This window comes from Schistocerca piceifrons, chromosome X (genome assembly GCF_021461385.2).
Source record: "Schistocerca piceifrons isolate TAMUIC-IGC-003096 chromosome X, iqSchPice1.1, whole genome shotgun sequence".
Taxonomy (NCBI): Eukaryota; Metazoa; Arthropoda; class Insecta; order Orthoptera; family Acrididae; genus Schistocerca; species Schistocerca piceifrons.
In genome coordinates, this window is record NC_060149.1 from 846,189,513 (window position 1) to 846,333,691 (window position 144,179).

Genomic DNA, 144,179 nt, shown 5'->3' on the forward strand with positions numbered 1-144,179 from the left:
CTGTGGGCGTGACTGCGGCCCGTAAAGAACGCAGCTGCTGCCAGGCAGACCCTGATGCAGCACCAGGTCCCAGCTACTGCTGCTGCTGCTGCTGCAGCTACTGTTGCTGACAGCTGGAGCGGCTGACGCGGCAGCAGACGTGCCGAAACCAACACCCGCTTGACCGTCGGTCGCTTATCCACGTATGGGGCGAGCAAACGCACTTCAAAACTCTAATGACTTTCTTTCTGTAGTTTACGAAGTCTAGGAATCTAATCAATAACGCACCTGCTTAGATGCCGAGACGGTACTGTCGTGCCGCCTTTCGCCAAGATAACTCACCACATAAGGACTGCAGTGGCCAGGCGCATCATGAGCCGAGCCAGCTTGGCGCTGGTAAGAGAGAGAATTCATTATACTCGCCGCTGCCTGGATGACACTTCGAAGTAACTGCATGATGTCCATCTCAAGATATCTTCAGTTCTATCTCCCATATCATGGGAATGAGATGACGGTGCCACCTGGACACAAGCAAACGGCGTAAGAAGAAAAGCTACGAGTAAGCAGACATCGAAGTTTGAACGCCTTGTAGCACGACAAAAGACTACGCAAGAACCTCCTAAGCGCACTGTCGTCAACCTTACAGGAAGAACGATCAATGACTCAGATATGTCGGTGCTCTAGAAAGGACTCAACTTCGCCCCGACCCCGAAATCTCTACCGATTGTGGATATTATAAGCAGTGTGGACCTACACTCTGCCAGCCAATGAAGCAGAAGAAATACGTCGTGAAACGTGCCGTGCGCTCACCAGGGCCGCACCACTGAAACAGAACATCTCGAAGGAGGAGAGAGCGGCCATCCGCGAGTTACGCAGCGATCCTGAGTTGGTGGCCTTGCCTGCTGACAAAGGCAGTGCTACATTACTGCTCCTGCGCACTCAGAATATAAGAGAAAAATGTACGAACTTCTCGATGATGCAGCATACAGAAGAATAGAAGGAGACCCGACAAGTCGCCTTCAAAGAAGAACCGTTGAACTTCTTTGCGGTGTCTTTCATGAAAAAACTGTCAAGATACTTCGACCACGAGCGGCTGCAGCGCAACGACTGTATGGGCTACCAAAGGTCCACAAGGATGGGACACCTATGCTTCCAATAGTCACCAACATACGAGCAGCAACCTATGAACTGACCCAACACCTGACGGGTCTCCTTAGTCCATTTGTGGGAAAATGCGAACACCACATCCGCAATTCCATCCACTTTGTGCAACGGATACAAGAACTTCGGCTCCAGGATAGCGACTTGTTAGTGAGCTTCGACGTAGTGTCCCTCTTCACCAGGGTACCACTGAAAGACTCCATCGATCTGATAAGCAAGAAATTCAACAACCTAACAAGGCTCTTCGGGATCGTGCTCACCTCAACATACTTCCTGTTCGACGGAAATTACTATGAACAGACAGATGGCGTCGCTATGGGATGCCCACTTTCACCGGTTGTAGCCAACTTTTTTATGAAGAATTTCGAGGAGAATGCACTAGAACAAGCCAAACAAAAACGAACTTGTTTCTTCCGCTAGGTGGATGACACGTTCGTTGTTTGGCCAAATCGACGGGACAGCTTAAATGAATTTCTCGAACACCTCAACTCGCTGCACCCCAACATACAGTTCACTATAGAAGTGGAACAGGATGGTGCCCTACCGTTTCTTGACGTCCTGGTGCAACGGAAACCTGACGGCAAGCTGGGACAAAAAATGGCTCTGAGCACTATGGGACTTAACTTCTCAGATCATCAGTTCCCTAGAACTTAGAACTACTTAAACCTAACTAACCTAAGGACATCACACACATCCATGCCCGAAGCAGGATTCGAACCTGCGACCGTAGCGGTCGCGCGGTTCCAGACTGTAGCGCCTAGAACCGCTCGGCCACTCCGGCCGGCCGAGCTGGAGAACATTGTATACAGAAAACCTACACACACCGATTTGTACCTAAATGCCTTCAGTTGCCACCACAACTACCAGCGTGAAGGCGTTTAGCGCACACTTGTTCACTGGGCACGATCGATCTGCGATCAGGAGAGCCTTCCAGCAGAACTGCAGCACCTCGAGACATTTCGGAAAAATGGGTACAACAGAAGCAAATAAGACACGCACTCGACAGACTGCGCCAAGAGAACAAGAAGGATAAACAGAAGAACACAAGTCATAGGAATGCATTCTGTTTGTCGGAAACACCTTAAGAAAAATCGGTAGAATCCTGGGGAAACACATTGGGAAATGTGTATTCCGACCCCACGAAGAAACCTTGACTCTACTGGGTTCAGTGAAAGATGACCTAGGCCTTCGAAAACCAAGCGTTTATCAAATTCCCTGTCAGTGCGGAAAATCATACATTGGGGAGCCTCTCCGAACCGTAGAAGAGAGGTGCCGCGAACACAAGCGCCATACCGAATTACTCCAGGCCACTAAATCAGCCGTGGCTGACCATTGTATAAAGACTGGCCATACTATAGACTATGAAAAAACAAAAGTACTCCGTCAATCCTCTTACTTCTGGGACTGCGTTACTAAAGAGGCCATCGAAATCCGACTACAGGACGATCTAATTAATAAAGACAGTGGCCTTCAACATAGTCAGGCTTGGAACCCTGCACTCAGCCTGGAGAGAAAGATGCGGTCCCAGAGATCGAGGACCGCCCCCGACGGCGGCAGCAGGGAGACTGCAGACCCCAGTTCAGACCCAGGCGCCGCTTCCCCCATCACCTGCAGTAGCCTCCGCGCCGCCCGCACCAGAGACACCAGGAGAGGAACGGTGGAGGAGTAATGGCTAGTATATATAGGGGGCTGAGAGGAACAGCACAGCATTCGTCAGGAACCACCTGAAGATGGCACTGTGTGCGTCTGCCGAAATATTGTGGAGAAATTACGACGCTACCCGATTGGATACCCGAGAACTGTTCGAACTGGAAATACGCCGGGAAAACTTCAGATCGAAACGCACTGCACTACTAAACACTTTAAGCTTACGCAACTTCAAATGCTGGCAGTAACAACAACGTATTCCCGAAGAAACTGCGACTGTTGCGGCAGCTATCTTGACTCGGATTAATTACACCTAAGCTTGTTTTGTGTTTCGTGTATGCTGAATCTGTCCTTCCAATGACCATTTCTTTTTCTATTTCTCCGGATTTTTCCGGCAGCCACTTCGTTATAACCCGACTGTACTTGTTCTTCTTTTATTGCGCATTTGTCCCACTTCTGCGAAGGGTCAGCGTGGTTATTAATGCATTTGGCATGATGAATATAATGGGTGGTTGAATGCCCTTCCTGTCACCACCCCGTTACTCTCTGGGCCAGAATGTGTGTAGCCCAACCCTCTGGGTTTATTGTTATTCATGTGAAAGAGTGCGAAAGTTTTCTAAATGTTCACGAATCGTGTAGTTCGGACTTAGGCACCAGCTCAGTATTCTCCTTGTGGGATGCGGGAAACCACCTAAAACCCACATCCAAACTGGCTGGCACACAGATAGACGTCGTTAATCCGCCAGGGATGGGGCACATTCCCATTCTGGAAGCAGCGCGCATTGATAGCTAACTAGGTGGGTAGCTTACCTGTTCTTCCAATTTTTATACAGGGCGTAAAAAGAATGTGGGATATTATAGAGGACAACATTTTGAGTGTTTTGATATCAAGAACCCATTGGTGGAAACGTGCAAGAAAGTTCCAATTGTGCTGTTGAGAATGCACACACTACATACCACCTGTATGAGAAGTTACCAGTTGACATTTTCAGTCAATATTGGACCTGGAGATCTTGAAGATCACCATACTGACCACACATCTTATCACATCGTTTGAATGGCTTGTGTGAACTAGCCTATGTACTCCTGGAGTAGTGTGACAATGTTTGTTCTTAGACACCTTTGATATCAAATTGAAATGGTAATTAGTAAATTGATGACAATCCTTTAAGCTCTTGTTATGCAAAATTGATTTATGACCCCTGGGAGTAATCCAACCTTCTGAAGAACCTCCACCCCTTCCCCTTCTCCTCCTCCTCCCCCACCACTCTGGGAAAAGCGATACCGATCCAGGACCACGTTTTTGTCACACTTTGTGTTGCACCTCCCCAGTTCAGTTATGAGCCACATTTTCCCCTCTGGGAAATCCCCCAACCTTCATTCCCCAGCCCTCCTCCCTCTACTCACCCCTTCCCTCCCCTCCCCTCCTATCCCCTCCCCCTCTCCTATCTGGAAAGTGATGGGAAATGCTCAATCCATGCTGAGCTGTTGGTGAAGAAGGATCTCATGACATGAAATCCCAATCAGTACCAATTAAATTGCAGGGGATATATGGTTTATTTACAAAATACAATTTGCATATTTTTATTCAGTTAGTTAGTGGAATACGAGGCTTCTCCCCCCTCCCCTGATCTACAAGTGTATAGCTGGTGAAGAACTTGTACACAAACAGACACACACTCGCAGACACACGCACGCACGCACACACACACACACACACACACACACACACACACACACACACACACATATGCTAAGAAGGGATAGGATAGCAAAGTATCACTGAAGTCTAAACAGAGTAGCCTCCTCCAGATTTACAAGTGAAATAGCTGCTAAAGAAGCTGTACACATACAGAGACACATGCACAGATACATGGTAAGAAGAGATAGTACAGCAGACTATCACTGAAGTGTAGGAAGAGTTGCCTACTGCCGATCTACAGCTATATAGTTGTTGCAGAATTTGTACACACACTTACATACATGGTACGAAGGGATAGGGTGGAAAACTATCACTGAAGTGTTGCAAGGCCAATGCATGCTACCGCAACTAATGGAGAGTGCTTAACTGCTCTAATTACACATCGAAACTGTCATGAAAAAAAACCACTCGTAAACAACAGATCATAATGCAACACATTCACTGGGAATTTAAAAAAATCATTGTAATAACACAACAACCACAAAACTGACGCCAAAACACCTCGCCAGGAGAGAGTGGAGATAGCTGCATCTGTGTTGACCTTGATGTGTGGTTACAGACGAAGCAGCTTATAACCAGCCTTACCTCGACTCATAGTTCCCCAGAATGACTGGTCCCCTGGAACGATATGGAAATACCAGATTTTGGTCATGGATGTAGGAATGAATGGTCAACTGCTGTGTGCTTTCAAACGTTCTGGATGTGCCGAATCTGTTTAAAAGTGGTTCTCAGATATGTAAAATCAATCTCATGTAGGAAAAACATTGAAAAAATACGTTCTGTGTAAATGAGATCACACGGATTTTTATATGTACTACTTGTATCACTGTCTGCCGACCTGCCCACTTTGGTCCCCCGGCAGGGGGACAGCAGTGCCCACACGCGCTAGGTGTCGTGCTGCATGCACTTATAACCTCTCACCGCTGGCGTTTACTCTACTTCTTCAGGGAAACTGTTCGAAGCCTGTCTGATAGAGGTTTCAGATGCTCCGCTGCACTGAATAACAGCTTTGTGTGTGTGTGTGTGTGTGTGAGAGAGAGAGAGAGAGAGAGAGAGAGAGAGAGAGAGAGAGAGAGAATGTGTGTATACTCGTATACTGTAGAATGATGAGATTCTTGCTGTGTGACGGATTAATAGACGGTGGAGGAATTATGCTCAGCTTACTTGTCCCTTGAGGAGTAACACACTGCGTGTCTGCCTAAAGTGTTGCTGTTATTAGCAGCTCAGCTGCTGTAAAGTCAGCTCATTAATTAAAAAAAAAAGTGGCTGAATGAACACAAACACTCCTTTGCTGCATGAAGTATTACCATCATGTATTCTCTACGTGTGATTCTTATGGATGCTATAACGAATATTGTACTGACAGACCTCACCCCACATTGTGTTTCTAAAAACGAATACCAAGACAGTGCAAATAGTGGATGTACTGCTAAAGATTAATGAAATCTCCAGCTAAATAAGTGAAAACTCACTCTCCAGGTGTGATTCTCATGATTTCTACAATGAATGTCGTACCGACAGACCTCACCTAACGTCGTGTAAAGGGTGTATTCCCACGCTTTTAAAACGAGTACTGTGACGGCAACAGTGCAAATAGCGGCTATAGTTTTAAAAGCAGTGAAATCTCCAGCTACGTAAGTGTAAACTCACTCTTGTGGCATGAACTCATGCTTGTTGTAATGGATATTGAACTGAGAACCTTGAATTTGCATTGAACATACTACAAAATAAGCATTTAACACCATCCACCTGTCCTTAAACATACATTGACCTAGCAAGTTCCACACGCTGTTATGAGTAGGAGACTTTGGAAGTAACGTAATGCTGGTAATACCAAACAACAAGACGATAACCAATACTGAGCAAACATTTCGGGATGGATAGATGCGTTCTTCTTTTGAGGTGTACCAATGTGCATCAGGAGGAGAGAGACGTAATCCTCTTAGAAGCAAGTAACTATCAAAAAAGGAAACGCTATAGCAAGGATTATGTTACCCTACAAGTGCGTCTTGGCCTTTGTTCCACAGGAAGAAAAAACACTATAACAACATCACACAACTCTCTAAAACAAACCTTCCACCTGAACAGTGTCCGACTTCCTGGACACTGAGGTGGTTAATAATAATACACTTAATGAGAACAGTTCGAATAAGTTATGATTATTGAATGTTGAATTAATATAAGTTCAGAATGGTCATACTATGGCTTCACTACAGTCACTAGAAAACACAAGTTCATAGTCACCTACTGACACAGTTCTTATAACGTTGGAGAGATGGAACTCTCTTCACTCCCTGAAGATTTACAAGGTTTGTGTCACAGCGATTATGCAGCACATTGACATTACTCCAACAGGAACTTCCTGGAAGTGGAGAGGAACCGACCTCGAACAGAACTGCCCTCCTGGTTTCTAGCGACCCTATTTCAGATCACCGAGCGAGGTGGCGCAGTGGTTAGACACTGGACTCGCATTCGGGAGGACGACGGTTCAATCGCGCGTCAGGCCATCCTGATTTAGGTTTTCCGTGATTTCCCTAAATCACTCCAGGCAAATGCCGGGATGGTTCCTCTGAAAGGGCACGGCCGACTTCCTTCCCCAACCTTCGCTAATCCGATGAGACCGATAACCACGCTGTCTGGTCTCCTTCCCCAACCAACCAACCAACCTATTCCAGATCAGAGGCGCGGCTGTGACCCCTCAGAAATTTGGCGAGGGGGGTGGTGGGGGGGGGGGGGTTAGCTTCTACCCAGCATCTCGTTGGCGCCTCCTGATACCGCTTTGCTGTGCCGTATCTCTGCGCTGGTCGATACTTCTTGTGCCACCTTCGATACTCAACGACACTGCATGTCCTCCTCCCCCCCCCCCCCCTCCAACCATCCACTCCGGCGCCGGGTATGGAGATGAGACACGACGGTGTGACGGTGTTTGGTAAGATGGAGCACTGACGCACTTGCGGAGGTAGGTGCCGAAACTTCAGTTGCCGTCAAGCACTCCCCCCCCCCCCCCCCCCTCCAGTATCCACTCTGTGCATGGCTGGAAACATCGACCAGGAAACCAACCACATGGTGCTCATTGGCAGCCGTAGGCACAGGGGCAGACAATGCAATATGTGTGCCACTGAAGATGGTGGCTGGGCCCTCCGGGGTTTCCATCTGGACGACCAGGTGCGATCCTGTTGATGGCAGTGTCACAGGCTGTCATCATGACTGCAAGAATGATGGCGACGCTAGCGTGACATCCATGGGTGCCTCCTGCTAGGGAGATATGTGAACAAAGAGGGTGCTGCAGAATCTCCTGTGTGGATTGGCTGAAGCTGATTCCGATGCCGCCTGTGCTATCCTGTCAGACGATGGATGATATGGGTGGAACAGGAAAACACTTCAGACACAACACACAGTTCCCACCAGTGACTCTGGCCAAACACAAGAAAGAACACTGATTGTTGAGGCTGAAACGGTGACCGGAAGGGAGACATAATGTCTCTGCAGCAGATGTAGCAAGTGGAGGAGAGTCCTATGGCGTCGAACATGGAGGAACTCTGCTGGTGACTTTCCATCTTTGGGCATTGAGTGATTCAACGACAGGAAAACTTTCAAAGTCTGGTCCTATGTGTGTGAGGCTTGCAACTTGTCCATTTGTTATTTCAAGGTCGTTATGAACCTTTCAGTTCCACCATTCGGCGGTGGATGAAAGGGTGCTGTAAGGACATGCTGCATACCATTGTCTGCACAAAATCGTTCAAACTTTCGAGACGTGACCTGTGACCCGTTATCCTACACTATCACCTCACTATGCCTTCGGTGCAGAAGATCGACATAAGAGCTGACTGAAATGCTAGACTTCATTGGAACAACGAAGGGAAACTTGCTGTATGCACAGACAGCCTTAGCCAGCATAAGTTACAGTATGGTCCAGCCAAAACTATGTGCAGAAGCTGCCAAGGTCCCTCAGGACGTGGCCACTCAAAGTACTGCTGTGGGGAAGTGGACTGATACTCTACATACGTTGCGCACTGTGAAGCCATGGCCTTTAAACTCTGTGCGTCCATTCTCGGTCATGTACAATGGCCTATTGCCAACTGCTTGGTGCGGAAATACCGCAGTGTCCTTGGTAAAACAACAGAAGAACTTCCAGCTGGAGCTACTGAGGGCCCATGACTCTTGCATCACCACTTCTGGTGGGAATCAGGAGGATGCTTATCTGTATACAGATGGTATGCCAACGAGCAGAGCAGTGACGAACCATCCGGTGGCGGATCTCCTTCAGGCTACGTGGCCACCCATGATGAACAAACTCGAGCACCATCTGCTGTGCCAAGTCCGATGCCATCTCCTGCGCCATACAGCAGAAGGTGACCGGAAAATCTTCAAAAACAGATTTCTTCCGAATCAGTGTGATGACAGGAGTCATCAGAGGAAACAAATACAGCATCAGAGATAATAAAGAGCCTCGACAGGAGGTCGGAACTGGAGTGTTTGGTAGTGGGCCGATATGACAATTCGTACTGTTAATTGGGCAAGAGAAACATTGTACACGCTGGGATAGGCTTGGAGGACCCAAACAGAGTCGTCAATATTCTCTGGTCCTTAGATAGAGAAAAGCAGTGTCCGTACACATACTGATGCAAGTGCATGATCCCATAAACTATAGCCAACGCCGCGTTTTCGAACTTGCTGTAGTTGTGTTGGGCCTTGGTCAATGTTTTTGAAGCAGACGCAGTTGGCCTGTCACTACAGCCCACTTGGTGTGACAACAACGCCCCAGTGCCATAAGCTGAGGCATCTGCAAGAACGACAGGTTTGCTGAGGTCAAAGTGGACCGAACTCTGATCTTTTAGTAGTGCGTCTTTCAGCCGCTGGAAAGCGGCTTGACATTATGTTGACAATATGAACGGAACGCCCTTGCAGTGCAACCGATTTAGAGGCGCTGCGATCTGAGCAGCATCGGGACAAAACGTATGTGATAGGTTAGATTCCTCATTACGCTTGCACTCCTGATACACTGGGTTGGTACAGGCAAGTAGCAAATAGCCACCAAGTGTTATTGTTATGGACGGATGCCGTGTGCATTAATAATGTTGCCAAGATACTCAGTTTCAGTTAGTAAGAAGAAACACTCACAGTGGTTGCACGTCAGTCCTGCTTTGGACAATACGTGAAATAATCCTTCTAAATTTTGTAAGTGATCTACTGGCGTAAGACCAGAGACAACTGTATCATCTAAATATTTAGATCAACAAGGCACCTGCGACATCATTTGCTCAAGGTGCCTTTGGAAAACAGCTGGGGTGGAAACGCTACTGAATGCTAACAGCTGAAACGCGAATAATCCCTCGTGTGTGTTGATCTCAAAGATCTTCGTTGACTCTACATCTAAAGCCAGTTGAAGGTAGACCTTCTCGGGATCAATATTTGAAAGTAAATGACTTTGAACTAATTTGTCCATCAAATCCCCAGGGTGGGGAACGGAAAAGAATCAATAACATTCTGTGGGTTGACGGTTAATTGACAGTCTGCACAGAGTCTCTATCTGCTTGGCGGTTTAGTAAGGACTACCAGGTGTGACACCGTATTTCGTGTTCCAACCAGTCAGGCCCGCTCCATGTAGACACAGGTAAGTTCCATTCTCCCACTCCAAAATTTTATTAATATTAGCCACTTTATTGCCCTTACTGTTTCTTAGTAAGAGTCAAATATCTCAGTTAGATTGGCACCAGGCTTGGGGCTATTGGTGTCACGCTCCTGAGCACAAAGTTGCAGAATGCCCTCCCGTCATTCCATGTCATGGATCCCATTTCCGAGCTGCCCTTTTCCCAACGTTTCACAGAATACAAGACTCCTGTGAGGCTCAGTTTCTTAAGATTCAACGTGTCCCGTCGCTGTTAGCTTGTCAGAAAAAGTCTCGATGCACCCTTGACGTCGGTAGACTTCCTACAATGAAAACTTTATTAAAATTTGCTGGTCAGTTCCGGTAAGAAAAATATAACACACTAAATTTATCGTTGGTTTGAGGTTTTTCGATGATTTCGTCCATTAGAACTGCACAAAGAAAGCGAAGGAAAGTAGCAAAGCTAAGGTTCATCGGTATGATGCTATGTTCACTGAGAATTTAGAACTGATTTTGCGTAATTATCATATTAACTTGAGAGATTCTTTTCAGCACTAATGTTCTCTGCGCAAATGATCTTCCGTATTATATCTGTGTACAAGTTTATGCTATCTAATGAATGTTCAGTCTTTCAGTTAAACCAAAAAGGTCAAGAAAACTTAAGCAGGCTATAGTGTCCTTCTACTTGCCACAGATTTCAAATATTGTTTATTGCATGATCATGAGATGTATGACATTGCCCCTTCTCATTTAGCAAACAACATCATTTCAAGGTAATATATTGTTCATCAATGTCTACAATTTTCCTGTGTCTTGTGTAAATTGTCTGTCATGCACAGTGCTTTGAGTTCATTGATCACAGTCGTCACGATTCAGTGAGTGATACAGGTGAAGATGAGTTCTATGGGTTTCATGCACAATGCACAACAGATGTCTCTATAATGTCCGTGTGCAGATCCCACATAAACATTGGTATTCCGTACACTAGATCTGCAAAAACATGTCTGGCTCGTTTCTTGTCAGTGTCGGGCTGCCAGCTAGATGAGTACTCACGGCGTAGCGGTGGCAGAGTCGGCTTGTGGCAGGCAGCAAGTGGTCGGGTGCCACGTAGGCCAGGCAGACAGCAGCCCCACTGTGTTGCTCCCCGGTGTGTCGGGTTTGGTCAGCTGAGTATGGTATGTCGTCACCTGCCAGGCGCCGGCCGCAGTGGCCGAGCGGTTAAAGGCGCTACAGTCTGGAACCGCACGACCGCTACGGTCGCAGGTTAGAATCCTGCCTAGGGGCATGGATGTGTGTGATGTCCTTAGGTTAGTTAGGTTTAAGTAGTTCTAAGTTCTAGGGGACTTACAACCACAGCAGTTGAGTCCCATAGTGTTCAGAGCCATTTGAATCATTTTTGAACCTGCCAGGACGTTTTGGCAGGTAGGCAGAGCCGGGTGTCCTCCGCAGCCGAGTGCAGTTGGGAAGTTGATGGTCTGGGCCGACATCTGTTTAATGCCTAGGATGTGTATTATTAGTGGTCACTGCCGAGAAAGTGATCGCGGTCCGACAGTCGATGCTCAGAACAAATGTAATGTATTGCGAATACATAGAAAGAAGGATCCTTTATTGTATGATTATATGATAGCGGAACAAACACTGGTAGCAGTTACTTCTGTAAAATATGCGTACGGAACGATTTGATGTGGAATGATCATACAAAATTAATTGTTGGTAAGGCGGGTGCCAGGTTGAGATTCATTGGGAGAGTCCTTAGACAATGCAGTCCACCAACAAAGGAGGTGGCTTACAAAACACTCGTTCGACCTATACCTGAGTATTGCTCATCAGTGTGGGATCCGTACCAGGTCGGGTTGACAGAGGGGATAGAGAAGATCCAAAGAAGAGCGGCGCGTTTCGTCACAGGGTTATTTGGTAAGCGTGATAGCGTTACGGAGATGTTTAGCAAACTCAAGTGGCCGACTCTGCGAGAGAGGCGCTCTGCATCGCTGTGTAGCTTGAGGTCCAGGATTCGAGAGGGTGCGTTTCTGAATGAGGTATCGAATATATTGCTTCCCCCTACTTATACCTCCCGAGGAGATCACGAATGTAAAATTAGAGAGATTAGAGCGCGGACGGAGGCTTTCAGACAGTCGTTCTTCCCGCGAACCATACGCGACTGGAACAGGAAAGGGAGGTAATGACAGTGGCACGTAAAGTGCCCTCCGCCACACACCGTTGGGTGGCTTGTGAAGTATAAATGTAGATGTAGATGTAGAACGTGTGTTATCAGTAGTCGTAGTTGTGAAAATGATTCACTGAATTAAAAAGAATCGTGCGGCTTCCATAGCCAAGTGCGATCATAAATGTTTGTTCAAATGTGTGTGAAATCTTATAGGAATTAACTGCTAAGGTCATCAGGCCCTAAGCTTACACACTACTTAACATAAATTATCCTAAGGACAAACACACACACACCCATGCCCGAGGGAGGACTCGAGCCTCCGCCTGGACCAGCCGTCATAAATGTTAAGTCACCGTATAATTATGTTGTGAATTTGTTATATTCCTTATGAATTTTTACGTTGAAAGTTATCTTACACGTTGGTATTAGTGTAAACTGCGCCTGACATCACTGTTATTCACAAATTTCTGGTACGGATATATGAGAGTGACATGTTGTGTAGTATCTTGTGTGTAATGTGAACAGTGTTGTGTCAAGAAGTCCAGCAGTTAATAAAATGACCTACCTTGGAACTAAATATTTGTGTTTTTTACTGAAAGGTAGTTCCGTATTTTCCTATGATCATCACAGTTGCAGTGCCACTACATAAGCGAAGCTACTACCGACCCTCATCTTCTGCAGCAAAAGCGACTGTTCAAAAGATGTGAGGTGAGCTCTACGGAGAGACTGCAAAATGTACCGGGTGAATTATATCTCGGAGTACAGTCCTCACGTGTACGATTAGTCTGATGCAACCAGCCACTGACGCACGGATCTTACATAGCGAAGGTGTTGTAGTGCACACATCGCAGTTATGTGTTACCAGGATATTTCTGCCTTGCGATTATAATTTTATCACCAAATTAAAAATTTCCTGAAGTGATTGCAGAATGTTTCAACATTGTTGCAGGATCAAAGAGAAGTGAAGACTGCATTATTATTTACTCGCTGGTACTATTCGCGCCTGTATAGAAATACACGTAGCTTCGGTCAAACAGTAGAAATACACATAGCTAGGGTCAAACAGTATTTATGAATCGTCATTCTTTTGAAACATTTATGAATTGTGTTTCCCTTCACGCTATAAATGTCATATGTGCCCGTCACGAAGTGCCATTCATGAAACGAGTTTGGTACAAGAACGTGCCGTGTTTCTCTTGCTTTCGTGATAGATACCAACCCTATCTCTACCACTCCACGAAAGGCAACAAAAAATTGTAAATATCATATTTCGATATTTCTTCGTCATAACTTTACCCATATGATTATCGCTCTTATTATTATTACTTTTATGTTTCAGTCAGAAAAAAATTCGTTGTAGCATTATTATCGTTCCTTTTCGAAGAAACATAATCATCTGTAGCGGTAATAACATTTGGTAGAAGATTAGAAAAAAGAAAAAATCCCGAATCTCTAATTCGGTACGGACAGACATATTGTCTTCTTTCTCAATTGGTTGCGCTGACGCTGGTACTCTCGTGCGGCACCCAAAAGGTGCGTAAATCGTGGAAGCTGGATATCTCGAAGACGCACGAGAGGGCCACAGTATTATAGCAGCGTAATGTACTTCTAAGTATGTACTGCTGAAAATCCAAGGAAATTCTGGTCTTACGTATAATCGGTAAGCGGGTCGAAGGCTTCCATCCAGCCACTCACTGATCGGTCTGGCCTGGCAACGTATGGCAGCAAAACAAAAGCTGAAATTTTAAATTTAGCATTTGAGAAATCTTTCACGAAGTAGGGTCGTACAAGCATACCGCCGTTTGAGTCTCGTACAGATTCCCGTATGGAGGACATAGTGATAGACATCCCTGGGGTTGTGAAGCAGCTGAATGGGTTGAAAATAAGTAAATCGCCAGGTCCTGATGGGATTCCAATTCGGTTTTACAGAGAGTACTCTACTGCATTGGCTCCTTACTTAGCTTGCATTTATCGCGAATCACTTGCCCAACGTAAAGTCCCGAGCGACTGGAGAAAAGCGCAGGTGACGCCTGTATATAAGAAGGGCAGAAGGACGGATCCTCAAAATTACAGACCAATATCCTTAACATCGGTTTGTTACAGGATTATCGAACATATTCTCATTTCGAATATAATGAATTTCCTTGAGACAGAGAAGTTGCTGTTCATGCATCAGCACGGCTTTAGAAAGCATCGCTCCTGCGAAACGCAACTCTCCCTTTTTTCACATGATATCTTGCGAACCATAGATGAAGGGTATCAGACAGATGCCATATTCCTTGTCTTCCGGAAAGCGTTTGACTCGGTGCCCCACTGCAGACTCCTAACTAAGGTTCCCAAATACGTGAGTGGCTCGAAGACTTCTTAAGTAATAGAACGCAGTACGTTGTCCTCGATGGTGAGTGTTCATCGGAGGTGAGGGTATCATCTGGAGCGCCCCAGGTAAGTGTGGTAGGTCCGCTGTTGTTTCCTATCTACATAAATGATCTTTTGGATAGGGTGGATAGCAATGTGCGGCTGTTTGCTGATGATGCTGTGGTGTACGGGAAGGTGTCGTCGTTGAGTGACTGTAGGAGGATACAAGGTGACTTGGACACGATTTGTGATTGGTGTAAAGAATGACAGCTAACTCTAAATATAGATAAATGTAAATTAATGCAGATGAATAGGGAAAAGAATCCCGTAATATTTGAATACTCCGTTAGTAGTGTAGCGCTTGACACAGTCACGTCGATTAAATATTTGGGCGTAACATTGCAGAGCGATATGAAGTGGGACAAGCATGTAATGGCAGTTCAAAAAGTGGCTCTGAGCACTATGGGACTTAACATCTATGGTCATCAGTCCCCTAGAACTTAGAACTACTTAAACCTAACTAACCTAAGGACATCACACAACACCCAGTCATCACGAGGCAGAGAAAATCCCTAACCCCGCCGGGAATCGAACCCGGAAACCCGGGCGCGGGAAGCGAGAACGCTACCGCACGACCACGAGCTGCGGACTAGTGGCAGTTGTGGGGAAGGCGAATAGTCGTCTTCGGTTCATTGGTAGAATTTTGGGAAGATGTGGCTCATCTGTAAAGGAGACCGCTTATAAAACACTAATACGACCTATTCTTGAGTACTGCTCGAGGGTTTTGGATCCCTATCAGGTCGGATTGAGGGAGGACATAGAAGCAATTCAGAGGCGGGCTGCTAGATTTGTTACTGGTAGGTTTGATCATCACGCGAGTGTTACGGAAATGCTTCGGGAACTCGGGTGGGAGTCTCTGGAGGAAAGGCGGCGTTCTTTTCGTGAATCGCTACTGAGTAAATTTAGAGAACCAGCATTTGAGGCTGATTGCAGTACAATTTTACTGCCGCCTACTTATATTTCGCGGAAAGACCACAAAGATAAGATAAGAGAGATTAGGGATCGTACAGAGGCATATAGGCAGTCATTTTTCCCTCGTTCTGTTTGGGAGTGGAACAGGGAGAGCCAGAGATAAATTCTGCCGAAATTTTTACAAAGGTACAGACGGTGTTTAGAAAGGATAGAGTGCATGCAACCGGTGGTGGAGTGTTCGTCGCTGTTAGTAGTAGTTTATCCTGTAGTGAAGTAGAAGTGGACAGTTCCTGTGAATTATTATGGGTGGAGGTTATACTAAACAACCGAACTAGGTTAATAATTGGCTCCTTTTACCGACCTCCCGACTCAGCAGCATTATTGGCAGGACAACTGAGAGAAAATTTGGAATACATTTCACATAAATTTTCTCAGCATGTTATAGTCTTAGGTGGAGATTTCAATTTACCAGATATAGACTGGGACACTCAGATGTTTAGGACGGGTGGTAGGGACAGAGCATCGAGTGACATTATACTGAGTGCACTGTCCGAAAATTACCTCGAGCAATTAAACAGAGAACCGACTCGTGGAGATAACATCTTGGACCTACTGATAACAAACAGACCCGAACTTTTCGACTCTGTATGTACAGAACAGGGAATCAGTGATCATAAGGCCGTTTCAGCATCACTGAATATGGAAGTTAATAGGAATATAAAAAAAGGGAGGAAAGTTTATCTGTTTAGCAAGAGTAATAGAAGGCAGATTTCAGACTACCTAACAGATCAAAACGAAAATTTCTGTTCCGACACTGACAATGTTGAGTGTTTATGGAAAAAGTTCAAGGCAATCGTAAAATGCGTTTTAGACAGGTACGTGCCGAGTAAAACTGTGAGGGACGGGAAAAACCCACCGTGGTACAACAACAAAGTTAGGAAACTACTGCAAAAGCAAAGAGAGCTCCACTCCAAGTTTAAACGCAGCCAAAACCTCTCAGACAAACAGAAGCTAAACGATGTCAAAGTTAGCGTAAGGAGGGCTATGCGTGAAGCGTTCATTGAATTCGAAAGTAAAATTCTATGTACCGACTTGACAGAAAATCCTAGAAAGTTCTGGTCTTACGTTAAATCAGTAAGTGGCTCGAAACAGCATATCCAGACACTACGGGATGATGATGGCATTGAAACAGAGGATGACACGTGTAAAGCTGAAATACTAAACACCTTTTTCCAAAGCTGTTTCACAGAGGAAGACCGCACTGCAGTTCCTTCTCTAAATCCTCGCACAAACGAAAAAATGGCTGACATCGAAATAAGTGTCCAAGGAATAGAAAAGCAACTGGAATCACTCAATAGAGGAACGTCCACTGGACCTGATGGGATACCAATTCGATTCTACACAGAGTACGCGAAAGAACTTGCCCCCCTTCTAACAGCCGTGTACCGCAAGTCTCTAGAGGAACGGAGGGTTCCAAATGATTGGAAAAGAGCACAGGTAGTCCCAGTCTTCAAGAAGGGTCGTCGAGCAGATGCGCAAAACTATAGACCTATATCTCTGACGTCGATCTCTTGTAGAATTTTAGAACATGTTTTTTGCTCGCGTATCACGTCATTTCTGGAAACCCAGAATCTACTATGTAGGAATCAACATGGATTCCGGAAACAGCGATCGTGTGAGACCCAACTCGCTTTATTTGTTCATGAGACCCAGAAAATATTAGATACAGGCTCCCAGGTAGATGCTATTTTTCTTGACTTCCGGAAGGCGTTCGATACAGTTCCGCACTGTCGCCTGATAAACAAAGTAAGAGCCTACGGAATATCAGACCAGCTGTGTGGCTGGATTGAAGAGTTTTTAGCAAACAGAACACAGCATGTTGTTATCAATGGAGAGACGTCTACAGACGTTAAAGTAACCTCTGGCGTGCCACAGGGGAGTGTTATGGGACCATTGCTTTTCACAATATATATAAATGACCTAGTAGATAGTGTCGGAAGTTCCATGCGGCTTTTCGCGGATGATGCTCTAGTATACAGAGAAGTTGCAGCATTAGAAAATTGTAGCGAAATGCAGGAAGATCTGCAGCGGATAGGCACTTGGTGCAGGGAGTGGCAACTGACCCTTAACATAGACAAATGTAATGTATTGCGAATACATAGAAAGAAGGATCCTTTATTGTATGATTATATGATAGCGGAACAAACACTGGTAGCAGTTATTTCTGTAAAATATCTGGGAGTATGCGTGCGGAACGATTTGAAGTGGAATGATCATATAAAATTAATTGTTGGTAAGGCGGGTACCAGGTCGAGATTCATTGGGAGAGTGCTTAGAAAATGTAGTCCATCAACAAAGGAGGTGGCTTACAAAACACTCGTTCGACCTATACTTGAGTATTGCTCATCAGTGTGGGATCCGAACCAGATCGGTCTGACGGAGGAGATAGAGAAGATCCAAAGAAGAGCGGCGCGTTTCGTCACAGGGTTATTTGGTAATCGTGATAGCGTTACGGAGATGTTTAATAAACTCAAGTGGCAGACTCTGCAAGAGAGGCGCTCTGCATCGCGGTGTAGCTTGCTCGCCAGGTTTCAAGAGGGTGCGTTTCTGGATGAGGTATCGAATATATCGCTTCCCCCTACTTATACCTCCCGAGGAGATCACGAATGTAAAATTAGAGAGATTAGAGCGCGCACGGAGGCTTTCAGACAGTCGTTCTTCCCGCGAACCATACGCAACTGGAACAGGAAAGGGAGGTCATGACAGTGGCACGTAAAGTGCCCTCCGCCACACACCGTTGGGTGGCTTGCGGAGTATCAATGTAGATGTAGATGTAGATGCTAGTTGTGGTACGAGGTACCCTCCGCCACACACCGTATGGTGGATTGCGGAGTATGTATGCAGATGTAGATGTAGATTGTGATCGTGCGAAATATGAGCAAAATCGGTAGCCAGTAGGGTGTGAGCTTCCTTTGTGACTCGAACGAGAGAGTAAAAGGTTCTTGAAGTGCTCTTCACGGAAATGACGTGACAGGCGCAATCCGCTGCGAGTTCAAGTGGGAAACGGCAGCAGCTGAGTCAGGCCGGAGAGGATTAGACGGCCGCGGCCGAGCGGCAAACGGGGAAACAATGCGCCGTGGGAGGGCGACCATTGATCACCGGCGCCGTGCCACACCTCTGCTCTGCCCCTAGCTGGCGCTCGATTTCGTGAAAACGCTGGCGACTCTCATTAAAATCGATTTCGTTACGTTGCGGCTGCGCTGTACCATTTACTCCAGCTTACCTATAATTGGTGTATATGGCTATAATGAATGTTTCAAAACTGGTCGAGCTACCATTGAAATTCAACTTGTCCTTTTATCGTACGATTTCCTGCGAATCGTGGATGAATGGAAATAGGCAGATTACATAATACCAGATTTACTGAAAGTTTCTGACCCACTGCCACACTGCAGGCTATGAAAGTCTTCTCACTACTTTATACTTCAACCTGAGAGTTCATAAGGGAATATGACACCAGATTTTAATGTCCTGAAACAATACTTCTTTATGCAGGGTGTTCGGAAATTACCGTTACAAACTTCGAGGACTTGTCGAGGGGAGTAATATCCTGAATAGGAACCCAACGTCATCCAACGACTCTACACAGCCTCAAAGTTATAGGCATCGGCGACTGTAAATGTATGGATATAGAGGAGGGTTCCGTGATGATGTTAAAAAATTTCTAGGATGATGGATTGCGTCAATTTGAGATAAGGGTTGCTGTATCACAAACGAACGAGTCGAAAGTTATAAGTGAAAACCGTTCTGATGCATCTGACAGTTGAATATATTTACTGGTAATGTTGTTGCTAAGATTTTAGGGTAGCAAAGTTTCAGAGGTGGTCGTATGGACAAAAAAAGTCTAGTAAACATGGAAATTGAAATGCAAAGCTACTAGCACTTGTTCAATACAGGAGATGTGTTTCACAGTAGCGACGATGAGCAAGTACTCATAGCTCCTTAGGTATTCGTTTTAGAGCCCATGTTTACTGGACATATTATTTTTTGCTTTGGTCCATACTACGACCCCTGAAAGTTGTCTACCCTACAATCATAGCAACAATAGTACCAGTACATGTATTCCACAGTTAGAAATACCAGAACAGTTTTCGCTTATAACTTTCGACTTGTTCGTTTCCGGGAAAAGGACCCTTACTTCAGACTGATAGATTTATCCTTCTCCATCACCCTAGGAAGTTTGCGACAACATCACAGAATGATCCTGTATATACGTATACCTACAGGCACCGACGCATATTACTTTGACGCTCTGTACCATCGTTGGGTGACGGTTCTGGACATCTGTTCCTGTTCAAAATAGTATGTACTTACTCCCCTCTACAAGTTCTAGAAGTTCTTAAGGAGAATTTCCAACACTCTTTGTAAAATCTGACCCGTGTATTAAAAGTGCTACGTTTAAGTTGGGTAGACGATTCGTTTTACCAGTGCAATGGAGGATAGCATATAGCCTACTTATTCCAATTCCCGTTGCTTTAGGAATTAACTTTCTCCATTTAACAGTCCTTTAATCATAAGTTTTCTTTAGGCCCTAATCACTACTTGCATCTGATACTCATTTAAGGAAACTATCTTTCATATTTAGCATATTAATTAAAGGAATAGAACAGGGCGTCTAATTTCATCAGTGAATCCTTCAACTTAATCTTCCACAAATACATAAAGAATGGGGAATGGGATTGCACTCTTGAGACCATGAAATATATTAAAAATGATGCACGAAATTTATTCAACAATTACGTTATTTGTGGACCAAGTTCAGACAAGAGAGTGATATTCAAATACTAATAAACTGATGCGATCCTCTATATTACACGAACGTTTAATGAATTATCTTAATGTTTCAAATCTCAACATTATTGTGGGGTGAATACAATGGTCAAAGGAAACAGGAATTCGGAAAGCGAACCCAACATTCTTATACTCGCTCATTCCGCATCAACCCGAATAAACGTCCTACAACCACTACTAGAACTACCACAAAATCCAGGGACTATTCGGCAGTGAATATCTGAACTAAGTCTCAGAGAGAGAACATGAACTGATGAACACGTGGACGCATAAGGTACAAGGCATACGAGGAAAACCCTTGTTGTAGCTTCGTCAAAATTTGCAGAAATATGTCAAGCACGCAAATCATCCACGAGTGGTGAAGGTATGCACGCCTATTGAAAATTTCATGAGCGGATGATTTAAACGGCATCTAGTGTCACAAATCGTCAAAATACTTTAAACTAGTTAGTTGTTGAAACACAAAATAATTTAACTAATCAAATATATTGAAAATTACGTAGTAACTGAATAATGTAGTAAATTTTGATTCTTTTCACACATGAATGAAACCATGAATACGCATTGATTTACAACAGAAAATTGGATAAGATTTAAAAATACGTTTCAAACAATACTCAAGGACTGAGGGTGCACACATTTACTATGAGTTACCAAAGAGAGGGCTTAGCGACTGTACAAAGTCACCGACTTTCAAATTCCACACTCACGAACTAACTGAAATCCAAAATCGTGGCTCTCGTAATTCTATTTAATAAATTTACTATATATATTTAGAATGAATCCAGTACCATACCGGCCTGGGAAACCAAGCCTCTTCTGTTCTACCACACACGTGGAGCCCAGCTCATTCATACACAAACCATTTTACCAAAACTCATTGAAAACTCGTGAACGAAACAAAATTTCACACTGATTTCTTCACAGATTAACTAACATGAGTACCCCTGATTACCAAAAGAAATTGCAGTAAAGTGAATGAAATTCGTACCTTAAATATTTCAGACACTTCACACATGGAGTCCAAGTCATTCATAAACAAAGTATTCTTACCAAAACTAAGAAAATGAAATTAATACTACACACGAAACTTTTTACCATGCTAACTGTTATGATTAGTCCAGATTCCAAAAGAAACTGCAACGAAATGAATGAAAATATTTCAGATTATACCATCCATGAGCTACACACAGATCGATCCATACTTACAAAGCCCCAGCATAACACTAACCCTTTCAGAACACAGCCCAACCGCTTCTGCAACAAATGGGGTGATGCGTATGTCGTTACCCGCCAACCTAGCTCTTTTGTGTACTATTGTATCAGTTCTGATGACCAAGCTAGACCTCTCCTATGATGACCAAGCTAGATCTCCAGACTACAGGCGAAAAAATCTCTCTCTCTCTCTGCCTCTGTCTCTTTCTCTCTCTCTCTCTGTCTCTCTCTCTCTCGGTCTCTGTCTCTGTCTCTCTCTGTCTGTCTCTCTCTCTCTCTCTCTCTCTCTCTCTCTCTCTCTCTCTCTTTCTCTCTCTCTCTGTGTGTGTGTGTGTGTGTGTGTGTGTGCGTGTGTGTGTGTGGATCTGATGGAGTTGCCTCAGTGTGAACAAACGTAATCTGACTAACTTTATTTTTAAATTTCGTAGTGACAAGAACGTATCCTGTACGACGTAACAGGGGCATTTGTTTCCTATACACACAAACGATCTGACAGGTAGGATGATCAGCCGTCTGTGACTCTATGGCAATCACTCTGAAGAGTATAAAAAAGTGTTGTCTTCGAGTGTCTGTAGAAGTATACAGCTTGACTTGGATATAGTTTACGTTTGGTGTGATGAATGACAGTTTGCTGTAAATATGGAAAAACGTAACTCACAGTAGATGATTAGGGAAAACAACCTTGTAATATTTGAATACAAAATTGGCAGCGTTCTGCTAGATACAGTCATTTCTATTAATTATCTAAGTGAAACGTTGTAAAGCCATATGAAATGCACAGAACGCGTAAGGTCGATTGTAGGGAATGCGAATTGTCACTGTGGTTGATCAGGAGAATTCTGAGAAACTGTAGCTCATCTACAAAGGAGACAGCACAACAACAGCCGCGCGGTTTACGGCACCGTGTCACGAATTGCGCGGCCCCTCCCGCCGGAGGTTCGAGTCCTCCCTCGGGCATGGGTGTGTGTGTTCTTCTCTGCATAAGTTAGTTTAAGTAGTGTGTGAGTGTAAGGACCGACGACCTCAGCAGTTTGTTCCCTAAGGAATTCACACACTTTTGAACATTTGAACGTTCGCATAACAAAACTTACATTGATCGGCCACAACAAATGACCACCGACCTATTACCGATAAAAGCCCGGGCAGGCGATAGCAGCGTCACCTTGCGAGGAATGACTGCTAGTCAAACTCAAGCACGGTGTATGTTGTACCAGTGAGCGTGCTGTCTACGTGTAGAACGGGGAAGGCGCACAATGCAGCTGAGTGTGACCGAGGGTACGCTGTGGTGGCCCGGAGACTGCACGAACATTTCGAAAACTGCACGACGTGTGGAGTGTTCGAGGAGTGCTGTGATGAGTGTCTTCAGCACGTGGCGAAACAAAAATGAAACCATGTCCAGACGTCGTGGGCTTGGACGGCCACCCCTCACTACAGATGCCGAACGTCGTAGGTTTGGCAGACTAGTAAAACAGGACAGGCGATGAGCTATGGAGAAACTTACATGGAAATTTAATGCTGGGCAGAGTACAAGTATCTGTGAACACAAAGTGCACCGAACACTCCTAACGTTTGGCCGACGACCACGCATGAGCCGATGTTAACACAACGACATCGGCAGCTACGACTCAATGGCATGTGACCATTGGGACTAGAAGTTGGCGCAGTGGCAGAGCATTTCAGGGTCTCATGAACCCGATGCTTTCTTGATTATGGTGATGGCAGGGCGCTAACCCGTCGTTTTCCAGGGAACAACTCCTTGACATCTGTAGTGTGGGACCGAGACAAGCCGGCGGCAGTTCCGTTATGTTCTGGGGAACATTCATCAGGACATCGACTCGTCCAGTGGAGCTCGTGCAAGGCACCATGACCCCTTCATACCGATCATGTTTCCAGACGGCAGTGGCGTTTTTCAACAAGAAAATGCACCATGTCACAAGGTCACGAATGTGATGGAGTAGTTCGAGGAACACAGTGGCGAGTTACAATCGATGTGCTGGCTCCCCAACTCGCCACATCAGAACCCGATCGAACACACCTGGGATGTTATTGAACGAAGCATCAGAACTCATCCCACCCCCTCACCCCCCCCACCCCACCTTCCCCCTCCGAGAATTTACGGGAATTTAGGTGCCTTGTGTGTGTATATGTGATGCCACCTCCATCCAGCTACCCACCAAACCCTCACTGCTTGCATTGGGCATAATGTTACGGTTGATCAGTGCGTCCTTGATTATTACTTGAGCGTTTGGGATCCCTGCAAGGTCAGATTAAAGGAAGCCATCGAAGCAATTCAGAGGCGTGCATCTAGTTGTGTTACCGGTAGATCCGATCAGCACACTAGTATTGCGTAAATGCCCCAAATAAGAGAAATCATGGCAGGAATGGGAGCATATAGACAGTTGTTTGTCTCTCGTTCCATTTACGAATGGGACAAAAATGGAATGACTAGCAGCACTACAAGATACCCTCCGCCATGCAACGTATGGTGTCTTGCAGTATGTGTGTGTGTGTGGGAGGGGGGGGGGAGGTCTAGGTGTAGATGTAGATGCAAATGTAAAAATGTCGGTACGATTGTCAAGAGATTTGTATCCAGTGCAGAATTCTTGAGCTATAATCAACTATAGGTTGAAACATCCTGGAAGATTTAAAATTTGTGCTACACTGAAAGTCGAACCCGAAACCGCGCAGATAGTTTGTAGTGCTTGTATGGACAGAGCTATCTTCGAGCGACTCGTGCCACATCCACACTGCATCAATTCTGTCAGTGGTTATGTACTATTTTCCTGTCTACACAGAAGCTCTCTTGTACATGCATAGAAGCCTTTGTGAAGTTCGGAAACTATTTCTGTTTTCTTTGCAACCATTTATATTTGACCTGCCAAATGGTGACTAATACATGTCGTGTTTCATAATATTAAATTGTTCATGTTCGTAAAATGAAGCTTATTTGGTTTGGTAGTGTGTCAACAATGCCTTAACAATGTCATTGCCGCCTATGCCTTCGTCACAAAAAGTACTCCTTAGGTACGTTCTATATTTCTAACTGCTTAGTCATTGACATCAGTCCACAAGGTCTGATCTCTAAGCGATTGTGTTGTGTCAGAATGTGAGTGTACTCGTCATGTTTCCTACGACCAACGGTTGCAGAGCGGAACTATGTACTCTGCAGTCCCTCCCTATCCGGAAAAGAGACAGTGCTTGCAGAATCGAAGTTGCGTACCAAAGGAGACGTGCAGTGGTTCAGAAACTTAACTCGTCATCGAGAGGACCGAGATCCAGTTTCTCGTCTGGTCATCGAAATTTAGGTTTTTCGTCATTCCCTGAATATATTAAGGCGAATGCCGGGAAGATTGCTTTGAAAATACCAATTTCATTTCGAATCCTTTTACAATCCGGGTTTGTGCTCAATCACTTATGATCTTGTCGTCGACGAGATATTTACCTTTCCGTCTGCTCAGCTGTCGGATGTCCGTAAGTAGTTATCGCATAGATCAGTCAGTAACTGAATTGTTCGCGAAAGGCGAATGTATCTTCCAACCTTTAAGTATGGAGCGATCTGCATAGAAACTAGTGCTCTTAATCTAGTGTACAAGCAGTCCTACCGTGAGTATAATGTGGTAGAGTTGGACTATTTTGGATATCTAGATGCATTTTTATAGAGACACATTCATAATCTGGAATTCTGACAAAATGACACTAACCCGCAGTAGAAACCGTTTACGTTCCGAAATAAAAACATACGAGCACTACACACTCAACACCACAATAAACGGCTTTGCACATTATGCAACATCCTATTAATAATTTGGCCACTGCACTCAGCGGTAGCATCATCACACTGAAACAACTCCTAAGTGTATTTGTAATTATAATCGTAAAACAAGGGTCGCCTAATCATGGGAGAAGTTGAAGGAAGTAGGGTTCATAAGTGGAAGTCGATATCTTAATATCAAATATTTATTCTAATTCAAAGCCAAAATTAAACGGTACTCCAGTGTGGCTCTTGAAAATCAAAAACACAGAACACTAACATGTAATATTTAATGTAATTATGTAAGATTTTGACTGGAATCGCTAGGAAGACTGAAAGACGAACAAAATCAGAGTTTCTCAACCGCACAGCTCGCAGTTTCAAATCAAGACGAGAAGTAACCCAATGAAATCCTTATCAAAGATCCACAAATAACCAGATAAGTGTGAGGTGCTAAGATCACGGACTCCGGAATATGAAACTAACAAGTCATATTATAGCACAAAGCAGCACTTACATCATGAAACTGCACCGTTGACACGGCATGACAGCCAAGAAGTGAATGCTAATCGGCGTGGGATACTTGTAACAAATGTGCCTCAAAGCATGAAAATATATGGAAATACTGCAATTGTTTGCCTGACATTGCGTACAAATATGCATCCATTATGTCTATGGATGGGACCGAGTTTCAACGGTATTTTACTTTTGGATAACGAAGTATACAGTGTCTACAAGAAAAGGCAATACACACGATTGGCTGAACGGAATATGTGCTGAATTTCTTACGTTTCATGTGAACAGAAAGGCAGAATTCTTGTTGACATCTATGCTAAATATTAGATATTTGCTCAAAAGTATCCGAACGACCTGAATTTCGTTCAGCCTGCTTGGTGTACAACCCACATAACGTACCTGCCATGCGTATCCTTTGCTCTCTTTTCGGTACAGCCGTCGCACTATACAAAATGGTTACTACAAGAGAGCACTAAAGAAAACTGCTCAGTTTCGCTATCAGTCCAAATGCAAATTAATATCACGATAATTCAAGTATGATAAAACACGTTATTAGACTTAACACAGCCTTTCACGCTTGTAAACTCAAGTTTATGGCAATAATGAAATTTCAAAACGCGTTTCAACTTGAAATCAGAGGGCGAAAATTTTCACACTGACGCAGACCTGGGAATTCAGTCCAGCAACCATTGCCCCTGTTAATTAACAACTAAAGATTGCAAACGTGTTTTCAGTCAGAAGTAAGAAAGTGTGCCGATGTGTCAGCCTGGAAAGACGTGACGTAAGTTTCTGTGCTGGACGGTGTTTCGAAACCAGCACCTAATCGTGTTATTATTTAAGCGCAATCAGATGTTAAATATCGAAGTTTTTCACCAGTAGCGGGATGGTTGAAACTGAAATGACGAGACGAAAAGGTTTTGCCTTACAAAATTTTGAAACCAACACCTAACGCGGATGTTTTCTAGCCATGAATAGATGTTAAAATTCAGTTTATTTCGGCAGTAGCGAGGTGTACACGTGTCTGAACTGTAAAGAACGTGACGAAACGTACTGTGCTAACTAGGAGTTGACTCTGTTTATATAATCGTTGTTGATTACACACAAGTAGACGTTGACTATCGAATTATTTTGCATAAGTAACTAGGTGTGGCATGTTCGACCTGACAATTCAGTGTCTGACTGAGAGTCGCAACAGGCATCAGTTGACAACGCACGAAGGACATTAAAAATCGTAATTAGTTTTGATCTGCAGTTTCGTGTGTGCATGCTACAATTTGAAATGACATGATGAAAACTTTTGTTCCCGACTAGGATTCGAAACCTGGCACGCGGCTTTAGTGGAGACCTTGAAGAGTCTGGACTCTTGGTGAAACAACGTAGCGATGGAATCGCCTTGTCCAAAGGGATTAAATACCGCGAAAAGGGAGATCTGAGTTCCAATTCCAATCCTGCATGAATATTTTCAACATCTCAAGTTCAGATACACTACTGGCCATTAAAATTGCTAAACCAAGAAGAAAGGCTGATGATAAACGGGAATTCATTGGACAAATATATTATACTAGAACTGACGTGTGATTACATATTCACGCAATTTGGATGCATAGATACTGAGAAATCAGTACCCAGAACAACCACCTCTGGCCGTAATAACGGCGTTGATACACCTGGGTATTGAGTCAAACAGAGCTTGCATGGCGTGTACAGGTACAGCTGCCCACGCAGCTTCAACACGATACCACAGTTCATCATGAGTAGTGACTGGCGTATTATGATGAGCCAGTTGCTTGCCCACCATTGACCAGACGTTTTCAGTTGGTGAGAGATCTGGAGAATGTGCTGGCCAGGGCAGCAGTCGAACATTTTCTGTATCCAGAAAGGCCCCTACGGGACCTGCAACATGCGGTCGTGCATTATCCTGCTGAAATGTAGGGTTTCGCAGGGATCGAATGAAGGATAGAGCCACGGGTCATAATACATCTGAAATGTAACGTCCACTGTTCAAAGTGCCGTCAGTGCGAACAAGAGGTGACCGAGACGTGTAACTAATGGCACCCCATACCATCACTCCGGGTGATACGCCAGTATGGCGATAACGAATACACGCTTCCAATGTGCATTCACCGCGATGTCGCCAAACACGGATGTGACCATCATGATGCTGTAAACAGAACCTGGACTTACCCGAAAAAAATTACGTTTTGCCATTCGTGCACACAGGTTCGTCGTTGACAACACCATCGCAGGCGCTCCTGTCTGTGATGCAGCGTCAAGGGTAACCGCAGCCATGGTCTCCGAGCTGATAGCCGTTGCTGCTGCAAACGCCGTCGAACTGCTCGTGCAGATGGTTGTTGTTTTGCAAACGTCCCCATCTGTTGACTCAGGGATCGAGACGTGGCTGCACGATCCGTTAGAGCCATGCAGATAAGATGACTGTCATCTCGACTGCTGGTGATACGAGGCCATTGGGATCCAGCACGGCGTTCCGTGTTACCCTCCTGAACCTACCGATTCCATATTCTGCTAACAGTCATTGGATCTCGACCAACGCGAGCAGTAATGTCGTGAGACGATAAACCGTAATCGCGATAGGCTACAATCAGACCTTTATCAAAGTCGGAAACGTGATGGTACGTATTTCCTCTCCTTACACGAGGCATCACAACAACGTTTCACCAGGCAACGCTGGTCAACTGCTGTTTGTGTATGAGAAATCGGTTGGAAACTTTCCTCATGTCAGCACGTTGTAGGTGTCGCCACTGGCGCCGACCTTGTGTGAATGCTCTGAAAAGCTAATCATTTGCATATCACAGCATCATCTTTCTGTCGGTTAAATTTCGCGTCTGTAGCACGTCATTTCCGTGGTGTAGCAATTTTAATGGCCAGTAGTGTGCAATAAGAAATAGCTGCTGATTACCTTACATGATGACTGGCTCTTTAATGAAATAAAATTTCTGGTGTAAGAAAGCTTGCTGGTGACAGAGATCCAACTTGCTGCGAGTTCTGCCTCGGTCATGGTCCAACCTACACCGACTGTTCTACAGTAGGAAGCGAAGAGTCATACGTTTAATGTGTATTTGTAACCACGGTGTCACCCTATGATGTTCATCTCGCGTTACCGAAGATGAAAAGGCTCTCTTTGTGCTTATTAAAAATGGTGAGCCGGCTGTTGTGGCCGAGGCGCTTCAGTCCGGAACCGCGCTGCTGCTACGGCCGTAGGTTCGAATCCTGCATCGGGCATGGATGTGTGTGATGTCCTTAGGTTAGTTAGGTTTAAGTAGTTCTAAGTCTACGGGATTGATGACCTCAGATGTTAAGTCACATAGTGCTTAGAGCCATTTGAACCATTTTGAAAAACGGTATATCCATCACAGACATTAAACACACGAAGCTACATCCATTCCAACAGACCATCGAACAACAGTTAGGGCTGGTTCATTACTTTTTCGCAACTAAGGCTGCTCCACACTGGATGAGATCTCTGATTTACTGGGGGTTGATTACTCCTGTCAAAAATATTCATTTCCTTGCTTATCCGCCTTGACATTCACGAGCTGCATTAGCTGCCCAATGCATAAGTTCGGCTCGTATGTATATATGTATTAAACCAGGGACCTAGAAACGACGGAGAGGCTTCGTCACGCATTTCACAACCCCACAACAGGCCACAGCAGTCCACCCACCCCACCGTCGCCCCACACCGTACCCAGGGTTACTGTGCGGTTCGGGCCTCCGGTGCCACCCGCTCGTCTCTTCCCCCCCCCCCCCCCCCCCCTCCACCGGCAATGCCTCATACCAGAAACGTTCGTCTTGATTTTGTAGTCGATTGAAACCTCACTTCGGTCAGCTGAACGAAGTGCCAACACATTCAAATGCTGAAATTTCTACAGGAAGTGTTGCTTTCCATTGGAGCTGTAATGGTCTAGCAAAATCAGGAGAAGATATTCTTGGTCTCAGACGAGATCAGAACCTGGAGCTTATATATTTTACCTTCACAAAGTAGCAATGTTCCTAATTAGTTAACAAGTCGGTACTGCCTGCTGACGTGCAGTACTGTCACATTGCCATAACCGCAATGTTAAATCTGAGATTACTTATATGTTGTGTGTGGAGCGATCTTCCTGGAATCAAATAATAATAAATTTTTACAATGCAGTGTTACGCTTTAATTGAGAATCATTCAGATTATGTGATGAAATTGACCTGGAAATATCAACTGAATTTAACTGGCAAGCCTGGACCAATCTAGAAAGTAAATAGATGGTTATATTGTTGGCAAACGTCTTCTAAAATCTTATCAATTCTCCATTAGACTATTGATAGGAAGAACATGTTTCCTCAGCCAAGGTGTTGAGCTGGCTAGCACTTGGGAAGCTGAAGCTTCGAAGATGTGATGGTGCTAGCTGCTACCACATTTCCTAGTAGCCAAATAAACGAAGGCACAGCCCAATGAGTTTTATTGGCATCTCTGTTACTATTATTTGCCTAAAGCGTAGTTACGAATAATATACAGAGGCAGTGACTGCATCTGGAACATCATAAACAAAGAGCAGAGGGAATTATTTGGGTGGCCCTACTATTCAATAGCCCTCATACTTGTTATTATTCTTCGTTAAACTGAGAAATTCATTCAGTAGAGAAATTTTATTTTCCAGCGCCGCCAGTGATCATATGGTAAACATTAAGACGCGGTAACACTTCTTATTCTTTTCATCATTATGAAGTTAAACTCAATTTTTCTTAAGAATGTTTCCACTGTGCATCTCGAAAGTCTCAACTATCCATAAAGTATCAAATCAAGAATGATCTGAAAGTAATTTGAGTGCCTTGTGAAAGTCACCAAGACATTGTTGTATTGGCGGACAATCAGAACTGGTTACAGGCACGTGCGGTGTTCTTCGTTGTTGTGTGGGATTATCCCTTCTTACCAACATGTAGCTCACTGCTCTGATCCGGTGCTTACAATAGTTACTATGTTATCTCAGTGGTTAATTTGCATAAAAAACCTTATCGCCTGATAAACGAGTAAAATGGTGGTCTCTGCACATCTTCTGTATCTTACAATTTGATAAATAATCAGTTGACTGCCACCTATCTTTCACTGATCAGAATTTTACTGAAAGATAGTACGCCCTGCATGAAAGTTCCCAGGAGTATAATACATTTTTGTCCAGTCTAAACTTCAGATACACTAACCGACTGCATAAGTAGAATCCTTTTCAGAAAATCTCAAAACAACTGCAGAAAGTCGAGATGCTAACTGTTTCTCAGTGTTCTATCATTCTAGACAAATGCCTAAAGTATTCCAACTACCGAAATGGCTCATTCTAAAACTTTTACATAGGCATATTCGTTTTGTAAATAAAAATCGCTTTTCCTTTCTGCAATGTATTTTGTTTTCTCCAGACGTGTTTAACCTTTCACTTTAAGGCATCTTCAAATGGTTCCAATGAATCTAAGCAGTATGGAGCTTAACATCTGAGGTCATCAATCCACTAGACCTAGAATTACTTAAACCTAACTAACCTAAGGACATCACACACATCCATGCCCGAGGCAGGATTCGAACCTGCGACCGTAGCAGTAGCGCGGTTCCGGACTGAAGCGCCTAGAACTGGCTTAAGGCATCTTCAGTGGAATCTAGAATGACATTTTTCTTTTGATATGCGATATTTGTACATTATAAAACAGTTAACGTCTTATTTTTTACGTAAATAAGGGATCACTTAAAGTTCTTCGCGTTTTTGGTTGGCGTCTGCAGGAGGTAAGTCCAGCCGAAATTTTTGCGAAAAACCTAACGGTGTTCAGAAAGTACAGGCTAAACAAAGTTGGCGGTGGCGTGTTTGTTGCTGTTAGAAGTAGTTTGTCTTGTAGCAAAACTGAAGTAGATAGTTTCTGTGAGTTAGTATGGGTAGAGATTTTTCTTGGCAACCGGAATAAAATAATAACTGGATAATTTTACCGACCTCCCGACTCAGATGATACAGTTGCTGAAAGCTTCAAAGAAAACTAGAGTCTAATTTCAAACATGTACCCGCCTGTTACAATTATAGTTGGTAGTGACTTCAACTTGCCCTCACTATATTGGGGAAAATAAATGTTTAAATCCAGAGGTATGCACTAAATATCAACCGGAATTGTGGTAAACGCATTCTCTGAAAACTATTTCGAGCACTTAGTTCATGAGTCCACTCAAATAGTAAACGGTTGCGAAAACAAACTTGACCTCTTAACAACAGATAATCCTCAGGTAATAACGAGCATCAAAACTGTTACAGGGATTAGTGAACACAGGGTTGTCGTAGCAACACTGAATATTTGAGCTCCAAAATCTTCCAAAATTAACCGAAAAATATATCTATTCAAAAAAGAAGATAAAACGTCACTTGACGCCATCCTGAGAGAACAATCTCCGATCTTTCCAGATTAAAAATGTAAGTGTAGAGCAGATGTGGCTTAAATTCAAATAAATAGTATAGACAGCTATTGAGACATTTATACCAAATAAATCAACAAACGACAGAGATGCCCTTGGTACACAAAATCAGCCAGAACACTGTTGCAGCAACAACGAAGAAAGCGTGCCAAATTCAAACGAATGTAATATCTCAAAGACTGGCGATCTATTACAGACGCTCCTAATTTAGCCCGGATATCAATGCGAGATGCTTATACTTGTTTCCACGACGAAACGTTGTTTCTATACCTGGCAGAAAATCTAAAGAGATTCTCGTCGTATGTAAAATATGCTAGCGGCAAGACACAGTCAATGCCTTCTCTGCGCGACTGCAATGGAAATCTGTCAATGAGAGTGCTGCTAAAGCAAAGTTACTAAACATGGCTTTTCGTAATTCCTTCCCCAAAGAAGGTAAAGTAAATATTCCAGACTTCGAATCAAGAACAGCTGCCAATATGAGTAACTGAGAAGTAGATATCCTCGGAGTCGTGAAGTGACTTAAATCACTTAATAAAATCAAGTCTTCCGGTCCAGACTGTATACGAATTAGGTTACTTTCGGAGCATACTGATACAATAGCTCCACACTTAGCAATCATATACAACCGTTTGCTCGACGAAAGATCCGTTCCCAAAGACTGGAAAGTTGCACAGGTCACACCAATATTCAAGAAAGGCAGTAGGAGTGATCCACTAAATTACACCCCCGTATCGTTAACGTCGATATGCAGCAGGATTTTTGAATATATGCTGTGTTCGAACATTATGAATTACCTCGAAGATAACTGTCTATTGACACACAGTCAACATGCATTTAGAAAACATCGTTCATGTGAAACACACGAAGTGTTTACTCACACGAAGTGTTGACTGCTATTGACAAGAGATTTCAAACTAATTTCTTATTTCAAGATTCCCAAAAGGCTTTTGACGCTGGACCTCACTAGCGGCATGTACTCAATTTGCGTGCTTGTGGAACATCATCCCATTTAAGTGTCTGGATTCGTGATTTCCTGTGAGAGAGGTCACAGTTCGTAGTAATTGACCGAACGTATTTGAGTAAAACAGAAGTTATTTCTGACGTTCCCCAAGGTAATGTTAGAAGCCCTTTGCTGTTTCTTATCTATATAAGCGATTTAGGAGAAAATCTGAGCAGCTGCGTTAGGATGTTTGCAGATGATGCTGTCGTTTCTCGTCTAGAAAAGTCATCAGAAGATCAAAACCATTTGCAAAACGATTTAGAAAGGATATCTGCATGGTGCTGAAATTGGCAATTGACCCATCATAATGAAAAGTGTGAGGTCATCCACATGAGTGCTAAAAGGAGTCCGCCAAACTTCGGTTACGCGATAAATAGTGAAATGTGAAGGCCGTAAAAAAGGAAAATACCTAGGAATTACAATTACGAACAAATTAAACTAGAAAGAACACATAGATAATGTTGTAGAGAAGGCGAACCAAAGACTGCGTTTCATTGGCAGAACACTTAGAAGATGCAACAGATCTACTAAAGAGACTGCCTACACTACGCTTGTCCGTCCTCTTTTGGAGTACTACTGCGTAGTGTGAGATCCTTACCAGACAGAATTAACGGATTATATCGAGAAAGTACAAATAACAGCAACACATTTTGTTTCATCGGGAGATAGGGGAGAGAGTGTCACTGACATGATACCGGATGTGGATTGGACGTTGTTAAAACAAAGACTTTTTCGTTACGACGGATTCTTTTGACGAAATTTCAATCACCAGCTTTCTCCCCCGAATGCGAAAATATTTTGCTGACGCCAGCCTACATAGGGAGAAACGATCGTCACAATAAAAGGAGGGACATCCTGCCACGGAAAGCTATAGTACATCAACTGTATTGGCAACTGCGAATAATGACAACCATCAGCTGTAGAATGGAATGACGACAATGAAAATTTGTGCAGGACCGTGACTCGAACCCGGATTTCCCGCTTATCGGGAGTGGCCGCCTTACCATTTTTTTCCTTTACTGATCTCGTAACGTTCGCTTTCGTTCGTTCTATTTGTTCGGGGCGGACATACCATGACTCTTGTTCCAGTTCATCGTTGAGCGATTAACTCAGTTTCTTTTGTTACAGAGGGCATGGTTCAAATGGCTCTGAGCACTATGGGACTTAACTTCTGAGGTCATTAGTCCCTTAGAACTTAGAACTACTTAAACCTAACTAACCTGAGGGCATCACACACATCCGTGCCTGAGGCAGGATTCGAACCTGCGACCGTAGCGGTCGCGCGGTTCCAGACTGTAGCATCTAGAACCGCTCGGCCATTCAGGCCGGCACAGGGGGCATCTAACCCTCTGACCGAACACGCTGAGCTATCGTGCCGGGGTACCATTGGGCTCTCTGTGTACGACTCACGGTCAGACCCAAACATCCATATGACCAAATGTGTGTGAAATCTTATGGGACTTTACTGCCAAGGTCATCAGTCCCTAAGCTTACACACTGCTTAACCTGAATTATCCTAAGGACAGACACACACACCCATGCCCAAGGGAGGACTCGAACCTCCGCCGGGACCAGCCTCACAGTTCATGGCTGCAACGCCGTAGACCGCTCGGCTAGTCCCGTGCGGCTTATCCATATGTCTTCAACCACGCGTCTACGACATGGATTCGAATGGGTCTGCCCGTGAATCGGGCACGGATAGCCCAATGGTATGCCGTCACGGTAGCTCAGCGTGTTCGGTGTGTGGGTTAGATGCCTGCTGTAACAAAAAACCTGAATTAATGAATCAACGAATAAATACTACGATCCGCAACAAACATAATGATATAAAAAAAGATAACGAAATGGTAATGCGACTGCTGGCAATATGCGGGAAAGCCCTGTTCGAGGCCCGGTCAGGCACAAATTTTTACTGTCGTCATTCCATTCTAGAAGTGACGGTTGTCATTATTCACAATTGCGAATACAGCTAATGTGTTTCATAACGGCAGTAGTCACCGCAGTGCCTGCTCCTTTGGGCATGCATGTATGTCCAGTAGTTCTTTGCATCGTAACCAGAAGAATACAGGCACCGTAGTATTACCGGAAAGCTATAGTTGTTCGTTCCTTCCCCGCGCTGTTCGAGATTAGAATAATGGAGAACTGTTGTAAAGGTGGTTCGATGAATCCTCTGGTAGGCATTTAAGGGTGAATTGCAGAGTATCCCTGTAGATGTAGATGTAGGAAGCTGAATACGAATGTAATAGCTTTCAGCAGCTGCTTCCAAACTTAACAGAAGCTCTTCTGCGAAGGTTCGCAGAAGAGGTTCTGTGAAGTTTGGAAGGTAGGAGACGAGACGACGTCCTGGTAGAATTGAAGCTGTAAAGACGGGTCGTGAGTCGTGCTTGGGTAGCTCAGATGGTCAGTCCGGCTCTCGCATCCGATTCAAGCAGACGTGCAGTGCGTGCTTTCCGCCAGCAGTGCGGGCCCGCGCGCCTTGTTTGCTTCCTTCGGCCGACACTACGTGACGCTGTAGCGCTGCAAGACCATGGCAAACCAATACAGAAGTTCAACCTTGGAATTATCCTTTCGGAGCTACTTTACCAGACTAAAGGCGTTCGACGTCGAACGCTTTTAACAGAGGAAGCCGGCTGCCGACACTGTCGGCATCCATTTTTTTTTTCGTAAGTAGGATGGTTTATGTAAAGCTCATAAGCGAAGCTACATGCGCCAAGGTACAACGTGAGATGAAACAAGAACTCCGTTTCTGCCACGCAGACGACGAGGTAGGCCGTGTCGCACTGGGACTACGGATTATCCGCATATCCGAACTACCACTTGAACTCCTTGAGGCAGACGTTGTGGCGACGGTCCGCCCCTACGGCACGCTACACGAACACGTGGCTGAAAATTGGACCCAGTTTAAAATGTATCCAGTGCTCAATGGAGTACGCCAAGTCCGCGTTGACCTCCACATACCGTCCTACCTACAGATAGGAGGGTGCCGGGCCACAGTTAGCTATGACGGCCAGCGGAAAACTTGTTCCGGATGCGGCAAGGAAGATCACCTTCATGCCGAGTGCCTCCAGCGTCGGATCACACAACTCCCACCGACGGACGTTGCACCTCCACCGACGAAGACTATTCTCCCCGTGACTTACGCGGCGGCGCTAACGACGTTCTCAACAAAACAGATACAGCCGACCGATTTCGCGATACAGGATTCACCTTCCACGGACAGAAACTTGGATGATCAACCGGCCTGGCCAATGGTGTAAAATAGTACGATGACGCTGGAGCTACCGAACAGGACAGACATTGACGACAGCAAGATGGCAGTTGGTTCACTTATCGTACCGACCGAAGCATTTGTCCCGGAAGTGAGTCAGTGCCGTCTTCTGACAACGAAGGCCACGCACGGAAACAGCGATCACCGAAACGCCGAAAGCACCGTCGTAGGACCGTGTCGGGACACGTGACGGAACACGGCGGTTCCCATCCGGCCGGGAAGGAGCAACTGACCACTCAAGAAACCAACCGCGAGGCTGAGGCCGTTTCCACTGACTCCAATCCTGCAGACCAGACGGAGAAACATGCAGCGTTCGACCACCAGCCCCTTGAAATAATCAGTGAGCAGCAGGAAGGTACCAGTGCAGGCAGCGAAGTCGCTCGGTTCCTTCCTATCAAATATTCAGAGCCTATGGAACATGAACAGACATCCGCGCCCGCTTCGTTGGCCGAGGACGTCGAGACACAATATCCCAATCGGGGGCCAGCTGAGGCGCCGCTGGATCGTGCAGCATAAGAAGCACGGGGAGGACCGCGTTCGGCGGGGGGTGACATCACTTCCGATGTTCGCTTCTCTCCAACTTTGACATGGATAACCTCGCCCAACCAACGCGTCAGCAGGCTTACCGCCTGGCGACAATGAATATCAGTATGATAGATTCTCCTGTCAAGATCCAACTTTTGAAAGAAAAATGCGAGCCACTGGAGTTGATTTTGCTTTCCTGCAAGAAATGAAAAAGACCGCACTCCCGAACTTTTATGATTACGCAACATATGTGACGCCCGGTGGCCCTGCAGACACCGTAGTGGGAAATTAGTGCGTGATGGTATTGAAGTTACTGACGTCACGTATCTTCCCTCTGCAGGAGGAATAGCACTTACGGCGCTCAACACCCGATTCAGTAATGTTTACGCGCCGTCGAGTACCACCAGACGTCACGACCGCGCCAGATTCTACTCCATGGATGTCGCCCTACTTTTCCTCGAAGCCGGCCCGACTGGCCGAACGGTTCTAGTCTGGAACCGCGAGACAGCTACGGTCGCAGGTTCGAATCCTGCCTCGGGCATGGATGTGTGTGGTGTCCTTAGGTTAGTCAGACTTAAGTAGTTCTAAGCTCTAGGGGCTGATGGCCTCAGGAGTTAAGTCCCATAGTGCTCAGAGCCATTTGAACAATTTTTCCTCGGACGGTACAAAAACAGCGTCTTCGACGGCGATTTTAACTGCATACTTTACCCCACGGACCAAATCCCACACTACATGCCCTTCCCGGAACTGGGTGCGATGATACAAGAACTTCACTTGTAGGAGACTTGGGAAAAAGACCACGTTAACCACTCTGGCCACACTTATCTTACCAGTCATTCGGCCAGCCGACTAGATGGCATATATGTGTCGCAAGGCCTCACACAAGGAGTGGTGGCAGCCGAAATATGTCCTCAGGCATTTTCCGATCTAGTGCCTATACCTGCACTATACATCCGCTTCCCCAACAAGTCTGGTGCAGCAATGGATTTTTGAAGCTTAATATAACTCACCTCCAAGCCCTGGATTGCCGTCGGAAAGTTGAAGCAACGTGCACTGACTGTGAACGCTGTCACCCCCGATACATGTCGACTCTGGAGTGGTGGCTCCTCTGTGCCAAACCGGCGACCCGTAGGACACTTATGCAGTTTGGCAAAGATGTGGCTGCGTGGCATCGGCAGACCCTAGATTTTTATTACGCGGCAATCAGGGACCTTGATACCTTACCCCCTTCACCAGAGAGGCAACATGACCACTGCAGAATCAATGCTCACGTTCTATCATTAACGAAGCGCCGACTAGAAGGTGCCATCGTCCGCTCGCGACGACACGACGGAATAGCCGCAGAGGAACCCACTACGCACCACGCTGTGGCGATATGCGCCGACATCGCCAACACTTAATCCCACAGCTCAGGACACAAGACAGTGGCTCCTGTACGACCCAAGCAACCATAGTAAAGGCGGTCGAGCATCATTTTCGTCATCTTTACCATCAGAGAACCGTAGATGACGAGGCCACTACAGAAGTGTTACAGCAGGTAACACGTCCTATCGATGAGTGAATGCACTAACGGAGAAAGTCTCACTCGAAGAAGTCGAAGACGCCCTGGACAAAGGTGCGGCCAATAAGTCTCCTGGGCCTGATGGATTGCCCATCGAATTCTACCGGACCTGCCGTACCATCACGATGCCTCGCTGGGTTATAATGTTCGGCGAACTTATGTTCCCAGTGTTGTACCGCCAACGTATGTAGAAAGACTTCTCATACCGGTACACAAGCCAGGTGGAGGGCGGTCAATTAACGACTATCGGCCACTCACAATGCTGAATGCCGATTACAAGATTTTCGCCAGGTTTATGGCGGGCAGTATTAAGACGAGTTTTAGGATGATTCTCGCCTCAGAACAGATGTCGCAGGAGGGAGAAGGCAACATAGACATGGCCACCGGTAACCGCAGGGACTTAATAGCGATCGCCTCTGCGTACCGTCTGAGAGCGGCGATCGTCTCCATCGATTTCAATCGCGCCTTTGATAGAGTGCACCATAACTACCTCCTACGAGTGATGAGATGGACCGTGTGGGATTTCCCCCGGCCGTTACTGACACCCTACGGCTTCTTTCGACCGCAGTCAACTCACACGTCCAGGTCAATGGAAGGACGGTACCCATTAAGAGGTCTCTACGACAAGGTTGCGCACTTTCTACCTACCTTTATGCAATCGAATTCGAGCCACTCGTCGGGGGCCTTAACCACTGGCTATCAGGGATCACGCTGCGGGACGTCACCTTTCGCTATAGGACATACGCTGACGACCTGCTACTGATGGTTCGTTCCAATGATGAAGTTCAAAGCGTACTAACCTGGATCGAGTGATACGGACAGGCCGCAGGCAGTCTTCTGAACATCAACAAGTCAGCAGCGTTGGATATTGGACGTGGTCTCGGACTGGAGGTCCTCGCTCCCCTCCCACCAATTTCTAATCTGCTATATTTGGGAATGTTCACGAAGGATGTACGCAAAAGAGCTGCAGCAAACTATCGATGGTTACTATAGATCATACGCGCGATGGTGGGCCAGAACCTGCTCCGGGACTTGAATCAACTACAACGTGTTGAATACTTGAACGTCTACGTGGCATCAAAATTTAACCATGTGGCACAAGTACGATAACGACATTCTTACCCTCCCAGTGCACAAGTGGCGGTGGGAGGGGGGGGGGGGGCTGGGGGGCTGAGCTGCAAGAGCAGCGGCCCTTACATGAGCATAATGTGGAAACGATGGAAAAGTCAACATACTTCTCTCACGGGTCGTTTACTACTACAGGTTCTGATGCCAGTCTCTCCCGTCCCGCCGGTGTTGGTTGCGCACGTCGCCCCACAGCTCTCCCATGTGTCGACCTTCGTTCTTGAATACAGCTATGTAACCTCGAACCTCCCCGCCACATGTCCACCAAAGGCGAAAGATTTTTATACCAACCTTCTGTGGACTGTTCCACATAACGTAGTGGAAACTAAGTACCCTCCTGTCCACTGTTCAAGAGTGTGGAAAACGATAAACCACAACATTCTGTCCACCACGGTGTGTTCGAAGTGGAATCAGATCGCCAACAAAAAATATGCGACATAACAGCGGCTCCATGCTATTGGACTAACAGACTCCCCTTATTGTCGAGATTGTCACCTCATGGCCACCGATCAACATCGTTTTACATGCGTGTCGTCGTCCGGTATTTGGCGACTAACACAGAAGATATTAGCTTGTTACCTCCGGGTCACGCCTGATATGATTGGCCCTCAGACCCTCCTCTGTCCAGATTAATCTTACTTTCCCGCCGCAAAATATCATGCGCTTACATGGTTCAAAGGACTTACCGTGGCCTATATCTTTAGCGGCGCGGAGAAAGAGCAGCTTGATTATTAGTGGTGCCTACAAAATGCTCACAATGTACTTGAACATACACCGAGATACCTTACGCTCTTCGCAAATTATTTACACAGTGTTTTCGTTAACCCCTCCTTTCAGTTGGGGAGTGCCAAGCTGCGGTTAATGTTCTGTGCCGCATCACACTTACGGCTGAAAGTCGTGCCTTGTCAGCAATGCGAGAAGAACGAGACAGGCTAATTCATGGATTCCTGTTTTCCTAGAGGCACTAGCGAAGGAGAATGCCTCCTTTGCAGATACCCTTCAAAGGGGCTGTTAAAGATATCATATACCAATGGCGATGTACCAAATGGAACCGTTTACGTTTACTGAAGAACTTTTTTCCACTGGAACTGCGTTAGTGATATATTTCGTTTATTCTTTGAATGAGACCTTTGTTGTTGTAGCACTCGGTATCTAGAATTATCATTTGTACCCATTTCCTAAAAAAAAGAAAAGAAAAGAAAAAAAAGATGGTAGAGCACTTGCCTGTGAAAGGCAAAGCTCCCGAGTTCGAGTCCCGGTGGGGCACACAGTTTTAATCTGCCAGGAAGTTTCATATCAGCGCACACTCCACTGCATAATGAAATTTTCATTCTTAAAGTATTTATACCTTTCCTCAGAATTTTAAATTACTTTCAAAATAGCGTACTTTTCTAATTGATCAATGGTTCAAATGGTTCAAATGGCTCTGAGCACTATGGGACTTAACATCTATGGTCATCAGTCCCCTAGAACTTAGAACTACTTAAACCTAACTAACCTAAGGACATCACACAACACTCAGTCATCACGAGGCAGAGGAAAATTGATCAATGCACACACTGAATAAATAACATCGATAGCAGACGAGACCACCCTTTTGCCCCCTTATTAACTAAGGCTACCCCTCATGTCCTTCCACCAGAGTCTGGTTTTTATTCAAGCTTTTAACAGCCATTCGTTCTCCGTACTTTATCGTTGCTTTCTTTGCAGCTAGTTTTCGATTACGGTACAAATACAACGGTTGGAACTTTAACAGTGGCAACTATTTATTTACAGCTCGTACAAAATAGATACGTGTTTCAAAATTTTACTGACCTTCGAAGTAATCACCAGCATTGTGTATAACCCGTTTCCAGCGATGTGGAAGTCGTAGGACACTCTTAGCAGTGCCAGTTGTGTTGACAGTTCGAGCGGAGCCGTCTATTGCCCGACGAATTTGTTGCAGTTCTGAAGGGAATGCCGTGATGTGTTTCCTTCAGTTAAGAAATCGAGTTGAACTCACGAGGGCTTAAGTCAGGGGAGTACAGTAGGTGGTATATCACTTAGCAGCCCCATCAGTCAAACAAATCAGTAACAACTTGCACTGTACGTAGTCATGCAAAATGATGGTCAGGGCCTGCAGAAAGTGTCATCATTTCTGTCTCCAAGCTGGTGGTAGGTTGTGTGTGTTCTAGAAATGAACAGCATAGGGACAGAAGTGATGACACTTTCTACAGGACCTGACCATCATTTTGCAGGACAATGCTCAAGCACGTACAGTGCAACCTGTTACTGAGCTGTTTGAATGATGTGGCTGTTTAGTGCTATACCACCTACTGTATTCCCCTGACTTAAGGCCTTGTGAGTTCAACTCGATTTCTGAACTGAAGGAAACACTTCACTGCATTCGCTTCAGAACTGCTACTAATTCGTCCGGCAATACACCGCGCCGCTCGAACTGTCAACACAACTGGCACTGCTAAGAGTATCCTACGACTTCCACATCGCTGGCAACAGGTTACACACAATGATGGTGACTACTTTGAAGGTCAGTAAGACTTTGAAACACGTATCTATTATGTACGAGCTGTAAATAAATAGTTACCACTATTAATGTTCCAACCATCGTATATGGATAACAGAACTTACACAATGACCGAAAAGTGATTGATGCCAGGACGTCAGGGCATTGCTCAGAACAGTCTGTACTGGTTTCTGCTTACTCGTGTCCAAATTCCTGCTATATTTTACAGTCGATGAAGTTATTTGCCTAGAATGGCGATAAATGTATGATTCAACCCGATCACAATTTCGACCTTTTGTGCCATTTACAAGTGATAGCTCAGTATAAAGTGCGTCAATTGAATGTTCATTGTGAAATGAGGCCTTCACCGAATCAACACATTGGATGTATGAAAGATGTTTGCCACGAGAACAGTGTTCTCTTAAAAGGAACGATTCTTTGACGCACTTCATAGTGGGCTATCGCTTGAAAATAGCATAATCGACTGTAATGGCGACCGTGGTGAATAACAACACTTTAATAACAGCCCAGAGAAAAATGTTGTCCATGCTAATAGTGTGTACCGTAAACTACTTAAAAAAGGTAATTATCGAGTGTGTAGAAATACTTGAACGAATGTGAGTAATAATCCATTGCTAAGACTTTTCATATAGTGTGAATTCGCGTGATATGTATGCTTAGAGTTCGCAAATTTACTTCAGAGAACTATTCTTCCTCATTCCTCATTCCCTCCATTCCCCCTTCCCCCACCCTTCCGTCAAGCTTTCTGGAACGTGGAAAGTAGGCATTCTAGAGCCTGCATGCTTCGTAAATCTTTGTTACTAGAAACAAAGCGAAGAATCGGGCCATAGCCGTCTCTGTCATCTTTAGTCGAATCGGCATGTTATCCGTAGAATTTCTACCTTGCAATCACAATCTAGCTACTGATTAGATAATTGAGCACTAGCGATGTTTTTTTGGGCAGCATCGTTTGATCGTGATTCCACAAACAGGGAGTTCTAGTCATCTTTAAGTTCTGACAAAGTTTAGCACGTATCATTTCGATTTTCTTCGTGACAAATGTACAATAATATTGATCACTGAAGTTTCCGTTAGCTTATTATCCTTCTCTCGAGTAGTGCACGTCGTTGTTACTAGCATGGTAACTGTTACTCTCAGTATATCTGAAACGTTGTAACAAGATGTTACAGTGATTGAAACACCTGCGTCGTTTTCAGGAAATCAGCGGTTCCAATCCCCGCCCTACCACGGACATTCAGGTCTTCCCAAAAAATGTGTGAAATCTTATGGCACTTATGTGGTGTCACCGCCAGACACCACACTTGCTAGGTGGTAGTTTAAATCGGCCGCGGTCCATGTAGTACATGTCGGACCCGCGTGTCGCCACTGTGATCGCATACCTAGTGCCACCACCAAGGCAGGTCTCGTGATACGAGAGTGGACTCGACCCCAGTTGTACGAGAACCAAGCTACCGCCCAGTTGTACGCGAACCTAGCTATCGCCCAGTTGTACGAAGCCTTCTCTCTCATTAGCCGAGAGACATAATAGCCATCAGCTAAGTTAATGGCTACGAACTAGCAAGGAGCCAATTGTATCAGTGCCTATAGCTTACGAGTATTCAAGAGAGATGTATTCCGAGGAATCAATAAAAGTTAAGTAAAAAGCATCTACATACTTTTCTTCTTATTCATTCATAAGTTCTCATGTTCCAGACTTCACGCCCGTCTGCTTATTGCCGTTCGTGCACTATCGGCCACAGCGTTAGTTTAGCATTCCTTTTCAGCAAGCAACATCACGGTGTCGGTCCAGCTACCGACACTACAATTATTGGCGACGAGGGAAAAGGACCTTTTTCTGATTGCTTACATTTATTTCTGATTGCTTACATTTATTTGTGTCATGGCTTCGCCACATTCTCCAGATGTACTGTCCGAATTTTATCGCTTGCAGAATCAGCAGACGCAGGCGTTACTGGATGCCCTTGGACAGGATGGCCGGGTGCGGGTGGCACAGCCTCGCCTGTTGTTAGGCTCCCCACCTCATCGCATACGTCAACATGTGGTCCTCCCCACGGCGGGCGGAAGCCTTATTACACGACCGTTCGCCGATTTGCGGGGGAGGAATGTGGTGTCACCGCCAGACACCACACTTGCTAGGTGGTAGTTTAAATCGGCCGCGGTCCATGTAGTACATGTCGGACCCGCGTGTCGCCACTGTGATCGCATACCTAGTGCCACCACCAAGGCAGGTCTCGTGATACGAGAGTGGACTCGACCCCAGTTGTACGAGAACCAAGCTACCGCCCAGTTGTACGCGAACCTAGCTATCGCCCAGTTGTACGAAGCCTTCTCTCTCATTAGCCGAGAGACATAATAGCCATCAGCTAAGTTAATGGCTACGAACTAGCAAGGAGCCAATTGTATCAGTGCCTATAGCTTACGAGTATTCAAGAGAGATGTATTCCGAGGAATCAATAAAAGTTAAGTAAAAAGCATCTACATACTTTTCTTCTTATTCATTCATAAGTTCTCATGTTCCAGACTTCACGCCCGTCTGCTTATTGCCGTTCGTGCACTATCGGCCACAGCGTTAGTTTAGCATTCCTTTTCAGCAAGCAACATCACGGTGTCGGTCCAGCTACCGACACTACAACTTAACTGCTAAGGTCGTCCCTAAGCTTACACACTACTTAACCTAAATTATCTTAAGGACAAACACACACACCCATGCCCGAGGGAGGACTCGAACCTCCGCCGGGATCAGCCGCACAGTGGCAAATCGCGCGCGGCTCAGGTCTTCCCAAATCCGTCTTCAGATACACGTGGGGATCCCATCTCTTCCTATGATTTATGGAGCGCAAATAAAGGAATTTTGTAAATCTCTCAAGGCAAATGGCAGGATTGTTCTTGTGACAGGCTGGCCGTTGTGGCCGAGCGGTTCTAGGCGCTTCAGTCAGAAATCGCGCTGCTGCTACGGTCGCAGGTTCGAATCCTGCCTCGGGCATGGATGTGTGTGATGTCCTTAGGTTAGTTAGGTTTAAGTAGTTCTAAGTCTAGGGGACTGATGACCTCAGAAGTTACGTCTCATAGTGGTTAGAGCCATTTGAACCATTTTATGACATGAATACGCTGGATTTTCTGTCCCATCCTGAGCTTACGCTCTGTCTATAATGATATGGTCGTCGAGGGGGCATTAAACGCTGATCCCCTTCCCCAGTTTCTGAATTGCTGTCGCTTACTTTGGTACACTTGCCTCCAATAATCGCTCTCCAGAAGTTTTTGGGCTTTGAAAATCGGAGAGTTCTTCTATTTTGCTTCACCTACGTCTGGCGTTCACCCCAGGTAAATGAGTGCTAAGCGCAACAGAATGTCAGTCCTAAGGGCCCGGGTTCAATTCCCGGCTGGTTTGGAGATTTTCTCCGCTCAGGGACTGGGTGTTGTGTTGTACTAATTATCATCATTTCATGCCCATCGAAGCGCAGTTTGCCGAAGTGGAGTCAAATCGAAAGACACCCGGCGTACGGTCTACACGACAGGAGGCCCTAGTCACACGACATTTACATTTACTGGCGTCTGGCTATTTTTACAAGAGATTGTATAATATATCATCCAGCACACTCCAGAATAATTACTTTCACTGTTGTGAAACAACTATAAACGTAGCATAGAACTATTCATTATTAGTAGTAAATAAAAATCCTGCGGGTATATGCTTTTAAAACCTATAGAAACAATTAATTTTTATATAAAATTCACAAAAACTGAACTAACAACTTAGAAAGTAAATTGAATAGAATTGTCTGGATTTTGCAGTCAGTTTTACAAAACGCTCAGAAAATCTGATAGAAGCAGTTATTGGAAGTACCTTTCTGAAAGAACAGACAATAGAAGTCGTCTATGAATATTAGCTGAAAAAAATGTCATGACAAATACCGTATAAAAAACCGGTCAGATGGTTGCAGGACTTGCTCTCTGGGGGTTCCGTACAAACTTAATTATGTATTTGGACAATAATAATAACAATTTCGTGTGGCTCTGTGGTCTGGTGCAAGTCTTACTATTGGGCGCCATTTTGGTGACTTGCCTCTCCACTCCAGTTATCAAAATGAGGAAAAGAGATTTAAAACTTAACCTGGAATCCGAACTACGTGTTGTTTTCGGTGACTCCTCACATCGCTGAGAGGTGACTGAAAAATCGGAAGTCCGACCGAGATCTGATGCCGCACCTCTTCGGTTCGAGGCACTCGCTTTACCCCAGGTCCACCAGGCCCGTCATGTGTGTATTTCGTTCATCTGTAGAGGGGGTGAGTGAGTTTGCTAGTATCAAAATATGTGACATACATAGCCGTTTCTTTGATTATTTGGCTTAAGCTTAAGTCGTTTATGTTATCAAGAGACCACTAGTTGTGCCCGAGAAAAATCTGTCTTTAACAGTCGGACAGACAGACAGCCGAACACCGAGTGAGGTCGCGCAGTGGTTCGCACATTGGACTCGCATTCGGGAGGCTCACGGTTTAAATCCGCATCCTGTCATTGTGATTTAGATTTTCCGTCATTTCCTAAAATCGCCTCAGGCAAATGCCAGGATGGTTCCTTCAAACGAGCACAGCCGACTTCCTTCCCTAATCCGATGGGACCGATGACCTCGCTGATTGGTCCCCTCCCCCAGAATCAACCAACAGACAGACAGACAACAAAATGATCCTATAAGAGTTAGTTTCTACCGAATGAGTTAATACGCTAAAACACCCGTATATAGAAAAACAAGTAGGTAAAACAGATGGAAATGTACAATATAAATATCTTGAAGAATATGAGTAGTAATGAGTAGATTTAGCAAAGTATACAGTCAGTATCAGAAGTAATGGCGAAGAAAAGTTTAATATTTTCTGCACATCAGACCGCAATGAATGAGAACAGGCTAATAAAACAAATACTCATGTATTTCTGAAAAAATAATTCAGTAATAGTATCGTACACATAAACAAGAAAGGAACAAGAACTATACATCAAAGAATCTTAAGAAGAGAAGGGAATTAATTTAAGAACAAAATGCTGAATTAGAAGTCTTTTAAGGCAAAAAAGTAAGGAACATGGAAAAGACAGCTTCGGAAGTGCCGGAAAAAACGAAACAAAGAAAGTAAAGAAACTGAACTTATTATGTAATACCAGTTGGTCAAAAAAAGATAAAACTTCGTACTTTCGTTCATTACATGGAATACGTGTGCTTGCACCAGTATATATTACGAGTCTTAATAATGCATTTTTACATGTGTCATGTTTAACTCCATTAGTGTGAATCACGAGTTACTGTTACAAATCCTAAATTTCAGACTGTTTTCGTCTGCGACGGTACGTGTCGCTGTTGAACTCACCCCAAGAGTCATAAACTCCCTCAGCTGTGTTAGATGTTGCCATTACTATTCACATTTCATCTCTGTAGTCTGAATTTCAGTGACAGAAATCTGTAGGTCTTTATTAATTCCAACACAACATTAAAGCGTTCGTACACATGGATGATTTTACGGCCCTCCTGCTGGCTTCAAGAAATGACTTCACAGAATTTATGACTGATTTCTTAATTTATAAAAGGCACGAAAAGGAAACGTGCATTGGAATATAAACTCAAAAATAAATTTGTTAGTATTAAGTTCAGAAACTATATAAAATAAAGACATGAAACTGATAGTTCTATTGAATATATTTCTGCCTCTATTAAAGCACCACAAATATACATTACACAATTATACCGTCTTTTTATTTATGAAGTAGATAACAAAGTAACTTTTTAACAACCGTCTCACACTCTCTTATGCCCGACATATAAACTTCATGTCGCTAATGTTAAGCGCTCACTGTTATAACATACCATAAATACTCACTTCAGTTTCAAAGATGGTGTAACGTATGAAGTGGTTTACGAATGTAGTAATTGTTTTATTACGGCTAGCGTCCAACCCGAGTCTAATAAAATGTTCCTACTGCGCTTGCCACGAAATAGACGCACGCGTTGTCCATATCTGCCGGAGATCGAACTTGATTGTCCCTCGACAGTAGTTGAGGTGACTAATTGTTATCTTTATTGGCGAGCTCATTACTATTCCGTACGATAATCGTCAGCAATTAACCTCACGACTACAACCGCTGTAGTTCCAGAGGGGGAAGCTCCCGCTGTTATTTAAAAGATTGCCTCTGTGTGTCCTGTTTGTTTTTATTTGGTCAAAATGGCAATGGCTCGCTATAACACTTCGGCTAGCCATAATCGTCGGGATGCCTTTGACAGTGTCCACTGGCTGCATATCTAAAAGGAATGTGGAGGCCCTATCACCGTTAGCCGCTATCGTGGCTGCGACGGTTACAGCATATCGACCGCGACCGCCACTGGCTGGCGATAATTCACGCCAAAGGGTTGCCACACTGGGGCCGATGGTAACAATCGCGTTATTGTTCCTGCCAGATTACGCCTCTAGGTGGGACTGCGCCCCAACAGCCTTAGTTACTGCAGGATAACGGCGAACAGCGTAAGGCGCACATCGGGGACTATCAATGATAACGGACGAAGCAAACGCGACATCGAAGTGCTTCGACCCCGAAAAAGTGCCGACCTCATATCGGATAAAAAAGTTACATGCAGAATATCTTCTCACTTTCGTTAAAGAATGTGGTCGGAGAACATGCTGAGGAGCAAAATGTTGCAGCTGCACTGGCCTATCACAGATAAGTGGCGAACGCTCTTGTCTGTTAATTTTCCTATTCCTTTTCTGTTTCATTTGTCTTACAGAAAGAAATACAGACTGAGTTATATTTTATTCATTTTATATAGACCATTAAACTGAGATAGTCACAGGGATAGGATACCTCACTTCAATAGCGGTCACAAATGAGAAAAATACAAGTTTGTGATTTAATAGCACATGTTACAAAGATTAAAAGATATCTTCGTCTGTGAACGTCGTTTTTTCCTGTCATTTCGTAGTAGATCAGGAGGTACCATCAGTAACATATTTACAGTAATTGATGCAGGCCGGCCGCGGTGGCCGAGCGGTTCTAGGCGCTTCAGTCCGGAACCGCGTGACTACGGTCGCAGGTTCGAATCCTGCCTCGGGCATGGATGTGTGTCATGTCCTTAGGTTAGTTAGGTTTAAGTAGTTCTAAGTTCTAGGGGACGGATGACCTCAGATGTTAAGTGCCATAGTGCTTAAAGCCATTTGAACCATTTGAATTGATGCAGCACCTCAGAAGACGATATTGACGGAGAAATGTGAATCCACTTTCGCAAAAATGCGCTCCTATGAGACAAAGACATTATCTTCTCGTATTGAATCTACCAAAATTATGCAAACATAAAAATTACGTACGTTATTAGCTGCCTACTTGAGGTTATTCTCAACTTAAAGTAACTATTTAGCATGAGTTCGTGTATTTCTCTCATCTATCTATCTATCCACGAGTTAAAACATTTGTATAAAAATAAGACCTCAATGCTGTGCCTATGCACTGCGCTCAGCTCGCGAGACAGGAACATGAGCCACAGGCGTAACTAATCCACACGACAGATTAACGATCGTATCTAGTAAACTCGTCGGCTATTTAATCTTGTCTTGTTTCTCTATGTCCGCCTTCGGAATGCTCTACCCACTTAAAATACGACCACACAAAGTAAAATGCTTGATCTTTTCACGTTCAGCTGACGCCCATGATTTTCATTTCGGTAACTGTGAGAGCATTGTCATCTAACGGGGAACTTCTGCTTTGCAAGTTCAGAATGCGTACAACTTGAGGTACCAACTGGCACGACATATACCAGTCGTCCTTCACAATTTGGTAGGGTATGGGGCCCACTTTCTCGTACAGCATTTGGGTTATTTCTGCTTGGAAGGAGATAAGTCAGTGCCATTTCTGATCCTGCTGAAAAGTACATTTCTTTTTTTCAAGAGAATCAGACAAAGAATATCGCTCCACTTTCTGTAGTCGCTTTGCTCCATGCACGCGTCTCTTGCGACACTGCGTCAAGAGGTTATGTGTGTCACCAGAGCCACATATCCCTAAGATGCGAAGTTTCAGCTTCTGACGAAGAAGATCTTTCCATATGATTACATCGATTCAATGAAGAGACTCCATGAAAGCACACTGCCAACGTAACCACTTTCTCCAGTGAACTAGCAGGCACTGCCATAACAAATGTGGAGTATTAGCTTATGGTGAATGTTTGGCAGGAGTTCGGCATCACTGATTTATGGTAACGTGCTAGATTATACATGGACACCAATGTACACCCGCAACACATTTTCGAAAAATTCCGGAGTGTATGCCTGGGAAAATATTCTCTGGATCTTGCTTTGTTTTTCAACACACAGCGGCGTCTGTTGGACGCAACGTTTAACAAAAATACTCGTCAGCTTGGAACTGTTGACCGATGTTGACAAGTTGCCCTTTATCGAAGGCATGATTCATGGGGGATTTTGCCAGTGCATCAGTAGCTCCATCAAGGCGAATAAATTGCGAATGAGTGAGGAGAAATACAGGCCATCGGACTATTTAAGTTATATCCATGACGTGGATGAAAACAATGTCTATGGACAAACCGTGAAACAGAGTCTACCACTTGAGGATTCCTATGTTTGGCCAAAAAGGTAATCGCAAGACTGAAGGAAAAGATCCACGATGTGGCTTCTGATGCTGGTGGGGATTAAGTTCTGAAGACAGAACTGGCAAATACAATCCATTTGCATGACGTGCACAGCCACTTGCCACTGTGTCCAGAGCATGGTTCTACTCCGACGTGTGACACTGAAAAATATTTTTGCAAATTAATGAATAATTCAGTTTTTGGAAAAACCGTGGAAAATGTTAGAGAATATCACGAAATCATTTAGTTTACTGGTGTGATGGGCATTTTGGTGCAAGAGATTACATCGCCAGACCAAATTTCAAATGGGTCACCATCATCAAAATGGTTCAAACGGTTCAAATGGTTCTGAGCACTATGGGACTCAACATCTGAGGTCATCAATACCCTACTTAAACTTAACTAACCTAAGGACATCACACACATCCATGCCCGAGGCAGGATTCGAACCTGCAACCGTACCGGTCGCGCGGTTCCATACTGATGCGCCTAGAACCGCTCGGTCACACCTGCCGGCTCACCGTCATCAATGAAGGACTAGTTGCTGCGGAGAGCAGAGCAGTCCACGAAGCTTGTCTATAATAGTATGTCTGTTCTGGGCATATCCGAACTCCAAACATACCTATTCCACTACGAGTTTACGAAACCAGACTTCACAATTCCAGTTACTTTATGTTGATACGAACAATTCCATATACTGGCTGAAAGCTGCGATCTTAATGAAATAATTACCTGTAACGACCTAATAGTCATAAGTCATCTGAAAAATATAAGCAAAATATAAGAATAAAAACTAACAGAAAGATTGCAAATTATTGCATATATGAAAAAAAGCTTTGTAAGAAACCTACCTTGTGCATAAAAAATAGCTTTGCAAAGAGAAAAGTTGTTATAAAACAACAAGAAGCGTTTGTACAAAAAATGGTATTGGAAAGAACAAAATTCTTCATAACAGACCATTAGTTAATTTTTAATTTATTGTTACTATTTTCAAACGCTGCCACTGTATAATTATTTTTATAACAAACCTTAACCTCCTCCCATGATCCACAGGTGTAGAATGAAGTGGCCTACACAACGGAACTAGTTATAAAGGATGATAAAAGGAGGAGGGAGGAGCTCGAATCTTATTCCAGGGGGAGGAGTCTCTCACCGTTTTGATGCGCTCCCATTGGTCCTGGGATTTCCTGCCAATTTTATACCACGTGACCAGTATCGAGCTACGTTAAGACCTTGAATATAAATAGTTAACTTGCCTAAAGATCATGAGTAGGGCAGGGGTTCACCTGGATGACTTTGCTCAACTGTCGGTGATTTCCCAGGTGAGGAGGGGAGTGGAGGTGATCTTGATTGTATATAGCACAAGTGTGTAACCTGAAACCAGAAGTCCCTATCACTGGTCCTGGGATGAGGTCGTTATCTTTTGTCATACATACACTGAAATTCCCTATTTTGTGTAGCAGCTGGCTGCCAGGTGCAAATCATTTTAGTTGACGCCACTGAGACAACTTGCTTGTCGGTGATGATGAAATGATGATGAGGGCATCACAACACCCTGTTCCCGGATGGAGAAAATCACCGACCCGGCTACGAACTGAGCCTGGGCCCGTTTCGTTGGCATCCAGCCAAGCGGGCCCCATAGATACCGAGGTAGAACGTACAATGGATAACTACTGCTTTTCATTTGTCATGTTACCTAATCACCAGAACTGGTGTGTCGCCCGATGTATACCTGTCTTTGAACGCACTCTAGTATCCTAATCAGCAGATTTTACATTTACAACAAATTACTTTATTCATTGATACATAAACTGGAAGAATATTACCTTCGAATCGGACGCGTAATTTTTATGGTACTTCAATGATAACTTCAATGATAAACTGTGCACTACGTCGGAAAGGCTTTATGTGAGCACAACCCGGTATCTTAGTCGTCGATAGTACTTCGCCTATATGTCCTGCGGTGTCGACGGCATCTTCGTCGACGGCACACAGCGCGTTGCGCTCTACTCACAGCTATGCTAGAGACAGCACTTCGGGGGATCCCGCCAGCGCACTGTTGGCGAGAATCGCTCTTCCTTCGCTTGCCGTTCACTGTGTGGTGCCGTCCACAGATTGCAGTGCCACACCACAGTCGGCAATGCGAATCGATACTACAGACATTAGGGATGTCTCGCTGCAATTCGCAATGGTCAATTGGAGAGGCTGAAGAAGACTCGCGCTCTCTCTCAGCGCAGCAGCCCCCTCCCATGAAGGTCAATATAGAGCCGAGCATGGAAGAGCTCTCTCCCTGTTCGTGACCACAGCTTAAACAGTGAACATTATCAAGTACCACTAAGCAGTTATTCAGGTCTCAAATGGAAATGTACTTTAGCAAATGCTGAACAGTGTAAGTCTAGAAGACAGTTGCCGGCCGCGGTGGTCTAGCGGTTCTGGCACTGCAGTCCGGAACCGCGGGACTGCTACGGCCGCAGGTTCGAATCCTCCCTCGGGCATGGGTGTGTGTGATGTCCTTAGGTTAGTTAGGTTTAAGTAGTTCTAAGTTCTAGAGGACTTATGACCTAAGATGTTGAGTCCCATAGTGCTCAGAGCCATTTGAACCATTTTTGGAAGACAGTTTGTGAATTAAGGCATCGTTTAATAATAAATCGCAGTTGTAAATTAGCAAGCATTGCTATGGCAGAGGACTGTATCAAGTCAGGTAAACCTATACATCGTTAATGTCATAAAGGGAACTAATATTTCATATGTTGTAGTTCGATGAGCCATCTCCCAGAACAATCAAAGAACCCACAGTTATGGCTGGATAATGGCAGTTTCGTCTGGTAGTAACACACTGATGGCTAGTGCCACTCATACACGACGCTGGAGGATTCAAATCCACATGACTTCACAGCTCGAGACTCTGATTGGCAGTGTGCCTTTTTAATAAGCCGCAGTTCAGAGCTCGCCTCCACATAAATTACATCCAGAGGCTTAACATTAATGTGGAAGACTGCATGGAGGAACATTACCTGGGTGTACACGACGCTACTAAGCATTTCCAATGTTATAAGTCTACCAGCATGCAAGACTGTTTGATTCTATCACGACATTACTATCATTGTGTACAGGGTGTTACAAAAAGGTACGGCCAAACTTTCAGGAAACATTCCTCACACACAACGAAAGAAAATATGTTATGTGGACATGTGTCCGGAAACGCTTACTTTCCATGTTAGAGCTCATTTTATTACTTCTCTTCAAATCACATTATTCATGGAATGGAAACACACAGCAACAGAACGTACCAGCGTGACTTCAAACACTTTGTTACAGGAAATGTTCAAAATGTCCTCCGTTAGCGAGGATACATGCATCCACCCTCCGTCGCATGGAATCCCTGATGCGCTGATGCAGCCCTGGAGAATGGCGTATTGTATCACAGCCGTCCGCAATACGAGCACGAAGAGTCTCTACATTTGGTACCGGGGTTGCGTAGACAAGAGCTTTCAAATGCCCCCATAAATGAAAGTCAAGAGGGTTGAGGTCAGGAGAGCGTGGAGGCCATGGAATTGGTCCGCCTCTACCAATCCATCGGTCACCGAATCTGTTGCTGAGAAGCGTATGAACACTTCGACTGAAATTTACAGGAGCTCCATCGTGCATGAACCACATGTTGTGTCGTACTTGTAAAGGCACAAGTTCTAGCAGCACTGGTAGAGTATCCCGTATGAAATCATGATAACGTGCTCCATTGAGCGTAGGTGGAAGAACGAAACTAAAATGAGCTCTAACATGGATATTAAGCGTTTCCGGACACATGTCCACATAACATATTTTCTTTATTTGTGTGTGAGGAATGTTTCCTGAAAGTTTGGCCGTACCTTTTTGTAACAGCCTGTATAACTGAGCACCACTGAAGAACCACAGCAGTCAGAGCTATGTACATGGTGGTTATAATTAAAGTTAAACTTTCAAACTGCAGTAGAAATAACACCATTGGTCAGAATGACGTCAAATTGCAACGGAATATTATCGGAGAAGGGGGAAAACGTATGGCAGAAGAAAAATAAATAGTTACAAAATGTAGCAATAGATGGCGCTGTAAGCATCATAATTTAGTAGTGGTCGACTACAAAAGACAAATGAATCATACAACAATGCCTAAGGTGTACGTCTGACTTTAAACAAACTGTATTACTCAGTGTACATAGATGTACCGGTGTGATACCGTTAGTTACGTAAGCCTATCTACCACGACAAGGTTATATCACATCTGATGGGAAAATCGATTTTTAATTGTTCTGAGGCCAAAATCCGCATAGAAAGCATCAAAAACTTCGGTTTTTAATTGTCCTGAGGCCAAAAAACGCATAAAAAGCATCGATCAAAATCAGATCGAATAATTAATTTCCGTGTGACTGGGACATAACATGGTCACAATGCTGTCCACTGTTTTCTGCAACAAGTTGATCTCGAGAAACAGCACGTTTCACAACTGATCGAGATGTTTCCGGGATCGCGTTCGTTCAGAATGTGTTGCGCAATGAGTGCCTTTAATGCAGCTAGGTTTGCAATCTTGCATCTTTCTGATAGCCCAACAGTCAGAATTCACACGGACTAAGATCAGGTGATCGGGACAGCCAGGCTGTAGGGAAATGGCGGCTGATAATTCTGGCATTTCCGAAATGGCGCTTCAGCAGCTGCTTATCTGGATTTGCAATGTGCGGAGTTGCGTCACCTTGCATAAAAATGATCCCAACCGCACATCCACGCTGTTGGAGAGCTGGAATGACGTGGTTGCGACAAAGGCACTCATAGCGCTTACCAGTGACGGTACAGGTAACAGGACCGGAAGCACCTGTCTCTTCGAAAACATACGACCCTATGATAAATGATGCCGTAAACCCGCACCACACAGTAACCTTTTCTGGATGAAGTAGTACTGGTTGATTTGCGTGTGGATTTTCCGTTGTCCATATTCGACAATTCTGTGTATTGACAAATCCTGTCGCATGAAAGTCGGCTTCGTCTGTCCACAAAAACTAACATTGCAAATCATTGGCCACTTCCATGCGAGCAAGAAATTCTAAAGCAAAAGTCTCTCTTGCCGGTAGGTCAACGGGAAGTAATTCGTGCACATGGGTCATTTTGAATGGTTAGCAAAGAAGGATGTTTCGTAGGATTTTACGCACCGTGCTCACGGTGCTCGGACTATGCTGCGTGCACTACAGTTTGCACACCACCACTCGACTCCTCCTGCATTGTTGTGGCCACTGTTCCACTGACGTCGAATCAATTCGTTTCCTCCCTCTAGCACGTTGCACACCGAAAGAATCCGTCTTTTAGATTTTCCGAATCATTTTCTCCAAACCCACGGCAGTCATTGGACCAACGCCTTTTTTCAAACTCTTCAGTAGCCGGAACTTCTGAAGAGCGACGTGTGCACAGTCATCATTCTTGTATTACAGCTTTACATACAGAGCGCGATCGTGCATTGAGACAGTCATGGCGAGCGTCGCACTCGCGAAAGAAGTAAAGTCCGTGTACCCAGAGTATTTATATAAATTTCTATGGGTCTTGCGCATGACAGGTGTTTTCATTTACGTATTCTGACACATACAGCGCCATCTATTGATCAATTTCGCACTATTTTTTTTCTTCTGCCATACATATTCCCCCTTCTCCGATAATATTCCATTGCAATTTGACGTCATTCGAACCAGTGGGGTTATTTCCACAGCGTTTTGAAAGTTTAACTTTAATTATAATCACCCTATACAACTAAATTATTAAGCGTGCAAGTGTACATAATGTAAATGAACTCATGAATGTGTTACCTTTTATTAGATGTTTGCCTATATTTATTGGCCACCTCAACTACTGATATAATATCTCCAAGGCGCGGGCGTATTTAGTCATTTGGTCAATAATAGAGCAATTAGGTATGAAAGGAAACACATTTGAAAAATCAACTCGTGTGCTTGAACTTTCAAAACGACTGTGTGGCGCAAAAGTCAAATTAATTGTTACGACGTCTTCTTGCAGGAAGCAGTCTACAAGCTCAACTTCTATCTACATCTACATGGATACTCTGCAAATCACATTTAAGTGCCTGGCAGAGGCACTGTCTCAGGATAGTACAGACGTTGCCACCTGCAACAAAACAACAGATATGAAATCACTCACAGCCTGCAGTTGGTCGTCACTGATGGTTTAAGGTATATTCTCGATGGAGACAGGGAGAGTCACATGCGACTGCGCTGTATTCACTGCAAACATCGCCACAGCCTGTTCCGTCATTATCACCGTGGTATGGGCTGATGACACCAGTTCGTTTGCCAACAAGGCTGTGCCTTGGACCCTCTCGCAATCATCTTGTACAGCAACCCAGTAGACCACTGCAACCACGCTAAGCGGACTGGGGCGACAAAAGCGTCACCGTATTGTCACGTTGTGGACTAACATTTACCTAATGCCTTTGTAAATTATGATTTTTACGATTAAATTAACGTACCTGGGGCAACTTCCGAGCTCAGAGTGTGAGAGCTTCACTGCTACTTCCTTTAATTTTAATTTGTGGTAAGTTTCTAAGGGACCATACTGCTGCGGTCATTGGTCCCTTGGCTTATACACTGCTTAATCTAACTGAAATTAAGTTACGCTGAGGACACCACACACACTCATGCTCGAGTGAGGAATCGAACCTCCAACAGGGGCACGAACTGTGGCAACGCGCCTGAGACCGCGAGGTTATCCTGCGAGGCTGCTGCTACTTCCTGTATCGTCTTTTATCCTGGGATAATTTCCTTGGTCCCAGAATGTATATCCGGCCTGTTATGCGAGCGCGTTAACGCTCCGGTTCTGAGACACCGGGAGGCGAGCTTCAGCCGGATCTAATCCTCTTTAATAACTGTGGCTGGTGAGACTGCGAGTCTGGATGTGGTGTTCAGGCTGTTTTCCACATGCCGCTATGTGAATGCCGATCGGCACCCATGTTCTGTCTCAAACACACGCTACGCAAATACTTGCAAAACCTTCTTACATTCGGATATACGACAAACTCTAGAAGCAGACAGATGGGATACACTGAATCCATCCTGGAGGTGAATAGGAGACTGATGGCCTTTAACGTTTAGTCTCCTTAAACCCGTAATCAGCAGTAACAACCATGAAGCCTCACTCTCTCAGAGTGTCGTTGCTAATACGAAAGCTGCACCGTCTTCACCCAACTCCAGAGCAACGGTCGTCGCTTCCTCGGTGGAAGCCTCCAAATGCCTTCTCTGCATCGAAAGAATGCGGCCTCCAATGCTTTTAATGTAACTTACCATATACCGTTCTTTCGCGATACTCCACAATGGGTTGTCATCTGATCTTATGCTGCTAGTCGGGAAAGATGCATGTGACTCTTTTATTTTCCTCCATATTAATGTGCCTCAGAAGTTTCTAAACTTGGTGCAATCCTGTAAACGTACATGCTTAATTGTGTATCTAGGGTTTCGGATACTTATTCTAATGTCGTGTCCATTGATGACCATGTTATGTGTAACTACGAGTGATACGTGATTTTTGTTACGCTGTTGCGAGAAATATGTATCTACATCCATCTGTTGACTCGAACATAAGCACCACCTCGAAACTAGTCAATTGTGCTTCGTAAAGTACTCACTTAAACTAACAGCTCAGTGTAGTGACGTCGTTCTTCTAGGTAAATAAAGCAAATTCTAAGGATTTAGCAGCAGAAGAAACATACACCAGTGAGGCAAAACATGAATGACCGTTGCCCACCGCGAGACTAAATGCCGCCTGGTTTGCGTTGCTGGCACTGAACGCAGTAAGGAAAGTATAGATACGGAGCAGAGACCAGTGGGGAATCATTCTAACGACGATGTCGACGCAAATGAGGAAATCAAGGAGTATAAGAAATTTGGCAGAGACTGGATTGTTATGACCAGGAGCCTGGGAACGAGAACCTCAGAAGCGGCGAAGTTACTCGACTGCTCATTTGCACTGTCCTGATCACTTACGGTAAGTGCTTCATGGGAGGTGAAATCGCGAGTAGGCCACAGGATGCTGGAGGTCCCCACAGCGTCACAGAACCAGGCGGTTGGCCGCTTGGCCGCTGTATAAAACAGGATAGGTGGTGATTTATAGCACATTTAAGGACAGAGTGCAACGCTGGTGAAATCACAACTGTTTCAGAAACACCGTTCAACACGCATTGTAGAACATGGGGCTCTGTGGCAGATAAGCTCTAAGCGTTCCATGTTGACTCCATGAAGTCTTGTGCTACGACTGCATTGGGCACGGGATCAACGGCAGTGGACCGTAGATCAACGGAATTGTGTCGCCTGATGGGATGAAACACGTTTGCCATTATATAAAGTCTATGGACTTCTCCGAGTGCACCGTCATCCAGACGAACGGCTGCTCGAAACAAGGTCGCAGGCCTATTATGCTACGGAAGATACACTACTGGCCATTAAAATTGATACACCAAGAACAAATGCAGATGATAAACGGGTATTCATTGGACAAATATATTACACTAGAACTGACATGTGATTACATTTTCACGCAGTTTGGGTGCATAGATCCTGAGAAATCAGTACCCAGAACAACCACCTCTGGACGTAATAACGGCCATGATACGCCTGGGCATTGAGTCAAACAGAGCTTGGATGGCGTGTACAGGTACAGCTGCACATGCAGCTTCAACGCGATACCACAGTTCATCAAGAGTAGTGACTGGCGTATTGTGACGAGCCAGTTGCTCGGCCATCATTGACTAGACGTTTTCAGTTGGTGAGAGATCTAGAGAATGTGCTGGCCAGGACAGCAGCCGAACATTTTCTGTATCCAGAAAGGCCCCTACAGGACCTGCAACGTGCGGTCGTGCATTATCCTGCTGAAATGTAGGGTTTCGCAGGGATCGAATGAAGGGTAGAGGCACGGGTCGTAACACATCTGAAATGTAACGTCCACTGTCCAAAGTGCCGTCAATGCGAACAAGGCGTGACCGAGACGTGTAACCAATGGCACCCCATACCGTCACGCCTGGTGATACGCCGGTATGGCGATGATGAATACACGCTTCCAACGTGCGTTCACCGCGATGTCGCCAAACATGGATCCGACCATAATGATGCTATAAACAGAACCTGGATTCATCCGAAAAAATGACGTTTTGCCATTTGTGCACCCAGGTTCGTCGTTGAGTACGCCATCGAAGGCGCTCCTGTCTGTGATGCAGCGTCAAGGGTAACCGCAGCGATGGTCTCCGAGCTGATAGTCCATGCAGCTGCAGACGTCGTCGAACTGTTCGTGCAGATGGTTGTTGTCTTGCAAACGTCCCCATCTGTTGACTCAGGGATCGAGACGTAGCTGCACGATCCGTTACAGCCATGCGGATAAGATGCCTGTCATCTCGACTGCTAGTGATACGAGGCCGTTGGGATTCAGCACGGCGTTCCATATTACCCTCCTGATCCCACCGATTCCATATTCGGCTAACAGTCATTGGATCTCGACCAACGCGAGCAGCAATGCCCCGATACGATAAACCGCAATCGCGATAGGCTACAATCCGACCTTTATCAAAGTCGGAAACGTGATGGTACGCATTTCTCCTCCTTACACGAGGCATCACAACAACGTTTCACCAGACAACGCCGGTCAACTGCTGTTTGTGTATGAGAAATTGGTTGGAAACTTTCCCCATGCCAGCACATTGTAGGTGTCGCCACCGGCGCCAACCTTGTGTGAATGCTCTGAAAAGCTAATCATTTGCATATCACACCATCTTCTTCCTGTCGGTTAAATTTCGCATCTGTAGCACGTCATCTTCGTGGTGTAGCAATTTTAATGGCCGGTAGTGTATTTACGTGCACTTACATATGACCTGAGGTAACAATCGAAGGCACTAGTACAGCTGCGGACTGCTTGAACATTATTGTGGACGGACTCTCAAGTATTCCTTCATGTCTTCCCTCACAGTGACGGCAACTTCTTGCGCGATAGTTGTGCATGCCACATGGCCACAACGGTGCTACAGTGGTTTCAGGAACATGATAGTGAACTCACGTTAATGTCTTCGGCACAAAACTCGCCTATGTGAATCTGATGGCGCACATGTGGGATGCTATCGGGCAATCGGGCGCCAGCTCTGCTCGCACAAAACTCCACCAGTAATTTAAGGAAATAGCGGTGATAAATACCTCCAGAAATCTACCAAGGACATGTATAGTCAATGTTGCCCAAAGTCGCTGCTTCATAGAGTCTCAGCGGCATACCAACACGTTATTAAGCAGGCTATCATAATATTCTGGCTCATCAGTGTACATTACAAACTAGTCAATATCACAACCATGATAGGTGAAGATTGAAGGAACTAATCTCTCTAGGAAGTATACTCAAACGGGATAAATAACATGAGTCGCATTAGGTGCTATAAAACTAAGATCTGTCATCCAAACGGAGCCATAGGCTACCAAAAAGTTGGTAATTATGCTGTTTGCTATAACGAGATTGATTCAAACGAAAATTGTAAGTACTATAACATTCCTGTAAGTTTAACTACAGATTTGACAGTTGACTGTTGCAGGTCACCCCCTTGTTGACCTGCTCTACATTGGTGCAGCCATCTGCGATACATTTTTTTATTAGCGAATCTTTTAAACCTATAGGAAGTCACTGTAGGAAGAAATAACGGAACGATGATTTGTGCATGTCCCTGCAGCAAGTGTACAAGTGGTACAGAAAGTTTAAGAGAATCACAACTTCTGTGAGAGACGCTCCTCACCCGGCCAGATACAGGGCGTAATGACGAACCAAAATCATTGCTACAGAGGAAGAACATCTGCAGGAAAGCAGGAGTATTACCGTACACAAAATGTTCATTACTTACGATACTAGAGTTGTTGTGGGACAAACTGTTGTCAAACACTGCTGCGACTCAAGGAAGTGTCCGAAGATGGGTGCTACGTCGTTGACTTAGAATCAAAGTAGTCATGAAGAGGACACGATTCGCATCCAAAATCAATTCATGTGCCAAATGTGATCAGGAAATGGTGTACTTTCCATGCATCTTCCCTTAGGAGAGTGCCGAAACAGGTTTTCCATCGGTTTGATGGACATGAGTCGTCACACACGTGTGGGAAGTCCTCTGCTGGCTGTGGTATAAAGAGGTTTGCTGTTAACGAGGAGCGCTCGAACTCACACCCAGAAAAACTTTCTAGGAATTCATCCAAGTCAGCACTCAACTTGTAGGTATTCCTATCAGCTCAGTAGACAAACTGCAGAATCCTACTAGCAAAATCATGCAGCAACTGTTCTGTAAGGTAACGGTTAGCAGGACCACATGGTTGTGATTAGTAGAGAGTACAGAGAAGTACATTATAAATGCTGTTTGTTGGAGATTAAAAAAGTTAGGCAGTCTTGCACAGGATGAAGCACGAGATCCATTCAGTAATTGCACACTGCAGCCCCAAACTTGGTAATACAATACGATTTACCTAAAGAGCACGCAAAAGATTTTTGTACTCACATGTCTACTTTATAATAATTTGTAAGTTGAGTGGTCACAGATAACTCTGTAGTCGCAACTAGGCTTGTGATCTGACATATAAGAATTTATTACTCCCCATTTGTAGGTCATCCACGTTAAACAGTCCATCCCAGCTGTCTTGTCGTTGTCCATGACCATGTTACTGTTTCCCTGGGTCACAATGTTTTAGTTTCGATTTGTTCTGTACTTCACTTCTTTTAACACGCTCGTTCCCATGTACAAGAATTTTCCTGCGCTTTGCTGACATGTAAGCACTCTCATTCTCCCTCAATTTTCCCGCGTATTGTCGTACCTCCCCTCAACTTACATGCATTTTCCGTCAATTTTCATAATTTTCTTTCTGATTTTTATGGCATTTTTTTCCACATTTTTTCGTTACATATATGCTCATACTGCTAACATAACCAGGTGTAGTTTGATTTTGTATGTGCAATAACCATCAGCCTACTAAAAAATTTCAAAGAATTTACCTTTGTCCAATGATCTACATGTACACCATGTGATCAAAAGTATCCGGACACCAGACTGAAAATGACGTGCAAGATCGTGGCGCTGTCCATCAGTAAAGCTGGAATTCAATAGGGTGTTGGCCCACCCATAGCCTTGATGACAGTTCCACTCTCGTAGGCATACGTTCAGTTAGGTGCTGGAAGGTTTCTTGGGGAATGGCAGCCCATTCTTCACGGAGTGCTGCTCTGAAGAGAGTTATCGATGTCGGTTGGTGAGGCCTGGCACGAAGATAGCGTTCCAAAACAGGCCTAAGGTTTTCTATAGGCTTCAGGTCAGAATTCTGTCCAGGCCAGTCCATTACAGGGATGTTATTGTCGTGTAACCACTCCTTCACAGGCCGTGCATTATGAAAAGGTGCTCGATCACCATCCCCGAATTTCTGTTTAACAGTGGGAAGCAAGAAGGTGCTTGAAACATCAGTGTAGGCCTGTGTTGTGATAGTGCAACGCAAAACAACAAGGGGTGTAGGCCCCCTTCATGAAAAACACGACCACACCATAACACCACCGCCTCCGAATTTTACTGTTGGCACTGCACACGCTGGCAGATGACGTTCACCGGGCATTCGCCGTACCCACACCCTTCCAGCTGATCGCCAAATCGTATACCGTGATTCGTCACTCCACACAAAGTTTTTTCCGCTGTTCAATCGTCCAATGTTTACACTCCTTACACCTAGCGAGGCGTCGCTTGGCATTTACCGGCGTGATGTGTGGCTTATGGGCAGCCGCTCGACCATGAAATCCAAGTTTCCTCACCCGCCGCCTGTCATAGAACCTGCAATGGATCCTGATGCGCCGGCTGAAGTGGCCGTGCGGTTCTAGGCGCTGCAATCTGGAACCGCGAGACCGCTACGGTCGCAGGTTCGAATCCTGCCTCGGGCATGGATGTGTGTGATGTCCTTAGGTTAGTTAGGTTTAACTAGTTCTAAGTTCTAGGGGACTAATGACCTCAGAAGTTGAGTCCCATAGTGCTCAGAGCCATTTTTTTGATGCTGATGCAGTTTGTAATTTCTTTGTGATGGTCTGCATAGATGTCTACCTATCACACATTACGACCCTCTTCAACTGTCGGCGGTCTCTGTCAAACAACAGACGAGGTCGGCCTGTACGTGTCCCTTCACGTTTCCACTTCAGTGTCACATTGGAAACAGTGGACCTAGGGATATGGAAATCTCGCGTACAGACGTATGACACAAGTAAATGGAAATGAGAGTTTGGCGTCATAAGCCGGGAGGCCCCTTACGGGGCAGGCCGGGCGCCTTGGTGCAGGTCTTATTAGATTCGACGCCACAGTGGGTGACTTGCGCGCCGGATGGGGATGGGAGACAACACAACACCCAGTCCCTGAGCGGTGAAAATCCCAGACCCAGCCGGGAATCGAACCCGGGCCCGTAGGATGGCAATCCGTCACGCTGACCACTCAGCTATCGGGGCGGACTATGACAAGTGACACAAAATCACCTGACAATGTTAGAAGTCTGTGAGTTACGCGGAGCGCCCTATTCTACTCTCTCACGATGCCTGACGACTACTGAGGTCACTGATATGAAGTACCTGGCAGTAGATGGCAGCGCAATGCACCTAAGATAAAAAAAACGTATATTTTTGGGGGTGTCCGGATACTTTTGATCTCGTAGTGTATGCCTTTCAGATCGGACGAGCATGTAATTAATCGTACTACATAGTTGAAAGTATAGCCATGCTAGTTTTGTAACTACATGTGACTCTACAAGAGCAGTATGTGAAGGATATAGTGGAAACTCGAAGCCTGGAAACAATTCAGTGTCTCACCATGATGCTTCAGAGAGTATGCCTAAAGACTTGTGTAGTGTGTAGTTGATGGAAACTCAAAGTCTGGAGATAATTCTGCTTGTTGACTTGATTCGCACTCCAACTTGTAGGGTGCTGCAACAGGGAGATGACCTGTGTACAAAGCTGATTTCTCCTGCTCCTGCCTCAGTTTTCCATTAGGATGTGCTCCTATTACGTACCTGGTGCGGTCTGCTATTTCTGTTTATACCAAGCAACTCTGACATAGACCGCATAACCCAGCCAAGGTATCTACAATCCATTGATAAAACTCACATACAGGTATCAATGTTTGGTGTTAAAGGGCCACGTTATTATGTTTTAAACACACATACACACACAGACACGCACGCACACACATAACGTAGTTACACTATTTCAAGTACAGGATGGCTAGGCTGGATCTCTCATATACACTCCTGGAAATTGAAATAAGAACACCGTGAATTCATTGTCCCAGGAAGGGGAAACTTTATTGACACATTCCTGGGGTCAGATACATCACATGATCACACTGACAAAACCACAGGCACATAGACACAGGCAACAGAGCATGCACAATGTCGGCACTAGTACAGTGTGTATCCACCTTTCGCAGCAATGCAGGCTGCTATTCTCCCATGGAGACGATCGTAGAGATGCTGGATGTAGTCCTGTGGAACGGCTTGCCATGCCATTTCCACCTGGCGCCTCAGTTGGACCAGCATTCGTGCTGGACGTGCAGACGACGCTTCATCCAGTCCCAAACATGCTCAATGGGGGACAGATCCGGAGATCTTGCTGGCCAGGGTAGTTGACTTACACCTTCTAGAGCACGTTGGGTGGCACGGGATACATGCGGACGTGCATTGTCCTGTTGGAACAGCAAGTTCCCTTGCCGGTCTAGGAATGGTAGAACGATGGGTTCGATGACGGTTTGGATGTACCGTGCACTATTCAGTGTCCCCTCGACGATCACCAGTGGTGTACGGCCAGTGTAGGAGATCGCTCCCCACGCCATGATGCCGGGTGTTGGCCCTGTGTGCCTCGGTCGTATGCAGTCCTGATTGTGGTGCTCACCTGCACGGCGCCAAACACGCATACGACCATCCTTGGCACCAAGGCAGAAGCGACTCTCATCGCTGAAGACGACACGTCTCCATTCGTCCCTCCATTCACGCCTGTCGCGACACCACTGGAGGCGGGCTGCACGATGTTGGGGCGTGAGCGGAAGACGGCCTAACGGTGTGCGGGACCGTAGCCCAGCTTCATGGAGACGGTTGCGAATGGTCCTCGCCGATACCCCAGGAGCAACAGTGTCCCTAATTTGCTGGGAAGTGGCGGTGCGGTCCCCTACGGCACTGCGTAGGATCCTACGGTCTTGGCGTGCATCCGTGCGTCGCTGCGGTCCGGTCCCAGGTCGACGGGCACGTGCACCTTCCGCCAACCACTGGCGACAACATCGATGTACTGTGGAGACCTCACGCCCCACGTGTTGAGCAATTCGGCGGTACGTCCACCCGGCCTCCCGCATGCCCACTATACGCCCTCGCTCAAAGTCCGTCAACTGCACATACGGTTCACGTCCACGCTGTCGCGGCATGCTACCAGTGTTAAAGACTGCGATGGATCTCCGTATGCCACGGCAATCTGCCTGACACCGACGGCGGCGGTGCACAAATGCTGCGCAGCTAGCGCCATTCGACGGCCAACACCGCGGTTCCTGGTGTGTCCGCTGTGCCGTGCGTGTGATCATTGCTTGTACAGCCCTCTCGCAGTGTCCGGAGCAAGTATGGTGGGTCTGACACACCGGTGTCAATGTGTTCTTTTTTCCATTTCCAGGAGTGTATATTACACCAATAAGGGGTGCTCACCTCCTCTACATGCACACATCTGGAGAGATCTTCTTTACTTAAAAGGGTGCTGTTAGTAAGATTGGCGCAGAACAGTCTTCACTGAAGCAGTTACAGATTCACCTTGCTCTGTTCTTTCAGAAGACATGGAATGTAGCGTGCGTAGTACCCTCCTAATTCTGGTCAGTTGCAAATTAAATCGGTGACAGTGTTGCAGGCAGTGTTGGTAATAGACAAGGTGGAGAGATCTTTCAGTCTCCAACTTTATCCTATGAATGCAAGAATACTCTGTAACTCCCATCTACACAGGGAAAGATGGACAATCGTAATCGTCAATTCCAAACTACGATTGAAGTGCTGGAAATATGTATATAAGTTAACTGCATCAGCAAGGACCCTGTCTGGTATACTTTGGTTTATATATCTGATAATTAATCATGAACGGACATACTGCAAAGTCATCTATCTACATTCGTAATCCAGGACATGGTACTCGAAAAGTCGTGGAGGGATGGTTTAGCTACATTACAAGAACCGGGAAGAATACTGCAGTGTCACTCGCTGGCGTTCAAATTACGAAAAAACTGATAAAATTGCTGAAAGTAATCTCACTATCAGATGTGGTGCTTGTTAAGGTACTTTGTCCGATATCAGCAGTGTATTTTCCATACCATCTGCCTACTTGTACACTGTTGATTACTACATAATGATTGACTGACACCACTTGTTTGAGATGTAGAGAGTCATGGTGGGAGCAACACCTTCTGGGCACAGCCACCACCGAAGCAGTAATCATGTACATGGCCACAATACAAGGAATCAGTGCTCTTCGTCTCTTCAAAATGGAAGATCGAAGCGTCTGCTATCTTATCACTGTGGAAAATGAGATTAAATGTAGAGGGCATCACTTCTGGACAGCTGTTTGGAAACGTTCCACATTGCCGCAGACTCTTCCAGTATCCATATGTTGCGATTTCTTTCACAATTTTGCCAATAAGAAACACTATCTCTTTTACTTGAACATCCTGTGTCTCCGTGTTTTTTAGTTGTTCCTGTCTATTTCCTAAGTGGTTTTAATCAGCATCACTGTCGTCTTTGTTTTTTATGTTGTCTTCACAACTTTTTCCCCGTGTACCACTTTTAAACAGTCACCGTTCCATCACCTCTTTTTATCCTTAGATCTCCTTATTATGTTTTTTAACTTTATCTATAGGCTGCAGAGCGGCATATTGCGCTGCTGCCAGCTCCCCCTCCCCCCCTCCTCCCCTGTGGGGGAGAACCGAATTACAATAAAGAAAAAAAAAATAGGTGCAATGGGACAATGGATCGCGGTTTTAATATTATTACCTGTGGTGTCAGCGCCAGACACCACACTTGCTAGGTGGTAGCCTTTAAATCGGCCGCGGTCCGTTAGTATACGTCGGACCCGCGTGTCGCCACTATCAGTGATTGCAGACCGAGCACCGCCACACGGCAGGTCTAGAGAGACTTCCTAGCACTCGCCCTAGTTGTACAGCCGACTTTGCTAGCGATGGTTCACTGACAAAATACGCTCTCATTTGCCGAGACGATAGTTAGCATAGCCTTCAGGTACGTCATTTGCTACGACCTAGCAAGGCGCCATTACCCGTTACTACTGGTGCTGTAAAACATGTACCGTCAAGAGCGATGTTCACCGTTTATGGATTAAAGTTAAGTATTTCACAGCTACGTCCTTTTTTGCTAGTCTCATTTCCTTGACCTGTTCCAGACCTCACGCCAGCCTGCGTGAGCTAAAACGCGTGCCTTTCGGCTTCCTCTCATAGTGGGTTGGCTGTCTTGCCAATCCACAACATTACCCATCCTTACATCCCTCCCATCAGCTGTTCACACATCGGCATGAGGCTACTTCCCTGCACTTAAGTGATAGTCTGCTGTCGTATTATTATTATCATCACCTATCCTTCCCGCATAGAACTATTGGCTAGACTGGCTGGAGCAACACTCTAGTGCTTGAATAATAGCGATAGTATCCTTCTGCATCCAGGAGTTATTGATGAAACTGGATAGATGTAGTGTCTACTGCTCGATCAATGGCAACTACCTCTCCCCAACTCCCATGCTTCACAGCCAGAGGAAAAATTTTGGATTTGCCCCATAATTTTTGAACTTCGCACCAATAGGAGTGGGGAAGTTGGACTGCACCAGTATTCTGGATCAACCATCTTGGATTGTGATGATATAATTAGGCTGTGTCAGTATTCCAAAGATGATACACAAACTGAACTTCTATAAATAAAGAATATATTATTATTATTTTTATAAATTATTATTTCCTCTGCAAGACAATGTAATTAGTGTTTGAATTTACCTCCGAAATTCGAATTTACCACGAAATTTTGAGTTTCCCACAATTCTTTTTGGGTGGGGGAGGGGACTGGAGGGACGGGTTAGGAATTTCCCAGAGGGGTGATGGCGAAAGGGACGCACAGGCCGGCTGGGACAAACCCAGTATGTCATCAGGGGGTGGCAGTAATTAATTGATTAATTTATTTAATTTGTACAATTAATTCGATATAAAAAGTGTGTTCATACGTCATCATCTCATTACTCACCTGATTTTCAGTAGACTGCTGCCTGTCATCAGTGTGTCCCCACAGGATTATCAGTTCCTCATACCAAACAACTTTTTTCGCATGTAGAGTGCCACGTGACGCTTTTCTTTAACAATGAAGTAGGAATCTGTATCTGGTGGCATGCTATTAGCAGAGTTACTCTTGCACAGCGGTGACCTATGACAAAAGTATTCTTCTGAACAATACAGTTGCTCACATGCAGTTGTTCGACAAGATTGAGTTTACGGGTAGTTTATCTGGCAGCGATTTGTTCCATCCATGCTATCCAGTCTTGACACTCTCACCCATAGTTTTTTGACCTTGGCATTTGACAACGACAGCTACGGTTATACTCATCGTACCTTATTTGTGGGCTGTTCTGTAGTATATGAGCAATACCTTACCCATCGAAAATACCTCGCTGACATCTGCCGGAGAATGGAGAAAAAGCTGTCCAGATGAGCAGCCGAACGCTCTCTGTATCGACATAGGTCAGGACAGAACGCGTAACACTTGGTCTTGCGTGATTTTCTAGAAGGATAACATCACGGACACCTGGAAGATAGACCACCAGTTTTAACACGTCCGAAATATAATGACCACTGTCTAAATTACCAGTTATGTGAACCAAAGGTGATAGTATCACTTATCCAGTAGCAACTCGTACCATCAAGCCAAATACTGAGCAGTCGTGACGATGATGAACGTAATTTGGTGTCGTTATTTCTTCTCCGATCCTTCACATACGAATACGTACATTATGATTCTGTACCCAGAACCGGGAAAGGTCTGAAAAGACGACGTGGTGGCATTTCTGTATCCACTGTTTTCTGGGGCACCACTGTTGGCGCAGTTTCCTCTGTTTCGAGTCACGGAAGCCATAACCCCCTGATGACAGTGTGTGGTGATCCAAATGTCGTCGCATTTTCAGGGTAGATACTTGTCTATCAGCGAACAGGCCCAATTCCTGATTCGACGCAAGTGATGTTTCTGCACCGAACTACCCGGCCTAGCAACCAATGTGTCTGTCCTCTCGGGCGACAGTACAGTGGAGCCCTTTAGAACTCTCATTCCATTAAATGTGGCAACAATTCCATAGTCACAAGACAGTCGTGAAATGCCGACGAAAGCGATCAGCAATATCACAGTACGATGAGTTGCAGTCTTGCTAGGCCACGATCCTGCCCATGTCAGTTTCCGATAAGTACTGATAAATGTTTCTCCTTTTTAAACGAGGCATAATACGATATTCTCACAGGAAAAGCATCTTAATGCGATTCATGAATGAGACCGGCCCTACGTAAATTTTTTATACACATTATACATGGCGTTACCCGTGCCTTTTCGTGCGTTTGCATCGAAATGCTTTCTATTTGCATGAAATACACATAATGCCAATTTGAGGTTTGTTCCATGTTGTCTTCATAGTGTCGTTTTTTTATTGGTCAGCTATGTGTTTATGTGTTACGAGGCACCACAGTTAGTTTGACTGCAAAGGTTGACTGCAGCTAGACAAAAATCACAACATGCACTGACTCTTCTGATTTTATAACGACTGACGTCATGGGAGTCGATGGGACAAGCACTGAGCCTAATTTCTAACTCTACGCGAAATATTCTGCATTTTTTATCAGTTTTCTCGGAAAGATAGCCAGTCACGAAAAGTCATGAATTTTCAGCTTCATTTCGTTTTTACGATTTCAGTACTTGGTTTAAAAGCTTGAAACAAATTGGTGTACGCACGCTGGAACAACAGATCTGAATGAGAACGCGAGGTTTCGACAACTTCCTACAACGTCGTCAAAAGGATAACGTAATGATATGGCTGTTAGTCTAGTGACCTTTGATAACAATAATCGACGTAGAACATCGATATGTGGTGTCAAAGTTAAGGGATTTGCTTCTCCTGGAAGGAATTACGCCGATTTTGGCAACTAAATTGCATTAGGAACGTCAGAGGTTCTCTTGGAAAATGAACAACTCAAGATTATTTCAGTATAGCGCATTAGCTTCGAGTGCCCATTTCTCTATACCATTTCAGTTACAGACAATCTCAGTTATTTCTTGAGGGTATTTCAGTTCTGTTGTTGTGACTACAGAAAATGTCATTATAACAAAATCTGACAAAGGTAATAGTGTTGTCCTCACGAAAACAAAAGAATACATACAAAAAAACAGAATAATTCATCAGTAAAAACGACATAAAAAGTTAAAATCAAACACAACTAACAGATATCAAACACATGTTAAAAGCACACTCAAGGAAACAGAGAATTGTACAAACAAACCCTCAAGCATCCAACACGAGATGTCAACCAAAGGTCCATAGAGAAAATTAACCAGTCCATCCAATAGTAAATTTCAGACCAGCTCCTGCATACCTACTAGCAAAACAAATGCAGTCACAGTTCACCTAGTATTGTAAACTAGAAAATGATAGAACAATCAGAAATACCTCTCAACTGGTAGAACATATAATAGACACTAAAATCCCTGACACAACAACATTGCTCTCTTTTGATGTAGAAAGCATGTACAGTTGGATCGCTGTTAATGAAACCATAAAAATAATTTTAAAAAACCTGAAAACACACAACCAGCTACCTCATGAACAAACAGCCGAAACAATAAAAATATTACAGTTAATAACACAACAAAATTATTTTGAATTCAATCAAGAATACTACATACAAGAAGAAGGTTTCCTCATGGGTTCACCTATTTCAGGAACATTAGCCAGCATTTTCATGAATCATATAGAAAAAATAATATTTGAAAACATAATAACAAAGAAAAGCTACAACGTCATCTACTGGCACAGATACATGCATGACATAATATGTGTGGTAGACGAACCTAAAAACAGAATGCAGCAACTACACAAAAACGTAAATACTGTACACAAAAACATAAAGTTCACAATAGAAGAAGAACAAGGAAACACCCTCAACTTTTTAGACAAAACCACAATAAAAGACAATAATAAACACACAATTGACATACACAGAAAACCCACAGCAAGTGACATTATCTTAAATGTGATGTATTGGCGGAAGAGCTAACACCGTGTTGCTAGAGGAGGCCGAAATGCACGCGTCCAAGCTCACGCAGACTGGCGTGAGGTCTGGAACAATTAAAGGAGTTGAGTCTACCAAATAAAGTACGGAGCTGCTTGAATACTTAACTTTAATCCACAACTGGAGAACATCGCTCCTGACGATACATTAATTACAATCTCAATATAAACTGGCAATGGCGCCTTGCTAGGTCGTAGCAAATGACGTACCTGAAGGCTATGCTAACTATCGTCTCGGCAAATGAGAGCGTATTTTTCAGTGTAGCATCGCTAGCAAAGTCGTCTGTACAACTGGGGCGAGTGCTAGGACGTCTCTCTAGACCTGCCGTGTGGTGGTGCTCGGTCTGCAATCACTGACAGTGGCGACACGCGGGTCCGACGTATACTAATGGACCGCGGCCGATTTAAAGGCTACCACCTAGCAAGTGTGGTCTCTGGCGGTGACACCACAAAATGAAACCTCAGACAACCCACAGAACTACAAACAAGCATCAGTCAGATACATGTTAAACAGGCTGAACAGGATCCCCCCAAACACTTCTAGTTACCAGAAAGAGATAGCCGTTATAATACAAATAACATTAAAAATGGACACAAAGAAATAATGATAGACAAACTAAGGAAAAAAGTAAAGAGACAAATAATGAAAAAAATAACCAAACCATACTAAAAACTACAACTTGTACTGCAACAAAATATGGCATACAGTGACCAACCACAACGAATTCACACATTAATTAGGTAACATATTCAAAAAACAAGGCATAAACATTGCCTACAAAACGAACAATTCCATACAACAGCACATCCCAAAACTGAAATGAAAACCAGACAAATACCAGAAATGTGGTATCTGTCAGCTCAGATGCAGAGATTGTGAGAAGATATGCATTGGAATGACTGGCAGGACTTTCGACACAAGATATAAAGAGCACATTAGAGCATTTAAATACGGTACAAATCATTCAACATTTGCAGATCATCTAAAATAAGAACATCATAGACGAACCAATATTGAAAACGATATGAATATCATAAAAATCAGTAAAGACAGACACCTCCTCCCTTTCCAAGAAATTTCCACATATAAAAAGCATTAACACAAAATAAACTGTTGCTCGATGACCAAATAAATATTGGAGACAAGAGTCTATATAGGATAATTGAAGAAATTACATGAAATTGTAAAGATCCTTTTCCATCCTTCACCCCCTCCCACTCTCCCACAACCACCCGCACTCCCCCTCACAGTTTTATTTCACTTCTTGCTCCTCACCTTCTCCTCTAAGTCAGACTCCATCACACTGCTGTATAATTTTGTCCACTCATCATGGTTCCTCCTCCCCTACACAAATAAAAATAGCTCCATCGCTATTCCTTCTCTACTCTTACGCAGTACATAAGTATACAGAAACATAATTAAATAGAATTACGCACATACAATAACCTACTTAAAGAAAAGTTGTAGGTCAAAGACAAAGTAGTGGAAAGGTTATGTCGGCAGCACTACAAAACACAAGTCACAACACATACTTGATGTACAAAAACAAGCAGAATACAATGGTGTGCATAAAAGTGTGTTGGGAAAAACATAAGAAATGTATAGCGCTGCAGAGCATCTAAGAATTAGACCAAAATTATCAGCGTCTAACGCAGAAAAACAACGATGGGTAGCAAACGGCATTTCCCGATGTAAGCGAGAAATCAACCGAAAATCACCGTAAGTACAGATCAATTTATTCTTAACGAACTGTTTTTCGAACTAAAAGCAAATCAAAATGTAAATAACTCAGTCACTGACCACTGATGATGCTCTACCTCAATAAAGTGAAACGCGTCTGTTGAAAAAAATTACGCGTTTTTTTAGTTGCAACGACAGAACAAAAACACCCTCAAGAATTATGAAGCAACTACAGACACTACGGCCTCAAAAATGAAGAATTTAATCTCAGTTAAAGATGTAGTGGCACTGTCGAATGTCAATAGCCTTCTTTTTCCCAGAATCCCTTTCCGTATGCGACCTGGACTACGTACTTCTTTCAGCAATAGATCCTTTGGTTAAATCTCGATATTTGAAATGGCTTTGATATTTTGCACAGTGACCTGAAATTATTCGTGTTTACTGGCTAACGTGTTGCTGTTGCGTATACATGAAATATTATTAATTATTATTAATTCCAGAAACCATAAGGGCAAGAGTGCCTTTTATCGCAAGGAGCGGGACTGGTATTGTATGAGCGGTCGAAATATGCTTATTTTACTAGTTCTAGCTGAGCTGAAGCGAAAGCGCACCGTAGGAATTCCACATCGCTAGACATAATTTTTCTTAGAGAGTGCTACATACGTTTAATATTGGAACATAGGTGATTCTTAACAGAAACTGTTGTGTCTCTATGTACTAACGAATTTAAATGATTGTTTTGGGCTGTATGATGAAAGCTTTGCACACTGTGATAGAAGTCGTTATGTGTCGGCTTGTGGTACCTACTGCTCAAACCTGACGTGGTAAGAACACCGACAATTACACCGCAAGAGTCTTTCCCCACTGCAGATCTCTTATTAACTAGAGACAGGATGTCGACTGCTCTTTACACGGTAAAATCAACAACATACGGTTTGACTAGACTCATATGCTTCAGTGTCGTAATATTGTAATATGACTTGGTTGAACAATGAAAAAAAACTTTCGCCCTCCGGAATGAGATTTTCACTCTGCAGCGGAGTGTGCGCTGATATGAAACTTCTTGGCAGATTAAAACCGTGTGCCCGACCGAGACTCGAACTCGGGACCTTCGCTTTTCGCGGGCAACTGCTCTACCATCTGTGCTACCGAAGCACGGCTGACGCTTGGTACTCACAGCTTTACTTCTGCCAGGATCTCGTCTCCTACCTTCCAAACTTTACAGAAGCTCTCCTGCGAACCTTGCAGAACTAGCACTCCTGAAAGAAAGGATATAGCGGAGACATGGCTTACCCACAGCCTGGGGGATGTTTCCAGGCACACAGTTTTAATCTGCCAGGAAGTTTCATATCAGCGCACACTCCGCTGCAGAGTGAAAATCTCATTCTGGAAACATCCCCCAGGCTGTGGCTAAGCCATGCTCCGCTACATCCTTTCTTTCAGGAGTGCTAGTTCTGCAAGGTTCGCAGGAGAGCTTCTGTAAAGTTTGGAAGGTAGGAGACGAGATACTGGCAGAAGTAAAGCTGTGAGTACGGGGCGTGAGTCGTGCTTCGGTAGCTCAGATGGTGTTAGCTGCCCTCTGTAATAAAAAAACTGAGTGAATGGATCAATAACGAACTTCAAAGGGCGTCTGGGGACGTCCGCCACGAACAATTGCAACAAACTATAACGAACAAAATGAGATTACAAAAAAAAAAAAAAAAAAAAAAAGATGGTAGAGCACTTGCCCGCGAAAGGCGAAGGTCCCGAGTTCGAGTCTCGGTCGGGCGCACAGTTTTAATCTGCCAGGAAGTTTCTTAACTTTCGCCCTGATTAGAAGCATCAAAATATCTTTATTTAAAAAAACATTTCTTGTGTACGCTGTTCTGCTGCCTCAACGAATTATATGAAATGCATACTAATACAACAGCAATCCACCAGCTCAGCTGTTTTATATTTTGTTTACTCATTCTTAGCGGTACCAATATGATCAACTTTTATTTTGTCATGTTTGTGCATGATAGTAACACTATCGATTTCTGACGCAGAGACTTCAACAAAATTCTTATCGATGACAGAGAATACTGCACAATAGACAATCCTAAATTTTATGCATTAAATTAATCGATTTTCATCAACGATATAAATTTAATTTCAAACCATATCTCTGCCACCTAAATCAATAATATAACTACCATGCACAAAAGGAGCTCATATTTAAAAAAAAATAACATATAAGATCACGTAACGTAAGTAAAAAGTTACAATATAGACAAATATTATACATTTATATGATTTTATTTACATACCGCTGAGAATAAGCCATCACTCGCAACCGGTAGCAGTAAAGAAAATATAAAAGAACAGCTGCAGTGAATCATTATGACATTAGTACGCATTTCACATAAAATGCCCTTTACTGCTTTGGAGCACGGGAACGTCGGCAAAAATATTTATCTTAAAGGCCATAAGAACTACAGAGGCCACCATCTACACATATAATTCCAAACCAAAAGACCTTGTACGGAAAAGTCTATTATTTTCTTACCAAGCAAAAAAAAAGTTGGTTTTGTCGCAGAAACTATTGACATCATTTCGACATCTGCTTAATATCTTGCAAATGGAGGGGCGTTCTGTAATCCTTCTCCAATGCAAACTGGTATAAGAGGACAAATAAATACACTTTGTTAATTCACACAAAAGTATTATGAATGCTTTAAGGGAGGCCAAAGCATTGTATTCATTTGGATAAAAATTCATTCTTGGGTCGAGAGGAGAAAAACGAAGGAAGAGGGAAAAAGACTTTAGGGAATTCGTACAAAATGTTTAACTCTAGGTTGCAGATTTTTAACCATGTTATCTCTCTGTGTGTGAAAGAGAAAGAGACAAAAGGAAAGGGGTTTGAATGCCATAAATTTTTAGCTAACACTTTGTCCAACAATAAATAATATCTAGATATTTAGTTTTCAGTCCCTTTTAAGCCACGGTTCCTAGGTTACCTTTCAATGATTGCCATAGGAAGGTAACGTACATTTGCAAAAAATTCGTAACATGCTAATTTCCTGCTACATATTGATAGTTGGTCTCTGATATATAGAGAGATGAAAGGGACAAAAAAAAAAACGGGTTAAGTCTCGCTACGAACCGTCGTGAACAGATTACTGGAAGCAGTTATGAGATCTCGAGTTTCTATGCATCGTATGCCGCTGACAACATACCAAAGGCGGCAGAGGCATGGAGTAGAACCAGTGTCAAATGGGACATTGATTGGCTTCTGTGCTGTTGAGGAATGAGCCTGGCTTCTGTCTGTGGTTATCAGATGGAGGTCAACGTGTCCATAGACGCACCGGTGGAAGGTCACAAGAAGCAGCGATTTTCGAGACCCACACCTCTCCAACTCCTAGAATGATGGCTTGGAGAGCTGTTGGAGATGATAACAAGACTGATTTGGTTACGGTTCAAGGGAGGCTGGATAATCGTCAGTTTGTGGCATGACTGGTAAACTGTATTGATATAACCTTCATGGGAAAATCATCAAACAGGGTATTCCAGCAATATAATGCGAGATCACTCTGTAGTTTACACAGCAAATGCCTCGAAAAATCTACAGATCGTTCACAGAACTGCCCACTCGCCTGATTTGTCAGCCATAGAAAATATCTGGGATGTGTTGAGAAGACATACACTTACATAACAGTCTTCATCCAGTAATCGTCATGAACGAACACAGTACGTCTTTCAGACATGGCAGTCCCTCAAGTTAAAATCCAAAGGCTCTTTGCTCAATGACATTACAAATGTTAGTGTATATTTATGCCGGAATGAAAGTTAATCATTTGAGACACACTATGTTTTGTTAGACAAACATCGGAGTGGTGCTTCGGTGTATAAAATTTTCCTGCAGGCCATTGAATAGGAAGAGCGTTATGTCTCTCATGGTGGCTTGATAATTGGTTGACCAAGACCAAAGAATAAAAGAAAATGAAAAAGAAAGACGCGGACTGCCGTATCTAATTGTGGTGGAAGCTCTGAAACAGGAGACGTGAGTACTCTTCTACGAAGTGCAGCGGCAGGTTATCTTGGAAGGACGTGGAGCTGAGAGAGTTCGGAGGGAGTGGCATCCGGGCGGGCGGGCCGTGTCCATTTAGCCGGCAGCCTTATCTGGCGCAGAGACAAAGGCTGCAATTGGCAGGGTGGTCGCACGCTCCCACACAGACGACATCGCTTCCTACTTCTTTGTGCGCGTCAGCACTTAGCGCCAATAGCGCTTCCTTACCCACACGGTTTATTCCTTTCGCCTTCTAGCGATCTGCACATAGGGAAAAAAAAAGGAAGGAACGCTTGGTGAGGTCTTTGTCTCCTTTAGCTGCCGCCTCTCTCACTTCTGGCGAGGGAAACTGTGAGGAAAATACGGTATTATTGGACGTCGATAACTTAGAGTTGTGGGTGATTTTACAAATGAAGACTTTCGACAAATTTCACCTGTTAGTGAAGGAACCGAAATATTTTCCAATGTTTCATTCAAAAAAGGTTTCTGTCGCTTCAACACGAGCCAACAGCCTGTGACGGAATTTCAGTTGCTTTCTTTCTTTCTATTTATATAGTTTATGATATATAACACGTTTATTTGTGCATAACGTATGTAATTGCAGTGCTATGCCCAGAGTGAAAATACTACCAACATCAATGCAAAGGAAAGGGAAAACATTTAAAAGAGAATGGGAGTGGAATTATGAAGTTGTGGTAGGAGACACTGTATAATTTCTTCGTAGAAGACGACCTGAAAATGAGTAATGTGAATTATGTTGTATCAAAACTAGCATGAGGCAGAGAACTTTATATAACTGTGGTGTGCGTGCTGTAAGACCTTCGGTACACACACCATCAGATTATTTGACTTGTCGCTCTAACGAAGTAGGTGAGTGTCAGCAATATGTCTCGTGATCTTATCGTGGCGTGTTTATCTTTTGCCATTAAGTCAGACGATAAAAATGCCACTTGCATGCTTAGAGTAGCAGATTGACGGTGACCAACTTTAAACAGAACTTGATTAATTTTCACACAGATTTATTAAAATATTAAAAAAAAACAGACATTACGTAACTTGATCCTCGATGCTGTTTACAATTGACAATCTGAAGTTCCTTTGGTCTTGGTACGTTAATCTTATTCTCACATGTCTCTGATAGTTGACAAAGTATCTGTGCATTTCTCTTCATGGCTATGTACAGGAATATGGTAATCTTATCAGGCGCAGACTGAAACTTAACCATAGACTGGTAAAGACAAATGCAGACTGGTACAGACTAATGCAGACTAATGCAGACTGACTAATCGGAGGTCTGTACACTCGTTATAATACCTCACGCGTTCAGGTATCACTGCGCGAGTGTGATCCGCGAGGAGAAAAGGTTCTACGTTAGCAGCAATCTCATGCTGCTGGCTCTCCTATTATGACTTCCTCACTGTGAGGAGGTTCGAGTGGAAGTTTGTGGCCTGTTGGCCTTTACTCCCCTGGGAATCTTGTAGAGTCTTCTTTCTGTACGTGTGGTTATATCTGGACTGGCAAGGAGTGCCGGTCATCTATTTCTTGGGCTTGTCGATATAACTATTTTTCTTCTTCTTCTTCTTCTTCTTTCCTGTTGCTGAGGGCTCTCCCTCGGTTGGGAGACTGGGCATAGTGTATCCTGCTTTGTCATATTCTCCGTTGATCAGAGCGAAGATGAGGTAGCGCATTTGCCACTCTGTGAAGATAGGGTAGGAATTAATCAGTTTGAAATCCTCCCTAGAGAGACCAACAAGGCCTTCTGGATACTCAATTGGACGATGTGGGGGTGGAGGTTTAGGATGGTTAGGTGGAACGAAAGGATAAGGGTTGTCGTGGTGGGGGTAAGTACCATCGCGAAGCGAGTCAGCGATCTTCTTCGTTACAGCGCTTGCGCTGTACATGTCTGGAAGCGGGAGGAATGGGACTTCTTCCCACTCCTCTTCTTGCGCTGCTGCTTCGGTGTCCTCCTTGTGCTGTGTCGCCTCCCCTTCGGCAGACTCGTCTGTCTGCGTGGCCACCGTCGCGAACTCCTCACGTGGAGGAGTCGCCTGGGTGGCGGTGTCGACTGTTGTGGCGGAAGCTGCTTTGGCTGAGCGAAGCTCCTGCGTCAGCACAGCAATCTGACGCCGAGCCTCGCCCAGTTCCGCCGGCATGGCCGCCCTCTCCTCCGCCATGGTGGATTTGAAGGCCGACATGGCTTCTTCTACGGCGTCGTTAAGGCGCCTGGTGACGACGTCTTCTGTGCAAGTGACCACCTCTTCGTGTGTGGTGGTCACTTGCTTCTGCGCCTTCTTCTCCGGCCCGCGCCAGTTTCTTCTGTAGGCGCAGGAACTGGCGTTGGCCGCGTGTGCGCCACCGCAGTTGGCGCAGGTATAGGGGGCGTCCTTCTGCTTTTTTCAGTCGCGTGTGCCGTGTGCTTGCGCACACTTCAAGCACGCAACTGCGCCGCTGCAGTGCTTGGCGACGTGGCCAAGCTTTTGGCAGCGAAAGCACTGCGCTACAGTCTTCCTCTTCTTCTTGCCGGAAGTCCCTGCTATCGTGAGCAGCAACTCCGCCAAGGCAGCAGCTTTGCGTCCCCTTCCGCGTCCAGGCATCTCCAGTAGCAACCGCGACAATCAGCTATGCGTACCTCACCGCGGCGTGAGCGGGAATCGAATAATCTCATTGGCTGCGTTACATATTAATACGCGGATCAGCGGAAGCAGAATTTGGTCCGTCTCTAAGACAGCGCCATCTCGTAGCGCAGAGACGGACGAGTGCTGCGCCTGCGCTGTTGTGCTTAGCGGTGCGCGCTCTATTGGGAAAGTTGTGTACGCGCTGACTACGTGGAAATATATACACAACAATAACTAAGTGGCACTATTCAGTCAAAAATTCCACAGAGAAGCCGACGAATAGTGCATGTTCCAAGGAGGTTGTAATGGTTGTCAATATTGTGGGGCACGAAAATTTCATGGGCAACAGCTTCAAAATTTAGTGATTTGTGTGGAAAGTCTGTAAAAATATCATGAACTGAAATGACTTCACAATAACATTTCAAAGAAAAGGGACTGAATTGACTGACTGTACGAAACATCTGTATGTAAAGCAGATTCAGTGAAATATACAGTTCTTCACGATCTAGAACAACAAGCAATAAAATTTCGTCATCATTTAGTGCATTCTCTCACAAAAAATAATTTGACTGAGATCACTTTTGTCTGAAAAACACGTGTGTCACCAAAACTTTGGTATAAATGCAATCAGAACATCTCATCTCTAGTTTCTTGGAAGCATCTGTCTACTTCAAAACTGTAAATTTTCCAGCACCTCGCTTCACATTAGGCACTATTATAACTTTAACGAGTGATTTACCACAACTTCAAAACGAAGAATACAGGACACAGCAACATGGAAGCAGAGACAGCAGTTGCAGACCTGAGATCACAGCATACTTTGCCACATGCATGTGGATAATGGGGCTGGGAGAGTGCTGCTTCAATGTTCCCTTTGTTCTCCATATATAAACAATGCTGTCACTTGGCTTTGGTCCTTATACAAACGAACCACACATGTGGAAGAAGGAAATGATGTTCTCACTGTTATGTTTGTGCAACTGTAATCTACAACCCTAATGCAAACGATTCTTTTATTTGTGTGCTCTCATTTATTTGTTCATGTTTTGTGTGATTGTTCCCAGTTAAAGTTGCCACCTCCTCCTCCCCTCCTACCTCCATTGTCTCCCACTACTCTAGGTCAGTTGGCTGATGTTAAATGTCATTGTGGACTAAATTACATCAGACACTTTGACATCACTGCAGATGCGTTAAAAATAAGGGAGTGTATCATACAATTTGTGCCCAGAATATTATTCCACTTATCTTCATTAATATAAATTATAGTCGACTATCAATATATATTTATGTCAAGCTTATCTTAATTAGAATTATTTAAGATAAAAGACTGACATCAGACACATTGACACTACGGTGATGTGGCATGCATCTGAAAATACAGTAACATTTGCAATTTTGTGTAAGTTTGTTGCAGTTTTGCAGATTTTTCTCTCAATTATTCAAATATACACTTTTCAAGGTCATTGTCGATAGACACACACAAATAGGGAGGGTTCACATGTTTAACAATTAGCTCAGTGCATTATTTAAGAACCAATACAGTATTTCTTCATGCTAAGTCTATGTTTCACTGTAAGAAACGTGTCCCTGTTTTATTTGTGTGTAAGTAAGTAACTTCCTATGCACTATGATGTCACTATCAGTCTTCTTTAGATGAGCCTAATACAGTATCATTATTGCAGATGTGTAAATAGTAATGACGAAATAGAAAATCAAGATACAAATATTTCTACAGATAAGACTTCACCAAATTACCACAATATACCACACTTGTCCTGCCACTACTACTAGCATATGACAGGAACAAAAACAATGTCTTTATATAAGCAAACAAAAATTGCAGGGGAGTTCCTTCCTTGTCAGTGATGTGTATCCTAAGTACGCAGGACTGTGGTATGATTCACTTCTACAGCAGTGGTCATCATATTTTCGCAACAAGCAGTTGCCAGACCTGGAACATGCATGCCAAGTGCTGCTGCCAATATACTGATGATACATAAAAGAAGGTCTCATCTCGCTCTTCCCAACAGCAGTGGAAACGTAACTTGCGCCCTTCTTACAGAATGACAATTATTGAACTATATGAAATAAAATCGTCGTAAATTCTGAACGGTTTACGTTAGGATATTCAAACTGCACTGTTGGCCACAGGACATGATGGGAATTAGTATGCGCATATGGCTCGGTTTAGTGACGAAGCCCACTTTCATTTGGATGGGTTCTTCAATAAGCAAAACTGGCACATTTGGGGGCCTAAGTGAAGTCTCTTCACCCTCAACAGGTGACTGTGTGGTGTGCAGTGTCCAGTCACGGAATAATCGGAGCAATATTATTTGATGGAATGGTGACCACCGAACGACACGTGAAGGTTTTGGAAGATGTTTTCATTCCCATTATTCAGAGTGACCCTGACTTCGACAAGATGTGGATCATGCAAGACTGAGCTCGACCCCATTGAAGCAGGAGAATGATGTCCTGGAGGAGCACTTTGGGGCCACATTCGGGCTCTGGGGTACATAGAGGCCACTGGCATAGGCCTCCATTGGCCGCCATGTTCTTGGTATCGGAACACATTCGACTCCTTTTTGTGGGGCTATATTAAAGACAAGGTATACAGCAGTAACGTCAAAACCATCGCTGAGGTGAAAACAGCCATTCAGGAGGTCATCGACAGCACTGATGTTCCAAAACTTCTGTGGTTCATGCAGAATTTCGCTATTCGTCTGCACCACATCGTCGCCTTTGCTCTAGTCCGCACGACCATCCACTTCTAAAGCCAATGTTCTAAAGTGCTTCCATTCACATTACTACAAATCAAAGAGTGATGATCGCTTCCCAGTGGCCCACTGCATGCAGCTCAGGACATTTTCGCTTTAATCCCTGCCATGAATAACTCATCTTCTGTCAACACACCTAATGCCCAATATCCCTAATCGTAAGTCAGTAATTGCATTTCTAAATAATTCCATGGGTCAAAATAACGTTACTACACCGTACAGCAGTGATAAGGTCACATGCAATGGCAAGCCGAATACTACATTTTATTACACAAACATGTAGAAGATGCAGAAAAACTATACTAAAAACAGATTACCTACACTTCACACTAGTGTACTGCTGCTTGCGCTGCCTTTCCTTACGTTCTCACCAATGAAAAATGTTCCATTAATAAGATACACATCAATTTTCATTATCCGATTCTGAATTTGCTGTCTTCAGCATTTATCTTTTTCTCTAACTGCTACTTCTCACTTTAGCAATCAATCTGCAGTGTTCCCATCACTTGTTTTTTCTGTATCGTTATAGTCTTTCTACAGCTAAGAAACTGGTAGTTTCCTATGACGTCTACATAACAATGATAGTAAAGAAACGCTATATATTATGAAGGAAATTTTGAGAATCTGGTGTTCAAGATAGATAATTCTATCGCCGCAGTCATATGCCTCGTATACTAGACCATGAGATTCCTTTATTAACTCTCAGACTTCCATTGATCAAGGGGAAGAAAACTACGCTAAAATCCCCACCAAGCACCATCAGGAACCTGGAAGTATTTTCTTTAATATGGCCCTGCTTATGACTTTCCCGCTGCACAGTGAAAATCTCATTCTGGATGCATAACACAGTTTTCATCCACTCCATGCTCTATAAAGCTCCTCCCAGACGATGCTACAGTCTACACTTAAAATTAGATAAGTAACCCTGGCATACCACTTTACGATGTGTGGTGCAACTTACTGTTGTGATCATTTCTCGAAATGTGCGTAGGAGGAAGTAATATATTGCTTGCAAAAAATTTCCTCCAATTTTTGCAACAGTAAACCTCTCCATGATGCATAAATCTCTCTTTTTGCGACCATGCTAGAACTCATTTATCATCTTGTGCTGAACAAATATGTACGATCCACGGGCCACATGATGATAAATAGTGGACAGTAGTTACATCAATTGAAACATGTCCTCGGTATCTGAGAGAATGGAAAGACTGATTGTCAGTAAACCTCCATATTAACTCTGTTCTTCTGAGTTGATCATTTCACAAGATGTGTATGGGAGAAAATAATACAAAAGTTATTTTATATAGCTGTTTATCACATGCATTTTTTTCCAAAGGCACCGTATTTGTGAGCCGAGAGTAATCTGTTCCTGCTGTATAAATCTAACACCAGAAAGAGGAAATTTATAACAAGCTTCACACAGTAGAATCGTTCAATAACCACCAACACACAGTACTCCTGCAGTGACTAAGTTAGTCTCCCTTTAGCTACCTCTAGTGCACTGTGTGTTCTACACTGTGCTTTGGAGACCTAGCAGTGGATATTAATGTAGGTAGGTGTGTGTGTATGTGTGGGTGTGTGTGTGCTATTGGGTGCTATGGAGTGTGGGAGATGGTATGGATGTAAATCTGGGTCATCCATAACATACCAGACGGTGCTGGAAGAAACATCCATTGCACACACGATTGCTCATGCACCCGTTGATGGCTTCTGTTCAACATGATGCAGTACAGCTTTTTCCAATTCAGGTGTGCTGCGAATCCTTGGGGAACCACAATCACACCTGCTGATGGTGAAGATACCCCTTCATTTCATAATTGTGGCGAAAAGGTTATGAGACGGAAGCGGACGTTGTGCATAATGATCTTGATAAATGCGACGAGCTGCTCTTCGATTACCGCGAGCTTCCCCATTCAGAAGGATTATGTCTGTCTGTTCCGCAGGTGCGTACTCAGCCATGTTGTTGTATCATTCACAGACACGAGATTAAGGCTAAAACCAGATCAGAGAGGTAGGTGAGATGTCAAATCACATTAGCCAATTCAGTGTAAGAAACCCCCACCATGACTACCCTGTTACAAATCCACATAGCAAATATGTTTCCAAATGGCTGTAGACATGTGATCCTGTTCAAAATATTATGTATTCATTCCCCTCTACAAGTTCTAGAAGTCTGTAACGGTAAATTACGAACACCCTGTATATATGGTACTGTTCTACTGTTACACCGTGGTGGTCACAAGAAAATCTATACTGCCGTACTTCGTGTGCTGATTTCTTTGATACAATAATGATAGTAGCTCCCTAGGGAGTACTCCTCTGTTATACCATCGTTCGATTCCACAGGAGTAAATTCTTCTCTAATACGTTGTACGAGGTGGGGGACTCACTGCAGTTTTTTAGACGCTGATGGTTCACCTTCAGTCTGAATTCCGTATGAGTTCTTCTGGTAACTGGCCATAAGAATCAAACAGGCCATCTCTTGTAGCAACTAACACAGTTGTTGTACGTCGCCACAGTAATCTGGTGCTGACTGAATGAACCTATGCCAAAACGAAAAATTCCTTGTTGCATCTTCTATTAACCCAAAAGGGCGAATAAAGGGAAACGAAAACTAACAGTTCTCCTGAGCAATGATCAAGTAAGCCTTGCTCCTGCTCCTTTAATTATGCACTGATAGTACAGTTTCCGATGGTCTAGACCACAAATTCTATGTACCAGTGTCTCAAAGGGGAAAAGATAACACCCCTCTTGTAGCATATACCACATGAGACACACGGAATATGTGGCTCCTCTGCATAAGATCTTCTACTAATCCAAACCGGTAGGCATCCCATGGAAATGAGCCATAAGCTCCAATCCACTACATTTAGGTACAGTGTAACCACTCTTTTTAAAACGAATCCAAATGAGAATGAATGTTAATAAAAAGGTCTGTACATTCTTTAGCATAGTAAACGTCCACGGATCCAAAGAGTACAGCAAATATCACCATATATGGCCTCTTTCCATTGTAACAGTAAATACTGATATTTTGTATTCCGCAGCTGTAGTGAAAGAGTTCCCCACACTGTGTTTAAAGTAATACATAAGCCTTGTTTCCTCAACTGCCATAATATGCTCTTATTCCAGTCGCAATTTATATTCATCCATTGTGACACTTGTCGGCAGTATTCATCCTTTCCTCCATTTCTAGTTTCCTTTTGCGTACTTATAAATCATTAACTGCTCTTAAAGGAACAACTTATGTAATACAGAATGCTTTAAATCCATTGGACACAGTGATTATTTTTCCTAAGACCTGTGCAACAACATTGTTATGGGAACCAATCATAATTCGGTAATATCTATATTTGAAAGTATTATGGAGAAATTTGTCCTACAGCGATTCTGGAAACCCTCAATCTATAGTGAAATTTTTGATGATTGTGATCCAGAGTCAGAATTCCGTGATCATGCACGTGTATTGTAACCTGCATCAGTTTTATATACACCTATTACCTTACACCTACTGAGGAAGGAAGTTTTTTGGTGTATATTTATTAAAGTAGCAGCCTTGACGCCTTTTTAATGTGAAATGTCACTCCGGCGACAACTTTACTTCTAACTCAAATAACACCACAATGTCCTCGCCCTGGTAAAAGTAGGGTGCTGGGAATGTGAATAGGGGAAAACACGCTTCATTGTAAACTCCAGGGTGGTTTACCTAAAACTTTTTCTTCTTCTCTAGTTAAGTGGTTAGTCAGCTGCCTGTTGCAGCTTCCCAATTCGATCCACTTTACACAGCGTCTGCCTACAGTTGTTATTGTGCTTGATAATGTAGTTAGTCGGATGTCATCGATCCATGACTGCTGTGTGGAGCTCTGGGATCTTAGAGCTATGTTTCGGAGTGTGTAGCATGCGGTTTATATGTGTTTTTTCTAAGAAGCGAAATAACGATTCTGCACTTTATTAACTACAGAGAATTGCCACCCTGCTAGTGAGTCAAATTATTCATCTACCACTGTAATGTGCTCTCCCTACAATATACAGCTAAGCATTTATAGTATGTACTGTGTATATTATCCCACTAAGGTTACGTAACTAATATTTTACTGCCGGCAGAGTAGCTTGCCAAAAGTTTGCTGTGATGTGGAACATATGGAGTAAATTGTCCCAATTTTGTTTGCTTAGCTGTAACTAAGAACACTACAGGAAATTCTAAAAAATATATATATTCTACTTACCGATTTTGATGCAAACAGGGAGAAAAGGTTTTTTGCCTTTTTAATTTTTTAAAGTATTGATCTGCATCTCACATGGCGTATACATAATAAAATAATATTTAATAGCGCAAAATATGTCTCGCACTGGCATGGAGCTACAATTACCAGCTTAATATCATACTCTTTAGACAGGAAGAGGCAGATAAGAGAATTTAATAAGATTATAAAACATTCACCATCCACGTGGATCTGTATACATAGTGTCACTGTAGACCAGGAAATACCTACTTAATGAGGGAACTTCGTGGCAAATATATTCACTAAAGTGTCAGACTCAGTGATTTTTTAATGCGAAATACCAATTCCGAGCGAACACTATGTCTCTCCTTGCCATCTGTAAACAACAACTGAAGCACAAAATAACGTAATGACAGTCAACTGTTATCGTCAAAAGTTGCTTTTAGCATTGTGTTCTCTATAGTGTGTGCTGATATTCCTACAGATCTTAAGCACATCTTAAACTGTAAGTCTCCATGCATGTCCAAAGTGTCACATAGAAAAAGGTGTATCGCTGTAAATCACGGTATTACAATTGTAGGCAACACACACCCAATATGTAATTCATGTGTATTTTTTCTACTGTTATAACACATTTAAGGCACAACAGTTGTATTACAAATATCCGGCCGGGGTGGCCGAGCGCGCTACAGTCTGGAACCGCGCGACCGCTACGGTCGCAGGTTCGAATCGTGCCTCGGGCATGGATGTGTGTGATGTCCTTAGGTTAGTTAGGTTTAAGTAGTTCTAAGTTCTAGGGGACTGATGACCCCATTATTTAAGTGCCATAGTGCTCAGAGCCATTTTTTGTGTTACAAATATGTCATTTATACATGAAATATTTAACAAGGAATGACATACGTATCTTCAACACATTGATTCTTTATCATAAGCTCCACAGAATACATTCTGTATAGGGACAGTACTAATTGGTTAATATCTCTACAATTGATAGTATAATAGTGGACAACGTTCTGGATTGAAGTCGATATTTTTCTCCTGCTTTCAATGACACTACTCTCGTATCACTATCACTAATACATGTAGTGAGACATCACAGGGTAAAACATAAATAGTCCATTACATAGTTATAAATCGTAGCTTAAAATGTATGTTCCCTCAAAATGGTCCTCTTATGAAAATAAATCTCACTCCAGATCAAGATTCTTGGTTGTAGAATAGTCTTCATGATGAGTCTCGCACCAAAATGAACATAAATGAACAGCGAAGACGTGGCTGGAGACGCCCCAGCCAGTGGTGGGATATCAACCTGAATGTCACCCGTCATGCAGCCCGACAACTAGGAGTGATGGTCTGCCGTACCGTTTCCTCTCATAGGAGGACGCCTTTGTTTGTCATCCGCGACACTCTTACAGCACATTCCGTTTTGTAGCACTTCATCGTCAGCCATCCGGGGCTTACATTTCAGTAAGACAATGCTCGCCAACATACGGCGAGAGTTTCTGCTGCTTATATTCGTGCTTGCCAAATCCTACCTTAGCCAGTAAGATCGCCGAATCTCTCCCCTATTGAGCACTTTTGGAGCAATATTGGCAGGGCCCTCCAACCAGCTCGAGGGTTTTAGGATCTGAGGCGACATGTGGACACACTTTGGCACGATGTCCCCTCAGGTGTACATCAAACAACTCTGTTAATCTATTCAAAGCAGATCAACTGCTCGCTTAAGGACAAGAGGTGGACCAACGCGTTATTGACTTAATCTGTTTGTGAAGCTCTTTCTCCTGAATAAATCGTCTAAGTTTTCTGAAATTGTAATCGTTGGTTCGTCTGTACATGCACATCACATCCACCGATTTCCATCCTATTTGGATAATTCCTTCATGGTATGCCTTTTTTTCTTCGAGTGCATAATATTGGAAGAAAAGCTGTGTAGGATCTACGTTGAAGTGAAATGGGAACGTCGATTATAGAAGCGCAATAAAGAATTTCGACAACCTACAATAAGGTAATCTGCCCACATCATGAAGCAAGAAGCTACTCCGTAAATATATGGAACGGTAATAACAATGTTTTCACAAATTAGTGTGGTAGATTTCTGCTTGAAATCCTGATTGATCTAGTGAATTATCCACATAGTCAATAGAAACCTGACATGAAAAGTTTATTGAAGTACCTTCGATTCGGATGGCGATATTGGAACAACAGTTTTACCAAAGTGCCTTTAATGGAATCATTACATCTTATTGGTAACTTATTCAGTGCAGAAATGACGGCCTTGTTTGAACATGTACTCTCCTCAACGTACTTTTTATTCAATGACGAATTCTTTGAACAAACAGACGGTGTCGCCATGGGGAGCCCTTTGTCGCCTGTGGTAGCTAATCTCTTTATGGAGGACTTTGAGGAGAAAGCACTTGAGTCTGCTGTTTTAAAGCCTACGGTCTTCTGTCGGTACGTAGATGATACTTTTGCTGTATGGCCTCATGGCAGACAGGAACTGGAGAAATTCCTTCATCACTTAAACTCATTACATGAGAACATCAAATTTACGATGGAGATTGAAAAAGAGGGCACTTTACCATTTCTAGACGTGCTAGTACGCCGTAAAAATGATGGGTCATTAGGACATTCTGTGTACAGGAAAGCGACTCACACAGATCTGTATCTCCAGGCGTCAAGCTGCCATCACCCAGCACAAACAGCCGGTGTTCTCAGTACCTTAATACATCGAGTGCATATAATATCGGATGATGAAAACCTCCACGCAGAATTAGAACACTTGGAGAAGGTTTTCAAAGAGAATGGCTACACTTCTCGCCAAATAAGGAAGGCCATGCGCAACTATCATAACAAGAAGCAACGCACTGAGGACGCAGATGATGACTTTAAATCAACTGCGTTCCTTCCATACGCCGGGAATGTGTCTTCGAAAATAGGCCGATTACTGAAGAAAAATAAAATCAACGTTATCTTCCGTCCACCAGCAAAGAACCGGGCCCTGGTTGGATCCGTTAAAGACGATTTACAACTGAAGAAGGCAGGCGTCTACAAAATTCCCTGTGAATGTGGCGCTGCATATATTGGCCAGACGACAAGAACTGTCCATGAACGATGTATAGAACATGAAAGATACACCCGTCTGCGGCAACCGTCAAAATCGGCAGTAGCAGAGCACTGTATTTCTTTGGGACATTCAATGGAATACAATGCAACAAAAATTTTATCCCCGGTTTCCGGTTTTTGGGATTCCGTAATCAAGGAATCAGTGGAAATACGTCTTGCCAATAATCTTATAAATCGTGACAACGGCTTTCAGCTGGATAAAAATTGGAATCCTGTTATTAAAATTATACAATCACAGCGGAATCGACAGTGTCATTCGATACTCAATGACTAGATGCATCTTTATTTCCACCACCGGGGGCAGCACGTACAACTCGGCTATGCTGCGCATGTCTAAACCTGACGCATGCGCTGTAGGATGCCAGTACATTTCACATGCGCGAGATTCGGCATAAATACCGCGACTGCACCTGGGCTCTTCAGTAGTTGTGTACTCACCTGATGATGGCCGGACGTCTCTGGGCCGAAATATCGTGGCAGAATGTCGACGGGATCCGGCTGCATACCCGGAAATTATTAGAAGAAGAAATACGCCGGGAAAATTTCAGAAGTCACAACAGTTGGACAGTTTGTCAGATGATTATCGTCTTTGAGGACTCTCGGCTTCTACACCGTCGAGTTTACTGGTATTAACTTGCCAACCGAAAAAGCTCGGAAACTGCAGCAGTTCGAGGAACAACCTAAACTTCATGGCTGGTTTGGAGAGTATATCTGTGGGTTTCTTTGAGACGATTTATCCAAGTACGAAGCACACTCAGCCGAGCTGATTGTCAAAAGGTTACTTTTCAGTTCAGGAAGACGAAAACAAGGACATGTGGAAACCCCTCCCAGTTCTTTGGATAGATTCGAATGGTAAAAATAGCCACTTTTCTTTTCAGGCCACAGAACAGAAACGGTGATTACGCACATGGAGGACACTTCTTGTATAAAGTATAAACAGAACATAAAAGCTTTTACGAAACATGAGGAGCGAACGTAGGAGAATATTCATGTTAGGAATACAAAGCTCTATTTTCCCCTCTCGATGGATTACAGTACTACCAAGGAATGCTATCCGAAAATGGATATTTACCGTTCATAAGAAAAGTCGCTGCTAAAAAATCAGTCCTGTGTTTTAAGTGTTGGCTCACAGTTTTTATTCAGAATATGCCTCTCTCATAATTTCCCTAAGGCAGTTTTAAAATGTAGAATACTTTTTCTTTAATTTCATTGTACTTGCATTACATTTTATCATTTTTTCATAAGATTGATAAATATTTTAGTTGTGCACGAAATGTGAACCGTACTCTTTCCTCTGATATGTCTCTAACATCATCGGCCTCGATTCTCATTATCATTGATACTTCAATACAATAGTGTGAAGTTTCTCCCTTTTTTTGGTCTAGCATTACGGGTTTGGGAAGTCATTCACAAGAAGAATAATAGAGGGAACCAAAAATGCTCATATGAGTACTTTAAAAAGCCACGTTAACTAAACCATTCTGCAGATGAAGCCGAATCTTCCGTTACCTCAAAACAGGCACCAATACAGCAAAAGAAACGGTGCTTTTATATCTACGCCATCTTCTTGTCAGGCCGCGAAATTTTTCATTTATCGATTGTAGGACTGACCTCTATAAACAGATGTCTCAGTTGCGAAATACTTATTTACTGTTTTTTTTAATGATTTCTGCAGCACCAAAAGAATAATGATCTAAGCGTAAATCCAATTACTTTTGGAACTGCAGATTCACGTAATTTTTAAATAATGTTTACTTCAACGCATTTTGTCGGCTTAAGTTTGCTCGAAGGCTCTCATACATCACAGACCTAATGTAAAAAATCTAAAGACGGAAGTACTTTAAAATCGGAAAAAACTTCTCAAAACATGTCTTGCTCAGCATAATAAACAGCAATTAAAAATAGCTGTTAATAGAAAGGTTGATCCCCGCAGTCAATGGATACCAAGTTAAATAAAGAGATAATGCGTTGAGAAATTTGCGATGTCGAAACAGTGAGCGGTCAATAGAGTCTATACAGGTAGCTATAAATAATGGGAAAGGATTAGAGAAATCAATGAAGAGTGAAACTGGTAAGTTATGTGAAAAAGAAATGATTGCAATCAAAACCCAAAAATCAGTTCGGACGGATTATTGGAAGGAAGAAAGAATGGTTTAGTGTAGTTGACTGAGAGATCCCGAGAGGTTGTGAGCTGGTTAATGAAAAAGAATTTTCTTCCTCCGTGCACAAGGGTGCCTTTGCACATGATCTGTTGTAGCTTACGTGTTTCATGGGAATGTAGGGAACTATAAAGTTTGTGAGCATAGTATGGTATCACGCTTATGCACAACTTTAGCGCAAAATCATTAAGTTTAAGTCACCTTCTCTTCTCTGCTTGTCGGTTAAATATTTTTGGTGAAAACTTCTTCCGCCGCCAAGAATTGAACCGGCTACCTCTGATAGTATCGGTGTGCGTAAGAGGCTTGGACTAAGAAGGCATCTTGTGAGAAGAAAAAGTGTTACTGAGATTTGCAGTTTACGCGGTATATAATAACTTGTAACAGGAAGCAATAAGAACGACACAGATGATACTAATGATGACATAACCAACAATTTTGCATTTAAGTAGACATCAAGGGAACTTTAAGTACTATCAGAGTCTAATACTGAATAATAGGAAAACTGAATAATGTTGGTCTGTGTCTGAAACTTCGCATTAGTCTGTTTCAAACCATTAAATTTCGAAACTACCACTAAAATTAAATTGAGATACGTAAAAAACTAGCTTTTATGTTAGTGTGCAGGTTCCATTGTAGGCTTCCGGAGCGCCATCCAGGAGTGACGAAGTGTGGATTTGCTCTTCAAGTATCGACTCAGAACAAATGAGTTCTTTGCTAATTCGCTTCCATTAAGTCGTTGGATCTATTAAAAAATAACAAATGTGCAAATGTACTCCACCGATATATTTCTGGAATTAATTCAGGGATTTTCGTTGAATGGTTTATTGTGAGGAACACATGGAATCCAGTGGCCAGTTTCCATTGAATGTAATATTGATAAGCTATACAGATAATAATCTCTAGGACAGTGACACTTGGATTAGGAATTTGATGTTGAGATTATTCAATACTCACTACCTTCTGACGGCTGTAGAGTCACTATCAGATGACCAAACCTTATAGTAATGTCAGTAATGTTCCAGTTCTCTGTCTAAACAAATATATTATTATTATACTGTTTTACGTGTTTTCTCTCACTTAAACAACTGTCTTTCTTCCACAGTTGCTCAAACTGTCAGCAATCACATCTAAGTCAGACAGTACAGTGACATGGCACACACTATAACACACTCTGTACCTTCCTACGAGTTAAAATTTAAGATTTGTCGACAGTGTAGAAATCGTGTATGCGAATCTCAGCTGAAATGTAGTAGGCTGTACAATTCACATTACTGCAAAGAATACAGTTAGGTACAGGAACAGAAGTTGCAATAAAATTTAAGTGTTTTACTTGAGAGTTGCTCTGACACGCATATCTTTCAGATGGTAAGCTTCAGGGTACATGTTCCTGATCTCTCAATTTCGATAACATATGAGTTTCAGATTTAATTATTTTTTATTATTAAAAATATCCGTTATACGTCGCATTCCCCGACGCGTTACACGTGTAAAAAATCAACATATAATTACAAGGTGATAAACTAATGGGAACCTTCGATTCTTGATCGGAAGTCACTCAGCATACATCTAGAACAGCCCTTGAAAATTTCTTATTAGTTATCCCCTCACTCTGTTTACCAGTATTTCAGAACTACGCGAGGCTGCTGCAGCTTATATCATCATACGTAATTTAATGAAGTTTTTAATACTGAGAGCTTGTTCTATGTTTAGGTGGTCCCCACCGTTGGTCAAAACTAATTTAGCAATCCACTTCTATGCTACTTCAACAGTCAGAGTTACTGTTCAGGATTCAGAATCGTTTATTTGAGGACTCTCACTTCAAATCAACATAAAAAATTATACGGTGCACCAAGCGAGATATAATAGTATGGAGCCCCGGTAGTTTCAGCCTGTCGGATAGCGTGGCGTAGAGAGAGAGAGTCGGTTATCGGCGAGATGCTCCTACAACCTATTCACACCATTCTGATATTAATAATTCCATTCATTTGTAAAATAATTTAAGTCTGCATAAAATCATCGTCCTAGCGAATACCTGTTAGGACGTAGTCTTACAAGACGCTACATAATACCCACTATGCCGTCAAACTTTTAGCAGAATTGCTTGTATTTAACAGAAAAAAATTGTAACCACTGTGAATAGCGTTATAGCGTTCTCGTACTCTTAAGTACACGATAAGTTTCCAACGACACAGATAAATACACCACAAACGTTGGCCATTGCGAATTCGTATTCAGCGCCTGGCCCTACTGTAGTAAAGCGATCCACGAAGAGGGACATTAATTCAGAGCCTGGCACGATATATGCCACTATGTAAAAGTGTCCCGTCGCCTGCCACGCATGCGCGAAGGTCGTAAATTTCTCTGGCCAGATATGTTCAGAGGAAGGTAGGCGGTAGGTGGCCTTTAAAGTTTTAGCACGCTCGGACCACTACGCTTTGTGGTCGCAATAGTCAGACAAAACGTTTTAGTTGCTAGTATATTACAGTCGTTGTTAAAGAACCTGGGACCACGTGTTTCAAAAGGAACCGGATTTAAGCCATCGCGCAGGTGACAGTGGAAGAGTGTGAGATGTAGCAGTGTGTTCCTCTCGGTAATAGCAGGTACTTGTGGTGCTTATGGGCCATCCGTAGCAACAATGGATTACTGGCCTTCAGTTCCTCTCATGCGGCATGCTGAGACCATATTCTGTAACGCAGCGAGTAATGGACAGTTAACTGCGGTCTTACTCCAACGTACCAGATTAAACTTTCAATAGAGAAATAAATCTTTGTTTATAAAGGAATTCCTTTCCCAGTATTGTTCCTCAAATTACTCGTTGAACGATACAAAGCAGTAGAAAATTCTTTCACGATACTTTTCGACCGGTTTTATTCTCATATAATGTAATGCAGAGCTACATATTATGACTTTCTAATAACTGGACAGAGAGTCTTTAATTACAGCTTAATGACTATTAGTTTTATCATCCATGATAATTCCGAATGTCTGGTTCAGATGTTAACGTCGACTAGCCGTATCGATCCCGGGCTCTAAGATTTAGAGACACTATGGCCTTGACTGAGACTTCTCAGCCGAGGTTGAGCATTGCTACCGTACTTCAGGAGTATTCAGTTCGGGCAGGCTGTTGTACCACAGACAGGAATAAGTTCTTGAGACTTTGGTATTCCAACGCCTGTGCAAGAATATTGGGACTAGAGGACTCAGGAAACTCAGGCAATGACTTCAGTCATAGTCCCATATTTTTCTAATTGCACCTTCCTGCCCGAAATTTGCATCTACATGAACTTCGGAGCATAATGTCTTGCAACTGTTTGTCTCTAAAGCGAAAGCAGTAGAAGCTGTGGATTTCCTTAGATCTATGCTATTGTTAATTTATCCAAAAATAAGTAAATGGAGATGGGATAAGATTTAATTACCATCAAACAAACTGTACCAGAGTTACGAGACTAAATGAAATGAAGGACTAAATAAAATGAAGATTAGGAGAGTAGTGTATTAAAAATTGCGTTATAGAAATCGCAAGAATGTCAGACAGCATAATAATACTTCATATATATATATATATATATAAACGAAACATATTCCTTAGAAATCATTTAGGTGTATGCACTTCCCATGCTCACATGCAGATAAGAGAGTAGAAAACCTCTACAAAGACCCACAGAAACTAATACACGGTAAAAAGAACATATGGAAAGAGAATATTTTAATGCGAAAATAGGAAAAAAATAAAAAAAACGTGAGTCTTCAGGGGGAAATTAGGGGTATAACAGCAGAAATGACACAGGTCATACAGGAGTATACATTGCTGAGATTTGCATGTTCACCCTTGAGGAATTCGAATGTTTCAAATGGCTCGGAGCACTATGGGACTTAACGTCTGAGGTCATGAGTCCCCTAGAACTTAGAATTACTTAAACCTAACTAACCTAACGACATCACACACATCCATGCCCGAGGCAGGATTCGAACCTGCGACCGTAGCGGTCGCGTGGTTCCAGACTGACGCGCCTAGAACCGCTCGGCCACACCGGCCAGCCCCTGAGGAATTCTTCCAGGGGTAAACAGATAGGAAAAAACTTAACTACGATTAATGGGACTGAAGGTGATAATGAGTGTACTTTATCAAATGAAAAAGAAGTTGTAAAGTGTGTGATATATCTAAACATTAGAATTGCAGGTGGTCAGTGACTAGTAGTGTTCACAATCAAGACAGATACAAAACTAGCATAAAACAATCTCATCAGACAACAAATCAGAAATGTAGATTATAGCTCTTCCCCACTGCTTCACCCACGATGCTTCTGGCACGTATTTTGCACACATTTCCTCTCCCCTTCTCACTCTCTCCAGCTGTTCTTTACACCCACCTCTGTGTGCACCTCATCCTCCCATCCTTACCTCTCCATGTCCTCTGCCCCTTTACGTTTCCCCCACTATTTCTCTGTGCTTTGCACCTGCCTCCTACATCTCCAGTTCTCTCTGCCAATCTCCTCCATCCCTCTCTCTCTGCCCATCCCCTTCTCCTCTCTCTCTCTGCTCTGGGATGCCCAGTCACACATGTAGTCCCTAGACATTTGGTTGGTGAATTCGTGAATCAGGCCAATACTTCTCCCACAACATGCCCATAATGCCAGGCACCAAACACATCAGAAGTCTGATAACCGTTTTTCGCTCCTAACATGTACGTTTCCCTGCAAAGCAGGTCAATAAAACAGCCCAATTAACACAACATGCCTATTGTGCAGAGCAGCCTGTTCGTTTCAGACTGGAAAATCGTTTCGCACCCCAGATGCATAGTCTGACCTGCATAGTAGGTCGATAAGGCAGGCTGATACTATTCCCATGTAATGTAATTTACACATTACAAACAATGAATCATGAAAGAAGATTGGCTACATATAAGAGATGAGGGCACCTATTGGTATCTGATAGATTATATAATGTTAAGACATGGATTTCCCAAACAGATTTTAAACTGCAAAACATTTCCAGTCGTAGATGTCACCTCTGAACATAATTTATTAGTCATGAACTGCAGATTACAACTGAATAAATTGAGGAAAATTAGGAAATTAAGGAGACAGGACCTGGATCAATTGAAAGAACAGAGGTTGTTAACGATTTCATGGGGAACATTGAGCAATAATTGAATGAAACAGTTGAAAGGGATGCAGTACAGGATAAATAGGTAGCAATGACAGATGAAGTAGTGAAGTTAACAGAGTATCAAGTGGGCAAGAAGACAAGGATCAGTAGAAAATCTGGAACAGCAAACGAGATATTAATTATACTAAAAAAAAGGGAATTATAAAAACGCAGCAAATAAAGCAGGTGAAAGGGAATATGGACATCTAAAAACTGACATTGACAAAAAGTGCAAAACATCTAAGCAGGCAAATAAAAGTTATTGAAGCATGCTTGCCCAGGCCAAAGAGAGATGCTACTTACCGGAATATTAAACAGACCTTCAGAGTAAAGAGAGGCACCTACTTGCTATACAGGCCTCAGATCGAAAATCGATATCAAGCAAAGAAGAAAAGGTAGAAAGTATGAGGATAAATTTAGAAACTAAATCTAACACAGTATTATAGACAGGGAAGAGGAGGTAATGAAGATGAGGTTAGAATATAACACTGTGAGAAGTATTTGACAGAGCACTGTGAGAGCTCTGAAGTTATAAAGTGGAATCAATAAAAGTAAAAGAAGCGTAGCGGAAATAAATCAGGCAATGCCGTGGAAACAGGATTAGGGAGATAAATACTATAAGTAATGGAAGGGGTTTACATATTGACCACAAAATAACTTATTACGACAGAAGTACAGAGGATATAAATGCAGGCAGACACTATTCGTTAAGAGTGTAATATTGTAAGGATACGAAAAATGGATGATAAACAGTTAAGAGAAAAACAGAATCCAGGCTTTTGAAATGTGGTGCGACAAAAGAATTCTACGCATTATATGAAAATATCGAATAATCTATCAAGAGATACTGAATAGAATTGAGGAAAAAAGAAATTTATGGCACAAGCATCAGGTATAAAATAATCGTCAATTAGTTAATGGAGGATAGTGTAGTCGGTAGAAATTATAGAGGGATGCTAACATTAGACTACAGTAAAGAGGTTTGATTGTGTGTAGGATGCCATAGTTGGGCTGAAATGTAGAGAACTGCACAGGATACACTAGGGTCAGGAGTTGTATCAAATCAATTTTCGGAGGGAAGACTACAACTAGAACTACTATGTGTTTTCCTGTATTTGTGTATGATATAACTGTCTTGGAACATGGATTTATTGAAGCTCTGACCGCGTCCATGTCGCTGTAAAATTTAGTTGCGTCTTGATTGCTGGTGACAGATTTCCTAAATGAATGTTGTCTACGGGTATTTTGATTTTGCCACTTCCTGAGATTTATTTCAAGATCGTTGTATATTAACAAGAATGGTCATATTGGGGGGAGTATTAGAGTTTAAACAATATTACCCAGTTGGTTACGAGCGGTCTGCGGTTCAACAAAGAATACCATTGCGCAACTTGAAATTTTTCGCATTAACATTGTTTTACTAGCTGTGAAAAAGAGGTGCAATTAAGTATCTTAATCCAAAGAAAGCTTTGAACCACCTATTTACACATGAACCATTTCACAAATAACATGGAACCACTAAGCAACAATGCCAATAAAAGCTACAGTGACTATAATTTTTAATTGAAACACCGCCGCATGTTCCCGCTTGCGCGACGCCAGGTAAGTAACACTCAGTTACTGGAACGTAAATTATGAGATGTTAATAAATTTGTTAGAGATATGTGTAGTTTCTCTCTGTTACATACGGAGACAGCGCAGCTCAAATCAAGGAGTCAGCTGACGGACAGCTCCCGGGAGAAATCCACAATCGACTTGTCAAGAAGATCGATGCATATTATTATACTGAATGATTTTAATTTTCTAACAACATACATTAGTTCTTAACGAGTCTTAATCGAATCTCCATCGTGTGTGTGTTGAATCATTACAATCATGCTACGATGATACTGTACTTTAATGTGACAAACTGACGCAAAACTGGAAGTATTTTATACGTGGTGTGTTTATTTATCCAGTAACTTCTGGTGTTAGTCCTTCGAGATCAAAATTTTACTAATGTGCAGCATGTTCATGAAAGGAAATGTTTAACTTATATTATTTTATAAGGCAAATTTGCAGGCTTCATTCATCCAGTATTTGAGAATGAGAGCACTCAATGATTACCAACAAGCTTTGGAGATAAGTTCCAACATTGAAGAAACTTTTTCTCACTGTCAGCCCAACAAACTGACGAAAGATAAAAAAACTTTATCGAGAAGTACCGCAAAAAGTACGAAGAACACATCTTGCTGGTAAAGATATACTCTGACATTACTGATTTCCCTGTGCGTTCGAAGTCACAAATTTTAAAATTACGCAAAATTTGTATGTTCACTTTTGTGCAAACTGTCAAATTATACAGATTAGAAAGGGAAAAGTGTAAAGTCATATTTATGAAGTTTGTTGTGTCTGCGGCGTTGTTCTGGCGACACGGACTGGCAAGTAAATTGTGAGAGGCAAGGGGCTCACACTAATGAAGCACCCCAAAATATTGAGAGGCAAGGGGACTCACACCATTGAGGCACCCCAACATATGAGAGGTAAAGGGACTTGCACTAATGAAGCACCCCATGGGAACACTATTCTACTACGTCCATGTCGTTGATCCTGAGTAGCGCTAAAAGTAGGATACAGTACATTTTGTACAAGAATAGCATAATTTGGTTTAACGAAGGAATTGGTGCACATTTGATATCGATTTGATGTGTCTTTCTCGGGTAATTCGAAATAAATCAGAGTTCTTCACTAATTTTACTTTTTTCTCGATTTCAGCGCCATCTGCCAATGGTTTAAAAAATGTTTCAGACAAAACATGATTACTTTTTCATGGAGAATCCGAATCTGCAATTAAAAATGGGTGTTTCTATTTAAGATTTAAAAGTTGCCCCCCGTCCCACCCCAAGGGGTGTAATATCATTTGATGTCCCCCTTTGAGCTTACGATCTTGTCTTACCCACTATTTCTACCCCATGTGTAGTTTTACTTAGAGATAATCTCATCCGAAACTTCAGATGAACCACCCTGTATATACCACTGGACCGAATTCAACAAAACTTGGTATACATATCACTTATGGTCTGGAGATAATCACTGTGGGGTAAGAACCACCTAGCTAGCAAAAGGCGAGGGCGAAATAGTAGCGTAGCTCACGACGCTCGAATTTTCAGTATCTGAGAACGAGAGCACTTAATGATTAGCAACAAACTGTAGACATAATTTCAAACCCTTAAGAAACTTTTTCTCGGTTCAACACAAACTGATGAAAGCAAAAAACTTTATAGCTTACTACATTTTCGCTGTTCTTGAAGTAAAACTGCCGTAGCAGGCAGGACGATTTAATTTATTACTTCTGCAAACTGTATTCGCGAACAGTTGGCACATAATGTTCACATATACCACTAAACTTACCAGTAAAATTATAGCGTCGTACCACACATGCTTCAGGAGATACGACATCATAAACATTGGGATGCGTGTAAAACTGCCGCATCCTGCACGAGGTTAACATATATTGCTTCTCTGGTAATAACTGTATTAACGACGTATTTTACATACAGTATTCGCCTGTACCTCTGAGTTTTCCTGCAAGATTATGTAATCTTATGACATACAGTTAAGGATATCTTACATCATAAACATTGGTTCAAATGGCTCTGAGCATTATGGGACTTACCATCTGAGGTCATCACTCCCCTAGAACTTAGAACTACTTAAACCTAACTAACCTAAGGAAATCACACACATCCATGCCCGCGGCAGGATTCGAACCTGCGACCGTAGCGGTCGTGCGGTTCCAGACTGAAGCGCCTAGAACCGCTAGGCCACACCGGCCGGCTCATGAAGATGCTTCAAGAACAGCGGCATCATGAATGACGTTTTAAATTATTACGTCCTTAGTGTTGACTGTTCGCTACACATTTCACAGACAGTATAAAAATTGTCCTACTGAATGAATCTGTAAAATTATGTAATTACACGACACATTGTTCAGGAGACTTGACGTCATACATATTGAGCTATATGAAATCTGAACTGTAGGACGAAATTCGCTAGATACACTTGAAATATGTGTACCTGTACGTGTGAAATATGTTAAATATATCTGAAATACATATGACATATGCATAATCTAGCAAGGCCATGGGCAAAAGGCTTCTCCTAAACCCCTGGATTGATTTCGAGCCGGCCGGAGTGGCCTAGGCGCTACAGTCTGGAACCGCGCGACCGCTACGGCCGCAGGTTCGAATCCTGCCTCGGGCATGGATGTTTGTGATGTCCTCAGGTTAGTTAGGTTTAAGTAGTTCTAAGTTCTAGGGGACTGATGACCTAAGACGTTTAGGCCTATAGTGCTAAGAGCCATTTGAACATTTTGATTGATTTCGACAAAACGCGGTACACATATTAATATCTGGAAAGAACAGCTGTGGAGGTAAAAACGACCAAGCAGCTGCTGGCGTAGGGATGATAACGTGGAGTGAGAAGGGAGAAGGAAGAGATGGACAGAGAGAGAAGGAGAAGCAGGACATAGACAGAGATATGAGGGAGGATGAGATAAACAGAGTGAGGGGAGGGGGAAATGGAAAGATAAAGAGGGGGAGATTTACAGAGACAGATGGCAGGAAGAGGTGGACTCAGAGAGGGTAGCTGGAGGAGATGGACGGGGGGGGGGGGAGGGGGATGGTGCAGTCGGACAATGGGGTATGGTACAGTTGGAAAGAGCAGGCAGGTGGATAGAAAGAGTAGTGAGCAGCAGAGTGACAGAACAAGGGGCAGGAGGAGATGGACAGAGAGTAGGAGGAGGAGAGGGGAGAAGGAGATGGACAGAGAGGGAGTGAAGCAGGTGAACAATGATAAGGGGAAGGAGGAGCTGGGACAACAGAACTAAAATAAACACAGGACAATGTCGGGTACTCAGGTAGTACTATATACAAGGAAACAGCTCCTGTTCATGTAGTGTGGTGCTCTCGTTATTTGAAACTTTTTTGTTATCAAGACCGTGTGCTATGAACATTACGAGAAGAAGAGGCTAAATGCGTGTGAGGCCTACCTACTGCTGCTGGTATGTGACTGCGCTTCGCGTCTGTGGGCAATTGGCAACTGTCGGACTTCTCACAGCTGTTAACGAAACTTATGATGTTCATTGATCTTTTAAATATTCTATTTTCACAATCATGTTTTCACAACTTAGTAACAACATGTGTACGACACACATGCGGCGGGATAGATAGTAATTCATCAAGTCACACACTGATGCTGACCGGGGATGCCGTTGTACGTACTTCTCTTCAGGGTTATTTGGTAAGCGTGATAGCGTTACGGAAATGTTTAGCAAACTCAAGTGGAGTCTACCTACACTTCCCAGTAAAAATGGCCTGTGACACATCATTCGCCATTGACACATTCAAAAACTTCTAATAAATTCATTGCCCAACGGGTGATAAATTTAAAAGCGTGAAATTGTGGAAAATTTCTGTCTCTTCATCAACGTTTATGCAAACGACTGCAGGAAATGTGGAAGACGATACCATTTCCTGTTATGACTAGGCCTAGGTAAAAGTTCTTGGCCTCACAAAAAAATAGCACTGACTGGCACATATTGCGTAATATCGTAAGCTAAGGGCACATCTGATACGGATTTCTTCCGTTTTTACGGCTTTCTGATATAGTCATGCTGTGTGAGTTTCGTTCGAAAGAACAAAATAGATTAATGTACATTTGTAAAATAGTTTCTGTCATACTGTTTACTACCGTATGTGTGTGGGTGTTATGTTGACGAGTTGCGCAACGGATTGATCTGACAAATATCCTTTGGCTCCTGGTAGAAGCAATTTCCACCCCACACTACTACAGAAGTCAGACAGACGCTCCTAACGTACCAAAGAGAAATGCCTGAAAACCTTTCAGCAATAAATATCTTCTGAAGTAGTCCGCTGTAAGGAAGAGACATAAAAATATTCTATTTTATTATGTAGCTAGTGGGATGCTAGGGTACTGGAGTATTGCTAGTTAGTGTAAGAAAAACATTAAACGAACGGAAAATAATATTTATTGAAAAATCTGAGAAAATCAGGTGAAACTTTTTATTTATAAACTGATACACAAATTCCCGTGTTCTTTTCGGAATAGGAGGTTACCTCTTATGGATAGGAATTCTGTTAATGAAATTTATATACAAAGTGTGTGTAAGCTCTTTTATCCCTTTTATTTAAGAATGTTATTTATCCGGCAGAATGGCTGAGAGCCACGCCTACTCAACTTGAATAATTATTGAAGCATTTTATTTCTAATGGAGGAAAGATGGGGCTCGCCTACGCTGTAGCGCACAATACTGTGATCTGCGACGACTGCTGCCTGCGTCGTTCGCCGCTGAAAAATAACAAAACTATCTCTTTCTATCTGCATTGACCTTCGCCAACCGAACTCTACATCTACATCTACATCTACGTGATTACTCTGCTATTCACAATAAAGTGCCTGGCAGAGGGTTCACTGAACCACCTTCATGATGTCTCTCTACCGTTCCACTCTCAAACGGCACGCGGGAAAAACGAGTACTTAAATTTTTCCGTGCGAGCCCTGATTTCTCTTATTTTATCGTGATGAACATTTCTCCCTATGTAGTTGGGTGCCAACAGAATGTTTTCGCAATCGGACGAGAAAACTTCAAAATGGCTCTGAGCACTATGGGACTTAACATCTATGGTCATCAGTCCCCTAGAACTTAGAACTACTTAAACCTAACTAACCTAAGGACATCACACAACACCCAGTCATCACGAGGTAGAGAAAATCCCTGAGCCCGCAGGGAATCGAACCCGGGAACCCGGGCGTGGGAAGCGAGAACGCTACCGCACAACCACGAGCTGTGGACGAGGAGAAAACTGGCGATTGAAATTTCACGAGAAGATCCCGTCGCAACGATAAACGCCTTTGCTTTAATGATTGCCACTCCAATCCACGTATCATGTCTGTGACACTATCTCCCCTATTTCGCGATAATACAAAACGAGCTGCCCTTCTTTGTACTTTTTCGATGTCATCCGTCAGTCCTACCTGATGCGGATCGCACAGCGCACAAGCGCATAGCAGTACTCCAGAATAGGGCGGACAAGCGTAGTGTAAGCAATCTCTTTCGTAGACCTGTTGCACCTTCTAAGTGTTCTGCCAATGAATCGCAGTCTTTGGTTTGCTCTACCCACAATATTATCTATGTGATCGTTCCAATTTAGGGTATTTGTAATTGTAATTCCTAAGTATTTAGTTGAATTTACAGCTCTCAGATTTGTGTGACTTATCGCGTAATAGAAATTTAGCTGATTTCTTTTAGTACTCATGTGAATAACTTCACACTTTTCCTTATTCAGGGTCAATTGCCACCTTTCGCACCATACAGATATCTTATCTAAATCATTTAGCAAGTCGTTTTGATCATCTGATGACTTTACAAGACGGTAAATTACAGCATCGTCTGCAAACAATCCAAGACGGCTACTCAGATTGTCTCCTATGTCGTTAATATAGATCAGGAACAATAGAGGGCCTATAACACTTCCTTGGGAAAACGCCGGATATTACTTCTGTTTTACTCGAAGACTTTCCGTCTATTACTACGAACTGTGACCTTCCTGACAGAAAATCACGAATCCAGTCGCATAACTGAGGCCATACTCCGTAGACACGCAGCTTGATTAGAAGACGCTTGTGAGGAACGATGTCAAAAGCCTTCTGGAAATCTAAAAATATGAAATCAATTTGACATCCCCTGTCGATAGCATTTATTACTTCATGAGTATAAAGAGCTAGTTGTGTTTCACAAGAACGATATTTTCTGAATCCGTGCTGACTATATGTCAATAAATCGTTTTCTTCGAGGTACTTCATAATGTTCGAATACAGTATATGGTCTAAAACCCTACTGCAAATCGACGTTAGTGATACAGGCCTGTAATTCAGCGGATTACTCCTACTTCCCTTTTTGGGTATTGGTGTGACTTGAACAATCTTCCAGTCTTTAGGTACGTATCCTTCTGTGAGCGAATGGTTGTATATGATTGCTAAATATGGAGCTATTTTATCACCATACTCTGAGAGGAAACTGACTGGTAGACAATCTGGACCGGACGCCTTGCCTTTATTAAGTGATTTAAGCTGCTTTGTTACACCGAGGATATCTACTTCTATGTTTCTCATCTTGGAAGTTGTTCTTGATTGGAATTCAGAAATATTTACTTCGTCTTCTTTGGTGAAGGAGTTTCGGAAAACCGTGTTTAATAACTCTGCTTTAGTGGCACTGTCATCAGTGACTTCACCGTTGTTATCGCGCAGTGAAGGTATTGATTGTGTCTTGCCACTGGTGTGCTTCGTGTATGACCAGAATCTCTTTGGGTTTTCTGCCAGATTTTGAGACAGAATTTCGTTGTGGAAATTATTAAAAGCATCTCGCATTGAAGTACGAGCCATATTTCGAACTTCTGTAAAACTTTGCCAATCTTGAGGATTTTGCGTTCTTTTAAATTTGGCATGCTTTTTTCGTTGCTTCTTCAACAACGATCTGACCCATTTTGTGTACCATGGGAGATCAGTACCATCACTTATTAATTTATGTGGTATATATCTCTCAACTGCTGTTGATATTATCTCTTTGAAAATATTCCACAACTTTTCTACACTTACATGATCAGATCGGAAGGAGTGAAGACTGTCTCTTAAAAATGCGTTAAGAGCATTTTTATCAGATTTTTTAAATAGATATACTTTGCGTTTCTTTTTTTATGGTTGTAGGTGTTACGGTATTCAGCCTAGCACCAACTGCCTTGTGGTCGCTAATCCTTGTATTCGTCACAACACTCACTATTTGTCCGGGATTATTTGTCGCTAAAAGGTCAAGTATGCTTTCGCAACCATTTACGCTTCGAGTGGACTCATGAACTGTTTAAAATAATTTTCTGAGAAAGCATTCAGTACAATTTCGTATGATATTTTATGCCTGCCGTCGGCTTTAAACGTATAATTTTTCCATCACATCGAGTGTAGATTGAAGTCACCACCGACTATAACTGTATGAGCGGGGTACTTATTTGAAATGAGACTCAAGTTTTCTTTGAGCTGTTCAGCAACTATGTCTTCTGAGTCAGGGGGTCGGTAAAACGATCCAGTTAATAGTTTAGTCAGATTGTCAGGTATAACCTCTACCCATACTATTTCACACGAACTATCCACTTCAATTTCACTACAAGGCAAACTACCTCTGACAGCAATAAATACTCCACCACCAACTATATTTAATCTATCCTTTCTGAACATTGTTAGATCGTTTGAAAAAATTTCGACTGAACTTATTTCCGACTTCAGCCATCTCTCTGTACGTACAACTATTTGAGCTTCAGTGCTCTTCTCACTATGCCTTGATGAAGTCAAGGACTCCTATCTGCTCCTAGTCTAACCATTGGTGTGGTACACCAGTCAGATAACCAGTCCACCGCGATGCCACTCAATGCTCGCTCGCATGCGCTAACTAATACTCTGTCTGCGTTCACACCGCACATTAAGTGTCGCAGCCAACACAGTGAACAAACGCTTAATCGCGAGCGACTCAATATAGAGTATCACTCCGATTTGCTAGCGACAGAAGTGCTCTCTCAGTGCAGTACTGAGTAGAGACTTTGTTCGTCGCTCTGTGTGTACACACACACGGAGGGCTACTGCGGAGGAAGCCTCTTCATCGTTTCTAGCTCTCTGGTTCAATACACAATATAATACACAACGTGCGCTGCGAAGTTATTAGCTTTTCCCATTCCTTCTGAAAATAGTTCGGGAAATTCCTTAAGTGAGCTAGCTAGCTACACTGTCTTTTCGTTTAAAAGCAGACACTGAAAGCACTTTGTCTTGGATGCTAAGTCCTAACAAATCAAATGCATCTAAACAGAATATTTTCTCACTTTCTCTTGATTTAAACACAGTAAAATTCCTTGTCCTAGTGAGAGATTTGTAAGTGGCAGACAGACTACACTGTCCAAGCGCTGTAATTTCTTGTCCGATGTGAGCTGTGAGATGCTTGCTAGATTTAGAAAGGCGTGGTGAGCCTAACTGTGCGGACGTGGCACGATTTAGCAAAGTTACTGAGGCACCTGTGACTAATTGAAAGTTTGCACGACGGCCAGCAATTCGTAATGAGACAAACTGTCTGTTAGAACGTCGTTGCGCAGCACTAGGGTGAGAAGGAGGCGCAACCTTAATCTTACTTTTGTCAGAACCTGTTGTAGGTTTTGAAAACACAGCGTTCACTGCATGTGCACGAGCCTGTTTTTCCTCTGGGAGCGACCAAAATTGACGTTTTCATGCCGTTGCAAAAAAACTGCTTCGACACGGCCATTTTTTCCACACGTGTAACACGTTGCGTTATACGTGATTGGCAGTCCTGTCTTTTATGGTGAGCAAAGCATCTAGGACAAGACTTCACTAAATTCACAGGCCTTTTTAAACGTCTACATTTCTGTCCGCGCGGCTGTGTACGATCTCGATGTTGAGGCTGTTTGGAGCGGTCGCGAACAAGGTGCGACTCGACCCGACAAATGGGGGCCTGGTCGTGTGACTAGGGCCTCCCGTCGGGTAGACCGTTCGCCAGGTGCAAGACTTTCGATTTGACGCCACTTCGGCGACTTGAGCGTCGATGGAAATGAAATGATGATGATTGGGACATCACAACACCCAGTCCCTGAGCAGAGAAATTCTCCGACCCAGCCAGGAATCGAACCCTATAGGGGCCTGGTGAAACTTACCGGGCGCCTTGACATCCGAATATTATTGCTCTAAGATTTACAGTATTTGGGGAAGCAATGGATCATAGTACCTCTGCGATGCAGACGGTTAGTAGCTGTGAGGAGTTTATATGGCTTGGTGCCTTGTCAGCATTGCGTGGGAATATCTGTTCTAAAACGCATAACAAACTGTTAAGAGTTTCACAGCCGAAGATCAGCCAACTCACGGCATACCAGACACATAATTCTGTCCGGTTAGTACCTAGATCATCTTCTTCCTTTCGAATCGTTGCTATCCACATCCAGGAACTCCCTTAGAATGCACGTTAGTTTGTCGTTGATATGGCAATTAGCAATTATTTAATCACGCCTCGCTTTTGACTTGATATAGCACTATAGCATTTAACACATATTCCTTTGCACGTAGCAGTTGCTTATAGCCTTCGATCACTTACACTTTTCCTAACCACTGAACATGGTTTTCACGTGTGTACATTATAATGTACCATGCACAGTACAACAATTACAATAAAAAATAATATTTTCCACAGACATGCATACATGTTAATATTGAAGAACACACATGTAAAACAATACTAAATTTGAATGTTTCAGTCTTACAGTCAAGGGCAAGTTTTCCCATCTCGTTGGTCACATTTTCATGCCATATAAAAATTCTGCACTACAAAGAAGAATTAACAGGCCCATTAGCATTGTCGCAGAAAAATTTGGGTAGCACACTCACTGTAGTGTAGTGGTTCTGATACTAGACTGTTGCATGGAAAGTCGTGAATTCAAAACTCATCTGAACTATAAAATTTTAATTTCTATATTCGGTAGGAGTATATTCTAGAAGTATCCACAAATGTAAAGAATCATTGTTCTGGAATGTTCTGTAACTGTATATGTACTGTATGTGTGTGCAAGTGCTGAATAAACCTTCGTTAAGTGAAGTTAGTGTTCGTCATTCGTCTAATCACACCTTCTTCTACGTGACATTATTTTGGTGGAGACGCTGGGTATTGGAACTTGTGATAGCGTACATTATCGACGACACGACAGAGCCGCCGTTTACGTGGCGAGAAACCCGAGTTCGATCCACATTCAACAGATCGCAGTCTATCGGAGACAGAAGAAGAAGAGGACGTTACGATGGCAGCACTGTGTGCCATCACATGACACCCTTCCGGGTTCTCTGTTGACGATGGCCAAGATCCAAATAAGTGGCTGAAGGTATATGAGCGTATAGCCAAATTTAACAAATGGGATGACACCATGTGTAACGTATTTTTCTACTTGGAGGGCAATACCAACCTATGGTGTGAGAACGAGGAGAAATTCACAAGCTAGGAAGTATTCCAGGCGGAACTGCGCAAGTATTTCGGTGACACACAACGACAGAAGTGCAAGGCTGAAGATAAATTAAAGTGCAGGGCACAGCGTCCAGAAGAAACGACAGCATCCTACATTCAAGACGTCTTGGAGAAGTGTAAAACAGTGGATCCTAGAATGAAGGAGGAAGATAAAGTTGAACATTTCATGAAGGGTATTGCTGAGGACGTGTGTCAAGCCCTACTCCTGAAGGAGGTTTCGACAGCAGACATTCTTCATAAAACGTGCCAGTATATCGAGACAATGTATCAAAAAAGAATTAAACGAAAGAAGTCTGAATGGCTTCCAAACGTTGTATCGATGTCTGTGATGGAGGAAGAAACTTATTTCACAAGAGGTCTTCGTCAGACATTGAGAGAGGAAGTTCAGAAGGCACTTGAATTGCACGGCGAACCAAAAACTGAGACGCTTCAAGAGGTCATAAGGGAGGAAGTGGAACAGACATTGAACCAAATCTGTGGCCCTTCATTTCCCTTTAAAACGGTAAAAAAGTCGAGACCCAGGCGAAGCTACGTTCCTACAATGCCGCATGAGGAACCTGTTTGGGCACCAAGGAAGACTGACGTCTGGAGGACCCAGGATAACCAACCAGCATGTTTCCACTCCGGACGACCTGGACATGTGGTGCTCTATTGTCGAGAAAGGCAGAGGATATTTGATGACGCTCGCGCCAGAAGACAGCAGACCGATCTCAGCCGACGCAAACTACGGAAGACGAACATGAACAAGAAGATGTGGGTGCAGGACGACGTAGGTCACCATCACCGATAGCTAGCCACTGGAGACGACGCTCCCCAACACGCCGATCAAGGTCTCCATCGCCGTTTAGGAGCTCCAGCCGATCACCCAGCCGCCGCAACCTGAAAAACTAAAGGGTGCGACCTTCCTTGGAGGTGAGGCCGCCGAAGAGAAACATCCGCCGCCGTCGTTCACTACAAAAATGATAGGAAACTACCTCGATATCCTCATGGATGGCCGATACCCAACCTCTTGTGGACTTTGGAGCATCATATTCAGTCATTTCGGAGAACTACCGTCGCCAGATGCAGAAAACCGTATTCATTGACAACAAAACATCTCTGCTGAAGGTAGCTAATGGGAAATACGTAATACCTATAGGAAGATGTCATACGTGTTTGTATATGTGGCCCTACACAGCTCTTAGAATTCATTGTATTACAAGAGTGTAGTCATGATGTCATTCTCGGATGGGACTTTCTGAAAGCTTCTCAGGCAATTATAAATTGTGTTCGCTCGAAGATTATGCAAGACGAGATGAGATACTGTCGGCAGGTAGATGAGCATCCGAGTGTTTGCGGCCATACCGACCGATGTGTTTTAGACTCTGCTTCGGACTTGTGAAAAGAAATTCATTGTGTGGAATTTTCCGATGTCACTCTCCGTGATACTTCAATACAGCTGCCATTAGTCAATGTTTTCTGTTAAGAACTACGATTTTATAACAAAAAATCGATTGCGCTCGATGCAATGCTCATTCCGAAGTACCGCATGTCTTCCCTTCAGCAACGTCTCGTAGCCTACAGGGAACCTTTGCTGTACTCTCGTCAAATCGTTTGCAAAAGACATTATCCTGAAAACAGATCTTCGAAACATATGTACCAAGCTTAGCATCCAAAACACAGACCAGTAAATTTTTAGAGGAGTTGTACAATATGAATTTCACGAAATACTCTCTGACTAACATTATCATACTTAACAGTACCATCGGGCACTCAACGAGACATGGGAAGGTCTCCACTTATTGTACTTCATCTCATCTCTGAGCAACTACAGAAGTAGAGACCTACGCTTCACAAAGGACTCAGACACTAATTATCAGATCAATATATTAATATAGCAGCCCAGAGGGACTTTAATAAATATTAAAGAGGCATCTGGAAACAGTAAATGGCCAAAACGCAACACTATCGAACGATGGACGATACTATCCGTATCTGGAAACAAAACTGATGAGTTAAGTCGTTTTTGACAAGTCGTAAGACAGTATACATTTATTACTCATTAACAGTCAGGTCAGTCTCCAAAGCCGCATGTTATCTTACCAGCTCCCAAGTGGTCAGTTCTGACAGAGTTACTATTAATTAAGAACTCCTTCTTATGAAGATAAAACGAAAAAAAAGATTAAACTACATGTTGCAGTTGCAGCTAACAGCATCCAACAACGTATTGCGAAATAAGAGTTACTCCAGCTCCAGAACTACAAGGTCGTCGTGGCCATTCGACTGCAGCGAAAAAAACGTAACTGAAATTAAGAACTATCGATCAATAAGCCTGCCAATTGCCGACCAGACAATCTAATAGATTGTTTTGCACCGACCCGACCTCCAACCACTTTAAGCGCTGAGACTTCCAAGGAGGGGCTTCCGGTGAGTTAACCGAAGAATCCTCCAGCTCGTTCGTTTCACCAAAAAGCAGCAACATCGTTGAGGAACAAAGAATATATGAGAACATTCGACTGAATCTTTAGAAATTGTCGGTACGGCACCAGGACATACTACTCGATATGCATGCGCAGTGACTGAGCAAGGTGATTTAGTAGTTAAAAAGCTGGTTACAGGAGTCGAATCTTTATGCAGTTGCAGTGATACATGTACTGTTTAGCAGCTCTGACTATTTCCGCTAAGTGAGTCGGCGTAATGAGTAACACATTGAATTCTCATTCGCAAGGAGACTGGTTCAAAAATTCACCTGGCCGACCAGATTAGGATGAAGACGAATGCCAACAATACACCAGACTTTCGTCCCCAAGGTTTCCGAGATTGAGCTTAGTGTCTGGATGTTAAATCCTGATCTTCCTGCTTTTCTTTCTTTCTGCAAGGAAAAAAAATGGAAATGGTCACACAATGAACACTTCTCATGGCTTCTACAAAAAGAACACCCCAATATTTTCATATCTATTGGATGTGCTGATTTAAATTTCGTCTATAAGCGAATGTAATTACAGTACTGAAAAAATTCATTTTACGGATGAAGAATGGTGTGACTATAGGATACCTGTGAGGTGTCGCTACCACTACTGTAATTTTTCAGATGCAGATCAAAAATAAGCACGCCCAGGCGAAGTACATGTGAGGTTTATCGGAATCTTTCGGACTTTGGGAAAGATCGAATATATCACAGGGACAGATGCCTATGGCGCGAAAACTGAAGAACTAACAGAGACGAGACAGACTCAGCATAATAGTATGTTCAAAATGATATCCCCCGCGTCAGTGCAGACACGGTATCATTAAACGAATTTCTGTCATAACCGTTCTAACATTCCCAGTGTCCTTTGAACACTGTCACAGGCAGTGAGAATTATCGTTAGGAGATCCCCTTGTGTCTCGACAGATGTCTCGTGCACAACACTTTTCACATGGCACCGCAAGAAAAAATCAAGTGGGATGAGATCAGGTGAAACAGAGCCTCCATTGCACATCCAATTTTCAGGAATTGTTTGATCCAAGTGTTCACAGACTCTCAGTGCAAATTCAGGTGAGGTACCATCATGTTCAAACCACATCCAGTGACGAGTAACGAGTGGAATATGTTCCAGGATCATGGCTAGTATGTCTCTGGTAAACAGTGTGTACACTGGCACCGTTAAGCAGGGAGGAAGGATACACAGGCCTAGTAGGTAATCACTGATTATACCTACACACACACACAGAGTAATAATCTGTGTTAATGGCTCTTCACAACTCTAGCACCGGGATTCTTATTGGCCCAAGTATGACTACTGCCACTAATTAGCATTCGGTCTCTGGTGAAATACGCTTCATCCGTGAAAACTACATATACAAGGAATGTGAATATCGGCTGCAAGGAGCTGCCAGAACCATCCGCTGAACACGACTCGCCAACGAAGCAGGAATCAAACCATACACTTTCTGTGGATGTGGGGCTGTAGATGCATTTCCCGCAATACTCGCCCCACAGTACTCTATCAAAAATTTGGAACATTAATTTCATGTGCAACTGATCAAGTACTGATTGCTGAAACTGTGGTGTCACCGCCAGACACCACACTTGCTAGGTGGTAGCCTTTAAATCGGCCGCGGTCCGGTAGTATACGTCGGACCCGCGTGTCGCCACTATCAGAGATTGCAGACCGAGCGCCGCCACACGGCAGGTCTAGAGAGACTTCCTAGCACTCGCCCCAGTTGTACAGCCGACTTTGGTAGCGATGGTTCACTGACAAATTACGCTCTCATTTGCCGAGACGATAGTTAGCATAGCCTTCAGCTACGCCATTTGCTACGACCTAGCAAGGCGCCATTATCATTTGCTATTTATCTTGTGATGCATGTACCGTCAGACCGATGTTCACCAATTATGGATTAAAGTTAAGTATTCCACAGCTACGTCCTGTTTTTGCTAGTTCATTTCCGTGTCCTGTTCCAGACCTCACGCCAGCCTGCGTGAGCTTATACGCGTGCCTTTCGGCTACCTCGCACCCGTCATTGTGGATTGGCTGTCTTGCCAGTCCACAACAGAAACTTCGTTCACTGAAGGAAGTACTACGACTTCTAAGCTGGGACTCTGTGTAGTTCGTTGTCATCCTCAATCGTTTTACTGTGGTACTGATTTCCCTGTTTGTCTTAATCGTTGGAACAGTCTTGAAAATATGGTCTTATCCTGACGTCTTCTACGTCGATATTTAGCCCTGAACAACCTTTCCGCTTTTCCGTCACTTCCACTTGCTTGATAATACACGAAAATCATGTCTGCAAGCTCCGTCGCTTGGTGCAGCTACATTTGGTTAGGGCCACCGTACGTTGGTACATCAACCTGTTAACACGCAGTGCAGTCTAGTACAGTACGGATATTGTATACCACCATTGCTCATCTTCGTACATAGTTTGTCATCTGAATTGCGATTTTTGCTGATAATTTTCGAAACGGCAGTTTCTGGATAAGAATCTCTTACGTCAAAATGATACATTTTGTCTTATTCATTATCCCTGAAAGTTTATTACATCATCACTTCCAGAAGGAAGATCATAGAATTCTTGGACTATCTGTGACAAACAGACGGACGACCACCGCTAAAATTAGGGTAGAGGTTATAGGTAAAGTGTCAGTATGGACCGTCGGCTTCATATTACTGAATGCTGGGTTAAGATCCCGACATGTTACGGCTTGCGTTTCTCGTCCGATTCCTGCTTTCAGTGTGAATGTGATTTGCTTTTCACTATCGCTTTCCTCTCTCCCACTAATGCTGCATGGAAAAAAAAAATAAACTGGGAAGCCTCGAAATGCAAGAAGGCCGATAATGAAGGCCACTGGTAAGGTGATATTTTTCGGAGAGCTAATAACACAGAGCATGGTGGCCGTGGGACGGAAGGGAATGACGGGATTTGTTTCCCAGCTCACATCTCACCCCTTGCAGGCATTCTTTCGGTGCCTACTGTATGTTTGGGGATGGGCGATTTTTGTTCTGTGGTTGTCAAGAGTAGATATAATCTGGTTATCTCACTGAATATTTTTATTTAAGAGACAGCAGTAGAAAAATCGACTGTGTGGTATTTGTCATCGGTTACTATGTTTCAACACCACTGTGAGTAGCTTGAGAAAGCATTTGGAGAGAAGACATCTAACAACAAATTTATTAATTTGGAGGTGACAGCGAAAATTCTGAATTATGAAATATGTAAAAATATTCTGTTGCGAAGTGCGAAATTTGTATGTGGAATGAACCAGGAGCACATTGCTTATATGCTAATCTTAAATACATCTAAATAAAAGATGATTTGTTGAACCGCGTAAACGTTTAGATATCGTTACTACACTAACATGATCTACTTCGCTCAGTAATTTTTCTTCACGGCATACGTGGAGCCCATTAATTGATTATTATGTTCCTGGAACCTGTTGCAAGTTCAGAGCTGAATTTTCAAAACTATTGCTTATAATTAACAGTTTAGTCCATACCTACATTATTGTGAAACTGTAGTATGAACAACAAATTTTGCCACTGTATTTTTAAATATCTACTTCGAGAGTCGCAGCCTTGAAAAGTACTTGAAGTCACTATTCTCGCTGTGTTCTAGGTTTTAAATGTATAGGAATTAGGATTACGTGCCATGTTTTGAAATACGGTCCTGTGAACAGTTGCACTTGAATTTAACAAATACAGTTGTCAACTGTGCATAAGATGCGAGTTCAAACGCCCAGATGCGTAATTAGCAAAGATTTTAATAGAGAGGAATCTAACATATTTCTAATTCCGAATCTTCTGTCAGTCCGCCAGAGAGAGCCCCTCACATCATACTCGTATTCGGTAAGGCGAAGGAAACCAGATCACCCGGATGCATCATGCTGCAAGCAAAGGTTCTGGGGACGTCATAGCGTAGATAACTGTTTTTGTTCCATATACGACAGTCACCAAAACAGACACTAGTCCATCCTCCAGCCCTAAACAGGAATATACCAAACATTTTATGAGCTGCAATATGTACGCAAACGTTATTTCGTAAATATAGAGGAATAATGTGAAAAAAATAGCTGAATATCGGTATTCGGTGTCCATGGTATGTGTTGCAAGCTTTAGTCACCTACGGAACGAAAATCATCAACGAAAAAAGTGAAACAGAGATCTCAATATTACACTTTACCAAGTGTTTCCAAATCTTTCTTCATATATCTATTCCTAATTCTATACTTACTTTTGTGTCAACTCAGTCGAATCTCTGTTGATACACCGCTATGTGTAGAAACTGCGATGTAACGAAGGAACTATCGGATACGTATCAAATTTATTTCTAATCTTTTATCTGTTGAACCGGCTGCAGCTAATAATCGGGGACAGCCAAAGAGAATACCCGTGCGGATTTAAGAGAAGCGAGTCTAGGAGTGGCCCGCTGTTTCAGATGAGTCATACTGTTCAGAAATGTTGGAACTTTAATACTAATGGTCGCCAGCTTTAAAGATATTTAAAGAAAAGCGTACCACAGCATACACTGTAACATCTAGCAACCTAATGCTCTGGTTCCAGTTAAGCTGTGCCTGGTTATCGTGCGACTCCCCCCAAAGCCAGGGAAAGCGAAATGGTGCAATTTACAAATGTTGTGCTTAGCTGTAAAAGGGTGTCCCGTTTAAAGACTGACAACAGATATTCGCCACCAAGTTTACAAGGAATTTGGACCCTTGAGTGTGGGACATAAATGCCTTCCCATAACAAACAAGCGGACCTACCGTTACGCTGCAGCCTCCATGGCGACTCAGAAATACAGAGGACGGACATCTAGAGTCACTCTCAGCTGTTTGTCGAGAAAATCTGGTCTGTGGGTCGGTATTGAACGCTTGCATAGACCGTGTCAGCTGCTGACAACTGGGTGCCGGTCCCAGGAAGAGGGGAATACAGGGAGTTTTCGGAGTGGGATCAAAAAAGTTAGCATCCTATTACCAATACTGGCCGGACGGAGCTATCCATTATTGCTCGTTCGTTGGGAGACATTGTGAACTGAATCCCTCAATGACGCGACGATGCGACTCGAAATTTAGCTCCTGAAGGAAAAGAGAGGGATAAGAAAAAAAAGTGTACCAAATTAAAATGGCTCTGAACACAATGGGACTTAACATCTGAGGTCATCAGTCCCCTAGAGCTTAGAACTAGAACCAGGTCGGGTTGACAGAGGAGATAGAGAAGATCCAAAGAAGAGCGCCGCGTTTCGTCACAGGGTTATTTGGTAACCGTGATAGCGTTACGGAGGTGTTTAGCAAACTCAAGTGGCAGGCTCTGCAAGAGAGGCGCTCTGCATCGCGGTGTAGCTTGCTGTCCAGGTTTCGAGAGAGTGCGTTTCTGGATGAAGTATCGAATATATTGCTTCCTCCTACTTATTCCTCCCGAGGAGATCACGAATATAAAATTATAGAGATTCTAGCACGCACAGAGGCTTTCCGGCAGTCGTTCTTCCCGTGAACCATACGCGACTGGAACAAGAAAGGGAAGCGGTGCTTCGGGAAACCTCAGAAACCAACTTGCAGAGATCATCCAGGGTGATCCGCCATCTTCACGCATGCTTTGCTCAACCTTCAACACTGTCTCCTCAGAAACTGACGGTCTCCCGCTCCCTTGTTCCTCATGAATTTCGGTCCGACCAGCTGCAAACTCTCTACACCACTTGCGACCATTTTTGACATTCCATGCACGACTCACCATACACTTCCATCCATGATTTCAATCGGTGCAGTGCCCTTTGCGTTCAAAAACCGAATAACTGCGCGCAATTCGCACTTGGGGTTAAAGTCAAACGGGAGCTCCATTCTCAACGGCTGCCAAGCCAAGACTGAGCGCCTCAGCGCGGCGTGCGCATGTTTAGACACAGCGCGTGAAGCACTCTTCGTAACAGTGTGACCAACTGCCACACAAACAGAGAAACGTCTCATACCAGACGAGTGTAACCCCAAATGTTTGCGAGATGGAGTAATTACGGTGTACGCGTACGTGGAGACAGTGCTTGCGCAGCAATCGCCGACATATTGTAACTGAGGCGGAAAAGGGGAACCAGCCCGCATTCGCCGGGGCAGATGGAAAACCGACTTAAAAACCATCCACAGACTGGCCGGCACACCGGACCTCGACACTAATCCGCCGGGAGGATTCACGCCGGGGACCGGCACGCCTTCCCGCCCGGAAACCACTGCGTTAGACCGAACGACCAACGGGGCGGGCTAAGCTGATGTTGCTGCATGTCTCTTCAGAAAAGATTCTCAATGCTGCTTGTTTTATTCTTCATTAGTGTCATCAAATTACTGTTGGTCAAATGTGGGTGAAAATTTGGGGGCAAAACACAGTTGCACCCTACATTGACGGAGGTCCTGAAACCGGAAGTTCCGAAAATTTTATGGGGCAACGGTTACATAAATATATATCGGATTATTAGAAACAAACGTTAAGTACTTAGTAAATTACCGTCATCTTAAAATCAAACCTTGACCTACCTCTTCGCCGCGGTATGAATGCGCTCACGTCTCTACTGTACAAGATATATGGCCCTCAAGCCGTCGTCTCATGGGACGTGAAAACGCACGTGGACGAGTAGCCGGTTGCGTCATAGCGTAGAATTCCATGTTCGACTAGACCGAGGAGCGTGAAATGGAGAAACTGGCACGTTAGATTGCTACCTTGTGGAGAGGAAACTAACCAATCAGACGTGGCACCTTTCTTACGTCACAAGTAGAGTATGCGATCCGCCATAACCAGTATTCGATTTGCAGGGGGTCATGGGGGAGGGTGAATCTCTCCCGTCTGTATCAAACCATCCCCTCTCTGAGGGGCAGCGTGATGTCGGTTATCCAGTAAACAGTATTTAAGCGATCTAGGCTTTTGAATTATTTCTACGACAGAGTTATCGTCCCACAACACACTATGTGTTCACTGAAGGTGGATTTTAAATTAAGTGAAAGCACGTTTGCGTCATTAGTTAAAGATTTACGAATCTATAAAGAAAATTCTTAACGCATTCCGCACTTCTGAAAAAGAACTTGTGAAAGCAATAGATATTATACCTATATCTACAGCTGAATGTGAACGCGGATTTCGTACCACGAATCTAACACTGACTGATTAGAGAAATCATTTAAAAGTTACGACACTATCAAATCTACTTTTCATTTCAGTAAATTGATCTCCAACCAATTGCATCGATGTAGAAAAATTTGCAGCCAAATGGATCAAGTCTCTGCGCCACGGCGCCCTTGACTAACTAACTGGCAAACCCTCGAAGCTTCATGAACAGCTTCAGTCATCTCATCTGTTCAGCTAAACTCTGTAATTGTGTCTGTTAACTGTGCAAACAACATCTTTATAAAATAAAAAAATAATGAAAATTAATTAACCTTCACATAATCACTAAGAATATCCCTCAACCTCTTCGTAATTTCAGGAATAATCAACGAAATGCTTTATGTTGAGACGCGAAACAAATAGCTCAAACTAGTATATGAATTTATAACTTTAATTTTAATCTGCCATCCTCCATAAATTTTCAAGGTGATCCCAATAAAACTTGGATACTGATCATATCTATAATAGTTTAGGATTTACTGTTAAAGTAAAATTCACAACTTTTGTAACAAAGTCCTGACTGTTAAAATCTGAACGCTTTGGTTGATCTTAACGATCGATATTTCGTATAGGCGAGCATCACTAAAATGACAAACATAGTAACTATCAAGTCTGTAACTTTATTTGTTTAAAAGATACAGCAAATTTAAATTACCAGTATTTTGAGTTAAGCATCAGATCGTCATTTCTTCCACACAAAACACATTGAACGATAACAACATGACACCTTATTGAATTGTTAGGTAATAGAATATTTGCTGTAAGGTTTAGTGCATAATAGTCACTTTTGTTCTTTATTTATTTATCAGAAAGCACAGTGGTGCAAGGCTACTAGCCGTGGCATTCAAAGCTAAGAAGGAAACTGTATTGGTTTTATGTGAAATTATTTAACGTTTATTATGTAATGGATATTACTGTTACTTTATTTAGAACGTGAATGTGGTCAAGCTTTGATTATTTAAATATGTTAATTTTGTGGCGGCGTTCGTAGCGACAAACAATTCGCTGTAGAAACGGCTTACGAAGTCACCGCCACACTTTTAATAGCGGGCCGACCGGTCCGCTGGAACAGTGAACAGAAAGATGAAAACCCAAACACTCTGATTAAATAAAAGTCGGTACTTATCTTTATTAACGAAGATACAGAAACACAGTAGTGAACTCGGTGTCTACAGAAATCTGTCTAGTTCGAGTCGGAGCGGCTAGGTCAGTGTCGGCTGACGACAAACAACAACTCTGCTGCGATGAACACACAACTGACTAGCAAGTACACAATTCGGTGGCGAGTATACAACTGAGCGGCGAATACAGAACTGTCCTAGCGCTCGCGACTCCAGCGCTTAAGAAACCAGAAGCCAGCGGTGGCGCGCGCAGACTTGCGGCGATTTCCTGTCTCGCTGGCGCTGCTTATGCGGACGGCGTCCGGACTTTGATGCTGCCAACCTTTTTGGCAGCGGGCTCGGGTGGCATTACTGGCTAGGATATAACAGTTAAAATGTGAAATAATGTAGAATACGCTGTAGCCAATCAGATGGACGGCTTTAGGGAAGGGAAATTCACTAGTCAGTTGAGCGACGATGCTCGGCACGCCGGAAATGCAGCCGGGGACGGGAGAGACAGTGTTGGTGGAGTCGCGAAAGCGTACGGTCTGTCTTTAGGGAGCTAGGAAGTGAAATGACTGAGAAAATTTCGCGTTGTGCGGTATCGCGGGACTCAGTCTCTGAGCGGTGACCAGCCGCACGCCTGGTGTGATCTGTAACTTTTCGTGTGGAGTATCGGACTTTCGCGATGAGATTGTGTATGATCGAACTGTGTCAAATGGATATGCGCTGGAGTGAAACAGTAACTCTAAATACAACCACTTTCGTTATTAGTTTCCCTTATGAATAAACAATTTTCTAACAAAATCGAAACTGTGTGGACTACATCATTTATGTGTCGTTAATTTAGTTCCCGATATTATTATTACTATAATTATTTGTTTTGTTAACTTTGTATTTCCCAAACTTGCCATCAGCCAGTCAATTTAACCAAAGGGTCAAAAGTGTCTAATTTATAGCGTATAACGCAACACTTGCAGTTCAACCGCTAGATGAGTTTGAGCCAAGACATTTCGACGAAGAGGAACGGCATGTGAGCCCGAACTTCTTTGGGATGTTAGCCCACAACACTGAAAAGGCTGAGTGTGTTTGGATGACATTAGGAGCGGAGATAGGCTATACCCCGAATCAACACGTGCGCCACATATTTTTAATGTGTACGGCATATAATGGTGTATATATAGATATATACAGGGTGGTCCATTGATCGTGAGCGGGCCAAATATCTCACGAAAAAGCGTCAAATGAAAAAACTACAAAGATCGAAACTTGTCTAGCTTGAAGGGGGAAACCAGATGGCGCTATGGTTGGCCCGCTAGATGGCGCTGCCATACGTGAAACGGATATCAACTGCGTTATTTTAAATCGGAATCCCCAATTTTTATTACATATTCATGTAGTACGTAAAGGAATACGAATGTTTTAGTTGGATCACTTTTTTCGCTTTGTGGTAGATGGCGCTGTAATAGTCACAAACATATGGCTCACAGTTTTAGACGAACAGTTTGTAACAGGTAGGTTTTTTAAATTAAAATACAGAACGTAGGTACGTTTGAACATTTTATTTCGGTTGTTCCAATGTGATAAACGTACCTTTATGAACTTATCATTTCTGAGAACACATGCTGTTACAGATTGATTACCTGTAAATACCACATTAATGCAATAAAAGCTCAAAATGATGTCCGTCAACCTCAATGCATTTGGCAATACGTGTAACGACATTTCTCTCAACAGCGAGTAGTTCGCCTTCCGTAATGTTCGCACATGCACTGACAATGCGCTGACGCATGTTATCAGGCGTTGTCGGTGGATCACGATAGCAAATATCCTTCAACTTTCCCCACAGAAAGAAATCCGGGGACGTCAGATGCGGTAAACGTGCGGGCCATGGTATGGTGCTTCGACGACCAGTCCACCTGTCATGAAATATGGTATTCAATACCGCTTCAACCACATGTGAACTATGTGCCGGACATCCATCATGTTGGAAGTAGATCGCCATTCTGTCATGCAGTGAAACATCTTGTACTGACATCGTTAGATCATTACGTAGGAAATCAGCATACATTGCACCATTTAGATTGCCATCGATAAAATGGGGGCCAATTATCCTTCCTCCCATAATGCCGCACCATACATTAACCCGCCAAGGTGGCTGATGTTCCACTTGTCGCAGTCATCGTGGATTTTCCGTTGCCCAATAGTGCATATTATGCCGGTTTACGTTACCGCTGTTGGTGAATAACGCTTCGTCGCTAAATAGAACGCGTGCAAAAAAATCTGTCATCGTCCCGTAATTTTTCTTGTGCCCAGTGGCAGAGCTGTACACGACGTTCAAAGTCGTCGCCGTCCAATTCCTGGTGCATAGAAATATGGTACGGGTGCAATCGATGTTAATGTAGCCTTCTCAACACCGACGTTTTTGAGATTCCCGATTTTCGCGCATTTTGTCTGCTACTGATGTGCGGATTAGCCCCGACAGCAGCTGAAACACCTACTTGGGCATCATCATTTGTTGCAGGTCGTGGCTGACGTTTCACATGTGGCTGAACACATCCTATTTCCTTAAATAACGTAACTATCCCGCGAACGGTCCGGACACTTGGATGATATCGTCCAGGATACCGAGTAGCATACATACCACACGCCCGTTGGTCATTTTGATCACAATAGCCATACATCAACACGATATCGACCTTTTCCGCAATTGGTAAACGGTCCATTTAAACACGGGTAATGTATCACACCGTCCGCACTGGCGGAATGTTACGTGATACCATGCACTTATACGTTTGTGACTATTACAGCGCCATCTATCACAAAACGAAAAAAGTGGTCCAACTAAAATATTCATATTTCTTTACGTACTACACGAATATGTGATAAAAAATGGGGGTACCTATTTTTTTAAAAAAAACGAAGTTGATACCCGTTTAACCTATGGCAGCGCCATCTAGCGGGCCAACCATAGCGTCATTTGGTTTCCCCCTTCAAGCTAGACAAGTTTCGTTCTTTGTAATTTTTTAGTTTGATGCTTATTTCGTGAGATATTTGGCCCGGTCACTATCAATGGACCAACCTGTATAAACTTGAAAAGTTGATAGCACATATCTCGAAAAATTATTGAGTGATCTACTTCAAATTCTTTCACGAAACTCTAGCGAATATTCAGATAGCAATAGGCTATAAATTTTTGTAATACACCCATCAAAAAAAGTTTTGCATCACTGCAGTTCCCAGAACTCCTGAAGACAGACGTTGACTGTGGATATTGTATCACAGACACAGCCCCTTTGACTCTTCAGAGACGTCACTGAATCCGCCAAAAGATGTAAACAAACATGCATGAGCGCCGCCTATTAGACGGAGGGGGTCCGACAGCCGATCACTTCTAGTCATTCCACCAGGAAGGAGATACACGGCTCGTGTTATCTGTAGTTCAGCCATGCCCAGACGATCAACACCGCGATTCGACCTCGTCCGCATTGTTACCAAACACGACACCATGCAACGCGGGACAGATTGGCCCTAACAACATGCCAAATGGCCCGCTCAGGATTGGCGTGTCGCATATGCCTTCAACCAGACAATCGTCGGAGACATGTCTGGAGGCAACCCGGTCAGACTGAACACCTAGAAACACTGTCCAGCGAGTGCAGCAAGGTGAAAGTTTCCAGCTGTTTTAGGGTGACATTATGTGGGGCCGACGTACGCCGCTGGTGGTCATGGAAGGCGCCGTAACAATTGTACGATACGTCAATGCCATCCTCCGACCGATACTGCAACCATATCAGCAGCATATTGGCGAGGCGTTCGTCTTCATGGACGACAATTCGAGCCTCATTGTGCACATCTTGTGAATGACTTCTTTCAGGATAACGGCATCGCTCGACTAGAGTGACCAGCATGTTCTCCAGGCATGAACCCTATCGAACATGCCTGAGATCTTCTGTAAAGTTTGGAAGGTAGGAGACGAGGTACTGGCAGAAGTAAAGCTGTGAGTACCGGGCGTTAGTCGTGCTTCGGTAGTTCAGTTGGTAGAGCACTTGCCCGCGAAAGGCAAAGGTCCCGAGTTCGAGTCTCGGTCGGGCACACAGTTTTAATCTTCCAGGAAGTTTCATATCAGCGCACACTCCGCTGCAGAGTGAAAATCTCATTCTGGAAACATCTCCCAGGCTGTGGCTAAGCCATGTCTCGGCAATATCCTTTATTTCAGGAGTGCTAGTTCTGCAAGGTTCGCAGGAGAGCTTCTGTAAAGTTTGGAAGGTAGGGGACGAGGTACTGGCAGAAGTAAAGCTGTGAGTACCGGGCGTGAGTCGTGCTTCGGTAGCTTAGTTAGTAGAGCACTTGCCCTCGAAAGGCAAAGGTCCCGAGTTCGAGTCTCGGTCGGGCACACAGTTTTAATCTGCCAGGAAGTTTCATATCAGCGCACACTCCGCTGCAGAGTGAAAATCTCATTCTATGCCTGAGATAGATTGAAAAGGGCTGTTAATGGACGACGTGGCCCACCAACCACTCTCAGGGATCTACGCCGAATGGCCATTGAGGAGTGGGACAATCAGGACCAACAGTACCTTGATGAACTTGTGGATAGTATGCCACGACGAATACAGGCATGCTACTGTGTGTTAGAGGTACCGGTGTGTACACCAACTCTGACGTTCTCGCTGTATATGGGTACAACATGCAATGTATGGTTGTATTGAGCAATATAAATGGCGGAAATGATGTTTATGTTGACATGTATTCCAATTTTCTGTACAGGTTCAGGAACTCTAGGAACCGAGGTGATGCAAACCTTTTTTGATGTGCGTATGTATGAGGAGGAGATTACAAAGAGAGGACAGAGGAGATTAGGCGCAGAGACAGCGGGAGGAGTTCGATATGGGCAAAGACGTAGGCTATATATTTTTATAATGTATGTAACACAGAGTTCCAAGAGACAGCTTTTGAAATGGCTTATAGGTGTGGATAGTTTAACTACGGGTAAAATCGCCGACCGGAGCTAGTAATTAACTCTACTAACCCAGTAAAATATCCCCACCCCCCCCCCACCCCTCCACCCCACCCCACCCCCAACCACCGTCCTGCTAAAAGCACAAATCATGCACTGAGTTAAACTGCGTATTTTGTGGCTTTTCTTTATCATAGAGTACGTGTCGTGAGTAGAAGCTGTTTCAGACCATCAGCAGATTGAGAATCCCTCGAAAACTTGTCGTTTTATCTACGATTTTTATAATAAAAGACACGTAACCTCATATCGACGGATAAACGATTCCTGTACTTCATGTTCTTAATTGTATAGCTTGTGTGCTATGGAAGTATACAGTTTCAGTGCTAAGATACAATGATCAGCTATCAAAATCCCGTCACTTTGATACAATTCTTCATAGTTAATTATAAAAGAATGACATTCGTAGATACAGTCTGTAGACAGTGTGTACCACATACGGAGATGGGGTGCCCTGTTGAAGCTGTAGGTAGCAGGTCGTGTCCAACTACTTCCTACTGTCTGTTTCACCTTTTGTTTTCTAAAAAATCTTGGGCCCTTCTTATTAATTTAATAGAAGTATTATCTGCAGTAGTCGATGTTATTTATTACAAAAAAAAAAATTCCTGCAAGTATTGTCGCAAAGGTCATTGACGGGAACGTTTCCCCAGTGACCAGAAATCTTAACGTAATTGCCAGTCTATATAAGAAAGTAAACACATTCTATACACCGGAAGATTTTGTTATTACGATACTTTGTGTAAAATATATACACCTATCGCTTGGTTTTATGGACTGACTCGTGTTTTTATGTTGCCAGTAAACATATTTTGTGGCCGTGTGGTCTAGGCGCTTCAGTCTGGAACCGCGTGACTGCTCCGGTCGCAGGTTCGAATCCTGCCTCGGGCATGGATGTGTGTGATGTCTTTAGGTTAGTTAGGTTTAAGTAGTTCTAAGTTCTAGGGGACTGATGACCACAGATGTTAAGTCCCATAGTGCTCAGAGCCATTTTTTTAAACATATTTTACAGTTATGGTGAGCAGCTTCTAGGGAATTTCTTCTTAATTTTAAATGAAATTACAAAGCCAGTCTGGAGCTTGAAATACATGTGATGAAATGCGTTACTTCAAAGTGACGGTAGTGAATGAAAAATCGAGAATATGGATGTTATGTATGTGCAGACTGACATTATGCACTATACTTTAAGTAGATTCAATATAAAACCGGAAATGGGATGTTGAATCAAGAGAGAGAAGGAGTAAATTGTACTTGCACGTACGTCAGGTATTTGTACACCATTGCTCGCTGTTCAAGCCATCGACACGAGTCCAGTCTTCTTCTCGATCTAATTCACATTTCTTCGACAATCGCTAACAAATTTAACGTATCTATTTTGCGCGCTAGATGCCACAGACTGCTGCTAGAGAGAGCTGAGGTCGCTCGCTAATAACGATGAGGAACACATTCAGTGAGATGTATCAGGTCGTTTCAGAGAGTTCGGACACCTTGCCTGGCGTGCTTCGAGATGAGAAGCAAGTGCCGTGTGAGGACGGCTTTACTCACTGCCAGCACGAAGCGATGGTGAGGGTGGCGAGCAGTGGCACTCCACGGCTGTACGAGTGGCCGAGAAGGACGGAGCGGTAGCGACGCTGACGCTGTCTACCAGCTCCGCGCCCCTGCTCCAAGCAAACCATTATTTCGGTGTGAAGTGAACCACCAGTAAAATTGACTTTTTATTCCGCTTAAAGGTCTTGCAACGCGATGAAGCGTACGTTGTGTGGCTGGTGTAGCACCCATCGGCTATTTAATTAGTGGAAAATCCGCGACAAGTGGGTGTGGCAGTGCGCTCCATTGCGCGCTGGGCGCTCGACCAGAGGTTAACTCGTTCCGAAAGAAGTGTTAAGTGGCTGGCTCGATGGTGAGCACCAAAACGCTGGCCGCGCCGCTCGAGTGGCCATTATGAATTCACCCCGCACTGCGCTTTACACCCGGCGCCTGCCAGAAAAGCCGTTTCTTAAAGTGATGAATATTACACGAGAAAGGAGCCAAATTGGATCTCTTTTAAGAACGGAGTACGGAGCACTTAGCTATGTACGGGCGCTATTTTTATCCCCTCAGAAATAATTTTCTTGTTGAAAAGTGAGTCGCCGCCCATGTCGAGAGTGTCTCGGGACTGAATTTCCGGCGGGACGCTTTTGCTCAGTATAAAGAAGGCGAAAAGGACTAATTATCGCAGTAATTCGTCCGCGAGCAGGTGAAATTATTCCTTTCGAAACAGCCATCGTGTCTACTTACTACGCTTTGCTCAACAAAGCGAATACTTCTGTGCGTGCGTATGTTTTACGTAGCGTTCATCATAATTATATGAATTTGAGTCCGTGCAAAAAATTCGTTTCGTGTACAACAAAGTCGGATTTTCCTCGCGCATAAAAAACTGCTTGATTGTGAAGTTTTAAATAAGTAGCAGCACGTAATCTGGCGATAACGAAATTCGTCCGTTCACTCATTCATTATGGGTTTACAATTTTGTTTTTTAATGGAATAATTTTTCTTCCAAAGCCTACAAATCAACAGTAAACGTAAATTTTCTCTTCTTTCCTACAGCAGCCTTTGTTGAAATACTGCAACCATCGTGTCTGTTGGTTAGGCTATGTTCCTTCTTCAGTAGTGGCGTACCCTTCATCTGACTCCACACTGAATAAACACCGATGAGTTCCAGATTTCAAAGGTATTATTTCCTAAAGCTGGATTCCATTCATTATTTACCCTAGGATGGAAATGTAAAGTTGTGTATGCGATCTGACAGTAGTATAAATTTAGTGTACGTGTTTTACTATTTGTGTTTATAAGGCGTGTAAAGAGAAGTAGTGCTGCATTTATACAGATGAAAGGCGAAAAAACCTAAAAACCACATCGCAAATAGTCAGTGTTTTAGACAAATAGTGGTTAATCTGACACATACCTTCGATCTCCGTTTATCACCTGCTTGTCTCGTCAGCTAGTGCGCTACGATATCGCTATAAAGGAGGGGCATGCTTTGAAGGTCTTGCATTTCGTTTATTAAATTTTTACAAACTGCACTTTTTATACACAATTCCCGCTGCTTCATCTACAGAATGGACCCGAACTCCACCGACAAAATTTGGGAGATTTTTCGGGGAAATTTTCTGAGTGTTTTGGCGTAACGGAATCCGCAGTCTTCCATGGATCCCACAGAGTAAAAATGTAATTCTGGTTGTTTGGTGAATTGGGGGAGCGGACAAACAGCGAGGACATCGGTCCCACAGAATTAGGGAAGGATGAGAAAGGAAGTCTGCCGTGCCCTTTTTAAAGGAACCATTCCGGCATTTGCCTGAAGCGATTTAGGGAAATCACGGAAAACTTAAATCAGAATGGCCAGACATGGGTTTCAACTGTTGTCCTCCCGAACGCGAGTCCAGTGTGCTAACGAGTAAACTTAATTGTGATTTACACGGTTTGTTACCCCAGTTACCCTGGTTTTTGTAAAAATTCTTTCACAACGGTGAAAACGCCTGTAATATGTTATCACTACAAGGTACAACACAAAAGACAGAGCAATGGAACAACCCACAGACGATGCAAAGGTACTGTGAGTTGGTTGCCTTTGGTACGGGAACTCCTCAGCACCGCTCATCCATTGCATTTAGCGGAACTATACACGATGTACATATCGTCCAACTTCTTATCAGTAAACTACTTCATAGCACTGTCTATCGCTTTAACGTAAAACGACTGCCGGAAAAACAACCCTTATACAGAGCCAAGTAATACTGAATGCCATCGTGAAGAATAAGTTCAAAAATGTTCAAATGTATGTGAAACCTTATCGGACTTAACTGCTAAGGTCATCAGTCCCTGAGCTTACACACTACTCACATAATTATCCTAAGGACAAACACATACACCCATGCCCGAGGGAGGACTCGAACCTCCGCCAGGACCAGCCGCACAGTCCATGACTGCAGTGCCTGAGACCGCTCGGCTAATCCCGCGCGGCGAAGAATAAGTTCTCAGCAGCAAGAACATAGACAAGTTTGTTTCCAGACAAGACAAACAATACATTTGCAATTTTGGGGGATATTTTCAGTAAAATACAAAGATGTATAAGGGTAAGAATTCAAGTGAAATGCAGTCACTCTGTAACGAACGACCGGAGGCCACTGATCCATGACGCCAGTCTAATCAGAAAATGTCAATGAACAACATGCGAAACTTTATCGATGGACTTGAGGTTCAGCTAGTATGTGCGCTGTCGAAATGCACACCTAAATGATGATATAGGACAGGTTGAAACGCACCAAGGTTAGCCGCCTTGTGGCTTTGAGCCACTTCGTACTGTGTACGCAAAGGTGTTGAAATGGGACGGGAATAGCAGTTTACTGTAGTCCCTACCACGTAAATTTCTATAACTCTACTCAAAACAACCCTCCGAATACACTGACGGTAAAATAAATCGTAAGATCAGAAAATAATTAATGTATAGTAATGAAATTTTTGGAATACATCTATCTGGGTAACATATTTAAGTGATTAAAACTGCAAGACCATGGGTGAATGTAAGCGCGAGAAAAACCATTTCAAATACAATGAAGAGCCAAATAAACTGGTACACCCACTTAATATCGGGAAGGCACCCGCGAGCACGCAGAAGTGCCGCAACATGAAATGACATGGACTCCACTAATGTGTGAAGTAGTGATGGAGGGAATTGACATAATGAATCCTGCTGGGCTGTCCATAAGTCCACAAGAGTACGATGGTGTGGAGATCTCTTCTGAACAGCATGTTGCAAGGCATCACCGATATACACAATAATGTTGATGTCGGGAGAGCTTAGTGGCCAGCAGAAGTGTTTAAACTCAGAAGAGTGTTCCTGGAGGCACTATATAGCAATTCTGGACGAGTGTGGTGTCGCGTTGTCCTGCTGGAATTGCCGAAGTCCGTTGGAATGCACAATTGACATGAATGAATGCAGGTGATCAGACACGATGATTACGTACGTGTCACCTGTCAGTGTCGTATCTAGACCTATCAGGGGTTAAATATCACTCCAACTGCACACGCTCCACACCATTACAGAGACGCTACCAGCTTGAACATTACCCTGCTGACATGCAGGGTCCATGGATTCATGAGGTTGTCTCCATACCCGTACACGTCCATCCGCTCGTTACAGTTTGAAACGAGACTCCCCGATCAGGCAATACGCTTCCAATTATCAACAGTGTTATGTCGGTGTTGACGAGTCCAGGTGAGGCGTAAAGCTTTGCGTCGTGCAGTCATCAAGGGTACACGAGTGGGCCTCGGGCTCCGAAAGCTCATATCGATGATGTTTCGTTGAATGGGTCGCACGCTGACACTTGATGATGCCGCAGTATTGAAATATACAGCAATTTGCGGAAGGGTTGCACTTCGGTCACGTTGAACGATTATCTTTAGTCGTCCTTGGTTCTGTTCTTGCAAGATATTTTGCCAGCAGCAGCGATGTCTGAGATTTGATTTTTTACCGGATTCCTCATATTCACGATGCACTCGTGAAATGGTCGTACGGGGAAAAATCCCCACTTCATCGCTAACTCGGAGACGCTGTGTCCCATCGCTCGTTCGCTGACTATAACACCACCTTCAAACTCACTTAAATCTTCATATCCTGCCATTGTAGCAGAAGTAACCGATCTAACAACTCCCCCAGACACTTGTTGTCTTATACAGCTGTTACCGACTGCAGCGCCGTATTCCGCCAGTTAACATATCTCTGTATTTGAATATGCACACTCATACCAGTTTCTTTGGCGTACATCAATAACCCGTGTAACCGCCAGAATGTTGAATGAAAACATGCAAACTTGCATGCATTATGTTGTACAGGTGCCGTATATCAGTTTGTGGGATTGAGTTTCATGCCTCTTACGCCTGGTCGGTGAATCCAGGGACGGTTAATGCTGTTCGTCGATGACGCTGGAGTGTCGTCCGATGATATCTCATATGTGCTCAATTCGAGACAGACGAGGCGACCGAGCAGGCGAAGGCAACATATCGACATTCTGTAAAGCATGTTGGGTTACAGCAGCGGTATGTGGACGTGCGTTATCCTGTTGGAAGACACCTCCTCTCATGCTGTTCATGAATGGCAGCGTGATAGTTCGAGTCACCAGACCGAAGTACAAATTTGCAGTCAGGGGTATGGGATAATGACGACAGTGCTCCTGATGTCATAGGGGATCACACTCAAGACCATACCTCTAGCTGTAGGTCCAGTGAATGTAGCACACAAGCAGGTTGTGTAGCACACAACTGACCTCGTTGTAACCAGCACACGCCCATCACTGCACAGAGGCAGATCAAGCTTTTATCAGAAAACACAACAGATCTCCACCCTGGTCTCCAATGAGTTCTCGCTCGACACCACTGATGTCGCAAATGGTGGTGGTCTGGGATCAGTCGAATGGACGCTACAGGGCTTCTGGCCCGGAGTTGTCATTGAGGTAACCGATTTGTAAATGTTCGTAATGTCACTGTGGTGCCAACTCTTGCTCACGACCGCTACAGCCTGTTTTAAAGCAAACCCGATTTGCATCCTCATATTAGCTCTACTAGCGCTACTCTTAAGCGAATGGTGCGAAATTTGAATAGACATCATTTTTTAACCCCTCGTCGCCAGTTTTGTAAAGGTCTCGTCGCTACTGTTGTGGAGGCCGAGTTTGTGAGTACGTGATACAGTTCCTGGTGCTGTATATCGCTAAGACAATTGCTCCCTGCCACTATTACACAGCTATGACCCAGGGTCAGGTAACAGGATAGGAGAACGAAGGTTCTACAACACTCCAACAAATTAGTAACCAAGTCACACAAATTAGTTATAAAGTTTTACTTATCTTGGTGACTAGATGAATAATGAAGTCTGCAACGCTGCTTGTAATATAACACAAAAAAGGCCCTCAATGACTAAGTAGATCAACTTCACAGAAAATAGCAAATACAATATTACAACAACCGTCCGTTCACTTCTAAGAGTTCACTAAACGACGTTCTCTGTCTGAGTCAGCTCTGGACGATGATGTATAAACAAGTGAGCAAGACCTACTCTTCTCTCTTCCGAGTAGGCTTGTTTCCGTTGTCTTCCGGTCATTGGCGGATTGTACTCGGCCGGAAACTGACAGAGGCGAAGTCGATATGTTCATCCTTAGTGCCCCCTGTAGCGTTGGTGGAACTCGCGCAAGTGACGAGTCTCTACGGCACTGGTACCAGCTCGCATCTTTGCGCCTGTGTTGTTTTCGCCCTGACTGCGTCTTGTTCGGACGACACAGCACATCACCTTTCAGATGTAGAAGCACGCCTGTGAACTGTTGTTTATGTGTGTAGATATCAACTTATAGTCCTTGTAAGTTAACATCTGTGATTCCTGTGTTTTGTTAACTGTGTGATTGTAATACTTAGAAGTTCCTTTTGTGTTTTTTCTCTGTTCTTGAAAATGTTATAATACTCAGTAAATTGAAATGTTTTGTAAGAGAAAACTGCGTATGAAGCGAGAATATTATGAGGAAGAGGGAAAATAAAGACGCAGTTACTACAATATTGGTTACTTTAAACTGTGTGATCCATCTCGAATAAAAATCGTTATCGATTTGGTACACTTTCATATAAGTTATGGGTGAAAATAAGAATTATTTAAGTAGAGCGTGGCACTACATACTGATAGCAATTGACAACGTCTGCAATAAGGATGTATTTAATTTATTTTTAGCACCCGCATGATAATAACCAAATATTTCCACAACGTTAAGAGACACTTAAGCCGCAATTTCGGAAAATGTAATTAAAATAACTTGCGGCCTTTCGTACTGCCCATTAAATAATCCCAGATCACTTTCATGTATGTTTTTACCAGGTAAGCAACGTTACGGGGTGTGGCCGAGTGTATTTCGGGAAGCACTACCACTTATCCTTCACCAGCTTCGTAGAACAAGTGTCCAAAAGCCTCTTTATGAGCTCCATTTACACTTATTATGTCACCAAAATCATTTCGCGAAATGTATGGAATAGTAAGCATTCTGTTGTTTTAGTCCTCCTGAGTTTTATAGTCCTGAAATTCTAATATTAAGTACCTCCGTGACGTTTACCGCCTTTCTTGTAGCGCCTGCTGCAGGAAATGGAGGACCCATTCCCTGACGCTCTCGTGCGTATTATATTATGAACGCTTGACGAAACGCGATGCTGTTCTTTGGATCACTTCTATCTACTATACTGATATTACTTGGCAAGGCCTGCATATGGACGATGCATAGTTAGTCTTCGATCAATCGAAACTTTCGCAAACTACCTCCTTTATGTGTGAATTAGATTTTTTTAGCACCATTTCAGTGCATCTCAGTCCGGTATGTACCATCCTCCAACTTGTTTCAAATGGTCATTCCCCTTTAAATCGTTCTGTACGCATTCTCTCAGACGGAGCGGACGTGACTGTAACCAGTGACAAGCACATATCCAGAATACAATAAATTTACAAACATATAACGATGTAAGGTAACTTATTTATGTCTTAGAACTTCGCAACACTGAACCGAGAAACGCAAGTATATAAGAGAGGTTTTGATGGATATGCTGTAAAGATCAGGAACTTGTTCAGATACTGCGATGGTTTGTTTGTAGCATTAGCGGTTCGAAATGCTGTAGCTGTATTGTACTTGTACACTGATCAGTTAACACATTGCGACCGCCGACCTACTATCGATATAAACTCGGCCAGGCGACAGCTGTCTTACCTGCGAGGAATGACTGCTACTCAGACACACTCATGGTGTATACAGGGTGTTACAAAAAGGTACGGCCAAACTTTCAGGAAACATTCCCCACATACAAAGAAAGAAAATATGTTATGTGGACATGTGTCCGGAAACGCTTACTTTCCATGTAAGAGCTCATTTTATTACTTCTTTTCAAATCACATTAATCATGGAATGGAAACACACAGCAACAGAACGTACCAGCGTGACTTCAAACACTTTGTTACAGGAAATGTTCAAAATGTTCTCCGTTAGCGAGGATACATGCATCCGCTCTCCGTCGCATGGAATCCCTGATGCGCTGATGCAGCCCAGGAGAATGGCGTATTGTATCACAGCCGTCCACAATACGAGCACGAAGAGTCTCTACATTTGGTACAGGGGTTGCGTAGAAAAGAGCTTTCAAATGCCCCCATAAATGAAAGTCAAGAGGGTTGAGGTCAGGAGAGCGTGGAGGTCATGGAATTGGTCCGCCTCTACCAATCCATCGGTCACCCAATTTGTTGTTGAGAAGCCTACGAACACTTCGACTGAAATGTGCAGGAGCTCCATCGTGCATGAACCACATGTTGAGCAATGAGTCGCATGTCAACACAAGCACCGAAGTCATCATTACCTTCCTTCAATTGGGCCAACTGGCGGTGAATCGAGGAAGTTCAGTACATACTGACGAAACTAAAATGAGCTCTAACATGGAAATTAAGCGTTTCCGGACACACGTCCACATAACATCTTTTCTTTATTTGTGTGTGAGGAATGTTTCCTGAAAGTTTGGCCGTACCTTTTTGTCACACCCTGTGTAGGAGCAGTGAGTGTGCTATCCGTGTGTAGAATTGTTAGCGCGCGCTATCTACCTGAGTTTGACCGAGAGCAAATTGTCATGGCCAGCAGGCTCGGCACGAGCATTTCGGAAATTGCACGACTTGTCTGGTGTTCGAGCAGTGCTGTGTCTTCAACGCGTGGCGAAACGAAGGTGAAACCAAGTACAGACGTTTCGGTTGGGTGGGCACTCATCATTATAGATTTTGGAAGTCGTAGACTGGGCAGACGTGTAACTCAATACAGGCGGCCAACTGTGGAGATGCTGACATCAGACTTTAATGCTGGACACAGTACCAGTGTGTCTGAACACATAGTGTACTGAATACTCCTAACGATGGGCCTCCTCAGTTGATAAGCCATGCATGTGCCATTGTGAACAACTATGTCTGAAATGAGCAGGTGACTATTGGCAATGGATGTTGGCGCAGTCTCAGAGCGTTGCATCGTCTGATGAACCTCGATACCCACTTTATCCTGCCGAGAGGATGGCGCCAATCCGACGTCTCCTTGAAGCCTGTACTGCCGTACGGAGGCAAGCTGGCGGTGGATCCATTATGCTCTGGGGGCATCCATGGGTCCAACGGAGCTAATGCAAGGTACCATGCGGCCAAGGAGTACCGTACACTGGTTGTGCAGACCACGTACACCCTTTCATGAGGATCATATTTCCCGACAGCAGTGGCATTTTTAAGCAAGATAATGCGTCATTTCACAAGGTCGGGAGTGTGATGGAGTGGTTCAAGGAACACAGCGGCCAGTTCCAATTGATGTGTTGGCCCCCCAACTCGCCAATTCTAAACCCGATCGAATACATCTTGGATGTGACTGTAAGTGGTGTCAGAGCCCTTCTCCCCCCTCCCCATAAGTTACGAAAATTATTTGACTTGTGAGAGCAGATGTGGAGCCATTTCCATATTCATTGCCCCATTGCTTCCTCGCCACGACGCGTCGCCGCTGTTATGTGTGCCAGAGGTGGACATACCGACTATTAGGTAGGCGTCATAAGGTTCTCGCTGAGGATTGTACATGCTGATTCCCTAAGCTGTGGAACCCAGCGTACCAAGATCTGCTTTGTAACTGTCCCCACCCTATACTTTCATCTCTGCGTCCTGTTACACAACGCATACACCCAACATTTGCATAATGGATTTGTAACAGCATCAGAAGAAAGTCATAAAACTCCAAGGCCGCCACTGAACCCCATTCCCGAATAAACAAAACAAAGACTGGAATTTATAACCATAAACACTCCTCATTTAAAACACAGAGTTGATCTGCTTTTAAAAGTCACAAGTTATTAGTATATCTGCTGACTGCGGCCCACTTTGCATTTAAATGCGGTACTGAAGTATGCGATACTATTAACGTCAAACGGCTACTAGAGCTTGAAAACTGCAAGTATTAGTGTGCGTTGCATACAAGCAGGGGCAATGATATCTGTGACATTGTCATCTTCATCACTGTCTTCTAGACACATTCCATTCCCCTTTCCATTCCACTTTCCCCTCACTTTTCCAGCCAGTCACAGCTCCAAAGCTCTGTCCTCCTCTCTCCTTTCTAATTCCCACAGAATCGTATAAAAATGAATTCGACGTGGTGGCACTTGCCCAACTTAGCTAGAGGGAGTTTTAAAACACCCTTCTCTCTCCCTGAAGTCACAGTGTAGTATTAAAATCAGGCATCTACTCAGAATGTAGTTTCATTGAAAATAAATAAAATAAGTATTAGAAAGTCCGACCAGCCTTGTTGTGCCACGTACCCTTCCCCCTCTCCACCAATGAAGTGTTACAATGATATACCAGTGTTAAAGTGTCGACTCAACAACCTATTTGCAGTGTAAAAAGAACTATAATTTATGCGTTTCGATAGTCAAGCATTCATCGTACAGGAGCATCTAAATGTGTGCAAGTAAAACATAAACGAGAAGAAAAATAATAATAAAATAACCTCCAACTTCCGTTGCAGTTGTGTCCTCCTAAGATGTACTTCCTCATCTTAGTCAACGGATAAAATAGATTAAAATGGAATTCTACGTGTTCTCTTTGGTACTGGCAGCACTACAGTAACAGTTATATGCTTACACTTCATGTTTATCTTCCTGCAACCAACGTCGCAAAGGCAAACCCAGAACTAAAGCGAGTGAGCACCTTATGATTGATAACATGAAATCCAATGACAATACCGAAGAAACAAAGATGTACGAGGGTTATTCCAAAAGTAAGGTCCGATCGGTCGCGAAATGGAAACGACTATGAAAATCCGATAAAGCTTTGCACAGATGTGTTGGGTAGTGTCTCTAGTATAACCCCAGTTAGCATCACGTCGCTCTTCTCATTTCTGAGCTCGCAGTGAGTGCGTAAAGATGTCTAGAAAATAGTGTCTGCCGCCAAGTACGAGGGCCTGGTGAGAAATTTCGCCTGAAGCTATGCAGCCAACATTACATAACTGTCGTGCTGTTTCGTCTTCACGACAATTCTCAGCCGCATTCTGCAGGGGCAATGAAGATGCTCCTGCATCGTTTTCAAATGGAAATGTGAGATTACCCACAATACAGTCCGCAATTGTCTCCCCCTGAGTTTCATCTCTGGTCACATGAACCGCTGTCTTTGAAGACAACATTTTGACACAGACAACGAGGTGTAGGCCAGCGTGGAGAATTGGCGGAAAGCACTGGCGGCTGCCTTCTATGATGAGGCTATTGAAAAGTTGGTACAACGCTATGACAAAAGTCTAAGTCAGAACGGCGACTACGTAGAGAAGTAGCTGAAAGGTGTAGCTAATTGTTACAAGTAAAACATTTCTGATGTTCACTGTGGTTTCAATTTGGCAATCAATCGGACCGTACTTTTGGAATAACCCTCGTATAATTGTGCCATGTAGCCCTGAAATTCAAATCTCATTATGAACAAAATGCGGTAAAGTCAGTAAATACTAAACTGGTATTAAAAAAGATCCGTCAATTTTCTGAAAAGCAACCTCAGTCATCTGTAAGTTCATTGAACGTGTTACGATTTCTAGCGCTCTGTGTAATAATCTCCAATAAGTGGTTTAGCAGATATAGCTTATTGCCTTTCTCTTGTGAATGAAAAAACTGCGAAATCCTCAAAAAGTGACCACTTTCATGAATAAGCATGGGTACAGCTGATTTCTCGAAATTACTAAGCTAAAAAGGCTAACTATGATCCTTGTATCTTATCTGAAAGGATCTGGCAGAGTGGTCTATGTAGTGAGCATTACAGGTGTTACACTGCACCTTATAGATACCAGCCGTCTTGTATTTGTCAGCTTCTTGTTATAAACTGTTTCTTAGGTTAAATCACAGCGTACTGTTGGTCTTTAAAAGATTTGATTAGTCACTTCCTGAGAAAGATTACCAGAGTATTAAATTGTAACTCTCTAAGTATTCTTTTGCGCCAATACGGGGTGGCTTCTTTGGTTTGCACCAGGAGGAGATCGCCTGGAACTATAACACATAAAATATTAGTTCACTTTATTACAAACTACACTTACATTCAGAAAAAAAACCACTTTGAACGACTAGAGACAGGACGTTCATATTCAGAGGAGATGTACATTAGTATGTTCAGCAGAAGTAATTAGCGTCTGAACCCTGACAGCCAGCGGGTTCAGGGTCAACATCGATAATGCAGCGCAACGCCGTCTACTGGTAAAATGAGCCTGCTGCTCTCGTTGTCGCTATAAACCGTGGATAATGGATGAATGTGACTCGAGCAGACGTGCAGGATGCATCGTAGACGTACTGGCAAACCAGTGACTGAGGAAAACGGCACATTATTGAGATGAGAGAGAGTGATCCATCCATTCGGGAAATTTTTTCTGCCGCGCGGGATTAGCCGAGCGGTCTGAGGCGCTGCAGTCATGGACTGTGCGGCTTGTGTGTGTCCTCCCTCGGGCATGGGTGTGTGTGTTTGTCCTTAGGATGATTTAGGTTAAGTAGTGTGTAAGCTTAGGGGCTAATGACCTTAGCAGTTGAGTCCCATAAGATTTCACACACATTTGAACATTTGAACAAATTTCTTCTAGTGTGGAAGAAGTGTTTTGGCAGTGCAGCGGGTGTGTACAGAATGGTTCATGCAAAGCCATAGAACACGATGAGATGGGTCGGGTCGCACCATCCAAATCACGCCCCGAGAAGACCGACATCTCATTCGCAAGGCATTGCAGGACAGATCTGCGTCCTCCTCGGCTCCGGCGCAACATTAGAACAGTATAACTCATCGTGCACCATAAAGCGTCACAGTCCGTCGCCGTTTATTACGACATGGGTCACGTGCGCGCCGTTTACTTCTCCGCCTACCTTAAGCGAATGTGCAGAAACATGGTACATAGCAATGGTGTATGGAACGACGTCGCTAGGGACAGGAATGACATCAGATAGTGTTTTCGGACGAGCCCAGGTCCTATTTGTTTCAAAATGATGTCTGCATTTTGGTTCGCCACAGACAGGGGGAGCGGCATCACAGTGATTGCATTCGTACAAGACATACTCAAGGCCTTATGATGGGGGCGCTACTGGGTACAATCACGAATCACAGCTGGTTCGTGTCCAAGACACTGTAATCGATTTTACCTGCGTGAATGACATCCCGCGACCCGTAGACATAACGTTTCGGCACAACACCCCAGACGGCATTTTTCTGCAAGGAAATGCACCACTACATGTTGCTGCACCAACACATGCCATCTTGGTCTCACAGGATGTTAGCCTTTTTCCTTGGCTCGCTAGGTCACCAGACGGAAATGTGTGGGACACGGTGAAATGACGGGTGCAGCGCTGCGCTCAATGTCAACCATCAAAGAAGAATTGTGGAACTATGTGAATGCAACACAGACCACACGACGCCATTCGCGCCGTATATGCGTCGATGCCATCACGTATGCGACAAGTTAGCAGAGCCCAATATGGGCCACGTGCTTCTAGGCAATAGGACACATGGTGAACCGAGGTGACTGAAATACTCATAGTTTCTGCAGAACATACTAACGTACATGTCCTGTGAATATGAACGTCTAGTCTCCAGTCGTTCAAGGAGTTTTTTTTTTTTCTTAACATGAGTGTATATAAGAGGAGTTACTTAACTTGGTACAATCCATTTCCACAGTAGTGATCTGAGTATTTACAACTCTCTCCAAAAATTAAAGTATCATTTGATACAGAAAGATTTACAAGACTCTCCGTATGAAGAGTAATTGACATAATTTTCACATAAGAGTTCTAGGTCAGACATTTAATATACTGGCAGCCTATCTAAGACGATGCTGTCAATTTGATTAGTGACTGTGAATTGGACTGAGTTTTCCTCTACTGAGCTATAAGTAGACCGTCGAATGCGGTGGCGTAATGATGCTCTGGGACATGTGAACATTCCAGCACTGCTCATTCGTTGGTGCAGCATGCAACGACTGTATTGTACTGTGGTTTCGTTGCAACGTGCCAACCTTCCTTTGGCACCCTGTTCTTCAGACGACACCTCATATTTCATGCAGCGTTCGTTACATTCTTGCATTGTTTCTTGTATATTAATTTATGTACCGTACTTTCATGCTAAAATTAGTTCTGGCTAATTGTTTAATGGCGTTTCACTCAGTTTTTCTGTCTTGCTCATTCACTGGAACTTTAATCGCTATATCTATTACTAAACAGAACATAAACATGTCACCAAATTCAAAGACATACAATATAAAATCACAAAACCTTTACCTGAAAGTCAAAGAAATGCCTTATTGCGGCGAAAATCAAAGATATTTGTGTAAATGAACCTGTTTATTTCATCTTTATACTTTTAAAATGAGGTGTAAAATTGGTGGTCTATTGAGTTATTTCCATGAAAGTTAAAGAAATTTGCTTATACATACATAACTGTGTGTGTCATCAGTATAATACTAAAATAATACGTAAAACTGGCGCTAAGTTGCTTTGTGTCTCTGAAAGACAAACATATTTACATATACATCCATACCTCTGTATTTAATCAATGTAATATTAAAATGATACAGACGATATATTTGCATAAAGTAGTGAACTGCACAAACACACACACACACACACACACACACACACACACACACACACACACACATGTATTCATATACGCACGTGTATTTGTGAGTGATAATGTAGACATTTTAAAGGGTGGCCACCATTCCTGTCAGGTAGAAGTCATTCCCCCTAAGTGCAATGATGGCCATTTTACAGGGGACCACTGTTCCTCCTACCACCATTCTCCTTGGGTTACCACCATTCTGCCTTGGATGACTACTGCCCTTAATGTTCTAGCAAATTTTTATCCATGTGCCACAAAATTGTAACAGATTAACAGATTATCCCCAAACTGCATCAACTTGCTCCCTTCGACCCCACCCCCCACTAAAGCTATAAAAATTTGTCACGAAAATGTATCAAGTTGCCCTTAAACTGTTGCTTACTGCCCCAAAACAGTAACAAATTGCCCCCAAAACAATAAAAAACGTCACACTTGTAACAAATCATCCCAGTATTATAGAAAAACTGTAACAGATTGTTCCAAATTGACCATGTTACAAGAAAGATGTAACAAATCTCTCCCCATGTTACACAAAAGTGTAACAAGTCCCAAATGACTGTGACAAACTGCCGTAATGCTGCAGCAAAATTATAACAAATTGACCCACATTATAGCAAAACTGTAACAAACTGCCCTCTGTACCGTCTCATTGTTTAATAGTCATCTCACAATGGATTTCATGTATCTCTCCCCACTTCTGCTCATCATTAAATTTCCATTGATATATATGTACACACAATACACTTTCCCATCTGCCCCATCATTATAATATATTACAGAGGGAACGAAGGATAGCAAAATTATACATATAAAGTTAATTATAAATGTTTTCACATTGAAATGGGATGCCTTATGAATAGATTAGATTAGATTCAGTTTTTGTTCCATAGACCCAAAAATGAGATGATTGTTATGGGTGTGAAAATCTAAAATAGAAAACAGAAAACATTTGCGTATAATAAATACTCACTAACATGATCACCTATCAGGAGACTGTCAAAATATGTGAATACATTCCAGTATAGTGGAACTGCTAATATTTATGGAAGTAATATACTGTCAGAATGAAATATAGTTATGCATTTTCAATTAATTTGTCATGCAGAGAATACCTAATCTCAGCTGTTGAGACCAAATCTAACAGACATTTTTATTTAAGCTTGTCTAACAGTCACTGTTAGTATACTCATTTATACAGTTGAAGGAGTTGCATATCAAAAGGTCTTTCAAACTCTGTTTAAACTGTGTTTTATCTGAAACCAAGTTTTTAATAGTTGCTGAGAGTTTATTGAAAATGTGTGTTCTTGAATATTGGACCCCTTTTTGGGCCAATGTAAGTAATTTTGGCTCTTTACGTAGATGGTTCTTATTCCTAGTACTGACACTATGTATTGAACTGTTGACTGCAAACAGAGACATATTGCTCTCAACAAATTTCATTAAGGAATAAATATACTAAGAATCAATGGTTAGAATACAAAGGTCCTTGAACAGGTATCTACATAATGTTCTTGAACTTCCACCACAAATAAGTCTTATTACACGCTTTTGCACTCAACTAACTTTTGCTCAGTTTGATAAGCTACCCAAAAATATGATTCCATATGACATAATATGATGCATTTTTTATATTTATATCCCCTACATCTGACGTCATTCTCTCTGAAAATTTTATTAGCAGGAATTTCTAAATCTGTACTAAACCTGCTACTTATTGCTGTGTTTGTATCATCTGCAAACAAAACATACTTTGCATCTGCCAATGTAACAGACAAGAGATAATTAATGTACACAAGAAAATGCAATGGACTCATGATGGAACCTTGAGGAGCACCACATGTAATTAATTCGCAATCAGATGAAGACTGACTGCTTACCCCACAGGCATTTCGCTACGACACCCTTTGTTTCCTCTTAGTTATGTAAGACTCCAACCATTTTACAGCCCTACCAGTGAAATCATAACAGCGTAATTTGCTTCAGAGAATGCCATGATTCACACAGTCAAACGGTTTTGAAAGGTCACAGAAAATGCCAGTACCCTATCAATTATCAACTAATCAATTAAGGACATTCTCACTGTACTTGTAAATAGCCTTCTCTAATTTGGAATCTTTTAGGAACCCAAACTGTTACTTGGACAATATATTATTTGTAGTCAGATGCTTAAGGATATGCCTGAACCCAACCTTTTCAAATATTTTTGAAGAAGCTGGCAAAAGTGAAATTGATTGATAGTTGTATGTTCTCTCTTCACACCCCTTCTTGTAAAGAGGCTTAATTTTAGCATATTTTAGCCAGCAACACATGTTACAAGCATATGAATTTAATGCACATTCTGCTTCATCTTCCAGGCGTTTCAGAATATCTTTTACTGCAAACTGTGGGTTGTTACAATATGAGTAACTATTTGAGGCATTCGCATTACACAGCCAAGTATCACCTGTTATATCCGCTGTAAAAAATATAGATGGCACTTTATTGTACTTTTGAGGAAAACTGTGTACAAAATTAATAGTGTATCATTAATGCAACGATTAGTCTGTTTAGTATGCTGAAATAGTAACAGTTCAGTGCAACGAATACATTCACTAATAA